The sequence below is a fragment of the Schistocerca serialis genome, chromosome 1 (genome assembly GCF_023864345.2).
Source record: "Schistocerca serialis cubense isolate TAMUIC-IGC-003099 chromosome 1, iqSchSeri2.2, whole genome shotgun sequence".
In the NCBI taxonomy this organism is placed as follows: domain Eukaryota; kingdom Metazoa; phylum Arthropoda; class Insecta; order Orthoptera; family Acrididae; genus Schistocerca; species Schistocerca serialis.
Genome location: NC_064638.1, coordinates 1155036562 through 1155180740, shown reverse-complemented (window position 1 = coordinate 1155180740; position 144179 = coordinate 1155036562).

The window sequence follows — 144179 nt, the reverse complement described above, 5'->3', positions numbered from 1 at the left end:
CGCAAGACAGGCAACATCAAGGATAATGCGAGCTCAGGAGCGCCGTGGTCCCGTGGTTAGCGTGAGCAGTTGCGGAACGAGAGGGCATTGGTTCAAGTCTTCCCTCGAGTGTAAAGTTTAATTTTTCATTTTCAGTTTATGTGACAAACTCGTATGTTTTCATCACTTTTTTGGGAGTGATTATCACATCCACAAGAAAACTTAAATCGGGCAAGGTAGAAGAATACTTTTACCCATTCGCCAAGTGTACAAGTTAGATGGGTCGACAACATATTCCTGTCATGTGACGCACATGCCGTCACCAGTGTCGTATAGAATATATCAGACGGGTTTTCCCGTGGAGTAATCGGTTGACCTATGACCTTGCGATCAAATGTTTTCGGTTCCCATCGGAGAGGCACGTCCCTTCGTCTACTAATCGCACGGTTTTGCGGTGCGGTCACAAAACACAGACACTAAACTTATTACAGTGAACAGAGACGTCAATGAACGAATGGACAGATCATAACTATGCGAAAATAAAAAATTAAACTTTTCACTCGAGGGGTGACTAGAACCAAGGACCTCTCGTTCCGCAGCTGCTCACGCTAACCACGTGACCACGGCGCTCCTGAGCTCACATTATCCTTGATGTAGCCTGTCTTGCGCATGGACTACTCAGTTTGTATATTTTGCTTATTTTTTTCCATAGTTCCACACAACTTCTTCTTGTTTTCTCAATTGATCTGTGTTCATTTTTTCAAGGCGTATCCACTGTGCCAACTTATAACTAAATGTGTGTGTGTGGGGGGGGGGGGGGGGGTGCGATGGGGAGGTTCGCTTGTGAGAAGTAACGGCTTCCGCCACATAAAACTGACATCGGCCGGGAGAGCGGTGTGCTGACCACATGCTCCTTCATATCCGCATCCATTGATGCCTGTCGGCTGAGGGTGACACGGCGGCCGTTCGGTACCACTGGGCCTTCCGAGGCCCGTTCGGAGTTCACAGCTATATATAGGCAACTGGTGTTAAGGATACTGCTCTGTAGTTCCCAGGCTCCGCATTGTCATTTTTTGTGTGAACAGTGTGAATTAGTGCCATCGTCCACCTTCTGGAAGTCGGTATTTTCCAAAATATTGCTTACAATTCAAACTGTAAGTAGGCTGTTTAGATTTTTATGTTAGTAACGTCACCTAGCGCTGTGTATGAAAATCACTGGCTGTGCTGTGTGCAGTCTGTGGCTGGTTAGCATTGTTGTAATATTCGCTATTGTAGTGTTGGGCAGTTGGCTGTTAACAGCCCGTAGCGTTGCGTAGAGATGGGTCGAACTCGTTCATTCCCGTGAACTACTTCATTCATTTCACTCTTTGCCGTGAAGCATTCAAATGAAGTAGTTCATTCATGAAGTACGGAAGCCTGGCGAAGTTGCCCAGTTCGTTGCTCAGGCGCGGCTACGCTCGCTTCGCCTCGCTCGTACAATAAAGCTTCGTAATACTTCATAATTTTACCAACAGATGGCCGAACTATGCAGTAACGTACACGCAACGTTTTGCGTCTTACAGCGTCTGACGTCACTTAAATAGAGCATGGTCGAAGGGGACAAAGGAAAGATAAACAGAGAAGCATGTCACATATAAAGAAGGTATTACTTTTAATCTTGCTCGACATTTTCTCATGAAGCGCCAAAATAAGTCTTCATCTGCCAAGTGTAACCTTATTTGTTTTATTCATGGACTGAAAACTAGGGCTACCAACGAAATGCAGTCCAATTTTATGTTCCTTTTAAAATTTAATCCAAAATGGAATGAGTATGTTTACCACTGTCACAAAGTCTATATACCTACGTTACGTAATTATTCAGAAGTTTTCCTGTATATTTTAATTTTGTTGAGAATAATAACCCTCTAAATTCAAAACGTAAACTGTCACCTGTAGTCATTGGTACGATTTCAGGTAAAATCCCTCATTATTTTATTCGTAAAGCAGTTTTTCTTTCTGTTGAAATAATCTAAGAGGTTTGTCAGCACAGTAATTCAATAATTTTTCTAAGGGGACGTTTCAAAACGTCCCCTTTGAAAAATTATGAACGACTCTGCTAGTAAACTCTTACGTTATTTGATTTTCAAACAGCTGAGGAAAACTCAACGTACTCAAACAGTATTCTCTCTACTTATTGTGATCATCACTAAACTGACACACAATGTTTTTAGCGCAACGCAATCTGACTTTTAATAATCCCTACAAAAGAATGGCCCTGACTAACAATAACCTACACCTTTCATGAATCACTTACCTCACAAAAATCTTTGTTACTCAAACTACTGCAATACAGCGAGCACCAATACTGCCAGCTAAATAGAAGATTCTCTAACTACTGAAGGCACTAACTACTGATAGGCACATTTAGCAAATGAAAGATTTTGATAGAGAACAAACAATGTATTTACCTTAATAGTGTTCAAAAGTCATTATAAGAGATCCATCTTTACAAATTTCCTGTTTCTGGCGGACACTCGTCCAGATCATCCGCTCTCAAAACTCCCCCATCTCTCTCCCCACATCCACCACTGCTGGCGGCTCACCTCCAACTGTCCAACGCTACGCGCTGTTCACATCAAACTGCCCAACACTACAATAGCGAATCTTCCAACGGTTTAGTAACTGTTCAGAATACTTCGCCAAGGTCTGACTGTTCTCCGTGACACCATGTACTGCCTCTCCTTCCTTGTTCTTAAAGCTCAGCTTCAGTCTTGAATATTATATAAAAGTCTCTTGTAGGCTACTTGTGTCGAAGGTTTTCTTCTGCTTAGGGGTTGCTACAGATATTTGTCTTAAGTGTTCAGCCCTTAGAAGAGACTTAAGATAGAGGGAAAACTGGAATTTTGACTTTCAAAAAATCTATTGTGAGGGAAATATTACAAAGTAGCATGTAAGCACTGAAGAACATAATTTTTTCAGACTGATTTAATTAACATAATGTTTTTCTTTGTTTTACAGGTGAGTCGGAACTGCCTTATACTTCATCGCTTTGTAAGTATAAAAACAAAACAAAAAAGAGACTCCAAGTTAAATACTGTAACCAACTTTGTAAGGTGGCTATAATTTCGTACCTTACAAGCACTCATCCACATACTTTGCCGTGATCTACAAACACAATTTGGTATCATATGATAGGTTGTACATCGTATATATGAATATATAAAGGAGACTGACACTGTCACGTACGTCTTGTAAATAATTGTTAATGCTCATTGCATGAAACGTGACGGAGTGTCTTTATTATAAAAAACGACGTAATGAATGATTCCTTATACTAGCCAGTGGAGATGAAGCGGCAGGCAGAACTCAAGCTCTGGGTGGAAGGCCCGCACAGGTGTTGGTCCTGCTTAAACACAGGAAGTAGCTAGACGGACGTCGTGGCACCTGAACTCTGGAGCGCAATAGGGTGACGGCCGGCCGCTATTGTAGTAGCGTCTCGAAGGATAACCTGATAATACTTCCGAACGCTGAAAATCTTGGACGCAGGTGAGAGGAACGAAGAACCTGCACCTCGGAAACCACACAGGCTGGGTTATTTCCAAGGATTTTTACTCAGAAGCGTACCATTGTACAAGGATAGGTTTTCCCTCGCAAACTTTCCGCGTTGGACGACGAAAGACGAAAATATTGTTGGTCGGCGTTCGGAAGAGTCTGTAGGGAGAGAGATGGTTTCGGGAATATGATTCGATTTCGGAATTACAATGGTGGGGAGGCAAGCGTTGGTGGGAAGCCAGTGCTGGAGAGACGTAGCCTTCCGTTGTGAGCGCCCGTGTGTGACAGTCGCTCGATATCAGCTTTGATGGCACGGACGGACTTGTTGTCTTTGCTCTCAGGAGAGTTTATAGTGAGAACAGTTAGGCACTGTACTGTTGCGAACTTATACGATTCTGGACTTCACCTACGGGTTGGAAGTCGTCGTTGAATACGCAGCGTTCATTAATTGAGAGCACTTCCTCTGCCTATACTTACGTTGAGACGTTGAAAGGTGGCTACACTGAGCCACAGCGCCAGAGATTGCGCCAAAGAGTTTTATTCCGCCGCCTCCACTGGCAGTGCTTGTCGAGGACTCGTAGTAGGCAGTGCTTGCTGAGATGTCGTAGTGAAAAGTTCTTGTCGAGAGGTCGTAGTAGGGAGTGCTTGTCGAGATGTCGTAGTAGTGAGTGCTTGTTCCATGTTTTATGCAGCTGTTTGATGGGCTAGACAGCAGATGTTGTTCTAATGGAGATGTTGTAATGATCAGAGTGTTTTTCATCAATATATATGAAGGTAACAAGACTCGCTTTTTTTTCATTATTTCAATGTCTTGAATAATGCGTCATTACAGGTTCAGTCAACAAAGCATCTGGCGTGTGTTCTTGTATTAGAGTGTAATTCTGGTTTTCTTGCGCAGTTATAATATTTCTATTTTTTAATTACTTCAGTATAAATGATATTTAAAATTTCTTGTCTTATTGAAGAAGAACCGTGGCAGATGTGTACGTTGAATCACACTTCCACACACAGAACAGCTACACTTGTGCTTTGTTGGCTTCGTTGGTTTTATAGTTGCTGGGGACTTAATTAATTAATTGTATTAACGGAAATTTTCATTTTATTCCTTGTTGTTGTTCTATGCAGTCAGATTGCGTACAAATATTAATCAGGGCCAACCGTTTACGAGATTGCGTAATCGAACATACAGCGACTAAAATTAAAAAATATTTGCATTAAAATAATAATTAAGCCCCCATGCAACGTTATCTGATCGCCGTCCTTGTGGCTGGGAGTTCGCGTTTCTCGTCTGTAGAACACAGAGAGGAGAAGACAGTATTAGAGTATGGTAGTCAGAAAAACGTCTTCTGCCGTTCTAGTGTTTGAAAGAGTTTATTTGTGGCTGGAGTTCTTCCATTGACGCAGGCGAGTACGAGAACCATCACTCCGACACACCGGACGCAGTACATACGGTGATATCGCAAACTGCTTCGGCTTATTAGGGCTATAAAAGCTAAACAACTGTGATCACCTTAGTTTATTTCCACTGAGGTTCCACACCACCGTAGATCATCTTTGAAAGCAGTGACTTCTAGTGTTTGGTACGTAGATGATGTCAGTCATTTCGCGTTATTGACATTAGACTGCGTAGTCATAATAAGGGGCAAAGTTGGGCAATTGATCAGTAATCTTACTTAGGAAATGTAAACTTCGTAATATAAAAGGTTTTTTTATGTTGTTGTTGTGGTCTTCAGTCCTGAGAATGGTTTGATGCAGCTCTCCATGCTACTCTATCCTGTGCAAGCTTTTTCATCTCCCAGTACCTACTGCAACCTACATCCTTCTGAATCTGATTAGTGTATTCATCTCTTGGTCTCCCTCTACGATTTTTACCCTCCACGCTGCCCTCCAATACTAAATTGGTGATCCCTTGATGCCTCAGAACATGTCCTACCAGCCGATCCCTTCTTCTGGTCAAGTTGTGCCACAAACTTCTCTTCTCCCCAATCCTATTCAATACTTCCTCATTAGTTATGTGATCTACCCATCTAATCTTCAGCATTCTTCTGTAGCACCACATTTCGAAAGCTTCTATTCTCTTCTTGTCCAAACTATTTATCGTCCATGTTTCCCTTCCATATATGGCTACACTCCATACGAATACTTTCAGAAATGACTTCCTGACACTTAAATCAATACTGGATGTTAACAAATTTCTCTTCTTCAGAAACGCTTTCCTTGCTATTGCCAGCCTACATTTTATATCCTCTCTACTTCGACCATCATCAGTTATTTTGCTTCCCAAATAGAAAACTCCTTTACTACTTTAAGTGCCTCATTTCCTAATCTAATTCCCTCAGCATCACCCGACTTAATTAGACTACATTCCATTATCCTTGTTTTGCTTTTGTTGATGTTCATCTTATATCCTCCTTTCAAGACACTGTCCATTCCATTCAACTGCTCTTCCAAGTCCTTTGCTGTCTCTGACAGAATTACAATGTCATCGGCGAACCTCAAAGTTTTTATTTCTTCTCCATGAATTTTAATACCTACTCCTAATTTTTCTTTTGTTTCCTTTACTGCTTGCTCAATATACAGATTGAACAACATCGGGGAGAGGCTACAACCCTGTCTTACTCCCTTCCCAACCACTGCTTCCCTTTCATGTCCCTCGACTCTTATAACTGCCATCTGGTTTCTGTACAAATTGTAAATAGCCTTTCGCTCCCTGTATTTTACCCCTGTCACCTTTAGAATTTGAAAGAGAGTATTCCAGTCAACATTGTCAAAAGCTTTCTCTAAGTCTACAAATGCTAGAAACGTAGGTTTGCCTTTCCTTAATCTTTCTTCTAAGATAAGTCGTAAGGTCAGTATTGCCTCACGTGTTCCAGTGTTTCTACGGAATCCAAACTGATCTTCCCCGAGGTTGGCTTCTTTTAGTTTTTCCATTCGTCTGTAAAGAATTCGTGTTAGTATTTTGCAGCTGTGACGTATTATTTTTTAGTCTACAGTAAATATATAAGCAGGAACAACGTTTATCATTTAGTAGGATTAGTTGCTTTCATCATTCATTTATGTTTAGATTGTAATTTATAGAATTAAGAGATCCTAAGATCTGCTTCAGTGGGTAGTCAGACAGGGCCAAACCTTCATTTTAGCGTTTATTATTCTCCGTTGCGCACATTCATTTTACACCCGCCTGGAGTAGCGTCTTGGAACTTTCAGTACTAAAATATACGATGGGCCAAATAAATGCGACCCAGAGTACAGAGTTCCAGGATACAAAGAAACGCAGCAGAAGAAAGGAAATGCAGTACTATCCTTTCTGTAGCAGACGCTGAAAGTAATCGCTATTCATCTGTTGCCACTTTTGGACCCTGGTCTTGCAAGTTGCTGAAGACGGATCGAAGCTGGACTGCTGGAATTTCTGCAGTCCCGTCCGAAATGTTCTGCTGCAGTTCTTGAAGAGTCTGCGATACACCTCAGTCCTGAGGGCTCCCTACTCAAAGTAGTCGCACACCTACAGATCAAATGACCTGGTTGGCCAGCTACGGCCGCGACCAGATTGACCTCTGCTAACAACGTGTAAATGTGCTCCAAGGTTCGGCCTGCTGTATGGGCAGTTCCTGCATCCTGTTGGAAGTAACTGTAGGTCTTTTCCTCAGGTAATGGTGCCACAAATGGTCCGGGCCACTTCTATTTGCCCCAACCTGTACCTGCCAGTAACTTACCTGGCGGGTATACGACATAAGATAATGTGCAAGGCCATGAAGATAAATAACTGTGCTTCAATGTGTTACATGTTTCTTATTGTGAATCTTTCGTTCCTTTTTAACAGATCCACCGTTGTTACTAGTTTCATTGTAGTGTGACCACATTTATTTGCAAAATAAGTCTAGCTCAACCGCAGTAGCTGCATCGTAACTCGTATCTATTTTTACTAAAATTTAGCCCTGTTATGGAATTTTTACTGCTTGTCACTTTTTACTAACAGTTATCAGCACGATGCGTTTCGGCAACATGCTGACACCATCAGGTGCGGTGCAGTCATCTGTACATTAGTCCGAATTGAATTGAGGGAGGTTATGCTGAAAAATAGGGTTTTGTAGCCAAAAGAGCGGGGAACAACATGGTGTATTGGAATATTGAATAAAAGCAGCCTTCTTGCAGAAAAAGAAGTGTTGCATTACTTACTGAATGCCCTGGTACGAAAACTGAATTATTTTTATCCATTTTTAAACTGTGCTTTCTGGTTTGTACCGAGCAACTTATTGCACCGTCTTCAGTTTTCTCGCACTAGGCGTGAAATTTAGTGATTTGTCGTAAGTGTTGTCACTTTCGGTTAATTTATGATAACCGTTACGTCGTAATATTGTTGTCGATATGGAGTAAAAGTGTCTTGTTGGGCGCGAGTACGCAGAACACTATATTTGGCAGACGATGCGACGTTATTACCATAATGGCTATCGGACTTGGCGCCCCTGCGCCCCAGGCGGCGCTTTTGGGAGAAATTACAGCAAGAGGTGGTAGGGGGGGGGGGAGGGGGATGAGGGTAGGGGAGGGCACTGTTGACGGTTAGCCTGCGGGCCGCGCTGCTTATTTTACGTTTGTACACTGTGTGTAATTTGCCCACGCCTTGATTGCCTGCGGAATAATTTGGGAGGGAAAGTGGATGTTTTTTAAAAGCGCTATCAAATGCGTATCATCGGAGAGTGGGGGGGGGGGGGGGGGGGGGAGTGCTGTAATCTCGTTGCGACCATTCAGATCACCGTTTTCGGCTCATAAATAGCAGGCTGGCGGTTTTGCTGCTTCTTTTTAATTAAAATTCCGCATTTAGTCTCCCACGTGCTCTAAATGGGATTTTTAATAGCCAACTGGAAAGTTGCTGGTGAAACAGACAGCAGGACGGCTACAGCAGAAATTAAATAAATACACCGTTTGGACAAAATTTCGTAAAATAAAGTTTTATCTGCACGAGGAAGTAGCGCAACATTGATCCTTGGCAGATTGCTGCATGCTCAGTTTTTTGTTCAGTGCCTCCCCCCCCCCCCCCCCCTCACCACAGCGCTGTCAAAGCGACGCGCTGAGTTAGGTAAAGCAAAAGTCCGCGATCTGGCCCTGACGGGCCAATCGTGACCGACCGACCGACCGCCGTGTCGTCCTATGCCTAGGGCGTCATTTTATGGGGTGTGGAGGGGTCTGGGATCGGCACACTGCCCTCCCGGCCGCTGTCTACTTGTTTGACGTAGGAGCCGCTAGTGCGTGGTTGGCACCACGAGGCTGAATGCACTCCAGTCCAGTCCTCCCAACAAGGAAAAATCCCTGGCAATAGCAGGAATAAAAGCCGGGCCTCCCATATGGGAGCAAGATACGCTGTCCACTTATTTTTTAACAAATAACTTTAAGGATGGCAATGTTCAAGATTTTCATTTCTTGTTGCACATACACATAAATTGAGGAGACGTAAGTTACAGGCTAGCGATAACCGCAGATGCCAGTAGTACCGCCTACACAAGATATGAAAGGGCAGTGCATTGGCGGTGCTGTCATTTATATTTAGTTGATTCATGTGAATAGGTTTCCGACGTGATTATGGCCGTCCGACCAGAATTAACAGACTTTGAACGCGGAATGGTTATTGGAGCTAGACGCATGGGACATACCATTTTAGAAACCGTTAGGTAATTCAATATTCCGAGATCCACAGTGTCAAGAGCGTGGCGAGGAAACCAAATGTCGAGCATTATCTCCCACCACGGGCAACGCAATGGCCGACGACCTTCGCTTAGCGACCGAAAGCAGCGGCGTTAGTGTAGAGTTGTTGGTACTAACAGACAAGCAACTCCACGTGAAACAACCGCAGAGATCAATGTGGGGCTTAAGACGAACGTATCCGTTAGGACAGTGCGGCGAAATTTGGCGTTAATGGTCTATGGCAGCAGACGACCGACGCAAGTGTCGTTACTAACAGCACAACATCATCTGCAGCATTTCTCTTGTGCTCCTGACCATACTGGTTTGACCCTTGGCGGCTGGAAAAGCTTAGTCTGGTCAGATGTTTCTCGATTTCAGTTGGTAAGAGCTCATGGTACGATATGAATGTGGCTCAGACACGATGAAGCCATGTTCAAACTGCTGGTGGCTCCATAATGGTGTGGGCTATGTTTACACGGAACTGGCCGCGTCCTGTGGCCCAAGTGAACTGATCGTTGACTGGAAATTCTTATGGTGGGCTACTTGGAGACTATTTGTAGCCATTTACGGACTTCATATTCCCAAACAACGATGGAATGACAGTGCTGCATGTCACTGGGTCGCAACTGGTTTGAGGTACATTTTGGACTGTTTGAGAGAATGATTTGGCCACCCAGATCGTCTGACATGAATCCTGTCGAACATTTGTGGGACTTATTAGAGAGGTCAGTTCGTTCACAAAAACTTCCGTTGTTAACAGTTTCGTAGTTAAGGACGGCTGTAGAGCAGCATGGCTTAATATTCCTGCAGGGGAGTTCCAACGACTTGTTGAGGCCAAGCCACGTCGAGCTGCTGCACTGCCCCCGTCACAGAGAGGTCCGACACGATGTTAGGAGGTACCCCATGACTTTTGTCACCTCATGAACACTACAGAGCTTGTCAGTAAATGTCACAACATTGGTGCGTCACATTCGTCATATGACAAGTAGTCAACCAAAATTATTTTCATTCTAAACAGCTCAGTGCAAAGTCCTGTTGCCATTCCAGTGATTTTTTCTATTATTATTATTACGAGGGTTGTCCTGAAAGTAAGTTCCGATCGGTTGCTAAATGGAAACCACAGAGAAAATCAGAAACATTATATTCGCAAGAGTTAGCTACACTTTCCAGATACTTTTCTACATCGTCGCCTCTCCGACTTAGACATTTGTCGGAGCGTTATATCAAATTTCCAACACCATCGTCATAGAAGGCAGCCGCCTGTGCTTTCCGATAATTCTCTACGCTGGTCTGTAGCGCGTGGCCTGCGCCGAAGCGCTGTCTTCGTAGCCAGCGTTTCATGTGAGCAGACATGATACTCAGGACGAGCCAATTAGGGCCGTGTTGTGGGTGATCGAAGACTTCCCATCGAAAAGGCTGCAGGAGCGTCTTCACTGCCCCTGCAGCGTGCAGCTGAGAATTGCCATGAAGAAGGAAGTGCGTGGCAGTTGTGTTAGGTGGGCTGCATTCATTCAGGCGAAGCCTCTCGGTGGGCCAACCTACTTGGCAGGAGACGTAGTTGTTCGAGGCACCTTTACTCGCTCACAGTGCGCCCACAACTGAAAAGAGCAGCGTCGTTATGCCATCAAAGGTCGTGCTAGAGACACTACCCAACACATCTGTGCAAAGCTTCATCGGGTTTTCACTGTGGTCTCCATTTCGTGACAGATCGGAACTTACTTTCTGGACTACCCACATATTTGCACAAAGGATTTTTGTCTTTCAGACTGTTTTTAGCTACAGATTTTCCTTGGAACAATGAGTAAAAAATTGCCAAATGCTTCTTTATAGTTTCTCGTCCATTGAAGTTTTCGTAAGGTACGTCTCGTTCACTCTTCTCTTCGTTTGTCAGAACTGATGAGCCAGAACATTACGACTACTGCCCACTGCGATGTTGGATGCCACCCGACGGCGTTGCGGGCACGTGACGCGGTAATAAAAGTAAGTGGAGCAGCCATCGAGGGCGGATCACCCTAGCGAAGATATGGTGTGCAAGCAACTTCGACGAAGGGCAGATTAATATTATTACACAGGGCCAATGAACGAGAATGTCGAAGACTGCGAAGATGGTCGAATGTTCACGACGCTACTGTCGTGAGCATAACCGGAAACAAGTACGAGGCCAGTGAAACTACCATTAGGCGCTAAATGGTTGGATCTCCACGACTCTATACAGAACGTGGGCTTCGGTAGGATAGATAGTTATACGTGGCATCTGTGCTGAAAGAGCGCAGTGCTGGTGCATCCACATGTTTTGCTGAACACCGTTCACCGTACACTGTTGAACCATGGAGCTTCACAGCAGACCACCCCTATGTGTTCACATGTTGACGCAACGACATCGCAAATCACGATTGCAGTGGGCACGGGACCATCGGGATTCGACCGTCTATTACCGGAAACCTGTCAACTCTTCGGGTGAATCATATTTTTGCTATAGTAGGATGATGGTCATCCCCACAAACGCCGTCGTCTAGATGAACGGCGTTTCGAAACGTGTAACGCGCCTTGGGTGGAGGCTGATGGGAGTCGTGTTATGCTATGGGAGACATCCTCTTGCGCTTGCATAGGACTTGTGTTAGTGAACGAAGGCACGCTGACGGCTACGAACCACCTGCATCCGTTCATGCCTGATGTCTTTCCCGGCGGCATGTCATCTTCCAGCAGTATAATTGTCTCTCAGCCAGAACCGTGCTAGAAGGGGTTTGAGGGAGTATTATGGTGACATTGATGCCTCCCGACCAAATTCGCCTGAGGTAAATCCTATGGTACCCACCTGGGTCGCTATCGGGGCGCCATCACCGCGTACGCAAATTAGCGGCCCGGTATTTACGCGAATCACATGACCTGTGGCGTAGACATCTAATGCCACGTACCTGCACAAAACTATCAACATAATGTCGGATCCCTGACACGCAGAATCAATGATGTGTTTCGTTCCAAATGCGGACAAACTAACTGGTTCAAATGCCTCTGAGCACTATGGGACATAACATCTGAGGTCATCAGTCCCCTAGAACTTAGAACTACTTAAACCTGACTAACCTAAGGCCGTCACACACATCCATGCCCGAGGCAGGATTCGAACCTGGGACTGTAGCGGTCGCGCGGTTCCAGACTGAAGCTCCTAGAACCGCTCGTCCACATCGGCAGGCCAAATTAACTGCTAAGGAGGTTGTCGTAACGTTTTGACGTCTCTCGCGCGAGCGCTCTCTCTCTCTCTCTCTCTCTCTCTCGCTCTCGCTCGCTCTCTCTCTCTCTCTCTCTCTCTCTCTCTCACTCTCTCTCTCTCTCTCTCTCTCTCTCTCTCTCTCACCCCTCTCTCCCCTCCTCCTCTCCCCCCTCTCTCCCCCCCTCTCTCTCCCCCCTCTCTCTCCCTCTCTCTCCCCCTCTCTCTCCTCTCTCTCGCTCTCTCCCTCTCTCTCTCTCTCTCTCTCTCTCTCTCTCCTCGGTGTGTGTGTGTGTGTGTGTGTGTGTGTGTGTGTTCGTAGCGTTTTGAGTCAGAGAGAGAGGGGGGAGAGAGAGAGAGAGAGAGAGAGAGAGAGAGAGAGAGAGAGAGGGGGGGGGAGGGAGGAGTACATAGATAAAGCAGGGGAGTGGGAGATGGATACACACAGGAGAGAGGAGATTAGAACGTACATGCAATCCCCACACATATTAGAAACGTGTGCTTTTTCTCTTTTCTTTGTTTCCCATTTAAGCAGATTTAAGCAGACTGAGACACAGCAAAGTGTGGCTGGGTAAAGATAGTACCCTCATAAATATGAATTTCGATAGAGAAATGCAAACAACGGATCAACGCAATAAAGAAACCAAGCACTCTTGCAAAAACTGCGTACTGCACAAGAACGACAGGACGGTATCGGACGGTTCATAACTATCGAGATCGGAATCGATAGCTTTAATCTGGAGAACGAATATCAGCCTAGGGTTGTTGCACCGTACCGTTCTGAAAGCCAAACTGATCATCATGTGGCAGGTTCTGACAGGTCGTGAGCTTTCTTTAACATTCCTAGTTCGCGGTATTCTGTCGCATTGGAAGCTTGAGAACAGGGCAGCGATGTGCAGTGGAGAAGGCCCTTGGCTGGCAAGTGGTAGGAGGTGTGGCTGGAGATGGGAGGAGGGGAGAGGAGAGGAGAGGAGAGCAGTGCGCAGCGGTGATGTTTGGGGAGGGCCCGAGTCGATAGTGCGCAGCGTCTATAAATTGCTGGCTGGCTGGGTGGCGTCGCGACGCGTCGCGTGGCGTGGCGTGCTGTGGCGCCGGCCGCCGCGGGACGCTTGCCAAATGCCCGCCGCCGACGCCGACGCCGACGCCACCAGGGAGTTATCGACCACATCAGTCAGGCGCGTCTGTTCGCTGCGTCATGGGGGGGGAGGTACTTCTCGCCGTCCCACTGGCAGCAGGGGGCTTAGCACAGAGTAGTGCTTAGAAGGTAGTCGTCAGTCTGCAGGTGGGCTAATTACCACGGCGATCTACAGCGTGTCCAAAACTACTACTACTTCTTCTTCTTCCGCTCATCAAGTGTTAGGCTTCTGCGTGTTACAGTGCATTTCTTCCTTGGCCTTCCCAGACTTCTTCAACCTACCGTATTATGATTTCAGTGTTAGTAAGGTTCAATCTGTCCAGACGTTCGCTCCGTTTCCTTCTACTGACTCCAGTGTTGTTTTTTACGTTGCTGTTGGGTTCTTCAGTGCGAACAGTGGTTTGGTGGAGTTTTCCATGCTGGTTTATCCTGTGCAAGCATCACCACTCCCGAATAAGTACTGCAACCCACATCTGTGTGAAGCTCCTTAGACTGTATTTCTCCCTTGGTCTCTCTCTCCACAATTTTAGCCAACAGTCCCACATTTCCCACCAAAAGTAACTGATAATTCCTTGACACCAGCCGCGTGGGGTAGCCGCGTGGTCTTAGGCGCCTTGCCACGGTTCGCGCGGCTCCCCCCCCCCCCCCCTCCGTCGGAGGTTCGAGTCCTCCCTCGGGTATGTGTGTGTGTGTGTGTGTGTGTGTGTTTGTGTGTGTGTGTCTGTTGTGCTTGGCGTAAGTTAGTTTTAGATTAAGTAGTGTGCAAGCCTAGGGACCGATGATCTCAGCACTTTGGTCCCATAGGAACTTACCAGTAGAGTAGAGAAATTTGTGGCACAACTTCACTAGAAGAAGGGACCTGTTGGTAGGAGATGTCCTGAGGCATCAAGGGATCACCAGTTTACTACTGGAGGCCAGCGCGAAGGGTTAAAATAGCAGAGGGAGACAGAGATGAATACACCAAGCAGATTCAGAAGGATGTAGCTTGTAGCTGTTACTTGGCGACGAAGGGGCGTGCACAGGATAGAGTAGCAAGGGGAGCTGCATCAAAGCAGGATCTGGACTGAAAACCGTAACAAAATGGTTCAAATGCCTCTGAGCACTATAGGACTTAACATCTGAGGTCATCAGTCCCCTAGAACTTACAACTATCTAAACCTAAGTAACCTAAGGACATCACACGCATCCATGCCCGAGGCAGGATTCGAACCTGCGACCGTAGCGGTCGCGCGGTTCCAGACTGTAACGCCTAGAACCGCTCTGTCACACCGGCCGGCGAAAACCGTAACAACAACAAAAACAACAACAAAGGTCTTTTTATATGAGTTACTAGTCTTTCTGCTGTGGGGTTAAGAAGGCAACCATCGGAACAATGGTCCTACTGGGACATAAAAAGGCCGAATATGCTCGTGTTTAAAAGACTGGCTGACAGGTTGGGTACCAGCTGCCTTATTCTACCTTCTTCAGTACTTTTAAAATTTTTCCCCAAATATTGGCATGCGATCATATTGGAGCATTTTTATGCCGACAGAGGAGAAGAGGGTGGCAGTGGGAAAGAGACGGAAAAGTAATATATGCTGGAAGATAGTAGACATCGAAGGAGGTAATGGCAGAGGGAGAAAAAGAAAGGGACAAGAAGAGAGAGATAGTCACAGCGACAGTAGACAGCAGCAGTGGGAGGGAATAAATGAGTAAGTAGCAGTAAGAGAGAGCGAAAGGGAGACAGTAAATGTGAGAGGAGACAGTAGTAGTAGGACAGAACGAAGGAGACTGTGGCTGTGACACAGGAGACGGTGACAGTTAGAGAGACACAAAGACACAATGACAGTGAGTTGGGTTGAATGAGTTAAAGAAAGTGGGATAATTTTTGCAAGCCAAAATTTTTGGAATTTTTTAAAAATATGATGAGGAAGGTAGAATGAGGCACCTGGTAGCCGATCTTACAGTCAGTCTTTTAAACAGGAGCAGATTAGCCTCTTTGTACTCCGATAGGAGCAATTTTCCCCCGATGATGTTTTTTTATCTTTATTAATTTATTTATTGTTCCGTAGGACCAAATTAAGGAGAAGTCTCCATGGTCATGGAACGAGTCAGTACACGAAATTATAACACGACAGTAGAAACAGATAAAATGAAATACAAGAAACGTATTCAGGCGACAATTCGTAAGTTTAAATAAAGAAAATCAACAATGTAACACTGGAGTTTGCTTAATTTTTCAGCTCTTCGAGGAGCTCCTCGACAGAATAGAAGGAGTGAGCCAAGAGGAAACTCTTCAGTTTAGACTTAAAAGCGCTTGGGCTACTGCTAAGATTTTTGAATTCTTGTGGTAGCTTATTGAAAATGGATGCAGCAGAATAGTGCACTCCTTTCCGCACAAGAGTCAAGGAAGTGCATTCCATATGCAGATTTGATTTCTGCCTAGTATTAATTGAGTTAAAGCTGCTAACTCTTGGGAATAAGCTAATATTGCTAACAACAAACGACATTTAAGAAAATATATACTGTGAGGGCAATGTCAGAATTCCCAGACGATTGAATAGGGGTCGACAAGATGTTCTCGCACTTCGACCACATATAGCTCGAACAGCCCGTTTTTGAGCCAAAAATACCCTTTTTGAATCAGAAGAATTACCCCAAAAAATAATACCATATGACATAAGCTTATGAAAATATGCGAAGTAGACTACTTTTCGTGTTGAACTGTCACATATTTCAGATACTGTTCTAATGGTAAATAAAGCAGCATTTAGTTTCTGAACAAGATCCTGAACGTGGGCTTTCCACAACAGCTTACTATCTATCCGAACGCCAAGGAACTTGAACTGTTCAGTCTCGCTTATAATATGCCCATTCTGTCTGTATATTGCGCCGTAATATTGTGCCTTTATAACAGCTCTCTGTAGAGTCTGACATACCGCGTCCGGTCCAGACGAGAGATAGCGCGCCCATTAGCCGGGGCAATGCGAGTGTTTCGAGAAGCGGAGTCGAGACGCAGCGCCGACAGTACCCGGCCAGTGAGTCGCGGATGTCCAGCGCTCTGGCAGGCTCGCCTCGGTAGTCGGTTGTCGGTTCAGCGAGCCGAGAGGCCGAGTCTGGGCCGCTTGCGTCATAGCGCGTGACGTCACGGACCCCCTATCCGCCTGGCCAGGTGCTCGCATGAAGGGAAAGGCGCCGAGCCGCGTGCGACCCACGCGCTCCCAGCAACGCACGCGGTCGCTGCCCGATCACGACGCCGCGCCGCGTACACGTCAGTTAAGTACATCTCTCTTTGTCTCTAGGGCTCTTCCATGTACTCTGACAGGCCAGAACGTTATGACTGCCTCTTGCCGCCGCATTCGGTGCCGCCTGCTGGCTTCCTACGCACTATACTCTGTTCATCATGATGTAAACATTGCGTCATGTATTCTTCCACGTTTTCTTGAATCTCATTGCATTTCGTTTCACGGGCAGCGGAATCCAAGTTGTGACCAGTACAGTGAAGAGCGATCATAAGGATACGTTTTATGCCGTGTTACAAGCACATGTTGTTGTTGTGGTCCTCAGCCCAGAGACTACTGGGTTTGATGCAGCTCTCCATGCTACTCTATCCTGTGCAAGTCTCTTCATCTCCCAGTACCTACTGCAACCTACATCCTTCTGAATCTGCTTAGTGTATTTTCATCTCTTGGTTTCCCTCTACGATTTTTATCCTCCACGCTGCCCTCCAGTACTATACTGGTGATTACTTGATGCCTCAGAGTATGTCCTACCAACCGATCCCTTCTTCTAGTCAAGTTGTGCACACAAATTTCTCTTCTTCCCAATTCTGTTCAATACCTCCTCATTAGTTATGTGATCTACCCATCTAATCTTCAGCATTCTTCTGTAGCACCACATTTCGAAAGCTTCTCTTCTTGTCTAAACTATTTATCGTCCACGTTTCACTTCCATATATGGCTACACTCCATACAAATACTTTCAGAAAAGGCTTCCTAACACTTAAATCTGTACTCGATGTTAACAAATTCCTCTTCTTCAGAAACCCTTTCCTTGCCATTGCCAGTCTACATTTTATATCCTCTCTACTTCGACCATCATCAGTTATTTTGCTCCCCAAATAGCAAAACTCACGTACTGCTTTAAGCGTCTCATTTCCTAATCTAATTCCCTCAGCATCACCCGACTTAATTCGACTACATTCCATTATCCTCGTTTTGCTTTTGTTGATGATCATCTTATATCCTCCTTTCAAGCCACTGTTCATTCCGTTCAGTTGCTCTTCCAGATCCTTTGCTGTCTCTGACAGAATTACAAACACACACATAAATTGAGCGATAATGTGACACAACAGCTTTACCGACGCATTAAACTTGGACAGCACTGGCCAGGCATCTGGTCGAACTAACGTACGATGATGTAAGCAGGTGCAGTCTATAACACTACTGTCCGCTACTGCTATACCATAACCTCGAAGCTGGAGGCAGTTTGCAAAACAGAATTATTTTGTTAGAGTAATTATGGTATAAAGCAACAGCGCAGTGTTACCCTCTGAGAGGAATTTTGTTATGTTGACCGTTTTGTACCTAACGGGGGTGGCTTATCGGAAATGAAAGTCAGAATTACGTATAAAATTTGAACAGCAGAAACAATATTTAACCTATCCACACTGTTTAAAGGATAAAGAAAAAGGTCGCCAGCCTAATTAGGCAAGACAATGATTAACATTCTTGTTCAAGAAAATAGTTATTAGTAACTTTAACGGATAAACACAACCTATACTTTGTCACACGCGAGTGCAATGAACTCTGACACAAACATATGTTTACGGTAAGATTGAAGCTAACAGCTAGAGCAGCACAAACTATTTGCAAAAATATAACAGATACCGAAACACACTATTACTTTCAGGGCTTGTTTAAACTGAATGGTCTTTATAACATTACTATTAACATTCACTGCAGGATCATAAATTGGACATAGGTTAAGTCTCTCTCAGTTAAATACTTTACTATTTAAAATGAAAGTTAATTGGAATCCACTAACAGGTTGCTTCTCAATATCTTTTGAATAAAGAAATTATGGTTTTCATAAATAGTGGTCTCCCCGTTACTTGTTACCTAGCATTAGCACAGTAGACAAACTGTGAATCCTGTTATACTATTAATATACACTTCCAATACACAAGAGAGACGAACACTTAGCAATCATGAACATATAATTTTCTACTATTGCAGTTTTCCACTTTTACTACAGTGAAACACAATGTTGACAAATTTAGAAGAAACTGACTCACCTTTTAAAATTTACTACCGGTAGCACTATGATCATTAACTAAACAAGACTTTATAAGTCTCAGTTTTAAGAACTTTAATTTATAAAAGAAACAGCAAATTGTCTTTATTACCACAGTCTTCTACTTTCAAGTAAATGATTAAATAGGTGACTTTGAAACTTCACAAAACTACATTTACTGCCTCCCACAATTTCACTAAATCCACAGTAAATCTGAATATTCCCTTCTCATCAAAGATCAAATAACATTATGTAATTAACTGTCTAACTTTGAGGCTTTCATTTTTTCCACAAAATAGGACACTCCGTAGTCATAGTTCAAATGGAGAGGAAGCGGAGAGGTGTTGTGATAGGAAAAAAATCAAGGTAGGTACATAAATTCAGTTATAAGTTACCTTATATTTGTGCACACTAAAACATCCAATAAGTTGATCTTTCACTGTACATTATTATAGTATTCCGTTACAGTGATTGCGCAATGTGGCTGCAACTGCATGTTGGTAGGTGGATTTGTAGGCAGGATTGCTGGACTCTGTCCCTTCTTGGTGGCGATGATAAATACCAATTCCAGAATCGTTCCAGCTGTTTATCCATCCATCCGAAGCCTTGGAAAGTGGCAGAAAAAGCCTCTCTCGGAACCAGCACAATATACAATTTTTACATGGCAGTGCACAGTTTGGTAGCTCGTCCCCGACTGACTCTTGGTTCCACCTTTTCTACCTAGACCAACCACATTTTGTGCGCACTACACAGTTCCGTTCCCGAGGGGAACCACAAGACGTTTTACATACAAAATAACTAAGAACCCTAAGTGAGGATCAGCAATTTACATAACAGTAACCAAACATCTTAATTAAAACAGAAAATTTGCACATATTGACATTTCTACAAAAAATTATTCACACAGAAATTACAGTTATATACAGTAAGTTTTGTTCCCTCCAAATGGGACAAAGAATTTAAATGACAGATATACTACATTGCATAGAATCGAACCATGACATCAAAGTTTTTACAAAGAAAGGAGTATACAATTTTGTGTTATCGATTCAAACACATTTACAGATACTCAATGTTATAACATTAAACCAAAGCAAAAAAGCAAAATAAATCCGTACAGCAGTAGAGCTACGGTGTTTCAAGTCCAGGCGTAAAAAAAAAGGACGATCAAAGACACAATATGCCTTCGAATGTCATTTAATTTCTAAAGAAAATGAAACAATGTTCGGCAAGACTCCAGCCTTACCGCACGATTCTCAGGTGACCAGACAGAAAGCATAAAACCCTCTCCTCCTCACCTAACACATTATTCTACTTACAAAAGCATACTACAGGAATTTCACCGCTCTGTTGAATACTGAAGCCACTAGTCAATCGTCTGGTACTTTCTTAACTCCTTTCTTATCCGACTCCGAAAAATATACACTCCTGGAAATGGAAAAAAGAACACATTGACACCGGTGTGTCAGACCCACCATACTTGCTCCGGACACTGCGAGAGGGCTGTACAAGCAATGATCACACGCACGGCACAGCGGACACACCAGGAACCGCGGTGTTGGCCGTCGAATGGCGCTAGCTGCGCAGCATTTGTGCACCGCCGCCGTCAGTGTCAGCCAGTTTGCCGTGGCATACGGAGCTCCATCGCAGTCTTTAACACTGGTAGCATGCCGCGACAGCGTGGACGTGAACCGTATGTGCAGTTGACGGACTTTGAGCGAGGGCGTATAGTGGGCATGCGGGAGGCCGGGTGGACGTACCGCCGAATTGCTCAACACGTGGGGCGTGAGGTCTCCACAGTACATCGATGTTGTCGCCAGTGGTCGGCGGAAGGTGCACGTGCCCGTCGACCTGGGACCGGACCGCAGCGACGCACGGATGCACGCCAAGACCGTAGGATCCTACGCAGTGCCGTAGGGGACCGCACCGCCACTTCCCAGCAAATTAGGGACACTGTTGCTCCTGGGGTATCGGCGAGGACCATTCGCAACCGTCTCCATGAAGCTGGGCTACGGTCCCGCACACCGTTAGGCCGTCTTCCGCTCACGCCCCAACATCGTGCAGCCCGCCTCCAGTGGTGTCGCGACAGGCGTGAATGGAGGGACGAATGGAGACGTGTCGTCTTCAGCGATGAGAGTCGCTTCTGCCTTGGTGCCAATGATGGTCGTATGCGTGTTTGGCGCCGTGCAGGTGAGCGCCACAATCAGGACTGCATACGACCGAGGAACACAGGGCCAACACCCGGCATCATGGTGTGGGGAGCGATCTCCTACACTAGCCGTACACCACTGGTGATCGTCGAGGGGACACTGAATAGTGCACGGTACATCCAAACCGTCATCGAACCCATCGTTCTACCATTCCTAGACCGGCAAGGGAACTTGCTGTTCCAACAGGACAATGCACATCCGCATGTATCCCGTGCCACCCAACGTGCTCTAGAAGGTGTAAGTCAACTACCCTGGCCAGCAAGATCTCCGGATCTGTCCCCCATTGAGCATGTTTGGGACTGGATGAAGCGTCGTCTCACGCGGTCTGCACGTCCAGCACGAACGCTGGTCCAACTGAGGCGCCAGGTGGAAATGGCATGGCAAGCCGTTCCACAGGACTACATCCAGCATCTCTGCGATCGTCTCCATGGGAGAATAGCAGCCTGCATTGCTGCGAAAGGTGGATATACACTGTACTAGTGCCGACATTGTGCATGCTCTGTTGCCTGTGTCTATGTGCCTGTGGTTCTGTCAGTGTGATCATGTGATGTATCTGACCCCAGGAATGTGTCAATAAAGTTTCCCCTTCCTGGGACAATGAATTCACGGTGTTCTTATTTCAATTTCCAGGAGTGTATTTCAGTTGTACAACTATCATCTGCTAAGTTGATAAGGAGTCGACCAACAACAGAATTCACGAAGCCACCCAGGCGCCGCATTTTCTCCTCTTTCTTTTATATCCCTCCAGCGTTCGGCAGTGACGTGTGAAAAAGCTGCGTGCGATAGTTCCAGTACGTCTGGCAGCCTAGCAGCCTTGTTACTTCTCGGGCCAAATCCCGTAACTTGCCTCCATATCAGTTCTGTTGGGTTCATATTGTAATGGTACAGTGACAAATGTAAAAATGCAGCATGTGTTACAGCGTGCTCGATGCTGTGAAAATGATTTGTCACGTTTCTACGACAATTATCACTCTGGTTCGTGTGAGACTACATTTGTGATAGAAAACAATGGACATAGGCCAAATAAAGAGTATTTGGCTTTTCATTATGGACCTAAAAATTAAATACTTATGTTTTCTTAATTTAAGCGATCTTTATTAACAATTTTTCAAAAAATATCGATGATTGATTTTATTTCTCCAATGAAAACAGCAATTTCGCATGCTATATGTAATTAGAAACAAGAATACGTGCATTATTGGTAAAAAATGACGATTAACTTTACAATTACGAGATGTATGTATTTAAAATTAAACGAAAACAAAGATTGTATCTCCTATGTATCAGGTACAGTCCTTTGGGAAATTCAAAGCCGCTTTTTTCCGTAAATTTATGAAAAATATAAGAACAACCTACTTCTCGGCACTTTTTAACTGTGTTCCACACGCGTGTTTCACAACGAAAAAAGAAAAGCCTCAGTCATTTTCATAGTGCGTATAAACAGCGCGACAATCAGAGAAAGACACTACAGTGACTGTGCACAACTTTTGAAATAAAAACAACATAGCGAAGGCGTGATTAAGCAAAACGTTGACGCCTGTTAATACATTAGAATATCTTAAAGTTTCATGAAATGTAACTTATTAATAATATAGCTAATTCATAAGTAGGACCTTCTTCCAAGAGCGTAAAACACCAGTGTACGTATGCGACAGCTTCTGACAAATCATTGCGTTTCTGTTTGTTTGGATCAGGTTTATTCTTGTGATGAACAGAGTATAGAGATCAGAAAAGTAACGAGTACGAATCTAATGTTGAGGGTTGCGTATACGAGGAACAAAGACGCCTCTGTTACGTCGAGTAAGATTACAATTCACAAGACTTCGTGCACGCGTGACGTCATTTTGACGTCACATGCTGCTATCGAATACCGCTAGAACTACCGATTGTCATTACCGTTCAATGTGGGATGTTTGCGAGACACTGCATAGTTGATAATTTTCGTGCAGTAGCTTGCGTGTTACGAACGTGTGCCGTTTCAAGGCAACGGTACATCGAAAATTTATAAAAACACGCTGTTGTTGGTTCAATTTGCTATGATTAAACGTCACATAAGGGCATACTAGCGGTTAAAACATTCATGAACGGTAAGCCACAGCACGAAGTCTACGATTCCCTCAGTTCATTGTGGAGTCGTGACAATGAGTGCGGGGTTACGAAATGTAAAGTAGCTGGTTCCAGTCTTGCCGTCCCCAGTTTTTTTTCTTTTCGACTTCGCTTTTCTAAAGGATATTGTGACTTTTTTATTAATGTAATAGAACTATGTTCTATAAAATTAATTACGAGGTATGTACTATACAGGGTGTCACAAAAAGGTACGGCCAAACTTTCAGGAAACACTCCTCACACACAAAGAAAGAAAATTTGTGTGTGAGGAATGTTTCCTGAAAGTTTGGCCGTACCTTTTTGTAACACACTGTATAGAATTGAACGATAAACAGTTAAGACAAGAAGAGAATTGAAGCTTTTGAAATGTGGTGCAACAGAAGATCGCTGAAGATAAGATGAATATATCACGTAACTAATGCGGAGGCACTGAACTGGAGAGAAAAGAAATTTATGGTACAACCTGTCTAGAAGAAGGCGTAGGTTGGTAGGGCACATTCTGAGACATAAAGTGATCACTAATTTAGCATTTGAAGGAGGAGTGGGGTAGGCAGGTTGGAGGGGGGGGGGATATTAGCGGGAGACCAATATATGAATATAGTAAGCAGAATCATATGGATGTAGGTTGCAGTAGTTAGTCGGACATGTAGGGGCTTGCACAGTATAGACTAGCAAGAAGAGCTGCATCAAACCAGTCTTGGGGCTGAAGACCGTAACAGTAACGTGTTCTGTAGTATTCGATGTTAATACAGGGTGGTCAGAAACAGCCAGGAAAGCTTGTAAACGTGTTGCAGAGTAGGTTGTACTAAGAAATAATTGTTAAAAAAAACCATTCGATACGTTGCGCCGTTTACGAGTTAATTAGCATTCAGCTTAGCCAATCAGGCCGTTGCTCGCGCAGATTCAAGTGGTCCACCAGAGACGGTGTCGCCAAACGTGTTATTCATTTGATTTCCTAAACTCGAACAGGAGACTGGTAAAAAAACTGGACAGGAGCTACTTACATCTGCACGCTCAACGGCCTGATGGGCTAAGTTCAATGCTAAATAAGTCGGAAACGGTGCAACGTATTGAATTTTTTCTTAACAATTACTTGTCATTGTAAAACGTAAACTTTCACGGCCGGAAAGGTCACTCTACATAAAATGTTCCGCGCTATTATGACCTTGTCGAATGGATTTCACCTTTAAAGCCAACGTATCGTCCCCAACTGCGGAGGACTTTTCAAGGGGGAGCGTAGCTTCCTTGAATGTCCGATTCATACCATGGCCAGCTACTGTAGCGTGAATCCAAAGCATAATACCCCGGAACATTTTATTAACTGTGAATTATTTCCAAACGCAACCTATCCTGTACCACCTTACAAGCTTTTCAGAGGGAAGACCATTGTGTTCGGTGTATTGTTCTGCCGCATCGTACTGCATATGCAGCATTAATTGGAGCAGCAGCTGGCAGCACCGTTACACAACGAACTGTTCGAAAACGGTTGCTTCATGGACAGCTCCGAGCCAGATGCCCCGTACCGTGGATTCCACTGACCCCAAACCACCGCCATTTGCAACTTTAGTGGTGTCAAGCGAGAGCTAGCTGTGGCGGTGGAGGTGTAGGGGGGGGGGGGGGGGGGGGGGTGGGGGGGGAATGGAAGGCTGTTGCGTATTCAACTTGTTGTTGTGCTGCCATTCAAATGGCTCTAAGCACTATGGGACTTAACATCTGAGGTCATCAGTCCCCTAGACTTAGAACTACTTAAATCTAACTAACCTAAGGACACCACACACATCCATGCCCGAGGCAGGATTCGAACCTGCGACCGTAGCAGCAGCGCGGCTCCGGACTGAAGCGCTCGGCCACAGCGGCCGGCCTTTACTACCATTCATGAACAGTATTACAGGGGGTTGTTTCCAATAGGATAACGCTCGCCCATATGCCGCTGTTGTAATCGAACATGCTCTACGTTGTGTCGACACATTGCCTCGACCTGGTTGGTTCAAATGGCTCTGAGCACTATGGGACTTAACATGTATGGTCATCAGTCCCCTAGAACTACTTAAACCTAACTAACCTAAGGACATCACATAACACCCAGTCATCACCAGGCAGAGTGATCATCAGATCTGTTTCGTATATTGCTTGTACGGAACATCATCCGAAGACAAAAGCAACAGGCTTAGAGTTCAATCCCACTAACTGACATTCGGCACTTGCACAGCACAATACAGGCACTGTGGCGAAATAAGTAAAAAAAATTAAATTTACTGATTTTTTTGAAAAGAGGAAAAATCATGGATCGAATGCGGACAATTACAGTACTGCGTGAAATTTGCCTGTAATATAATTTACAATTCCGATTAATTACATTTTTGAATTCTACGTCATTGTTGGTTTAATCAGAGTTCTCACCTTAGACGTAGAATTAGTCCTTCGGTCACAATATTAATTCATTAGTCTCCATCCATGTTCTTCTCTTTGTTGACCGTGTGTATCTTCTTGAGTCGGCATCGGTTCACTTCACGAAGACGGTGGAAACCAAGGAATGCAATGCTACGTCGCTTTAAATAATTCTCGTAAAACTTAGATACTTCTCACTATTTTTTATTCGCACACAGTAAGACTTGCTCTACTCGACGCACAAACCATAAATACTAACAATATGGCTTCCTTTCCGCACACACCAAAAATTACGTCCATCCCCTACAAGGTAACAATCGAAAGTGTCTCCTAACTCCTTCTTGGAGTATGAAACAAAAGAGAATCCAGTATGAACATTACAGAGATTATATTCTACATCCCTCTCAATTTAATATTTGGTGCAGCATTTCATATTGGCAATGCTTACATTAATCTGTGATCGAGCAATGATAATCAGTGAAATATGTTACTTAGACAGATGTATTCTAGTAACTTCATTACTCTGAATTATTTTTTGGTGTTCCCATTTTTCCGTCAGTGTAGATGGCTGATACTAAGTAACGTTTTAATTCTTGTTCAAGTATTTCAGTCTTTTCTATGCTTTTTATGGTTTTACGAGGTGATCGACATGTTTTTACTCCCGTTTGCGTGCTTCATGCTTTATTTGTGATATATTAGACAATGTCAACCCAATCTTGAGAGATATACTCTGGGTGGTCAGAAAGGGTGCCTTGCGGATCCCGGTTTTCTTGCTGTCGTACATTCTCGAGACCACCGCTGCCAACAGTCATGTACAGTAGCTTCATTCCTGTCAAATCTTTCTGCAGCATCCAGCTTCTGATAGCCCTTTTACACGACCCCGTTCAATCTCAGTGAAGTGCTGACAACGGCGTCTTTGTCGCCTTAAAGGCTTCTTGACTAACGTGAGCCAGCCGCTGTGGCCGAGCGGTTCTAGGTGCTTCAGTCAGGAACCACGCGACCGCTACGGTCGCAGGTTCGAATCCTGCCTCCGGCATGGATGTGTATGATGTCCTTAGGTTAGTTAGGTTTAAGTAGTTCTAAGTTCTAGTGGACTGATGACCTCAGATGTTAAGTCCCGTAGTGCTCAGAGCCATTTGAATCATTTGACTAACGTGAACTCACCACGTCTAATCTCAAAGATAATTAACGCTTACAAACGTTACGGTATGTATTTAAAACAAACGTGATTTCCATCCTCACAGTGACGCTATTAGCGCGCTTTTATGCGACTGACGCGAAATTTCAGTGGAGATAATCTTTCAGATGTCCAAAAACACCAACCATCCTTCGTTTTCGTCGCACACCATCTTGGTGTTGCGGTTTTTTACGTCATTCTTAAATTCATAAAACAAAATTTAGTAATCCTTTTAGGAAACTCCTTTTTATTAATAAGAACGTCTTCCTTTAGGACATACTAAACCATTAATAGGACTGTCACCTTATTACAACAAATAGTAACAATACCGACTCACAATCTTAGTTTTGCGGTTTTTTTACGGCATTGTTAAATTCATAAAACAAAATTTAGTACTCCTTTTAGGAAACTCCTTTTTATTGACAAGAACGTCTTCCTTTAGGACATGTAAATGTAAATGTAAATGTCGTGTGACTAGGGCCTCCCGTCGGGTAGACCATTCGCCGGGTGCAAGTCTTCCGATTTGACGCCACTTCGGCGACTTGCGCGTCGATGGGGATGAGATGATGATTTTTTTTTTTTCATCAGTCTACTGACTGGTTTGATGCGGCCCGCCACGAATTCCTTTCCTGTGCTAACCTCTTCATCTCAGAGTAGCACTTGCAACCTACGTCCTCAATTATTTGCTTGACGTATTCCAATCTCTGTCTTCCTCTACAGTTTTTGCCCTCTACAGCTCCCTCTAGTACCATGGAAGTCATTCCCTCATGTCTTAGCAGATGTCCTATCCTCCTGTCCCTTCTCCTTATCAGTGTTTTCCACATATTCCTTTCCTCTCCGATTCTGCATAAAACCTCCTCATTCCTTACCTTATCAGTCCACCTAATTTTCAACATTCGTCTATAGCACCACATCTCAAATGCTTCGATTCTCTTCTGTACCGGTTTTCCCACAGTCCATGTTTCACTAGCATACAATGCTGTACTCCAGACGTACATCCTCAGAAATTTCTTCCTCAAATTAAGGCCGGTATTTGATATTAGTAGACTTCTCTTGGTCAGAAATGCCTTTTTTGCCATAGCGAGTCTGCTTTTGATGTCCTCCTTGCTCCGTCCGTCATTGGTTGTGTACTCATTAGACTGTTCATTCCGTTCAGCAGATCATTTAATTCTTCTTCACTTTCACTCAGGATAGCAATGTCATCAGCGAATCGTATCATTGATATCCTTTCACCTTGTATTTTAATTCCACTCCTGAACCTTTCTTTTATTTCCATCATTGCTTCCTCGATGTTCAGATTGAAGAGTAGGGGCGAAAGGCTACAGCCTTGTCTTACACCCCTCTTAATACGAGCACTTCTTCTTGATCGTCCACTCTTATTATTCCCTCTTGGTTGTTGTACATATTGTATATGCCCGTCTCTTCCTATAGCTTACCCCTACTTTTTTCAGAATCTCGAACAGCTTGCACCATTATATATTGTCGAACGTTTTTTCCAGGTCGACAAATCCTATGAAAGTGTCTTGATTTTTCTTTAGCCTTGCTTCCATTATTAGCCGTAACGTCAGAATTGCCTCTCTCGTCCCTTTACTTTTCCTAAAGCCAAACTGATCTTCACCTAGCGCATCCTCAATTTTCTTTTCCATTCTTCTGTATATTATTCTTGTAAGCAGCTTCGATGCATGAGCTGTTAAGCTGATTGTGCGATAATTCTCGCACTTGTCAGTTCTTGCCGGCTTCAGAATTGTGTGGATGATGCTTTTCCGAAAGTCAGATGGTATGTCGCCAGACTCATACACTCCTGGAAATTGAAATAAGAACACCGTGAATTCATTGTCCCAGGAAGGGGAAACTTTATTGACACATTCCTGGGGTCAGATACATCAAATGATCACACTGACAGAACCACAGGCACATAGACACAGGCAACAGAGCATGCACAATGTCGGCACTAGTACAGTGTATATCCACCTTTCGCAGCAATGCAGGCTGCTATTCTCCCATGGAGACGATCGTAGAGATGCTGGATGTAGTCCTGTGGAACGGCATGCCATGCCATTTCCACCTGGCGCCTCAGTTGGACCAGCGTTCGTGCTGGACGTGCAGACCGCGTGAGACGACGCTTCATCCAGTCCCAAACATGCTCAATGGGGGACAGATCCGGAGATCTTGCTGGCCAGGGTAGTTGACTTACACCTTCTAGAGCACGTTGGGTGGCACGGGATACATGCGGACGTGCATTGTCCTGTTGGAACAGCAAGTTCCCTTGCCGGTCTAGGAATGGTAGAACGATGGGTTCGATGACGGTTTGGATGTACCGTGCACTATTCAGTGTCCCCTCGACGATCACCAGTGGTGTACGGCCAGTGTAGGAGATCGCTCCCCACACCATGATGCCGGGTGTTGGCCCTGTGTGCCTCGGTCGTATGCAGTCCTGATTGTGGCGCTCACCTGCACGGCGCCAAACACGCATACGACCATCATTGGCACCAAGGCAGAAGCGACTCTCATTGCTGAAGACGACACGTCTCCATTCGTCCCTCCATTCACGCCTGTCGCGACACCACTGGAGGCGGGCTGCACGATGTTGGGGCGTGAGCGGAAGATGGCCTAACGGTGTGCGGGACCGTAGCCCAGCTCCATGGAGACGGTTGCGAATGGTCCTCGCCGATACCCCAGGAGCAACAGTGTCCCTAATTTGCTGGGAAGTGGCGGTGCGGTCCCCTACGGCACTGCGTAGGATCCTACGGTCTTGGCGTGCATCCGTGCGTCGCTGCGGTCCGGTCCCAGGTCGACGGGCACATGCACCTTCCGCCGACCACTGGCGACAACATCGATGTACTGTGGAGACCTCACGCCCCACGTGTTGAGCAATTCGGCGGTATGTCCACCCGGCCTCCCGCATGCCCACTATACGCCCTCGCTCAAAGTCCGTCAACTGCACATACGGTTCACGTCCACGCTGTCGCGGCATGCTACCAGTGTTAAAGACTGCGATGGAGCTCCGTATGCCACGGCAAACTGGCTGACACTGACGGCGTCGGTGCACAAATGCTGCGCAGCTAGTGCCATTTGACGGCCAACACCGCGGTTCCTGGTGTGTCCGCTGTGCCGTGCGGGTGATTATTGCTTGTACAGCCCTCTCGCAGTGTCCGGAGCAAGTATGGTGGGTCTGACACACCGGTGTCAATGTGTTCTTTTTTCCATTTCCAGGAGTGTATATTCTACACACCAACGTGAATAGTCGTTTTGTTGCCACTTCCCCCAATGATTTTAGAAATTCTGATGGAATGTTATCTATCCCTTCTGCCTTATTTGACCGTAAGTCCTCCAAAGCTCTTTTAAATTCCGCTTCTAATACTGGATCCCCTATCTCTTCTAAATCGACTCCTGTTTCTTCTTCTATCACATCAGACAAATCTTCACCCTCATAGAGGCTTTCAATGTATTCTTTCCACCTATCTGCTCTCTCCTCTCCATTTAACAGTGGAATTCCCGTTGCACTCTTAATGTTACCACCGTTGCTTTTAATGTCACCAAAGGTTGTTTTGACTTTCCTGTATGCTGAGTCTGTCCTTCCGACAATCATATCTTTTTCGATGTCTTCACATTTTTCCTGCAGCCATTTCGTCTTAGCTTCCCTGCACTTCCTATTTATTTCATTCCTCAGCGACTTGTATTTCTGTATTCCTGATTTTCCCGGAACATGTTTGTACTTCCTCCTTTCATCAGTCAACTGAAGTATTTCTTCTGTTACCTATGGTTTCTTCGCAGCTACCTTCTTTGTACCTATGTTTTCCTTCCCAACTTCTGTGATGGCCCTTTTTAGAGATGTCCATTCCTCTTCAACTGTACTGCCTACTGCGCTATTCCTTATTGCTGTATCTATAGCGTTAGAGAACTTCAAATGTATCTCGTCATTCCTTAGTACTTCCGTATCCCACTTCTTTGCGTATTGCTTCTTCCTGACTAATGTCTTGAACTTCAGCCTACTCTTCATCACTACTATATTGTGATCTGAGTCTATATCTGCTCCTGGGTACGCCTTACAGTCCAGTATCTGATTTCGGAATCTTTGTCTGACCATGATGTAATCTAATTGAAATCTTCCTGTATCTCCCGGTCTTTTCCAAGTGTACCTCCTCCTCTTGTGATTCTTGAACAGGGTATTCGCTATTACTAGCTGAAACTTGATGCAGAACTCAGTCTTTCTCCTCTTTCATTCCTTGATGATTAGGACAACACAACACCCAGTCCCTGAACGGAGAAAGCCTCCGACCCAGCCGGGAATCGAACCCGGGCCCTTGGGATTGGCATTCTGCCCCTCTGACCCCTCAGCTACCGGAGGCGGACCCTTTAGGACATACTAAATCATTAATAGGACTGTCACCTTATTACAACAAACAGTTGCAATACTAATTCGTTTCAGAGAAAACCTGAATGTCATTGAATTCAACGCTGGCTGGTTTCAACCGTTTTTTTCTATGATGAAGAACCATACAGACATTTGCATGAAGTGACGTGGAAAAAACACAGTAAACCTTAATCAGGATGGCCAGACAGAGCAACTCCATCGTCCCGTTACGTTTCAGCCTGGTTTAAAGAGCCTCGATTTCTTCCTCGGCTGAAGAAACTCACGAAATTAGCCTTTATATCCAACGCTGATCTCCATAATACCATACTGACACAGTTTCAGAGACTTACACAGATGTGATTTTTATGTATGTAGACTGAAGGGGCGAGTGGAAATTTGTACCCAGGCCGGCAATCGAACCCAAGCCTTCTGCTTACTAAGCAGGTGCGTTATCCACTAAACCATCTTAGAACAGTGATTCACACAACTAGACGGATTGCCCTGGCACGCATGCCTCCTCGATCCAAATTCTCACTATTACTCCAGTCTACTTTAAATTCCTCCTTACACACGGACAGAATTGCTGAGGCTTTTAAAGTAGACTGGAGTTGTTGTTGTTGTTGTGGTCTTCAGTCCTGAGACTGGTTTGATGCAGCTCTCCACGCTACTCTATCCTGTGCAAGGTTCTTCATCGCCCAGTACCTACTGCAACCTACATCCTTCTGAATCTGCTTGGTGTATTCATCTCTTGGTCTCCCTCTATAATTTTTACCCGACACGCTACCCTCCAATACTAAATTGGTGATCCCTTGATGCCTCAGAACATGTCCTACCAACCGATCCCTTCTTCTAGTCAAGTTGTGCCACAAACTTCTCTTCTCCACAATCCTATTCAACACCTCCTCATTAGTTACGTGATCTACCCATCTAATCTTCAGCATTCTTCTGTAGCACCACATTTCGAAAGCTTCTATTCTCCTCTTGTCTAAACTATTTATCGTCCATGTTTCACTTCCATACATGGCTACACTCCATACAAATACTTTCAGAAACGACTTCCTCACACTTAAATCTATACTCAATGTTAACAAATTTCTCTTCTTCAGAAACGCTTTCCTTCCCATCGCCAGTCTGTATTTTATATCCTCTCTACTTCGACCATCATCAGTTATTTTGCTCCCCAAATAGCAAAACTCCTTTACAACTTTAAGTGTCTCATTTCCTAATCTAATACCCTCAGCATCACCCGACTTAATTCGACTACATTCCATTATCCTAGTTTTGCTTTTGTTGATGTTCATCTTATACCCTCCTTTCAAGACACTATCCATTCCGTTCAACTGCTCTTCCTAGTCCTTTGCTGTCTCTGACAGAATTACAATGTCATCGGTGAACCTCAAAGTTTTTATTACTTCTCCATGCATTTTAATACCTACTCCGAATTTTTCTTTTGTTTCCTTTACTGCTTGCTCAATATACAAATTGAATAACATTGGGGAGAGGCTACAACCCTGTCTCACTCCCTTCCCAACCACTGCTTCCCTTTCATGCCCCTTAACTCTTATAACTGCCATTTGGTTTCTATACAAATTGTAAATAGGCTTTCGCTCCCTATATTTTAGCCCTGCCACCTTCAGAATTTGAAAGAGCGTATTCCAGTCAACATTGTCAAAAGCTTTCTCTAAGTCTACATATGCTAGAAACGTAGGTTTGCCTTTCCTTAATCTAGCTTCTAAGATAAGTCGTAGGGTCAGTATTGCCTCACGTGTTCCAATAGTAACAGTGAGAATTTGGATCGCGGAGGGAGGCGCACCAGGGTAATCCGTGCTGTTGTATGAATCACTGTGCTAAGATGGTTTAGTGGCTAACGCACCTGCCTAGCAAGCAGAAGACTCGGGTTCGATCTCGGTCTTAGTACAAGTTTTCACTCGCCACTTCCACCTGTACTAGTAAAACAATCTTTCATTACGTTCTCCAATTACGTCGTGAGAAAATGAGGACAAAGCGAAGGGAAATGAAATGAAACGAGTGTTACAAAAGCTCAGCACGAAGTGAAGTCCTCGTGCAAGAGGGGCTCGCGTGGAACGATGGTGAAAGTCGATAGCAGTTCCTGTGGCCTTCGACACGGCTTGTGACGTCAAAATAACGTCATCTCTGCACGAAACCAAGTGAAGTTCAGGTTACCCTGTTAGGTCAGTGCTATTCTGGCTTCCCTCCTTTTCCTCAAGCATGCCGAGCCTCAGAAAGGTGTCCCTGCACTCGCTTCCTTGTCGCCGACTGGTTTTCTCTCACTGAAGCCTGCAAGGGTGTAAGGTTAGTCGTAACTCAGTCCTGAAGCTGAGTACGCGACTACGCTGTTGTAACTTAGCACTGAGAGCGTGAATTGACTGGTCGTTGGGTTCAGGTGGGGCGTTTCGTGAGACTGTAGAGAATGCAAGACGAAAATTAAGTAATTTTGCATTTGCACGGTCTCACAAGATCCAAAAATTTCGCAAAAGAAAAAAAGCTGTAATTTTTGTATTAATTGTGTGATCGGCTATTTCGGCGTTTGTCATTTTCAAGCACAGGTCGCAGTCGCCGGATCGCCCAGTTAATAAAGAAAGTTACACCCTACTACGGACCATGTTTTTCTTTACGAAAATTAACCAATGCAGTGTACACAGCTGCAAAATCTGCTGCATTAGTGAAAGAGCGATACCTGGAAAAAGTTCGAACCTACAGTCAACGCTTCAGAGGAGGAACATTAGAAGTTCGTCCAATGCAGACAAAATGCTTGTACTCTTTGTTTATTCCAGTGCTACCGTGAGAAAACGTTAAGTGCTGCGTCAAACGAAAATTGGGTACCGAGCAACGTCACTCTTACGTAACTGCGATCAAAAAGGGCACTGTTTGATTATTTTTTCGGTCATGACAACCTGCATTTATGGTTTAATAGCGAGTTGAGTAGCAATCATTCATTACTATAACTTTTTAGAAGATGACTGTAAGTTTTAACGTGTCAAAAGTGTGTGTGTGTGTGTGTGTGTGTGTGTGTGTGTGTGTGTGTGTGTGTGTGTGTTACACTTGCCGGATGTGCCGTTTAGCATCTGAGCGGTGAAGCTGAGGGTAGGAGCTGACCATATTTTTTACGAAAAAGCCGGCCGGAATGGCCGAGCGGTTCTAGGCGCTTCAGTCTGGAACCGCGCGACCGCTACGGTCGCGGGTTCGAATCCTGCCTCGGGCATGGATGTGTGTGACGTCCTTAGATTAGTTAGGTTTAAGTAGTTCTAAGTTCTAGGGGACTGATGACCTCAGATGTTAAGTCCCATAGTGCTCAGAGCCATTTGAACCATTTTTTTTACAAAAAAAAACTGTAGTATACTGAGAATATGTAGAAAAGTTAAGAGTTCCTGAGGCTATTTTCGTTTTGTCGCTGCAACTACAAGAAAATGCGTGGTTTTTTCTTTCCCCAGACGCGTTTCGCTTTATTGAAGTAAAGCAGTATCAGCGGCCTGTAATTAAGGATACATATAACTTGATTTGTTTTGAAAGTCGAAAAAACAGTTCGTTATCAATATGTTGCTTTTTACTTCCAGTGATTTCCGCTTGGTTTCTCACATACATCGGGAAACACACATCTTTGGAGTTTTTCTTCGGTGGATACTGATAATTGTAGTCTAATTTTTAGTTGCTCTGCAGAAGTCACGTTGTACTTAGCACACTTTTTCGCACACAACTGTTTTCTGTGTTTTTTTATACTTGTCGTCTGTGTTTTGAAGTGTTGCCAACATAACAGTGCCAATAGCTGGTCTTTGACCTACACTATTTTTTCTGTATCCAGTTAATTATACGTGTGTAATTCTATTTAATTATGTTGCTGTGTATTTGTATACTGTGTAAGAGAGGACTAGGGGTTTTTTGTGTTGGTGGGGGGGGGGGGGGGGAGAAGCCATGATGAGTGGACATAAGTGTATAGTTGGGGGGATTGTGAGTGACAGGCGAAGGTAAGGAGCAAGAAGTGACATGAAATTGGGAGGGAGGGGGGGGGGGGGGGGGTGTTGGGTGGGGGAGGGTGAAGGTGAAGGATTGAAAAGACTCTTCCCTTTCTCACGTAATTTCTTGAACTACTTTATATAGTTCCTGGTTTCCAATATGGCCACAAAATGAAAATAATTAATAGTCTATTTTTTACCAGAACAAAATCTGTTGTGGATGTTCATGACAAAGCTCGTATAGTAAATTTTCCACAGTTCTGAAAATAAAGAATAGGAAACGCATCGTTCAAACATTGAAAAATATCTAGATTTATCTACTCTAGAAAATATATACTTATAAACGTCAAAGAAAGCAGTAAACAGCGTCCTCTTACTTTATCTTTCTATCTCGTTTACTTGTCAAGTGCCAAATAACATCCAAAATTATTTTCTCGTTAAATAGTTAAGAATTTTTCGCTGTTGCAACTATTTTCATTGAATAATTTTTATCTGTTTACTTTCTTCTTTGCGCATAATTTAGGCTTTTTTCTTCGTTCCAGTACGGACATCGTAAAACGTAAATACCGGCACCTTTAAAGCTCAGAGATATTTCGTCTCTCTAGTGGGAGAACTCTAGTAGGAAAAATATCAGGTCCTCCTACAACCTTTTCAATGGGTCGTGCCTACATGTGACTTAGAAATTTTGTAGACATTGTTACCCATGCGCATATTTCGCTCTCCTGTTCGGTTTTAGGAAATCAAACAAAAAAACACGTTTGGCGACACAGTCTGTGGCTGGCCGCTTGAATTTACAGGCGGAACGGCCTGATTGGCTTACTTCAGTGTTGATTTATTCAGAAACGGCGCAATTTGTCTGATTGTTTTCCTTCAATTATTTCTCAGCACAACCGATCCTGCGACACCCTTACGGGGTTTTCAGACTGTTTCTGACGTCTCTGCGCACACACGGGTTGTAAAAGATAGCATTGTTTACAACTTACTGGGGAGGTGTAAAGCATCACGAGAAGAACAAGGGCGCTTATGATCTGCCAAGTCGTGAAACTACCACAAATTAGCCAAAAAACGCCACCGAAGCTACACCCTTTGCGCGTAGTTCAATTTTGTGCTCACATACATTTTCGCTAGGAACCGCACTTTTCGAGTTATTCAAGAAGAACCTTCGAAAGTGTTTTTAAACGCACCCCACTCCCCACCTACCAGGATTTTTATCATGTTTTTCATGGGACTCCTTCCTACCACTTCACAAAAATTTACGACTCTACGAATTGTTTCCCATATTCGACCTTTCTTGATCTTGAGTGGATAATAAGGCCATAGGCTTAGCGAGCTATTTCGTTAAAATTATTAAATTAAATTTTCCAGTGAGGGTATGGAAAGAAAAGACTTTTGTATACGTTATGCAAAATTAAATTGCGTTTACAATTGGATCTAAACTCAACGCTTAAAAGGGCGTAGTAAGAAGGCAAGACAACAAAAACGGATACTCGTTCATGTCGTGCTCTTAAAATTAACATGATTCGGAGGTACAATTTTAACCAACATCAATTTTAAAATCTAAAAGTGGACGACTAAGTTGTCGGCGTAATAACAGGCCAGTCAATGAAGACCAAATATTTTTGCGTAGCAGCAAATTTTTGTTTAGCGGTGGGACCGAGTGCCCTGAATAACCTACCAAAATTCTTGAATGGTGGGGCATTCGCGTGGGTGTGGGACTACAGTTGAAGGTCATTTTTGTATGATTTTGTTGAATAACTAGAGAACTGCGGCTTCTAGCGAAAATATTTCTCAGCACAAAGTCAAACTGATAAATACATAAATTGTTAACCTTAATTACTCTGTCGTTACCCTTCTACATCCGTCTTCCCAAACTGATCTTCCTTATTACCCAGTATTCTCAGCCGATGCAATCTCCTTAACTGTTCGTTTCCCTGGAAGTCACTATGTCAGAAGAAAATCTGTTTTGTACACCTATAAATTCTTCTCATGTCGGCACTATTATTATTGTTATTATTGTCATTATCCTTGTCATTATTTTTGTTACTGCTATTACCACCATTAGTAGCCGTAGCACAGTAGTAAATGTACAGCCACAATTACCCTCATTAGTTCACAGTCAGTATAATATACCGACGACGCCCCGTCACACACTCCAATAATTTTAATACTACGGGGTGACGCATGAAATACCATTCCCGAGTACAAACTGTTCGCCAGTTACGCACGAATTGCTGTCGGTCACGAGCAGGTACGACAACGAATAGATAAACATGTAATAATCAGCTAGCAAAGAAATGCTGACAATAGAAAACGTAGCCGCAAAATCTTCGAAACAATAGATGACAATTGGCGGACGGCAACAGGGCAGGTTTCTCGTGTGCCATCTTATAGTTGCCATATTAAAATTGTTATATCTTAGCTTAACATGAACGAAAAAAGTATATATGAAACACTGGCCCAGGGTAAGTTTGTCTCAGGGCCTAATCAGATAATTTTAAATAAAAAGTAAATAAAATAAATTTCCTACAAAAATATGCTACTCATTTTTTTCTCCGCAACAAGTAGTTTGCGCGAGGAAAGCGAGAGGACACTGAAAACCTCGCGCGACGCGAGAACAGTGTAGCTTAATGTGGTGAGGTTTTTTAGCTAGTATGTGGTAGTTTTCCAACTTTATAGATCACAAGCGTTCTTTTATCGAAGTCTTCGTTTCGACTTCATCTGCGTCTCTGAGGTACTTCTGCCGCTACTTAAATTATGTCGTTCTCATCGCCTACATCTACAAGTATCCACTCTTCCGGGTCACTTTCCTTTACCCCACCGAGTACTAAAATATCGTATATTGTGTCTAGAGAAGTGTAAATCTAATTTTGCAAATTTTGTCTTGTAGGAACTACATTGAAATTCATCAAGGATGATGCAATTTTCAAGACTGTACTTCAGTTTTTACATGTTAGTGTTCAACGTCCATTTATGACAGGACAATTCAAATTTCTAGATTTGTCAGGAGCGAACAATGCACGTGGCTCTCGGAAAATCGCGATAATGTTGCTCGAGAATGTATTCGTAAATTTCGAAAATAAACAGACAGCTCATCTGCTTATCTTCATTATCGGTTCACTTGAATTTGTTAACTTGTGCCAGGTATGGGTGTTGCAATAAAAAATAGACATTTTGTGTCGATATTGTACCTAATGTAATATCCATTTGTGAACTATCGGTATTTATCTGTCCATTTTTTGGCTTCATTTTTGAAACTAAAGGAAAATATCAAAATGTACGCTCCAGTTGTTTCGTGAAATGTTGGAAAGTTTTCCTACAACAACTAATCCATTACTTTCGAGAATTCTTTCATGCCACCTGCCGTACGTTGCAACAGCTCTAGAGTGATTCTATAACAATTTTCGCACATCTTACAATAATGAGATTCCTTCAAGAAAAACGTACCAATTTTAAATTATTACTCTGTATTTTCAGTTTTAACATTCTACAAAGTTTTTCATTACCCTACATCATTTTATAAAGCACTACACACATTTCATATTGTTTTTGCGTCATTTCATCGATATTTTCATGTTATTGTAACGATAATTTTCGACGTGTTGTAGGTCATAAAAATCCGGGCCCTGCGGTTACAGGTCCTTCTTCATATTCATAATTTATACTAAATGAATTCCCCCAAGGGGCAACTGGCCCTCCCTTATGGGCGTCCACGGCAAATTTTATTGACGTCGCTGCCTCGCCCGCGACGTAATTAGTTACTGATATACACGCGAACGCGTGACACGTACCTACAACTAGATGTCGATTTTGAATAGAAAGAAGTTCGTGTAATGTGGGTTTACAAGCGGGACAGATACAATTGTATCGAAAACAGGTGCCACATATGGGGGTAATCCATTAACATAAGCGTCTTTGACAAATGGCGGATTATTAGGGCGCGGTACCTATTATCACTCTTACAAGACGGTATCCTTTTCTTGAATTCTCCAACCCTGCAGACAGTAGTTATGGCGAAATTTTTAGATACCAAACACGTATTGTCACATCTTAGTAGAGGTTTCGACTTGCTTCGGACAAAGAGGTGCACGAATTGGTCCGATTACGGTTCTGTAGCATCAGCAATAGTTTTATCACAAAACATGTGTCACTTACGGAGTTTAACTTCGAAAGAACAAGGTGATCTACCAGTATGTTTCGTTTCTATGTAACTGCCTCTTCGTAGTCCGATACCAAACACGTATTGTCACATCTTAGTAGAGGTTTCGACTTGCTTCGGACAAAGAGGTGCACGAATTGGTCCGATTACGGTTCTGTAGCATCAGCAATAGTTTTATCACAAAACATGTGTCACTTACGGAGTTTAACTTCGAAAGAACAAGGTGATCTACCAATATGTTTCGTTTCTATGTAACTGCCTCTTCGTAGTCCGTAATTCGTCAAAAAGACTGAATTAAAATCTGCGTGTTCGAACCACACTCGAAAAATAGTAATACTGTACGCATGATTAATGACGATGGACTGTAGTCAATTTTTATGCCACAAAGCTACAAACCACCTGCGAGAGAAATCTTCACTGCTGCACCATAACGAAAACTGCAAGTCAGTATTCCCAACGGCGGAAGCTTAGCTCAAACGATGAATTGCTATGGGGTATGCGGCTCTGCCGGTCGTTTCAAAGACTTGTTGTTCGTATAACGTATAACATAAAACGGATTCCACATTTTACTTTTCTCTATTTATAATATAGTCTGTCAGTCTGGTTTCAATCGATTCCTTAGAATACAGCCCCGGTAGTCAGACGCGGAAATATTGTTCAACATCCGGCTGGAGACCCTACGAGTGGAGGTAACTGACCAACAGAATACTGGCTCGGTCATTTGCTTAGAGCTGTTTCCCTACACGCTTCATGAGATCACTAGGTAGGTTGCTTCAGAGAAGGTGTAATCACTTCTTTTCCTTGCCCCTCTCAGAGCGAACGGATTTCTGTCCCTGGTGAGGTAGTTCGTGCGTTCGGAATAGGTACTAATTTATTTATGACTGTCTATTAACGTACATTCTTCTCCTAATCTTAAAAGTCATTGGAAATTATAGCGCAGTGTTTGGTGTTCACTAGTATAGGTCTTCAGTGTGTACAAACGTAGCTGAGGAACTGTATTTTTCTACCGGCCTACCAGTTGAATATGTTACATGCGAGGGTAAGTCAATTATTATCCGCAATTTAGTTATATTTTTGTTTATTTTGGTAGTACTGTCGTTTTACGTTGATGACGCATGCTTTGTTTATATCTTTGCAATTTTATAGCTGCTAGGTGAGTTTCGTTATCGCTGCCGTGCTGTTAATCGTGGCTGCTCCGCTGTCTATTTGCACCAAAGAACAGCAACGTTCAGTGATCCGTTTTTTGTGATCGGAAGACGTGTCAGGGGCCGAAATTCATCGAAGCGTTTCGGTACAGTACGGGAACAGTGTTTTGCCACAACGGAGTGCTTACGAATGGACTGAAAATTGGTCGCAAAAGTGTTAAGCACGATGAAGGAGCTGGACGACCGTTTACCGCCACAAATGTAGAAACTATTGAGCGTTCACGTGAAATGATTCTCTTAGACAGACGATCAACTATTGACGAAGTGGCACATCGTCTGCAAATTAGTCACGGTTCTGCCTACGAAATCATCCACAACAGACTTGGGTTTCATAAAATTTGTGCAAGTTGGGTCCCAAAACAACTCACACAGTTGCATAAACAAACGCGCTTGGACATTTGATAAAAAAAAACATTTGGATGGATATAGTAACGAGGGGGAAAACGTCTTACACAGGATCATTACCAGTGACGAAACACGGATCCGTCATTACGAGCCGGAGAGTAAACAACAGAGTATGGAATGGAAACATTCAAATTCGCCGTGCAAGAAAAAGTTAAAGACCCGACCGTCCGCAGGAAAACTGATGCTTACGGTTTTTTGTGACGCACAAGGTCCAGTGCTGGAGCATTATAGGGAAAGGGGCACAACAAACACCAGTGTACATTACAGTGAGATGCTTACTGCCAGGCTAAAGCCTGCAATTCGAAGCAAACGCCGAAGATTGCTGTCAAAAGGTGCTGTGTTGCACGACAATGCCCGTCCGCATACTGATGAAACGCTCCAGGAAGTCAAATTTGAAGTACTGGATCATCCTCCATATAGTCCCAATCTTGCCCCTTCTATAACTTGTTTGATCCACTCACAGGCATCAAGGGGCCGTCAATTTGTCTCTGACGAAGCAGTGAAAGAAGCGGTGCATTCCTGGCTCGCAGCTCAAACGAGAACATCTTTTTGTGAGGGCATCAGGAAGCTTGTACAACGATGGACCAAGTGCGTTGAAACGCAAGGAGACTATGTCGAAACATGATGTTCTTGTAAATTTCCTATTTGATTACGATAAAATTTTATAACTACCAATCGGACTACTTCTTTGTGCCTTCACACAAACAAAGAGATTGATTATTATAAAAACTATTAGAGCGATGAGTTTTAAAAATTTAATCAGCAGTCTCATCAGTTATTCAGACACACATAATGTGGAACGTACTCTTGGCTGCTACCCTACTGCTATAAAGAATATTGCTATGAAAACTACAGTTAAAGTAAGACGATTCTGCAACATCCAACAAAGATGCAATTGTGATGTAGACGACTCGGTATAATCGATATATACCACAACTCCAAAGACTTTCACATCTTTCATGTAACTGACACTGTAATAGTATTAAGGTTGCCCATAGAGGGCACAACTATTACACATCGTAGTTTACTGTTTTTATCTAAAATATAAATAAGCTGTACACATACTAACTATCTGTTAATCAGACATTTTAAATGAATCAATTTTATGTTATTAGTGTATTTCCTACTTTTATACTTTGACGATGGCGTCATATTATGAACGCTGATTGGCAGTTGTGAAGTAATGTGATAGGAAGTAGGCGGAGCCTCTGCATATTTAAGCTCGTGCTCAGCACTCATAACCATCAGTTGACTTCGTAGCAGCGAGGAGAGCTCCGCCTACCATCCTAAGGGAGCCATGGGTATAATTAATTTTATTTTATCTTGTTAAAATTTTGACGTCATTAAACACTTTCATTTTATTTAAAGATTGGTTTCTAGCATTTCTTAAAATTAATCCACAGGTCTGATGATGGTTATGCAAAAATAACCGAAACTGGTTGTGATCAAGACTGAACTTTAGTTAAAATACAAAGAGAAAGACTGGACGTGATGGGAGCTCAAAAAATAGTAACACTCCTTCACACAGTGAAAGGAAAATTATGTTCCCCACAATTGCAAAATTACCGAAAATTGCGAAAAAATATAATCGAAAATAAAAATATCGGCACTCGGTATTGCCATTTAGATATATCGTGGGAAAATTATCGCAGATATATATATGTCGATGTTCTTGGAAAAATATCAATATCATCAACAACCCTATACAGTATTCAGTCTCGGTACGATAACCCTATGTTCACTAATATCTGAATCCGTTTTGATGCTCGTTATTAGTTCAGGATTATTTGTTGCTAAGACGTCAAGCGTGTTTTCACGACCATTTACTATTCGAGTGGGCTAACACCCTGCACGATTTTATATTGTCTAATGTTTTTTGTACGCCGACGAATCCTAAGAACGTTTTTTTGATTTTGCTCAAGTCTTACTTTCCATATCTACTGCAACGCCAGAACTTTCTCTCCAGTGCCCTTGGCGCCTCTAAAGCCGTAATGATCAAATAACGCCCTCTGACAATGCCTCTATATAGCTTTATAAATGTCGTGTCCCCTCCGAGCCTTCCATACAGTAGCTGTGTTTTACCTCCGAAGATGTCTACCGCAGTCGGAGACGAAACGCCATGAAACAGTTTTTCTTAACGACCACGGCCTATCGCACCCGGCAAGTTGCGACTGAAGATGCAGGACCACAGTGAAACAAATATCAGCTACTACAAAGGATACGTTAATATTGAGCTACCGGCTATTGTGCAGAGTTACTGTTTCAATTTTAGGCACAAAGTTTCGACGACCGTTCCAGCCTCCTGGTTGAGGTACTGAAAGTTTTGCTATTTTGTGTACTCGCTGCCTGGACACGAGCGAGTTCGTGAATTAACTTTTGCTCTCGCGGCGCTATTTATAGTCGACTTTAATTCACGACACCCACTACGCCATTCGATGCTGTTTTGTTTTTCAGAGTCCGCTCCGGTATTCCGCGAAGCGCAAATGCTCTCAGATGGCCGACGAGATTTTAATAAACTGAGTGTCGGACACTAAGCGTTATTAAAATTGAAATCTCCGTCCCTGTCTATTAGGTTTCCTGACATTTTTTATAGACTCTTCTATTACGCTGTTCCAGAAACTTGGAGTTTGCTCCACGATACTGATCTTGTGATTATACTCGAGGCGGTGCTCGGCGACACCTGATTTGCTGCGTTGTTTTATTCGGGTGTGTCGCTGATGTTCCTCGACTCTTCTGGTCGCTGGCCCCACGGAAGACATGCCACATTCGTATGGAATGCGGTGCACACCCGGGGCTTTCGGAAACCTAGATCGTTTTTAACGCTACAAAAAAGACTATTTATCTTCATTGAATGGAGTCAAATAAACTGGATGCTATGTTGCCGTACGAGTCTAGCGAACTTTCAGGATGTTGGGCAGGCACGCCGTAGGTAAGTGATTGTTGACTTCTCTTTCTCTTACTGCCAAACTTTTTCTCAGGCGTTCTTCGTTTTGACTACAGCGCCCGTTCAGTTTGACTGAGTACCCTTTCCTTCGGGTAACTGTTCGTAGGTGTAATTCTTCGGCGTTCCCCTCCTTGTCTGAAAGTGTTACGGCTCTATAGAGTAGTTTCTGTAGCGCCGATTTTCTTTGTGAATGCCGGCCGGTGTGGCCGAGCGGTTCTAGGCGCTTCAGTCTGGAACCGCGCGATCGCTACGGTCGCAGGTTCGAATTCTGCCTCGGGCATGGATGTGTGTGATGTCCTTAGGTTAGTTAGGTTTAAGTAGTTCTAAGTTCTAGGGGACTGATGACCTCAGATATTAAGTCCCATAGTGCTCAGAGCCATTTCTTTTTTCTTTGTGAATGATGATGATGTCTCAGGCATGGAGATAGAGGTCAGTGTGCTTAGGTTTTTCTATATACACTGTGATCGATACAGCCACCCACTCTTACCTTAACCAACATGCGGAGGAAAGCTAGTTGCCCCGTTTTTTCAGGTTCCAACGTGTATTTTGTGCCACAATGGATGGGGTTTAAATGTTTCAGGAATTCTTTAAAATTTTTACTCTCCATGTGTCCATTCCACAAGAGTAATGCAAGTACCGATGAAAATACGTTGGTTTCAACTTCGCAGATTCTAGGGCATATGCTGCAATGTGTTCCATGTGTAGTTCGACATGACAAGCGATAGCGGACTAGCAAGCGGCTCCCCGTCGGTTTGTTAATAACGTGATTCGTCGAGCAGCGAATGCGTTGACGTCATAATGTGCCTAAACAGTTACGTGAAGCAATCGCCTAAGTTTACCGCGATTATCTCCAGGGATTCAGAAAGTGGTACTCCCGTAAAGAGGAAGACTACATACACCAAACTAAACATAATATCCGTACTGTGCAGCGGTAGTCGGCTGAGGCGGTGTACATTCAGCGGAGTTGAGAATGTGCTGTTCAGTATTCGCCGAGAATGCGTTTCAGGTATTTTGCCAGCAGGTATGTAGGTGCGCTAATATGGTTCTCACCAGAAGACCATACGCCAATCTAAAATGCAATTTTTTTATACATTTATGGTAGGTGAAGTTCAGAAATCAAACATCAATCAATCCTTAGCAGTTGGATGACGCTCTCGAATATTCTCGACAAAATCGACTCGATTTCGGCCTATTTTTTCGAGTAGCAGCGTGCCACTGGTAATGCGCTTGCCTGCGTAGTCAGGGTCCTGGGTTCGATTCCCAGCGGATTCACACTTTTAAATATAGGCGTACGTTCTACGAGCATTTGCGTGAAGCGTAAACTCTATAAACATAGAAAAAAAAGTCGGTAGAACTTGAGACTGGTAATCGCTGAATGGAGCCTCATTTCGGTCATTATTTTTTTACTTTTTATTTTCGTTCAGTTGGCACATCTACATAATTAAAATCGAAAAAATTATCAAATAGATGCAATTTAACACCTATGTAACTGTCTATCGCTATCGCCTTTGTCCCGCATTTAGCGCGGGGTTGGCGTGGTTAAATCGGATTTGACATGTTAATTTGAAAGGGTTGCCGGATGCCCTTCCTGCCGCCACCCCATACCCCCTGGGACGGAATCAGAGTACCCCATCTGTGTGCATCTAGTGTAAGTCATGGAAAAGTGCGGTTGTTTTTCAAATGTCTGTGAGTCGTGTAACTCAGGCGGGACATGGGGACCATCTCGGTATTCACCTAAAGGGATGTGGAAAACCTCCTAAAAATCACATCCAGGCTGGCCAGCGCATCGGCCCTCGTCGTTAATCCGGCGGGCGGATTCGACCCGGGGCCGGCGCGCCTACCCGAGTCCAGGAAGCAGCGCATTAGCACTCTCGGCTCACCTGGCGGGTCACCTACGTAACTGTCATTTCTATATGTAATATGCACATCTTCCCGTTTCTAATAATCTATCGCTATCAAAAATCCAATTTTCATGCAAATACAATTTCCAAATTACCGATCTCTTTTTTATATAAAACATTGTTAATAAAGATTGTTTGGATTAAAAAACATTGCAAATTAAATTTTTTCCCTCTTCGCGTAGTTGACGTTTCACGGACCTGCTCGTAGGAGATGCATGTTTGTTGAAAAATTCGTCGGACTCGAACCTTTTTCTTTTATGTAATCAATGTCCCAGCCCCCACCTCCGTCCACCATATGGCAAGTACGTGCACTGCCATAGAGGCGACGCTGCTTGCCGAAAAATCGATCTTACTTCAGCGTTTTAAACACAGTTGGAAAACTTCGAGGTCCACTTTCTCGAGAATTTTTTAGTTTCAATGAACTGCTTTCGGCGACTGATATTTGAATTCTGAAGGTCATGTGCCATAAATGTAAAAAAAAAAAATTCATAATTCCCTGTCAGAGGAATGCCTTCTTTGTGTCCCTTAGGAAGATCATACAATGGTCACACCACTGCTGGTGTTGTAACACCCTTAGAACGGTGCGTGGCAGGTCTGACTCACTGAGAACAGTCATCATCTTCCTCCCGCGTTTATTGGTAGGATCGACATCTGTCTGTCTGTAGGCAAGGTCATTCAAAAACAACACGGCGGAACAGCCAGAAGCGGGCCAGTAAGTAATCACGCCGAGAATGCGTGGGAGATCCAGAGATTCTGTTGGGCATCGGCCAGACGAGGCAGCGGAGCACGGAGCGGCCAGGTGAGCCCATTGCTATGCGCATGCGCGCGGCGGCGCCGACTTCCGCCGGGGCGCGTGCCACCGGGCTCTGGACGGCCGCCCAAGGACGAAGAGAGGCGAAGAGGGCCGAAGAGAGGCGAAGACAAGCGAAGCGGCGGGCGGGGACGCCCGGGGGCTCCCCGCGCCCACCAGCTGCTCCAGGCCAACACTCGCCACGCAAGGCACACATACTGGAATTTCTTAATTTTTATGTTTCCTACAGACAGAAGTCTTGCGACTGGGTTGCTGGTGCCCTCAGTCTTTACACGTCTTTTCCTCTGTTGTTGCTGTCCAGTCAAAAAACTTCGGAGAGTGCCCTGTACCTCACTATTAGTCATTGTCTTTCCGCTTTCATTCGTAAAAGAGGGGAGAAAAAAGGACCTCCGTATGCTTCCCAACGAGCCGTGATATGTCTTGTCTTCGCGGTCCTTGGGCGAGATGTGTATTGATGGCTGTAGGATCGTTTATCAGTCTGCCGGAAATGCCTGTTCTCTGAACTTCTTCGCCGGTGTTTCACGAAAAGAACGTTCTTTCCCCTCGAAGGATCCTCATTGAAGTTCATGGAGCGTCCCCGTGATACAGCGCAGGCAGAATACCGTGGGCGGTAGATGCGCATTCGGCAGGGCATAAGTGGGCAGTGAGGTAGTGGTGGTGGCTGTGGGCAGGCCCTGGAGGGGAAGCGCCGTTCTAAACTGAAGCCTGCACTCACATTTTTTTTCTAAATATTAAGGCGGGCCCCTCCACGTCCACAGTTGAATGGTGACCTTTCAAAAAGATCTGTCACCTCTTCTTTGGTTGGTATCTAAAAAGAAATCCATTGAAAATGCAGCGATTAATAATGATAATTTGTTGGAACACTCAGCTGCCGACAGGTGTTGTTGATATACCTCGATGGGGACAGCTGAAAATGTGTGCCCTGACCGGGACTCGAACCCGGGATCTCCTGCTTACATGGCAGACACACTATCCATCTGAGCCACCAAGGATACAGTTGAATAACGCGACTGCAGAGACTTACCCCTTGCATGCTTCCCGTGAGACCCACATCCCAACTCTTCACAATCTACGTACATAATGTACCTAATAGATATTTGCCCATCCACTCATTACTCGCGCACTCTAAGGTGACGATTCCCGTAAGAGTTCTGGCAGCGTGTGCGCATTCGCACAGACGAAGGTCAATGGCAGGGTAGCCAGCCTTTAACTATATATATGAAGATAGTAACTGCTCTCGAAAGAACAGATACCATTGAGGTCGCTTTGCAAGTTCACGCCTAGATGTTTAACCGAAGTGAGTATGTCAAGCAGGGCTCCACTGATAGTGTGTTCTAACATTCCAGGACTGTTTTTCCTACTTATCTGCATTAAGTTACAGCTTTACTTATTTACACAAGCTGCCTTTCACCATACCAAATAGAAATTATTTTCACGGCATCCTCTATACTTCTATCGCCACTCAACTATGACATTTGTCTGCCCAGCAGAATTAGCAGACGATGATTAATGTTTACCCTGTCTGCCAAGTCACTGATGTAAATAGACAATAAGAGTGGTCCTACCACACTACTCTTGACGATACCGTTATCTCTGAACACTCGCCGTCCAGGATAACGTATTGCTTAAGAAGTATTCGAGCCATCACATATCTGGGAACTTACTCCATATGCTCGGACCTTCGTTAAGTCTACAATGTGGCACTCTGTTGTTTGTGGCGTAACAAGCTAGCTACGCCACACTGAGAAGGGAGCCGAAAGAAAGGCACGCGTACACACACGCCGACTGGCGTCAAGTCTGGAACAAGATACGTTATGACTGCTATCAAGAAAATACGTAGCTTTGGAATATACTTAACTTTATTCACTCCTTGTGATACATCTCTCTTGACTATACAAATGAGACTCGTAAGATACATGCACTGTTACAATTGGCGCCTTGCTAGGTCGTAGCCATGGACTTAGCAGAAGGCTATTCTGTCTCTCGGCAAATGAGAGGAAGGCTTCGTCCGTATTGTCGCTAGCAATGTCGTCCGTACAACTGGGGCGAGTGCTCGTCCGTATCTCGAGACCTGCCTTGTGGTGGCGCTAGGTCTGCGATCACACAGTGGCGACACGCGGGTCCGGCATGTACTAAATGGACCGCGGCCGATTTAAGCTACCACCTGGCGGTGACACCACATCTGTCAAACGCTTACCAGAAATAAAGGAATGTGGAGTCTGTTCTGTGGAAGCCACTTCACCTCAGTATAACTACTGCATCATGTTTCCATTTCAAATAGCTGTAACAGTACGCATCTAATCTTCAGCATTTTTCTGCAGCACCATATTTCAATCTGTTCTTGTCTAAACCATAGTCAGAAAAGACTTCCTTAACACTTAAATTTGCACGATCTGTCAATGAATAACTCTTTCTTTAAAAAATGCTTTCCGTGTTGTGCCCAGTCTGCATTTCGTATGCTCTCTACCATGGCCATCGATAGTTATTTTTCTGCCCAAATAGCTGAACTCCACTACCACATTTAAGGTCTCATTTCCTAATTTAATTCCTCCAGCATAGGCTGATTTAATTCGAGAAATGCATACGGTACCACAACAGCTGTACAATTTAATGGCAACAAACGAAAATTTATGCCTAATCGGGACTCTAACCCGGATGTCCCGGCTATCCGAGCACGCCTCCATGCGCGCATGCATGTCCCAAGGATCAATGCATCGAACTTCACCGACACTGTCAAACGGTGACACAGCACTAATAATGTAATTCGACTACCTTCCATTACTCTTCTTTCTCTTTCATTGATGTTTACCTTATCTCTCTTCAAGACACTATTAATTCCATTCAACTGCGCTTCCAAGTCCCCTGATACTTAATATCCTTTCTAAATTTCTCTTTGATTTTCTTTACTTGTTGTTCAGTGTGTAAGCGTATTGTCATATCGCTGGCTTAGTCGTGGAGTATCTTTGCGAGCAGCCACGTCGAGAGTCGAGCGCGGGACACGAAACTGTTATGTTGTGTAGTGTGTAGTACGACATGTAAGAAGCATTGTTAGTAGTCAGGTTGAAGTGTTGCTACAAGTGCTATTACAGTAAAGTGATTAAATATGGAAGTAATTCAGAGGAAAGTGCGTCAAGATGTAATTAAAAATGAGCAGCACCGCCGATAACGTATTTGTGTATCCTCTCGTTGCGTGTCGTACCGTACAGCATCGATCATCCGCGCCGTGTTCGGCCTCTCAGAATGAACTGATGTGAATCAGTAGAAATTAGTTACCATAAACGAGTGCAGTCAGGTACCAGTGTCTTGTAGCGAGCGCGAGGACGTGCGTTCGATCATCGCGTTTCCGCATTATCAACAATCAGCCGCGTCGCGACCGTTACGCGTGGAGAACTGAAAACTGAAAAATTAACTTTACGAACAGTGTTGTATCATTACTATGCGCACGCTCGTACAAGTGAGAACTGAAAACTGAAAAATTAACTTTACGAACAGTGTTACATCATTATTACTGTCAAGGAGGACGATTACCAGGTATCTGTATGTGTGACGAGCGGAAGAACTTTCGTTCGATCATTCGGCTTCCACATCATCAACAATAACCCGCGTCGTGTCGGTTACGCGTACGCTCGTACGAATGATATTTTGGACTGTTAATGATCAAGATTGTTAATAGGGATAAATATTTACGATTTAGAGTGCGAACAGTGCAACCTGTGGTTTCCATATCGTCTCAGAATATAGATGTTCATACCAGACATAGGACAGTGTTGTGTTTTAACGTTGAGTGGCTCCCTTAAACCCGCTTGCATATTTCGATAGATAATTTCAGGCAAGCCAGCAGCAGAGTGGAGCAGAACAGTACAACAGCCGCGGGAGTATCAGGTACGTGGTGTGGACAGGGCGCACGGTCAAGAAACGACAAACAGTTTAAGGGTCCCCCACCCCCATTCGTAGGTTACTCCCGGGCGTGTTACAAGTGTACAGATTAAATAATATTGGGGAAAGGTTACAATTCTGCGTACTCGCGCCTCACATCAGTTTTGCTTCCCTTTCACTTCCTTTGGACTCTTACAACTACAGTCTGGTTTTTTGTACAAGTTTTAGATAACCCTTGTCACTAGAGATGGGCAAACTGAAACACGAAACTGTTTCGAAACAAATGAAACAGTACAATGTAATGTTTCGATACGCTGTTTCGAAACAGTGAAACAGTTTGTGTTTTGTAATCTTATAAACCTACACATTTTATCATCCTGAGTGTCTACTGTGTAAGTATGTCTATATAAACACAAATGAGGTGCGAGAGCGCTAATCATGTCGCAGGAAGTATGAAACTATCACTTAGGCGTCTTGGCAGTTTCGTATTTCCTGCAGCAAAAGCGCTGCTTTCGTGTCGTGCGACATTCATACTTTTTAATTGGCTGAGGACGGCCATAGCTGAAGACAGAAGAGCCACCACGAACGGAACTGGAATTGGGAGCAAACTGCAGAAACAACGGATATGCTATTGGGATCCCCACATTCCGTTAGTATGGGTAATATACCCATCCTGCTAATTTACATGCACACAAAGGGAATCATTGTGGATAATAGGCACAGTGACTATAGACTCACAAATAACGCCAAATAATTCGAATAAATAACAAAAGCCGGCCGCGGTGGTCTAGCGGTTCTAGGCGCTCAGTCCGGAACCGCGCGACTGCTACGGTCGCAGGTTCGAATCCTGCCTCGGGCATGGATGTATGTGATGTCCTTAGGTTAGTTAGGTTTAACTAGTTCTAAGTTCTAGTGGACTAATGACCTCAGAAGTTGAGTCCCATAGTGCTCAGAGCCATTTGAACCATTTTTTGAAATAACAAAATATAACAGAAAAAAATTTTGTCTTCCTAGATGTTTCGAACCTTTACTAAAAATTCACCATGCTTCCAAGCCCTTCCCGTTCACCATTACTCTATCAGTGATATGTCAAATAAATTGCTTGCAATTATACCTACATCAAATTTATGTATATGTCTAATAACTGTCACTCTCCGCCTTTTTTTTATTCAAAATGTTGTAGGCTTACTTGCGTTCCTTAATATGATTACTCTACATGAACAGAGAACCGTATGTTGTAAAAAACGTGTAATTTAACTGAACGATTTTCACATATTTATTACTTTGAATGTGAATAGTATGCGTTGTTTTATTGTTTGGTTAGTGTTTATAAAGCAGATGTTACGACATTTCGGAATAGGACAGTCAGCTAGAAACGAAGCTATATTTTCGGGTATTTTAAGCTTCATGCTATTGCTTGTCAAAAAGATTTCGACATTCTTGAGAGTGTTTCATGAAGTGGTATGGTGTGTTTAAGTACCTGTGCCGAGCCCGAATCTCGTCCGACACAGAGCGGAATGCAACATCACTGTTTCGATACAATTAGTCCGTTCCAAGCACAGGCGGACTGAAACAGCATTATTTCGAAACAACGATACAGTTTCTGTCTGGCTCGAGATCGAATCTGGTCCGGTTATCCGAGACAGGGGCAGAATGAAACACCACTGCTTAGAAACAGTGAACCACAGCCGCTGCGAAACACTGAAACAGTTCCACGTATCGATACACTGTATCGAAACATAGAAACAGTGGCCAAGTCTACTTGTCACTGCCACGACTTCACGGCTTGGTGACACCAGTAAGCGTAAGAGGCATAAGCTGCGCTGTTGCGAATGGAAAAAAGAGATCTGTCTTTAAGAAACTGAGGAGATAGTAAATCCACGAAAATTGAGAGAGAACAGTAGACCGTCTGAGACCGGGATTGAGGATTCGCGCGATGTATTGGAGGAGACAGCAGAGCTATTAAGTTATTGACGTTCACTCAGTATACCGTGCAATGTACTGTATCTTGTATGAGTGATAGTGTGCAATACACTGCAGTTCCTGCGAGACTTAGCGATTTGCGGACGTGTAAATAACTGATACAGCGACGCCATGTCGGTGGTTGGCAATGAAAACCTGGTAACTCTGTTTGTCTGTCAAGTCCTCGTAATTCCACTAACCAGTAACTCCATAATCAGAGAGAGAATCTGAAAGTGCGTGGGTATGTCTAATCTGTGAAGAAGTAGGCTTCTGAGATACAGTTACACATGGAGCAACTTTTTGTATCGCGTTATATTATTTTTAAGAAATTCTTTTTGCTTTTCCTGCAAAATTTAACAAAATGGAGTTACGTGAATGTCATTGGCTACTATCGCTATGAACATGAACCCATCAGGAAATCCAGATAAAGAGGTTTCATATGTTGAAGTGCATTCAGGGGAATACTTTCATTACATGTTTAATACTTATTCACTAGTTAGCTGTAGAAACATTCCACGAAAGTGTTTAATTGCAGGGAAGTAATACTGTATCCTATTTGTTCGTTTCTCAAGCTTGAATTAGATATTACAGAAACACAGGGTATTTCGAAAACAATGACCTGATTTCAAAACACCATATGTACGGTTGAAAACATATTACAAACATGCTATCAAATGCAAGATACTCAGCCGGCCGGAGTGGCCGAGCGGTTCTAGGCGCTACAGTCTGGAACCGCGCGACCGCTACGGTCTCAGGTTCGAATCCTGCCTCGGGCATGGATGTGTGTGTGTTGTCCTTAGGTTAGTTAGGTTTAAGTAGTTTTAGGGAACTGATGACCACAGCAGTTAAGTCCCATAGTGCTCACAGCCATCTGAACCATTTGCAAGATACTCAAGAAAGCTTAAAGTCTTAGCTAAGATATCACAAATGCTCTAGGTGCCCACCAGCAGCAATATAAACAACATCTAGACGGCAGCTAAATGCTCAATAAAGTTTACACGACGTACCTGCTTTTACGGAAGTTACGGCAGCTGTTATTCTGTTCTTGACTTCCTGTATGGCACGAAGTGAAGGGGAGATGAGCACACTTTCCTTAACATATCCCCTCCAAGAAAATACTGCATGGGGTCGTGTCTGGCGATCTTGGAAGCGAAGCATTCAGGGCAATGTCTGAGTCCCACCGCACCCTATCCAGCATTTAGTCTGTGTGTCGTTGAGGAACTGACTTCGCACAAGAATGCTGCCTCTTCAGACTGGCGATACCAACACCGATTTTTTTTTGAGTGCAGGCGGATCAGTGTCAAATCGCCGAAGAAAAGCACGCTGGACCGAAATCACTAACTCATTCACTTGCTGTAGAGCGGACGGCATCTTACTTCTGAGTGACTAGAAACTGAGAATGCGCATTGATAGACATCTAACGCCAATTTTCTGAAACTCATACCACGCCCATTCAAACAACACACATACGAGGGTGAGTGAAATGAAAACCTTAAATATTTTTTAAAATATTATTAACTGTGCAGAATTTGTACAAAGCTGTATCACTTTTCAACATGATCTCCCCCAAGCTCAATGCAAGTCCTCCAGCGCTTACAAAGTGCATAAATTCTTTTAGGAAAAAAATTCTTTTGATAGTCCGCGCAACCACTCTCGCACCGCGTGGCGTACCTCTTCATCAGAAAGGAACTTCTTTCCTGCGATTGCGTCTTTGAGTGGTCCAAACATATGGAAATCAATTGGGGCAAGGTCTGGTGAGTGTGGTGGATGAGGAAGACACTCAAAATGCAGGTCTGTGATTGTTGCAACTGTTGTACGGGCAGTGTGGGGCCTTGCATTGTCATGTTGCAAAAGGACACCAGCTGACAGCAATCCGCGTCGCTTTGATTTGATTGCAGGCCGCAGATGATTTTTGAGGAGTTCTGTGTATGATGCACTTGTGACAGTGGTCCCTCTAGGCACGTAATGCTCCAAAAATGACACCTTTTTCGTCCCAAAAGAGTGACAGCATAACCTACCCTGCTGATGGTTCTGTTCTAAACTCCTTTGGTTTTGGTGATGAGGAATGGCGCCATTTCTTGCTAGCTCTCTTCGTTTCCTGTTCGTGGAAGTGAACCCAGGTTTCGTCCCCAGTAACGATTCTTGCAAGGAAGCCATCACCTTCTCGTTCAAAGCGCCGAAGAAATTCTTCAAACACATCAATCAACACGGCGTTCTCTCATTTCAGGAGTCCGCTGCCGTGGCACCCATCTTGCAAACACTTTGTGAAACTGGAGCACATCATGCACAATGTGGTGTGCTAACCCATGACTAATCAGTAAATATGCTGCAATGTCATTCAGTGTCACTCGGCGGTTTTCCTTCACTATGGCTTCAACTGCTGCAATGTTCTGTGGAGTCACAACTCATTGTGCCTGACCTGGACGAGGAGCATCTTCCACTGAAGTCACACCATTTTCGAACTTCCTACTCCATTCGTAGACTTGCTGCTGTGACAACACACATCACCGTACTGAACCTTCATTCGTCGATGAATTTCAGTAGGTTTCACACCTCCACTGCGCAAAAACCGAATACCCTGTTCTTCCGTGGTGCAAGTCGCAAGTGGGGCGGCCATCTTTATACTGATACTGCGACGGTATGTTTGCATCTGCACTTTGCTGCCACCTACAGGCCATTCTGCACGCTATTTGTAGCACGCTTACCAACTTACAGGATAACGGCGCCAAATTTCGATTTGTTATTACAAATTTAAGGTTTTCATTTGACTCATCCTCGTACCATTGCCGGTACATACCATGCTTCATAATTATTGCCGCACAAAATCAGGTCATTATTTTTGAAACAACCTGTATGTTGAGCAATATTATAATGCAATAAGTATTGAGCGTGTAAGGGGCCCCTTAATATTCTCGCGTCCGCCCTGTTGTTCCCTCGTTATGTGCTAGCCGTTGCGCAATAGCACGGGTGTGAGCCCTCACACGCTCAGTAGTTATTGTGAAATAATGTGTTAATATATTGCTTGAAAGTACGAGGCCACAAGCGCCACAATATTAGTGACCAATATTTATGCCTGCGGCCCCTTAGTTTGAACCCTGACTACTCAGGGAACATATCTGCGATGTAGAACTCGCGTGTACACGGGCTCCCGTTGCGACGAGCTGTAAAAGGAACAGCAAGAGGAAGCGGCAGTGAGGAAAAACTGAGTTGGAATGAGTCCTACACACGACTAAACTCACATTCTAAGGGAACTTCCAGGTGAATCAGTTGACTAATGGAATGTTTCTAGGATGAACGAAGAATCTTTCAATGAATTGATGAACTTCTTTACACTTTATATACACAGAAAAGATACGCATCGAAATGCAGTGTTCACAATGCTGGAAGCGAAAGCGATCTACAAACACGGAATGGGGAAAACACGGAATTGTCGAGGATCGGTACATAGCGCTATTACATATTTCTGGCATAATCAATTCAGGCTTCTGAAACGGACAAATAAGCTGTGCCAGAGTTATTTCCCTCCACATCAGCACTTTTGCCGAATGTCTCTAGAGCTAATTACTGAATGAGTAATCAGACTACTGCCCTAAATGTACTTCAACCGATGATACGTTTAAAGTGTGTATCCCGGAGCAGTCACATTCATAAGGTGTCGGTATATCAGCTGATGGCATGTCTGCGAATCACGAAATCGCGGCAACAACTGCCGTCTACCGCACAATATCACCCTTAACAACGTACAATATATTGCGCAATTCAGCGAGTGTCGACATTGTTAAACCTTCGCAATCCCCTTCAATATATTGTGCTAACCGTCTTAAACTGTCAGTATTTATTGGGCAGTACTCTATACTGTCCAATAAATATTGAGCTTCTCTGCTAAGACATTTGTAACCGTTTGACAGTTAGGCCACACAAGCGCTCGTGTCACATACGTCGTAAGGATAATGCGCATTTTTCATTATTTTTCTACTTAACTGAATAGTTGACATACTTTCGGGGTCTATGATTTCGGAAGTTGCCAAGATACATTAATTAACGTGAAATAAATGTAAAAATAACCTGATCTCAGTGATTCAATGATATAAGCTACAACTAATTTATAAAGAAATGCTTTCGAATATAACGGCATCTTACTCCGCTGAATGCAGGAGAACAAGTACACATTTCATGCGTCAGAAGCGTATGTCTCTGTTGTCTCTGACAGCAACTTTCCCTGAGGCACAAAAAAATTTGATGGAGTCTAATGATTCGCCAAACCAGATGCCAGTTATAAGAGTCGAGGGGCATGAAAGGCAAGCAGTGGTTGCGAAGGGAGTGAGACAGGGTTGTAGCCTCTCCCCGATGTTAGTCAATCTGTATATTGACCAAGCAGTAAAGGAAACAAAAGAAAAATTCGGAGTAGATATTAAAATTCATGGAGAAGAAATAAAAACTTTGAGGTTCGCCGATGACATTGTAATTCTGTGAGAGACAGGAAAGGACTTGGAAGAGCAGTTGAACGGAATTGACAGTGTCTTGAAAGGAGGATATAAGATGAACATCAACAAAAGCAAAACGAGGATAATGGAATGTAGTCGAATTAAGTCGGGTGATGCGGAGGGAATTAGATTAAGAAATGAGACACTTAAAGTAATAAAGGAGTTTTGCTATTTGGGGAGCAAGATAACTGATGATGGTCGAAGTAGAGAAGATATAAAACGTAGACTGGCAATGACAAGGAAAGCGTTTCTGAAGAAGAGAAATTAGTTAACATCGATTATAGATTTAAGTGTCAGGAAGTCGTTTCTGAAAGTATTTGTATGGAGTGTAGCCACGTATCGAAGTGAAACATGGACGATAAATAGTTTGGACAAGAAGAGAATAGAAGCTTTCGAAATGTGGTGCTACAGAAGAATGCTGAAGATTAGATTGGTAGATCACATAACTAATGAGGAGGTATGGAATAGAATTGGGGAGAAGAGGAGTTTGTGGCACGACTTGACTAGAAGAAGGGATCGGTTGGTAGGACATGTTCTGAGACATCGAGGGATCACCAATTTAGTATTGAAGGGCAGCGTGGAGGGTAAAAATCGAAGAGGGAGACCAAGAGATGAATACACTAAGCAGATTCAGAAGGATGTAGGTTGCAGTAGGTACTGGGAGATGAAGAAGCTTGCACAGGATAGAGTAGCATGGAGAGCTGCATCAAACCAGTCTCAGGACTGAAGACCACAAAACAACAACAACAATGATTCGCCCATTCTTACACTTAATTCGACTTTGTAACATTCGAATATTTTTGTGAATGTAATTACTTTTGCTTCACAAGCGAATTTGTATATCTTTGCCGTATATGACTCAGATGTAGCAACAACTGTGGAACTGATTTCTTCTGTAATGGGGAAACAGTTTTATTGCTTTTGACGATTTATCATCACGCCTCTGTGGTGTTCTCTTCAGCCACAGATGTGGTGGCTTATTTGGTACATCAAGTAATGTAGGTTTAACATCCCGTACAGGTTTAGCAAGCTACACACTCACTGAATTGGCTGGAGGTGAGGCGAGCAAAATATCGCGTTGTTGGGTAGACATACGTCGTCTTGTTACAGAAGGTTAGGTCTTCTGGTGTTTACAAACTTTTTTTGTTATTAAAGAAAAACGACATTCTTCAGTAAATATCTGTACGTTACAAGAGTACTGCAAATAAACTGTCGTTTAATATATCGTTTTTATACACTCCAGAGGCTTTGGGACTCTAAAGAATGCCAAATATGGTGTCAGTTTTTAGTTATTGTCGTTTTTTATAGCACTACATACGCTCCCTATTGTAAAAACTATGTTCCAAATAGATATAAACGGTGGTACTCGATCTCATCAGATATCGTGTTCGGAGGTGTCGCTTGCTGGCCGCTTGGCGCGCTGTTGTCGCAGTGGGTAACAAAAGCGGAGGCGGCGTGTTGCGACTGTTACGTTAAAATGCGATAACGGTCAGTTGTGTTGGGCTGCTACCAGCTGGCTATTGTGAGGAGCCATGTGAAGCATTTGGCTGACGCCTCATAGCTTCAGTGCTCTCCACCTTTGGCTCCCATGATGCAGAAGCTGTGGCCGTCACGTCAGTATTTCCCACTCATCTCTTCTGTAACACTCTGAGAGAGAGAGAGAGAGAGAGAGAGAGAGAGAGAGAGAGAGAGAGGGGGGGGAGGGGGGGGAGGAAGAGGGTGGGAGAGAGAGAGAGAGAGAGAGAGAGAGAGAGAGAGAGAGAGAGAGAGAGAGAGAGAGAGAGAGAGAGAGAGGAGGAGGAAGAGGGAGAGAGAGAGGGGGGGGGGGGGTTGTATTCTCCAGTCTCTGCGTTCGTCGCCTTCTCATGTGGGTCCGCGGATCCATCACGTGTTCGCTCGCTAGGATTCTGCAAGTCTTATCTGCGTCTTTCTCGTCCGCTGGAGACGGAACAGATTTCCCCAGCGTGAAACGCAGATAGGCGCGAGCACACGTGCTGCATCCCAGTCTGCAGCTCACACACGGCGGGCTCCCACCTGGTTCTCGCAAATCAGAGACGACGTCGTCTACAGTATCCTTTGTACGTTCCGGGCACGAACGAAATAAAAATCAGAACGGAGACAAGAGGCGTTGGTCATCGTTGCGTAGGGCCAGTGCACTGCAGCAAGGCGAGTAAGAGTGCACACGCCAGGGTCATAAAATTGCTCTGAGGACTATGGGTCGCGCGGTTCCAGACTGTAGCGCCTAAAACCGCTCGGCCACCCTGGCCGGCCAGGATGATAAAACGCCATTAAGTGGCACAGAGGGAGTGCAACCAATGCGCTACCTGCAGAGGTTCGGCGTAGCCTTACACGCGAGCGTATAAACGAGGGCTAATCAGAAAGTAGGGAACGTTTTGCCATAAAAAAAAGCTAAGTACAAGAAATGCATTTTATTATATACATCTGAAAGAGCGACTGACATACTACTTTTCGACATAGTCACCAAACACTTTAGGGCACTTATCACAGCGGTGGACAAGCTTTCCAAGACCTTCCTCGTAAAATTTTGCCGCCTGAGACTTGAGCCAGTGAGTCACGTCCGCCTGTTGTCTCGCGTGGTCATCAAAGCGCTGCGTTGCAAGCCAGTTGGCTCTGAGCACTATGGGACTCAACTGCTGAGGTCATTAGTCCCCTAGAACTTAGAACTAGTTAAACCTAACTAACCTAAGGACATCACAAACAGCCATGCCCGAGGCAGGATTCGAACCTGCGACCGTAGCGGTCTTGCGGTTCCAGACTGCAGCGCCTTTAACCGCACCGCCACTTCGGCCGGCTGCAAGCCAGTTCTTCGTCTTGGGAAACAACTGGAAGTCGCTTGGTGCAAGATCGGGGCTGTAGCGCGGATGAGGGAAAATTTCCCACTTGAACGAATTAAGGAGTTCTTTAGTGCGGTTTGACGTGAGAGGTCGGGCATTATCGTGTAAAAACAAAATGTTGGACGTCAGCCTTCCCCGGCGTTTGTTTGAACTGCTCTTCTAAGGCTGTGCAAAGTTTGACAGTACCGGGCAGAATTTATGGCTGCTCCATGTTCGAGAAAAATCAATAACTAAGCACACCTTGTCTATCCGAAAACACTGTCGCCATCAACTTCCTTGCTGACGAGGTTTGCAAACATTTTCTTGGTTTTTGGGGGAACCTTGTGTGCCCCCACTCCATGGACTGTCATTTTGTCTCGCAATTGACGTGTTTCACGCAAGTCTCGTCACCGGTTACGATTCGATCCAGTAATGAATCACCGTGTTTGTGGTAGGCCTCCAGAAATGTCAACGCTGCCCCCCACTCGCTGTTCTTTATGATTCTCTGTAAGCATTTTGGGCACCCATAGTGCACAAAATTTGTGACAGCCTAGCTTTTGAGTGACAATTTCAAAGTTCGTGAAACTTGTGGAAAAGAAAGCGAAAGCTCTGTCATTGTGAAGCGACGATTGTCACGAATCGTTTCATCAACTTTAGCGACTAGATCGTCAGTCACAATGCTCGGGCGTCCATTCTTCTTTTCATGATGAACGTTGGTTCGGCTGTTTTTAAACCGAATACCCCATTTCCGGACGGAAAATTCACTCATTACGTTGTTTCCGTACACTTCGCACAGTTCACGATAAATTTCTCTGGGTTTTAGGTTCTTTGCAATCAAAAACCGTATCACAGACCGCACCTCACAACTGACGGGATTTTCGATTGTAGCGAACGTTTCAAATTCGAATATCGAAAAAAAAAAAAAAAAAACAGACGCGCAAAGACATTCCCTCTGTCACGGATGGATGCCGACTGAGCTGCCGAGCACACCCATGGGAAAATATACGCGATCGGCGCGCGCCTAGCGGCGTCAGACGGTAACATTCCCTACTTTCTGAATAGCTCTCGCACTTCCTCAGCACTACTTTAAGTGCAGAGTGCTTATTTCTTTTTTTTTTTTTTTTTGCTTTTTAATTGACGAGAAATAGCATGATAGCTGGATTAGGAACTTCAAAGCGAAGGCCAGAGATAACTACGTCAGTTTACGATATGTCACTGCAGGTTGCCTCCATGTTCTTGGTGTGCGATGGTTTCTCTTCGATATAATTCAAAGCTCTGAACAAAAAAATTCACTTTGCGACATTACAATACCTACCATGCAAAGGATTATGAACGCTTGGACGGCGAACAGCGAGAAGCGGAGGTGCAAAAATTAAAGAAACCACTTTTTATTTTTTAAGTGAACTGTATTGTTGTTTTTTTAATTACGACCCAGATTTCGGCCTTTATTGTATGAGTGTTGCTCAACAACATCAAAAACTCTGAAGCGATGGGATTGAAGAGTGTTGTTCGTATGGGAACTTCTGAGTAGTTTTCCTCAACATTTTCTCTTCAGGAAGAACACGCAACAAATGACTCTGCAGTTCGACCAAGTCACCATAGTGCTTTTCAGATTGCCAAAGGGTTGCAAAGTTTCACTGATTTTCGGTTGGTGTTGACAATGTAGAAAGTAAGCTACAGTTATAACTTAAACAGACCTGCAGTATCGAAGCTGCTTGACGAGTTTCTTAAGACAATTAGTCTCGTAGTGTTTGATAAGAATTTCCCTCAACATAAATTTCCAGGACTGTACATGTCTGCAGTCACGATTATATTGATATTGTGATCTACATACTTGCGTGAGCAACTTATTTTTTCCGCAATGAAGAGAACTGAGTCTGCCGACAAAAGACCACTAACAAGAGTTCATCTAAATGATTTGTCTTCGAATTTGCAGTGTTCAAAAAGTGATACCATACAGGCTTTACTGAAATGCAAAATAACAATAATCATCCGGTGTTTCAAATTTAAATAAAATGGGAAAGCACTAATAAATTGACAATTTAATTTTCGTTATAAAATGACATTCATCATAAAGTGTGTAAGTCTAAGAAAGGCCATGTTCCGTAGGCCTACTTACCTGCCCCATGTTCTTCGCTTCATTAAAATATTGATAGACGTTTCATCTGGTTGTCATATGAGTAATTAATACAACACTCTTCGAAAATAAAATTGAACACTAAAAAAAGAAGAGCTTACACTCGTGAAAATGCTTGCGAAAGGTCGACGAACGTGTCCGTCCTGGAACGTTTGTTTTAATTGCTGCGAACCTTCACAGTATTTTTATTTAAGGAACAAAAAAAAACATACAAGGAGAGATCACGATCTCTCCCAAAAAATTCCCAATTGACGTGTTCAAGTATCTGGAAAATTTCAATCGAATGCGGGGGCGGCAGCAGTAGCAGCAACAGAACCCTATGCTAGCTCATTCCACTAGTACTTGGCTGGCAACCATATCAATTCTAAAAACAGCAACTGTCACACTGAGTACGTAAATACAGTTGTAATCAATGACAAAGAAAATGCCGTCTGCCAATTACGGATGCTCAAGTGCGTGTTATCAGATGTGGATTGTCTTAATTATGTGAAAGTTGTAAAACAACATGGCAGAACAGGTGGTAAAAAATGATAAAGCGAGTGTCGGAAACTGCAGTTTGCATTGAAGTATGGAAACGAAGAAACAACAAAAAATTGACAAACTAGAATAAGTATCAACTGCACTGCAAATGACAGCCACACAAACATCTATATGTCATATTAAGAAAATGAAACTTCACAGGAACTTGTACGCGTGGCAAAGAAAAAATTTCCTTCGATGTAGAACTACATTTCCACAATAATGTATTGAAGAATAATGTTTGTGTGTGACTACTGACCTATTGATCTTGAACTATTATTCTCTTTTGCCTGGCGAAAATTATCCACACAACGTTCACGATATTAGTTTGAGACGGCGTACTGACCGACGGCGGTATACGCTATCCGGTCGGTGTGTCACGTCTCGGAACGTTTGTGAATGTAGTTAGCCAGCTATACATCTATTATTAATAAGATATGCGATGACATTGCTATACTGAAGAAGGAATACATAATCTGCAGCGTGGAATCAGCAGTCTAATGAGTACAGAGTAGGGATTAAGACTAAAGCGAAGAAAGCCAAAAATAATGCGAACTAGCAGAAATGAGAATAGCGAAAAACCAACATCAAAACCGGTGACCACGACGCAAACGAACTTGAGAAATCAACTTGGGAGCAAAGTAACTCTTAAAGGAGGAAGCAAGGACATAAAGGGGACTAGCACAGACAAAGAGGGCATACTTGGGCAAAAGAAGTCAGTCACTTTCAAATTTGCGCTTTAATTTGAGGAAGAAATTTCTGAGAATGTACGTTTGGAGCACAGTGAAACATGGACTGTGGAAAATAGAGCAGAAGAGAATCGAAGCACTTGAGATGTGGTGCTACACAAGTTCACACCACCCAATAACACACAGACATGCAGCCTTCCACTCCACGGTACATCGCCTCACATCCATACCAATGTCAAAACAGAATTTCGATACAGAAGTCGACTCCGTTAAATATATTGCATATAACAATGGCTATAACCCCCAATTAGTTGACAAAATCCTGCACAAGAAACAAAGAAGGAAAATCTTGCCCTACATTTATGCCCCCTCTGCAATAACAACCACATCAAAAATCAACTTGTGTACTGTTCCATATCTATCACACACACAAGCCAAAACATTGAAATCCCAAAACTATAAAACGTCATTTTATGTAAGAGGCACTACAGCTAATCTCCTATTCAACAGCAAGGACAAAACTGATAAACTAAGGGACAGTGGGGCTATAAAATAACCTGCACTGACTGCAATAAACTGCACATTGGTCAAATGGGCCGGGCCATATCAACAAGGCTGACTGAATATGAACGCAGCTGGAGATTAAATAAATCAGACTCTACCTTGGTGAACACGTGCTACATATAGCCAACAAAGGCAGAAAACTCAGCCTACTAGAAGCACATGACATGAACAAACACTTAGCCCTAAATCCCTAGCTGGTTCTAAACGACCAATTGCAACTGAGCACATCTCCACTCTTATACTTTACACAGACAGTAAACCTGCTACTAACCACAAAGTGTCCCAATGTCGCAATAGTAAACAAATTCACACCCCAATATAATGTAAAGTCCATTATTTGTTAACATTCCTAACTGTAACGATGTCATATATTTAGGTATTCATTAATACACTAATGTCAAAAGAAATTTCTAATAACGAAATGTAACCCCCAAATAAAACATCACTGTTGTACAACCAACAATTAATGTCCAGTGCAACTGTTCACAACAAATACAAAAAATGTAATTTTGTAATAATGTGTATTCTAAGTAATTGTAATTGTTGTCATGCATGGTACTGACAGATCATAAAACGTGATTTATTATGTTATATTATGTTAAAGAACAGTTTTACAGAACAAAAAAAACAAACGACTCGTTTGATAATTCCAAAGTCAATACCACAACTAAAGATCGTATGTAAGTGCGTTGTATCTTAGTCCAGACCGAGCGAAGTGGCGCAGTGGTTAGACACTGGTCTCGCATTCGGGAGGACGACGGTTCAATCCCGCGTCCGGCCATCCTGATTTAGGTTTTCCGTGATTTCCCTAAATCGCTCCAGGCAAATGCCGGGATGGTTCCTTTCAAAGGGCACGGCCGACTTCCTTCCCCATCTTTCCCTGATCCGATTAGACCGATGACCTCGCTGTCTGGTCTCCTTCCCCAAACAACCCAACCCTCTTAGTCCAGAGCCGGCCGGGGTGGCCGACCGGTTCTAGGCGCTACAGTCTGGAGCCGCGCGACTGTTACGGTCGCAGGTTCAAATCCTGCCTCGGGCATGGATGTGTGTGATGTCCTTAGGTTAGTTAGGTTTAAGTAGTTCTAAGCTCTAGGGGACTGATGACCTCAGCAGTTAAGTCCCATAGTGCTCAGAGCCATTTGAACCATTTTTTTAGTCCTGAATGTTTGGTTCGTAAGAACTGAAGCTCCTTGTAAACAACAGCCAGTAGTTATCTGAAGATGGCTTAATAAGCCGAAAACTAGTTTATACAAGCAAAAAATCAGCAGAACAAATAACTGCCTAAGTGTTATTCAACCCTTAATATGCAATTGTTTTACCAAGAAGCAACGGAAGAATCCATAAATAACATTGAAAATTAGGTGGACTGATAGAATAAGGAATGAGGTTCTGCGCGGAATCGGCTAGGAAAGGAATACATGAAAAACACAGAGCACCTGTTAACACATCAGGCAATAACTTCCATGGTATTACAGGGACTGTAGAGGGTAAAAACTACAGAGGAAGACAGATTTAAATATATACGACAAGCAATTGACAACATAGGCTGGAAGTGCTGAACTGAGGTGAAGAGTTTAGCACAGGAGAATAATTCGTGGCGGAGCTCATGAAACCAGGCAACAAAGAAAGCCATTTATAATTGGTAGTGGCGTAGTTACTGTTTGCAACCGGTTTCGCAAGTCACAATGGGTCTGACGACTCTCATTAAGACTGTTTTGTAAGCGTAATAATGCAGTAAATTGACTTGAGTTCACCAGTAAGGATTTACTTCGGAACAGAACGTCACGCCGGCCGCGGTGGTCTCGCGGTTCTAGGCGCGCAGTCCGGAACCGTGCGACTGCTACGGTCGCAGGTTCGAATCCTGCCTCGGGCATGGATGTGTGTGATGTCCTTAGGTTAGTTAGGTTTAAGTAGTTCTAAGTTCTAGGGGACTTGTGACCACAGCAGTTGAGTCCCATAGTGCTCAGAGCCATTTGAACCATTTTGAACCAGAACGTCACGAGAGTTGATACGGCGTCATGGGGCCTCAGCTGACGAGACGCAGGAACGTTCCATCCTCAATGTCAACATTTTATTGTTCCTCCTCATTACTTCCAACACAAACAGAAAGGTCTTAGTAGCAGTAACTAAGGAAAACGAAGAGCGTAGACTGCCTTGGAACTTCCACTTTCTTAAAGGTTTCATCACTTTGTTTTGCTACTGCTAGAATACAAAGCCTTGGACGTGTACGAATATGGAGTTGCTTTTCCTGTTTGCTGTCACCCGTAAACAGTACAGCTTACTTCATCGGCAGCTGACCGTTGTGAATCATCGCTTCTCATCAGCGAGTAACAGAAACGTTTCCTCCTGTGTGGCGTTTTAGATGAAGATTCAACTGGGAACAAAGACTTACAGTGGGAGATATATCCAGAAGCTGTCAGGTTTTGTATCGTATGGAAAACGAAATCAACTCACGGTTTTAACTATCGCGCCGACACCGATATTTATCATGCATTTGGTTCGTGGTGAACCATTTTCACTGCACACATGGCCCGTGAGCCTTCGTCGCATTGTGGAGGGTAAAGTTACAGGGAATTTTCACGGAACACCATAGGAAAAAGTAAAGGTGCCAAATTTGTGGACTTTAGTGAAACAACACGTGGTCAGCGTGGACCTGCGGCCAGTCCCTTACGTGTTGCATGACGCGAACATGAAAATGTTGTGGCCACATGTCTGCACGAGTGTTCTGCGGCGTCCTTACCCGGAACTCCTACAGATTTTGTTGCAGGAGAATCAGTTACCTCTGAAAAGACTCACCGTCCATCAATAGTTTTGTTAGAAGGTTGCTACGAAGCCAAAGAAAAGCCTTGCAAAATACAGGGTGTTTCAAAAATGACCGGTATATTTGAAACGGCAATAAAAACTAAACGAGCAGCGATAGAAATACGCCGTTTGTTGCAATATGCTTGGGGCAACAGTACATTTTCAGGCAGACAAACTTTCGAAATTACAGTAGTTACAATTTTCAACAACAGATGGCGCTGCGGTCTGGGAAACTCTATAGTACGATATTTTCCACATATCCACCATGCGTAGCAATAATATGGCGTAGTCTCTGAATGAAATTACCCGAAACCTTTGACAACGTGTCTGGCGGAATGGCTTCACATGCAGATGAGATGTACTGCTTCAGCTGTTCAATTGTTTCTGGATTCTGGCGGTACACCTGGTCTTTCAAGTGTCTCCACAGAAAGAAGTCACAGGGGTTCATGTCTGGCGAATAGGGAGGCCAATTCACGCCGCCTCCTGTATGTTTCGGATAGCCCAAAGCAATCACACGATCATCGAAATATTCATTCAGGAAATTAAAGACGTCGGCCGTTCGATGTGGCCGGGCACCATCTTGCATAAACCACGAGGTGTTCGCAGTGTCGTCTAAGGCAGTTTGTACCGCCACAAATTCACGAAGAATGTCCAGATAGCGTGATGCAGTAATCGTTTCGGATCTGAAAAATGGGCCAATGATTCCTCTGGAAGAAATGGCGGCCCAGACCAGTACTTTTTGAGGATGCAGGGACGATGGGACTGCAACATGGGGCTTTTTGGTTCCCCATATGCGCCAGTTCTGTTTATTGACGAAGCCGTCCAGGTAAAAATAAGCTTCGTCAGTAAACCAAATGCTGCCCACATGCATATCGCCGTCATCAATCCTGTGCACTATATCGTTAGCGAATGTCTCTCGTGCAGCAATGGTAGCGGCGCTGTGGGGTTGTCGCGTTTGAATTTTGTATGCATAGAGGTGTAAACTCTGGCGCATGAGACGATACGTGGACGTTGGCGTCATTTGGACCGCAGCTGCAACACGGCGAACGGAAACCCGAGGCCGCTGTTGGATCACCTGCTGCACTAGCTGCGCGTTGCCCTCTGTGGTTGCCGTACGTGGTCGCCCTACCTTTCCAGCACGTTCATCCGTCACGTTCCCAGTCCGTTGAAATTTTTCGAACAGATCCTTTATTGTATCGCTTTTCGGTCCTTTGGTTACATTAAACCTCCGTTGAAAACTTCGTCTTGTTGCAACAACACTGTGTTCTGTTGTTGTTGTTGTGGTCTTCAGTCCTGAGACTGGTTTGATGCAGCTCTCCATGCTACTCTATCCTGTGCAAGCTTTTTCATCTCCCAGTACCTACTGCAACCTACATCCTTCTGAATCTGCTTAGTGTATTCATCTCTTGGTCTCCCTCTACGATTTTTACCCTCCACGCTGCCCTCCAATACTAAATTGGTGATCCCTTGATGCCTCAGAACATGTCCTACCAACCGATCCCTTCTTCTGGTCAAGATGTGCCACAAACTTCTCTTCTCCCCAATCCTATTCAATACCTCCTCATTAGTTACGTGATCTACCCACCTTATCTTCAGCATTCTTCTGTAGCACCACATTTCGAAAGCTTCTATTCTCTTCTTGTCCAAACTGGTTATCGTCCATGTTTCACTTCCATACATGGCTACACTCCACACAAATACTTTCAGAAATGACTTCCTGACACTTAAATCTATACTCGATGTTAACAAATTTCTCTTCTTCAGAAACGCTTTCCTTGCCATTGCCAGCCCACATTTTATATCCTCTCTACTTCGACCATCATGAGTTATTTTGCTCCCCAAATAGCAAAACTCCTTTACTACTTTAAGTGCCTCATTTCCTAATCTAATTCCCTCAGCATCACCCGACTTGATTAGACTACATTCCATTATCCTTGTTTTGCTTTTGTTGATGTTCATCTTATATCCTCTTTTCAAGTCACTGTCCATTCCATTCAACTGCTCTTCCAAGTCCTTTGCTGTCTCTGACAGAATTACAATGTCATCGGCGAACCTCAAAGTTTTTATTTCTTCTCCATGAATTTTAATACCTACTCCGAATTTTTCTTTTGTTTCCTTTACTGCTTGCTCAATATACAGATTGAACAACATCGGGGACAGGCTACAACCCTGTCTTACTCCCTTCCCAACCACTGCTTCCCTTTCATGTCCCTCGACTCTTATAACTGCCATCTGGTTTCTGTACAAATTGTAAATAGCCTTTCGCTCCCTGTATTTTACCGCTGCCACCTTTAGAATTTGAAAGAGTATTCCAGTCAACATTGTCAAAAGCTTTCTCTAAGTCTACAAATGCTAGAAACGTAGGTTTGCCTTTCCTTAATCTTTCTTCTAAGATAAGTCGTAAGGTCAGTATTGCCTCACGTGTTCCAGTGTTTCTACGGAATCCAAACTGATCTTCCCCGAGGTTGGCTTCTACTAGTTTTTCCATTCGTCTGTAAAGAATTCGTGTTAGTATTTTGCAGCTGTGACTTATTAAGCTGATAGTTCGGTAATTTTCACATATGTCAACACCTGCTTTCTTTGGGATTGGAATTATTATATTCTTCTTGAAGTCTGTGGGTATTTCGCCTGTTTCATACATCTTGCTCACCAGATGGTAGAGTTTTGTCAGGACTGGCTCTCCCACGGCCGTCAGTAGTTCCAATGGAATATTGTCTACTCCGGGGGCCTTGTTTCGACTCAGGTCTTTCAGTGCTCTGTCAAACTCTTCACGCAATATCATATCTCCCATTTCATCTTCATCTACATCCTCTTCCATTTCCATAATATTGTCCTCAAGTACATCGCCCTTGTATAAACCCTCTATATACTCCTTCCACCTTTCTGCTTTCCCTTCTTTGCTTAGAACTGGGTTTCCATCTGAGCTCTTGATATTCATACAAGTCGGTCTCTTATCTCCAAAGGTCTCTTTAATTTTCCTGTTGGCGGTATCTATCTTACCCCTAGTGAGATAGGCCTCTACATCCTTACATTTGTCCTCTAGCCATCCCTGCTTAGCCATTTTGCACTTCCTGTCGATCTCATTTTTGAGACTTTTGTATTCCTTTTTGCCTGTTTCACTTACTGCATTTTTATATTTTCTCCTTTCATCAATTAAATTCAATATTTCTTCTGTTACCCAAGGATTTCTACTAGCCCTAGTCTTTTTACCTACTTGATCCTCTGCTGCCTTCACTACTTCATCCCTCAAAGCTACCCATTCTTCTTCTACTGTATTTATTTCCCCCATTACAACTGTGTTCTAGGCGGTGGAATTCCAACACCAGAAAAATCCTCTGTTCTAAGGAATAAACCATGTTGTCTACAGCACACTTGCACGTTGTGAACAGCACACGCTTACAGCAGAAAGACGACGTACAGAATGGCGCACCCACAGACTGCGTTGTCTTCTATATCTTTCACATCACTTGCAGCGCCATCTGTTGTTGAAAATTGTAACTACTGTAATTTCGAAAGTTTGTCCGCCTGAAAATGTACTGTTGTCCCAAGCATATTGCAACAAACGGTGTGTTTCTATCGCTGCTCGTTTAGTTTTTATTGCCGTTTCAAATATACCGGTCATTTTTGAAACACCCTGTATATATATATATATATATATATATATATATATATATATATATATATATATATATATATATATATATATATATATATATATATATATATATATATATGTGTGTGTGTGTGTGTGTGTGTGTGTCAAGTAAGCAGTAAATGTGGTTAATTTTCTGCACATTTAGGTGCGCATCAAGATAAATATTTGTTACATGAAGTCTTCCAAGTTTTTGCTGCTTTTTTGTTGATACGTCATAATTCGTTCTGTGTTTATTACAACGAGCTCGTTTCGACATTTTTGCCATTTTCAAGTGAACCTGCAACGAGGGTACAATTTTCTGTACAAATCTACGATAAAATTGTATTGTTTACGTCTATAGAATTATATGGCTTACGTATGTGTTGGTAGTTAGTTGTTTTACGTCTCAGATGTTATCCCGTGTATTACTTATTGCATCGTGGAGTGCCTGTTTGATTAGCTCTCACTGCTGTTGGTCACATGCGTAATAGCCTTTTCTAAACATACATACATAAGTGCTAGTATAAACGTGACCAATAGCACTGAGAGATACAAAGACTTTCCAGGATGCAGTATGTAATATCTGAGACGTAAAAAAAAGGAACTGCTTACACACGTAAGTAACGTAATATTATCTTACAGTTTTACGAAAATTTGTACCAATATTGCAGGATCACTTGAATATGGCAAAAACGTCGAAACGAGCTCGTCGTGGTAAACATAGAACGAATTCATAAAGTGCCGATAAAAAACAGCAAAAGCTTGGAAGAACTTACGTAATATGTCATTATTAGACGTAATACGCGCTGCAAGTCCCGCGGAGAAGAATCTTTTGGAGTAAAATATTTGAAAGAGAACGGGTTTTATGCATAGGCTGGGTACTTAATTCGTAAGTACACATGCACTTCCTGTTCATTTTCAACCAACTATAATAATCAGAAGTTTTGTTTATCAGGTACAGACTGTTTTTTCATATTCGATTAAGACTAAGTGACCGTAAAATCGGCTCCATCGAAAGTTGATGCAGTATGTAAGGGTCAAACGACACCAAACAGCAGTTTCACATACGGTACAAACTACTGTCGTAAACGATAGCGCGTTTTCCGATGCGGCATCGTACGTACGTGATGGTACCGAGCACATAATACTCAACGAAAGCCCATAACCATTAGAGCAGACTTCCTTCACTGTTTGCAGAAATTACGGTACTTGGCAAAAGGAAAGAGTAGTTATAAAAGGGCATTGTCTTTAATAGAGCCCCATGCTGCTTCAGAGATGTATCATCATCACAGCGCATATGAGAACAGTTGCATTACCAGTGAGTTCTCACAAGCACAAGTGTTTGATGTTCCCTTCACTTCACGATTAAAGGACATAGCATAAAAAATAAAAAAATATTGAGAAATGAAAAGAACGTTTCTCTCGATGAAAGGTGTTAATTGAAGCCTTAGAGGTGTAGCAGTGAGATGTTTAAGCCCCTCTGTGGTTGTTGCTGGACCAAAAACAAACGGCGTCCGTGAGGCACTGACAACGTCACAACTTTACTGCCATTGTTATCTCTCTCTCTCTCTCTCTCTCTCTCTCTCTCTCTCTCTCTCTCTCTCTATATATATATATATATATATATATATATATATATATATATATATATATATATATGTATATATGTATATATATAGTTGATACTGCAACCTGGAGTTTCCATTGCTTCAATCTGCCAAAGAAGTTCGGTACACCTGTCAAAAATTCTGGACAAAAGGAGAAAGTCGACTGAAATTTCCCGAGCGGTATTTTTTCGACAGATTGCGTGGCTTTGGGTGGAATGATCGCCTGCCATGTAGAGTTTCTGCGTTCGATTCCAGACCAGTGCAAAATTTTTAAACAAATGTGCACGTTCTGCGAGCATTGCGGTGAAGCATAAAACACGTAAAAGATGAAGGAAAAAATCAATAACACTCGAAACTGTTAATCGCTGGTTGGCACAACATAAAAAGTTTCATTTTAAAATATCGAATGTCTCAATGTAATGCGACACTTCAATTGTTAAACCTATAAATAAAACTTTTTGTACGTTAAAAAAAGAAAAGATCGCTGCTTTTCGTCTCGTTTACGATCATTAATTTTTCGTTCTTTTCCATTCTGTTCGAATACCTACGTCATTTAAATATAAAAGTCATCAGCTATGTACTAATTAACACATATCTAATTGTCCATGATAAATGCTTGTCTTATTTCTAATTATATATCTCACAAAAATCCATCTTTCGTTGCAAAGATAAATTCTTAATTATCGATCTCTTATAAAAGATTGTTACCAAAATTGTTCAAATTTAAAAACCATTAAAAATGAAACCTTTTTCATTGTTGTACGTTTTACGAAATTCCCGTGTCGTTTTGTTGTTTGTTGCTACTCTCCACGAATTCCTCTCCTTTGTCAAAATCTTCATTGTTGTGATTGATTTGATGTGGTCCACCACGAATTCCTCTGCTACGCTAACCTCTTCAGAGTAGCACTTGCAGCCTATGTCCTCCATTATCTGTTAGATGTATTCCAATCTCGGTCATCCCTCAACATTCTTTATGTTAATAGCTCACCTAAATTTCAACATTCTTCTGTAGCGCCACATCTCACACACTTCGACCCTCTTCTTTTTTTGGTTGCCCACAGCCCTTGATTCATTACCATAAAAGGTATATTCCCAGAAATTTCTTCCTCAAATTAAGACCTACATTTGATGCTAGTAGACTTCACTTTTAGACAGACCTTAGGTGTAAATAGTAGTTCAACAATTCTTTGTCAAAATAGACTAGGCAAAATGGTGCAATCATACTCTTGCGAGCCCTATTCCTATGTTGCGTTTACTTTCGTGACTTTCTTTATACGTTCATAGTTTTAGATAAAACAATATCTAGTTTGACTATTTTAGTTGCAAATTACATCAAACCAAGATGATATTCATTTAAAATGCTACTGCAGCCGCAAGTGTACAAAAGCAAATATGTCTACATAGTCTATAAGCACTACCGCAAACTAGTATTAGCCACATTTGTAATTTTTCCTTTAGGAATCGTCAGTTTCCTAAACGATTAAAGTAATTAATAGTAAAGCTGCTTTATAAATAGGGAGAAAGGGGTAATGTAGACAATTTATACCTATTTTTATGCCATCAGTGTTTGCTAAGTATTGAAAAGGCTGTGTATGTAAGGGTAATTGATCATTTTACATCACACAATTTGCTATCAAATGTATAGTTCAACTGAAATTGCTATATTCTCTTTTCTCTGTGAGGTACTGGATGGGTTAAACAAAAGGTTTCGAACGCTAGGCATATTTTTTTTATTTGAATAAGGCGTTTGATTGTGTTGGTCACAAAATATTGCTCCAGAAGTTGGACCATTACGGTGTAAGGGGAGTAGCTCACAATTAGTTGACCTCTTACTTTGGCAACAGGCAGCAAAAGTTCATTATTCACAGTGTTGAAAATGTCTGTGATATGGGGTCTGAGAGGGATACTGTCAAATGGAGGGTGCCCCAGGGATCAGTGTTGGGGCCATTCCTGTTCCTTATTTATATAAATGATATGCCCTGTAGTATTACAGGTAACTCTAAAATACTTCTGTTTACTGACGACACTAGCTTGGTAGTAAAAGATGTTGTGTGCAACATTGGCTCGGTTTGAAATAGTGCAGTTCATGACTTAAGTTTATGGCTTGTAGAAAATAAACTAACGCTAAATCACAGTAAGACTCAGATTTTACAGTTTCTAACACACAATTCAACAAAACCCGACGTTTTAATTTCACATCATGAGCATATGATTAGTGAAACTGAACAGTTCAATCTTCTGGGTGTTCAGATATAGTAAACTGCCGAGGTAAGCCCACGTTCATGATCTTGTTCAGAGAAAGCCCACGTTCAGAATCTTGTTCAAAGACTTTTTGCTGCCATTCGTACTATTCGAACGGTGTCTGAAGTAAGTAATCGTTGGACGCGAAAATTAGTCTACTTTGCTTATTTTCATTCGCTTATGTCGTATGGTATTGTATTCTGGAGTAACTCTTTCCATTCTAAAAGGATATTGTTGGCTCAGAAATGGGCGATTCGGGCGGGAAGTGGTGTAAGTTCCCGAACCTCTTGTCGACCCCTGTTCACCAGTCTGGGTATTTTGACATTGGCCTCTCAATATATATATTATTTACTGTCATTTCTTGTTAACAGTGTCAGCTTATTCCCAAGAAAAAGCAGCTTTCTCTCAGTTAATACTCGGCAGAAATCAAATCTGCATGTGGATCGGACTTCCGTAACTCTCGTGCAGAAAGGTGTCCAGTATACTGCTGCATCCATTTTCAACAAGCTACCACAAGCATTCAAAAAATCTTAGCAATAAGCCACGCGCTTTCAAATCGAAACTGAAGGGTTTCCTCATGGGTCACTCCTTCTATTCCTTCGAGGAGTCCCCCGAAAAATTAACCTGATTCTTCTTGTATTGTTGACTGCGTTTACTTAAACTAATGCCTTGACTTTTTTGGGGTCATAAACATTTTATTTTTATCTGTCATTACTTTTACGTTGTAATTTCATGTACTGACAAGTTCCAAGACCTTGGAGATTTGCTTCTCAATTTGGTCTTACGGAACTTGACGTGTAAATAAATAAATAAAAGTTTAAAAAATCCATTTTAAATATCATCAGCCTATTTAACAGAGTAAATATAGTGTTTTCTTCTTATCAAGACGGCACATACCCATACTGTATCTGTGTCACACTTAAGAACGGTCCACGTGGTGTTCGTAAATCGTTCTCGGTAACTCGAAAACATTTATTTAAGAACTAAAAGCCAGTTATACGTGTTGGGTGCTGCTAAAGCGCAACCAGGCCGTAAAACATTTTAGTACAGTTGCAGTACATCTCGCAACCACACTTTTAATGGTCCACACCCAATGTTTTAAGAGTTATGTTCTTCCCAAGGTAAAACGCGCGCCGAACATAAAGCGCAACTGGGAATGAGAATCGCCTTGGGGGCTCATGCAGTGACTGACAAACGGCGTGCGGTTTCAAGCGGACAACTTTTACGTGTCAGCCGTGAAGTGAAGTGGTCCTTCACCGCGTACATTGTACAGAGGACAAGGATAGGGGCATTAATGTCTTTCAAGGTGCGATTTCGTTCTCCTGAAGATTTTACGTGAGGTGTGGCTACTGATGATAGGTAGTTCGAAACGTCGCTCGCTGCTTGACCTCGCTATTTACGCCCTGAACTGCGCGCTCCCCGCCCCCCCCCCCCCCCCCCCACATCAAACCAACCAGCTACAATTCAGGCGCTATGTTGGTTAAGCATACGTAGGGAGAAACGATCACCATGATGAAATAAGGGAAATCAGAGCTCGTACGGAGAGATATAGGTGTTCGTTCTTTCCGCGCGCTACACGAGATTGGAATAGTAGACAATTGTGAAGGTGGTTCGATGAAACCTCTGCCAGGCACTTAAATGTGATGCAGATGCAGATGTAGATCTACATTTACTGAGTGCTGTAGACTCAGAATAATAGCGGAAGTACATTATTCGATATGAACAGTTTTGTTTTCTTAAAACTTAATTTTTTTTATGTATGTGTTAGTATGTGTTAGCAGCATTGTATGAAATCCGGCATTCTACAGAATGCCTAGATAATGTATAGAATTTCTAAAATCAAACGTCAAAATATGAAAAGATCGATATTTTATACGTTTCTTAGGCATTGTGTAGTTTGCCGGATTGTCTGCTGGCAAAATATGTAATACGCTTCAGCCCGCTATTTTTTTCCCGCCACCACTATTTGCGGTTTCGTTCAGGTCTTTGTTGTTGCGAAGACATCGTATTGTTTGTTGCACAATGTTTAGCAATCACGCAACGGATATCGCCCTAATAGCTCTCCAGTGTGTAACATCCGACTGGAGTTCCACATGCCATGCAGACATACAACGAAGGTTCTTGACATACAACGAAAGTTCTACGGTGAATTATCTCAAGTAACAGCCAATGATGTTAAAAACTTTTTTTTCCTCACCGAAACCAGTTACCAGATGTTAGTCAACGATGTAAAAAGACTAAGATGATCGTGAAGATGCAACTACGGACTACTGGCTGCTGAAATACTATGACATAATAATGGTCGAGAATAAGATTTCCGACAACGTTTTACAAGACGTAGATACTGCGGAAGAACTGGAAAAAATAATAGCGTACAAACAATACACAGCAGAAAGAAAGAAATACGAGATGAATCAATGTAAGAGGCATAGCTCCCTACAGAAAACATAGGTGATAGTGCAATCCATGATGGAGGGAACCGAAACTGTGATGAAGCCATGGTTATCGAAGAGCCTTCCATTTCTGTGGTTACAGTAAATCTTTCTTTTCTGAAATCAGTTAGGTCTGCTTAAAAGAAACCTGCGTTGATCATATACACCGGGTGATCAAAAAGTCAGTATAAATTTGAAAACTTAATAAACCACGGAATAATGTAGATAGAGAGGTAAAAATCGACACACATGCTTAGAATGACATGGAGTTTTATTAGAACAAAAAAAAAGACATATTGCTAGACGCGTGAAAGATCGCTTGCGCGCGTCGTTTGGTGATGATCGTGTGCTCAGCCGCCACTTTCGTCATGCTTGGCCTCACAGATCCCCAGGTCCGTGCGATTATTGGCTTTGGGGTTACCTGAAGTCGCAAGTGTATCGTGATCGACCGACATCTCTAGGGATGCTGAAAGATAACATCCGACGCCAATGCCTCAGCATAACTCCGGACATGCTTTACAGTGCTGTTCATAACATTATACCTCGACTACAGCTATTGTTGAGGAATGATGGTGGACATATTGAGCATTTCCTGTAGAGAACATCATTTTTGCTTTGTCTTACTTTTTTATGCTAATTATTGCTATTCTGATCGGATGAAGCGCCATCTGTCGGACATTGTTTGAACTTTTGTATTTGTTTGGTTCTAATAAAACCCCATGTTATTCCAAGCACGTGTGTCAATTTGTACCTCTCCATCTACATTATTCCGTGATTTATTCAGTTTTCAAATTTATACTGACTTTTTGATCACCTGTTATATAAGTGCGGCCGATACGTTCATACCATCTGTGGACATCCCCCTACAGACGATGACTGCGACAATGGAGAAGATTATGGAGTTAGCATTTCGTGCAGTGTTTGCTTCAATATTGAGAAAGCTATCCAAAGTAAAACGGAATCGAAATTGAACCTCGAGATTCAGACCAAAATGTGAAAGGGATTCTGACAAAAAGAAAAAAGAAAAAATCCTCTTGTGCCCTTAGGTGCGTGTTCAGATTCCCAACACGACATTGCGCGGGATGACTCATTCAATCTGTAGGCAGTTGTTCCGAACGTGACGGAAGGTGGCTTTTACCGACTTGGAACTGCAGAAGGAATATTGATGCAGCTTTTGATCAGAATTCACAGTATGTCCAAAGACCTTAATGAGAATGGGAGTCGTTCCTGAGTGCGAACTACCTCTCCGATCTGCAGCTGCTTCTGAGTCAACAGGGAGCGGCCAAGGCTTCGTCAGGTGTGTGTGCAACACAAAATTCCCAAATACGAGGTGTGTGAAAAAGAAAATTAAGTGCAATTCATGTTGTCACTCTAGTCCTCCCTGTTGGAACAAGTAGGTAATTAAAGTTCTGCTTTGTGTTTTACCGGCAACAGTATTCTGTTCGCATTCTTATTTAAGTCGTGAAATTTATGTTAAAGATCAAATCGTACAGTGTATTTTTCGTGAAGAAGAAAAGTGAGTACTTACTCCAACAAGTACTGCAATCTCAACTCTGCTTTCGTTGTTTCCCGGCAAGAATATCCTGTGCTTTATTTCGTAGTTTTGCTCTTTCAGTTTCAAATGCGTTTTAATTAATAAAGGACTCTCATCTTGTGCCGTTTTTAACACTTTGCGTAAATGCCACTGGTCATTGTATATAGCGCCTAGGAATTGAATAGAATGCCTAGAAAAGGATGTAACATTTCCACAAGAACAACTTATATTTCGTGGTTTGCCTTAAACCATCAGGCATTTTGTGCATTACGTAGGCATTCTGCAGAATACCGGGATTTCGCACAATGCCGGTACATATAAACTTAACTGCAATCTCATTAAGCTTGGTTTTTTAACTAGCTGGTTGTACCTTAGTGGTTTATTCAGTTCTTTTATTGAAAGCGTTACTCATACGGACATGCTACCAGCTATGTAGGCGATGCAAGGTTTTCCGATGCGCTGTGTGCTGACACATGTTTTACCATGAATAATCTGAAGATGATTCCTTAATCAACTGAAACTTGTCATCAAATTGTAATGTTTTATAGTGTATGCGATCTATTCAACAAAATTAAAATTTCTTTTAAATTTTAAGAGATCTGTATTTGATTGATTTCTCCTTTTTTGACTTGGAAACTGAGCACCCACATGTGATTTTTATTTATTTATTTATTTATTGTTTCGTGGGACCAAATTAAGGAGAAATCTCCATGGTCATGGAACGAGTCAATACATGGAATTATAACACGATAGTAAAAACAGATAAAATGTAGTACAAGAAACGTATTCAGGCGATAAGTCTTAAGTTTAAATAAAGAAAATCAACAATGTAACACTGGAATTTGCTTAATTTTTTAGCTCTTCCAGGAGCTCCTCGACAGAGTAGAAGGAGTGGGTCGTGAGGAAACTCTTCAGTTTAGACTTAAAAGCTTATTGAAAATGGATTGCAGCAGAGTCAAGGAAGTGCATTCCACATGCAGATTTCATTTCTGCCTAGTATTAACTGAGTGAAAGCTGCTAACTCTTGGGAATAGGCTAATATTGGTAACAGCAAACGACATTAAAGAAAATATGTGTTGTGAGGGCAATGTCAGAATTCCCAGACTATTGAATAGGGGTCGACAAGAGGTTCTCGAACTTACACCACATATAGCTCGAACAGCCCGCTTTTGAGCCAAAAATACCCTTTTTGAATCAGAAGAACTACCCCCAAAAATAATACCATATGACAAAAGTGTATGAAAATCCTCTTGGGCCCTTAGGTATTCAGATTCCCGACAAGACAATGCGCGGCATGACTCACGCAATCTGTAGGCAGTTGTTCCGAACGTGACGAAAGGTGGCTTTTGTCGACTTGGAACTACAGAAGGAATATTCAAGCAGCTTTTGATCAGAATGCACTGTATGTCCAAAGACCTTAATGAGAATTGGAGTCATTCCTGAGTACCTCTTTCAAACTGACACGGAGGACCCGCATGTGATATTCGCTTGGTACGGTAATTCGCTTTGTTCAGATCAGTACTGCTAACTTTACTGCACCAACGTATGAACCGCACTGAAGATGAGCTCTTGTCAAAACAGTTTTCTGTTTACGTCTTTCATTGTGACTGCACCATTCTCTAGTGAATTGACATACTGAATAAAGCCAGTCATGAAACTTGTTCCCTACTTCATTTGGTCGTTAATACTCGTCTTCAATTCAGTTACTTAATTTTCCTATTTGATTACATATTCGTAAATTTTGCCGTATTTCGTCAGTTGCCAGAAGACTCAGTAAAAATCTAATGATGTTACTGCCAAGATGGTAAATGTGTGATAAATGAAACGATGCGTAACCACCACTTAGACAAGTACTGGAGACAAAACTCTATTAGGCTGCACATTTACCAGACCCTCTGCTATTTCGACCGCAATTTTTAACACTAATTTTATTGATCGAAAGGAGGAGGGCAGATTTCAATTTGCATGTCAGATGCACGACTGTTGTTTCGGGTAGTCTATCATAACGGCATTCATGTCAACCAGGTATGACTGACAGTTATTAAACGCAACTCTTTTTGTAGGTGTCATTTCGCGGCGCACCTGCAGCACGTTAAACATGCATTAATTTATCATTGGGAGGGGTGCCTCTTGTCATTCTTGTTTATATTTCCATGCATAGTAAACACAGGGGAATTACTCGTATTTCAATTCACTTTTGTGGACCAACCGAGGACGTTGTGTGTGTGTGTGTGTGTGTGTGTGTGTGTGTGTGTGTGTGTGTGTGTGTGTGTGTGTGTGTGTGTGTGTGCGGTGGGGGGGGGGGGCACCTTAACTGACGTTTCAGAACATTTTATCTAACGTTTTGTTCGTTTGTCGTTTGTTTCAGGTAAGCAACGTGACTGCTGCACAGTGATACGCGGTTAAAACGGTAATGAAAAAATATTTTTATAAAAAACTCTTATTGTTAGTTCGGAAGAACCGTTATACAAACGACATTATCGGCAGCAAATCAGCTGGTGTGGCCGAGCGATTCTAGGCGCTTCGGTCTGGAACCGCGCGACCGCTACGGTCGCAGGTTCGAATCCTGCCTCGGGCATGGATGTGTGTGATGTCCTTAGGTTGGTTAGGTTTAAGTAGTTCTAAGTTCTAGAGGACTGATGACCTCAGATGTTAAGTCCCATAGCGCTCAGAGCCAAATCAGCGGAAACTGTAACGACCGTAAAATGGCTAGGGAGTATCGCTCTGGGGCGATCAAAGGGGAAACTGCCACATAATCGTAATATTGATATGTGAATATCGAAAATTGAAGTACCGATTTTTAATGTTAGTTATACAAAGAGGCCAATGCAATTTTCACTTCGCTATAAATGTGGACAAAAAGTGTTCGCCTAGCCGTTAAGAGAGGTAAAAGGAAGTAGACGTACACACACGAAAAAAGTTTTCCTCCGTCTCTCACACGCTACAAACCTCTGCCCCGTGTGCTGTGATAGAAATGGCACACTACAGTAACAGTTTTTCGTGAAATGGCATTCTAGGGACGTTCATGTTTAAATGTTGTAGTTGGTACATTTGCAGTAACAAACTCGTACTGGGCAGCCTATGCTACAACTGTTAGGTAGTTGATGACGTCAGCAGTGGAAAACAAAACAACGTAGTATCGACGCCTTTGGGAGCAACACGAACTGTACACAATGATGATCGGCATCGCTGTTTTTTTGGTTTACTTTGGTCTAAGAGTAAACGGAACTAACTTTGTGTTCTTTTGCAGCCGTTACAACGAAATTTGAAGTAAGTTCCTAATTTTCAGTTCCTAATTTTGAGTTTCTTAATTTTTAATAGCTACGACTTACCTCATAGGCTGCACTCCTAAGAACAACACCAACGGGTTGGACTGAAAGAAAAATATTTTTCCCATAGAAAAAGTAATAGGAATAATGTGGACATCAATAAAGATATTTCTATCGTTGTTTAGAAAGACATACTTAAATCTGCGCTGAACGTAATTCCAAATAAGTTTGCGAGCTATAATTAGGGTTTGCCTAATTGGCAGTGTAGATCATTTAATGCAAAATATCTCGCATCTAAGATCACTTTACGTGACACAATCGCATTGACATTGTGTTGTCAAAAGGAAAAAGTTAATCTGGCATTAACTCGAAATGTATTTCTCCATACACTTTATCAAGGACTCAATTCAAATGATTAAACAAGTAAGGAGAAAGAAATTTACTTCGATAACAGTCGTAGCTACAATGCAGCATTTGCTAGGGTCAGTTCTGAGGCTAAAATTTCAGGCACAGAATTACGTGTATTGCTTTAAGATACACGTTTTTTCGTCATAGATGAGGTCCAGTGACTTCTACGTTTGTCGTTCACCATATTATACGTATATATATTTTCGTGACATCGACAGAATTGGTCGAATTTCGACCATAGGCGATAGTAGTACTAATTGACGGATCAACAGACACGAGACTGAGATCCATTGGAAGATTACTAATGAAATGTGAGTCTCTTACAAGACAGGCAACGGTTTTGACATTCCAGTCTTTGATTTCCGTAAATCGCTTCAGGTAAATACCATGATGGTTGAAACTTCCTGACAGATTAAAACTGTGTGCCGGGCCGAGACCCGAACTCGAGACCTTTGCCTTTCGCGGCAAGTGCTCTACCAACTGAGCTACCCAAGCATGACTCACGACCCGTCCTCACAGCTTCAATTCTGCCAGTACCTCGTCTCCTACCTTCCAAACTTCACAGAAACTCTTCGCAGAAGATGGTTTCTTTGAAAGGGCACGGCCAACTTCCTTTCCCATCCTTCCTTCTTCCTTTGGGACCGATGACCTTGCTGTTTGGTCTCCTCCTCAGATCAACCAAGCAACGATTCCCATCTGTGAACAGCTTCCATGAACAACTCGACATGCCGTTGCACAAGTTATCACTGCTGGATTCAGCAGAGAAAATTTGTGCATAGTCATGTGCTCAGGAATAGTGAACCACTCACCACCTCACATCTCGGTGCCATCCGAATACTGGTTCAAAATGGCTCTGAGCACTATGAGACTTAACTTCTGAGGTCATCAGTCCCCTAGAACTCACAACTACTTAAACCTAACTAACCTAAGAACATCGCACACATCCATGCCAGAGGCAGGATTCGAAACTGCGACCGTAGCGGTCGCGCGGTTCCAGACTGTAGCGCCTAGAACCGCTCGGCCACCCTGGTCGGCGCCGAATACTGTCCGGTGATGGCGGTCTAGTGGTTATCGCTGCTGTATGTAGACTGCAAGGTCCTGTTTCGATTCTGGACTGGCGCAGAGTGTTTCTTCGCTTGGGACTGGGTGTCCGTGTATCATGATTTCATCTCCACAGACACCTAAGTCGCAGAAGAGCAGTCCTATATAAAGACTTGCAGACAAATAACGCCAGACGGGGTCTTCCGACCAAGACTGCCATACCATCATTCACTCCATTTTACTGATGGTGAATATTTCTGCCATCTCCATGATGACCATGCATGAGTCCTTCATGGCCCCAGTACCCAGTAGTATGCATTACCGTACGCAGTTCAAAATTCACACATAAACCGGCTTCAAAACGTTGCAAACTCCACGCCAACAGCCGCAGTTAATATCATACTACCAAAATATAGCACTATGTATTATTATTTTTTCAAAATAAACTTTGGTCCTTAGCTGCAGAATTACACACTGGACTGCACTTTACCCGTTTGGACAAGTCATCCGTCCGGAAGTTCTTATTGGCTTGTAACACTGATGAAAACTCCGTGCGAACCTGCCTCGAAAGGTCCAACGACACCGACCGCCATGTCATCCTCAGCCGGTAGGCGTCACTGTATACGGATATGAAGGGCGTGTGCTCAGCACACCAATCTCTCGGCAGTTGTCAGTTGACCGGAGCCGCTACTTCTCGATCAAGCAACTCCTCCACTGGCCTCACAAGGGCTGAGTGCAAACCGATTTCCAGCAACGATCGTCAGACGCGAATGGTCACCCATCCAAGTGCTATCCAAGCCCGACAGCGCTTAACCTCGGTGATACGTCGGAAATAGGTGTTACCACTGTGGCAAAGCCGTAGGCATAACATTGATAAGCAGACGTCAGATTAGGATCAGAAAGAAAGGAAAGGAAAAGGAGAGCGTCTGTGAAGTTTGGACGGTAGGAGACGAGGCACTGGCGGCCGTAAAGTTGTGAGGACGTGTCGTGAGTTGGGCTTCGGTAGATCAGTCGATAGAGCACTTGCCCCGTGATAGGCAAGGTCCCAATTTCGAATCTCGGCCGGCGCGTAGTTTCAATCTGCCGGGAAGTTACCTGTTTATACTGCTTGTATGCTTGCCAATCATTCTGATACATTTTCTCCGCAACCTTATACACTGAAGGGACAAAGAAACTGGTATAGGCACTCGTATTCAAATACAGAGATGTGTAAACAGGCAGAACACGGCGCTGCCTTTATAAGACAACAAGTGTCTGGCGCAGTAGATCGGTTACTGCTGCTACAATGGCAGGTTATCAAGATTTATGGGAGTCTGAACGTGGTGTTGTAGTCGGCACACGAGCTGTAGAACGTAATATCTCCGAGGTAGTGATGAGGTGGGGATTTTCCCGTACGACCATTTCATGAATGACCGTGAATATCAGGAATCCGCTAAAACATTAAATCTCCGACGTCGCTGCAGCCGGAAAAACTTGCTGCAAGAACGGGACCAATGACGACTGAAGAGAATCGTTCAACGTGACAGAAGTGCAACTCTTCCGCAAATTGGTGCAGATTTCAATGCTGGGCCGTCAACAGTTGTCACCGTGCGAACCATTCAACGAAACATCATCGATATGGGCTTTCGGAGCCGAAGGCCCACCCGTGTACTCTTGATGACCGCACGACACAAAGCTCTACGTCTCGCCTGGGCCCGTCATCACCGTCATTAGACTGCTGTTGACTGGAAACATGTTGCTTGGTCGGACGAGTCTCGTTTCAAATTGTATCGAGTGGATGGACGTGTACGGTTATGTAGACAATCTCATGGATCCATAGACCCTGCATGTCAGTAGCGGACTGTTCGGCTCGGTTGAGGCTCTGTAATGGTGTGGGGCGTGTGCAGTTGGAGTGATACGCGACCCCTGATACGTCTATATATGACTCTGGTCGGTGATAGGTGATATGTGACACGTAAGCATCCTGTCTGATCACCTGCATCGATTCATGGCCATTGTGCATTCCGACGGGCTTGGGATATTCCAGCAGGACAGTCCGACGCTCCATATGTCCAGAATTGCTACAGAGTGGCTCCAGAAACACACTCCTGAGTTTAAACACTTCCGCTGGCCACCAAACTGCCCAAACATGAACATTATTGAGCATATCTGGGATGCCTTGCAACGTGCTGTTCACAAGAGATCTCCACCCCCCTCTCATGGATTTATGGACAGCCCTCTAGGATTCACGGTGTCAGTTCCCTCCAGCACTGCTTCAGATGTTAGTCGAGTCCATGCCACCTCGTGTCGCGGCACTTTTGTGTGCTCGTGGGGGTCCTACACGGTATTAGGCAGGTGTACCAGTTTCTTTGGTTCTTCAGTGTACGACACGCCTATGTACAAACTTTAATAGCTTACTTCTCCTTGCGTGCCTTAACTGTGAACAGATCTCGCTTCCCCTGTCGTCCGTGATACAATTGTTACGACATACAGATAGTAATTTCACAGAATATTTCGTTGTTATATCCACTAGCCAGTAGAGTTGGCACTACAACTAGTTAGCAGTTGCTCTTTTTTTGTCCTTTAATTTGTCCTGTTGTTTTGGAAATTTTGGTTTCGCCATACGCATGAAATACGGACAGGTAACAGACTATTCTGCGTTCTGCTATCAGCGAAGAAGAATCTAGTAAGACATTACTTTTCTTTGGGTTCGAACACACACACACACACACACATTGAGTTTAAACATGAAAGGCGCAGCCAAAGCCGTGGTTTTAGAGAAGTCTGCCCGCATTCACCTCCCTCCGTTCTGCGACTGCCCCGCTCCCCAGTTTGTGTGGATTCGCGCGGCTCAGCAAACTCCCATCAGTGATTAGCGAACCGGGACGAATCCCATCTGGCGGCGACGCGGGTACGCCGGTTCAGCAACTGTTTGTTCAGCACACGGGGTGGCGGCAGTGGGGAGGGACGCTTTCAGTCGCGCCGGGATGAGACCCCGGAAATCATACGGCGCTCGGTGGGACGCATTTGCAAGTCAGCCCGCAAGGCTCTCGTCCGACTTATAATTACGGAGGATTTCCTCAGACTCCGTAATTACGTGAATTCTGAGGGCACTGCGGTGGCCCCTTTCCTACTTCAAGCGTGTTATTTAGGGCTGTACCCTCTGTTCGCCGTCTTTAAGTTTCGTCAATCGACGTCTGCATAATTTGCACAATGAAACCTCACCATGCAACGTTATACAAAGTCGTGTAAAAATTTCATTTTATGTTTCAAAACTCCCGCATCACCTATTTCTACCTGCCCTGGTGAGGTAGTTCTTTGAAAATGGGATTCACTATTTTGCAGTTGGACAAATTCCCCGCTACTACAGTTGACGTTGACGTTGACAAATGGGTGAATAAATCGTCAAAAGGTGTCTCTAAGCCCACCCGCTTCAGTAACACTCTCAGTGCCACCCAAGCCCGTTTATTTAGCACTTTAAAAATGCACCGGTTGAAAGAGAGCTATTGGCGAGTTCCTAGGCGCCTATGGGCAGGCAACCCCTTAGACACTTACATCGCTAGAGTCTGCGTGTCGCATGCTAAAAAATGAGAGGTGTCGCGGGGTTGCCTATCCTACAGGCACCTAGGAATCGGTGAATGGTTACCCCTGTATAGATACATTTTTAAAATGCTGAAAAAGAGAGGGTCTTAGAGGGACCCTTTGTCATTTTACTAACTCAAGTGTCAATGTCATATCTCCCATCCCCATGCACATTTTACACGCCACAACAGGGCGCCAAAACGGAGAGAAAAAGCATATACGCTATTTAATGTTTCGGATCACGTTGGACATTCTCTGGTTGTTTCACCTTGTATATCAGAGCAGAAATTGCAGCCGCACTACACTCAAAAGGGGACAGATCACTTTCAGTGGGGCTGTAGACCAATGATGCCGTTACAAAAGTATTGAATTGCGTGTGTGTGTGTGGGGGGGGGGGGGGGAAATCAGCATCGTCAAAATTTTACAAAAACGTAGTTCTGTTGAACATTGCAGTCAAACTGTCTTTTTTCGACCGCGAAATGTCTGTAAATGAACGCTCTAAGGGAAGGAGTCTTTTCATTGACAACTTTTATGTCACTGTTGAGACCGTTTAGTGTCGTCTCTGATCGGAGTTGTGCCTGAAATGTTTTTCTCGGTGAGCCAAAACTTATCCCTTCTTTTAGACAAGTTGAGTCTTCTTTAGTTATTCGATCTATCGATTTTGTGGTCAGCGTTCCTCTGTGACAATAAATTTCACAAACTTTCTACACTTTTCACTTTCACTACTTATCGTCCTTGTTACACTTCTATATAAAACTACTCTCCACACAGATAAATTCAGAAAAGACTTAACTTTGATTAAAATTATACTCGATGCTAAGAAACTTCTCTTTTTCAGAAACGATTTTCTTGCTATTGCTTTTCCACATTATACGAGTAGATCTTGTCTACTTCTCTCATCATCAGCTACTAATCTCCCTAAACAGCAAAAATCACCTGCTACTTTAAGTGTCTCCTTTCCCATTCTAATTCCCTCAGCATCACTTGGTTTAATTAGATTACGTTCCATTAGCCTTGTTTGGCTCTTATATCCTCCTCTCAAGACACTGTCCATTCCGTTCAGATGCTTCTTCCAAGTCCCTTGCTGTCTCTGGCAGAATCACACTGTCATCGACAAACCTCTAAGTTTTTATTTCTTCTCCCTCTAATTCCTACTCCAAATTTTTCTTTGGTTTCCTTTACTGCATTCTCATTGTACAGACTGAATGACAATCTGGGGAGGTTTCCAACCCTATCTCGCTCCCTTTTCAAACACGGCTTCTGTTTCTTGCCCTTTGATGCTTGTAACTGCATTCTGGACTCTAAAACTTTTCATTCCCCGCATTCTATGGTTGCTGTCCGTAGGATGATTTACACAGCTCCCCAAGCTACTATCTCCTGTGCAAGCCTCTTCACCTCTGCACAACTACAGCAACCAACATCCAGCCACTAGCCCGGCCGTTCACAATTTGAATTGTGTTGTTTACATTTAAAATGAAGAAAAAACGAAATATTACATAAAAAATACACAGTAAAAGTTAAAAGTGCATCATGCGTAGTAAAGGAGCATATTGAACAGGTCGGTCCAGAACTATGGTAAAACTGAGTGGACGGTGCCTTATAAAATTTTTATACAGGGTGTTACAAAAAGGTACGGCCAAACTTTCAGGAAACATTCCTCACACACAAAGAAAGAAAAGATGTTATGTGGACATGTGTCCGGAAACGCTTACTTTCCATGTTAGAGCTCATTTCATTACTTCTCTTCAAATCACATTAATCATGGAATGGAAACACACAGCAACAGAACGTACCAGCGTGTCTTCAAACACTTTGTTACAGGAAATGTTCAAAATGCCCTCCGTTAGCGAGAATACATGCATCCACCCTCCGTCGCATGGAATCCCTGATGCGCTGATGCAGCCCTGGAGAATGGCGTATTGTATCACAGCCGTCCACAATACGAGCGCGAAGAGTCTCTACATTTGGTACCGGGGTTGCGTAGACAGGAGCTTTCAAATGCCCCCATAAATGAAAGTCAAGAGGGTTGAGGTCAGGAGAGCGTGGAGGCCATGGAATTGGTCCGCCTCTACCAATCCATCGGTCACCGAATCTGTTGTTGAGAAGCGTACGAACACTTCGACTCAAATGTGCAGGAGCTCCATCGTGCATGAACCACATGTTGTGTCGTACTTGTGAAGGCACATGTTCAGGTAGAGTATCTCGTATGAAATCATGATAACGTGCTCCATTGAGCGTAGGTGGAAGAACATGGGGCCCAATCAAGACATCACCAACAATGCCTGCCCAAACGTTCACAGAAAATCTGTGTTGATGACGTGATTGCACAATTGCGTGCGGATTCTCGTCAGCCCACACATGTTGATTGTGAAAATTTACAATTTGATCACGTTGGAATGAAGCCTCATCCGTAAAGAGAACATTTGCACTGAAATTAGGATTGACACATTGTTGGATGAACCATTCGCAGAAGTGTACCCGTGGAGGCCAATCAGCTGCTGATAGTGTCTGCACACGCTGTACATGGTACGGAAATAACTGGTTCTCCCGTAGCACTCACCATACAGTGACGTGGTCAACGTTACCTTGTACATCAGCAACTTCTCTGACGCTGACATTAGGGTTATCGTCAACAGCACGAAGAATTGCCTCGTCCATTGCAGGTGTCCTCGTCGTTCTAGGTCTTCCCCAGTCGCGTGTCATAGGCTGGAATGTTCCGTGCCCCCTAAGACGCCAATCAATTGCTTGGAACGTCTTCCAGTCGGGACACCTTCGTTCTGGAAATTTGTCTCGATACAAACGTACCGCGCCACGGCTATTGCCCCGTGCTAATCCATACATCAAATGGGCATCTGCCAACTCCGCATTTGTAAACATTGCACTGACTGCAAAACCACGTTCGTGATGAACACTAACCTGTTGATGCTACGTACTGATGTGCTTGATGCTAGTACTGTAGAGCAATGAGTCGCATGTCATCACAAGCACCGAAGTCAACATTACCTTCCTTCAATTGGGCCAACTGGCGGTGAATCGAGGAAGTACAGTACATACTGACGAAACTAAAATGAGCTCTAACATGGAAATTAAGCGTTTCCGGACACATGTCCACATAACATCTTTTCTTTATTTGTGTGTGAGGAATGTTTCCAGAAAGTTTGGCCGTACCTTTTTGTAACACCCTGTATACACAGCAAAGCCCACTGAAACTTTCCTTTTACGTGAGTGACAAACAAATTTTAAATTTAGTGGGGATGTATAAAAGGCAACGTGGAACAACGCGCCCAGTTCATTTTACATAGTTTAATAAAAGTTGCATGTTTTCATTTTATCCTATGACTATGGCGCATTATAGTACTGTGGCATTGTCTGTGCCCGCAATAATAAAAAAAATGATAATAAATTTACCTGTCTTTCATGATGTAAAGTGCGCCTCAGGTCATATCTAATGTAAGCCTCGATTAGTTGTCTACTGTTGGTTAGCAGTTTTAAATTGACCCCACTTTTAATGTATCCTTTTAATGCTATTGCTGCTAGCTATTAATTGGCATATTACTTTCTCACAGTGTAGACTGTAAGGTTTCCACACTTTCCTTGTTGATCAGTAACGAGAACTTGTAAATAGGAGTGGCACATGTGCATGTTCTTTTAAATGATGACTGTGGTGCGTTTTTCCACGATGCCACTTATATATCCCCACTAAATTAAAAACTTGTTTGCCACTCTTGTAAAAGGAAAGTTTCATTGCGCTTTACGCTTTATATAATTATTTTAATTGCAGCTTCCACTCAGTTTTACCACAGTTCTGGGCCGACCGGCGGGGATTCGTGCCAAGCATTTGCTTGAGTCCCTTGGTGTGGTGCGGGTGGCACCCCAACTCCAGGGTTTTACCCGCCTGCCTCCCTGGTTGCTCCAGAGGCCCAGCGTCCTTTTAGACTTGTCAGAGTAGCGGAGGAGCTGCACTCCTGCGTTTGTTTTTACCTCCTTATTTTACGATATTTTAAACCAACATCCCGACCGTGTACCAGTATTTACGGATGGCTCTCAACAGGGGGACTCTGTTGGTTGTGCTGTTGTTTTCCCTGATCGAGCCGTCAAGTTACTTCTTCCTGCGGCGTTTACCATCTTTGATGCCGAATTGCTTGCGATATTGCGGGCATTGGAGGAGATGAGATGTGTTCCCAGTCTTAAGTTTCTCATCTGTTCTGACTCCCTGAGTGCCCTTCAGGCCATGCAACACTTGTACCCAGCGGATACGGTCGTCCAGAACATACATGATGCCCTACTCCACCTGCAACGGCAGGGGAAGGAGGTTTCTTTCTGCTGGGTGCCGGGGCACGTGGGTATTAGGGGAAACGAACTGGCGGATGTGGCTGCCAAAGATGCATGTTCCCTCCCTCACGTTGTTGAATGTGCCGTCCCCCTCCATGCTGTTACCTCCCTTTTGCATTTTCGTGTTATGCGTCAATGGGAAGAAGAGTGGCTGGCAGTCGGTGAAAATAAGCTGCGTCTGGTCAAGGCCACCACGCGGCCATGGCGTACGTCCTACCAGTCATGCAGGCGGGATGAGGTTCTCCTCACTCGCCTCCGCATCGGGCACAGTCCCTTAACGCATGGTTCTTTACTCCGGCGGGAGGACCCCCCAATCTGCAGTGCTTGTGGCGTGCAGATTACTGTCCGCCACATTTTACTTGACTATCTTTTATTCTCTGACCAGAGGGCGGTGGTTTCCTTGCCACCGGATTTGCCCTCTATTTTGCAAGACGACGCAACGACTGTGGTTAAGGTCTTACGGATTTGTGTCCTGTCCAATTTGTTGCCTCGGATTTTAGGGAGAGAATTTCAATGTGCTGCTGGGTGACTGGCTCACCCAGGCTTTAGGTAAGAGGTCCGCCAGTCACGATTACCTAATTGTTTCACTTCGATTCCTGTTGTCTTTTCCTTGTGTTTCCTTTACTTGCTTTAGTGCGTTTCTTCTCCTCTTGTTTTGCCTCTGTATGTGAGGATTTGGAACTGCGTCAGGTCTGTGTCTTTTAGCCATTCTCCTTGTTCCCTGTCCGTCTTCGTCCCTTCACCGCATGTGTTCCTGTTTCTATGCGTTTGGGCGCTGATGACCACGCTGTTTAGCGCCCGAAAACCTCAAACAACACACACACACACACACACACACACACACACACACACACACAATGAAGGAGACGGGTGGTAAACTGATAGAAATAACAACGGCAAGGAGTGGGATACTAAAAGGGTGGGGAAAGTGAAAGAAGGTGGATACAGTTGGCGAGAGACTGACAATGCAAAGAGGACCAGAATGCAGGTAGGAGGAACTGCAGACGCGTGTAACTGTAGGAGATAAAGGAAGTTGGAAGGAAAGGAGAAAATGTATTTGAACGCCGAGAGCTGTTAGTACTGTAACAGGAGGAAAATCGTCGAACGGTGTGCGGTCGGATGTCGCGGCTGTGTTTCGGTGTTTGCCGCGCGGCGCAGTTCGCGGCGCCGCTGTTAAGCCCGCTTACGTGTTTACACCCACTTTGTTTACGCGCCGGTTCGCCACAGCGCGGAAAAGGAAAAAAAAAAAAAAAACTGCAGCGCCGCGCTTCCAAGTTGTCGCCAGTGTTTGCAGAAACCTCTAGTTTGCATTCGCTCCGCTGCTTCACGCCCTGCACAATAGTGCGCCAAGTATTTTGCAACGGCTTTGCTCCTTTTTTTTCGCCGCCACTCTGCAGTTCTTGGGCGCCGTCTTCTCTCGGCAAAGAGCCTGGTAGCTGCAGTGGTTTCGCACTTCGCCCAAGTTTGGCGCCGCGCCGGCTCGCACGCCTGCTCTTCGGAAGCGCAGACTTCGCAAAAAAAAAAAAAAGGAAAAAAAAAGTGGCGAACTCTTCAGGTGCGAGCCGCCATACTAATTTTGCTTCCCTCTTTGAAATGCGAGACAGGAGACTGAAACCTCTAGCGGCAGCCGAGTTTAACTCATAACAGTTTTCTTAATTTGGGGAACATCTTGTCGTGGTTTACGGGCTGAAACATTGTTCATCAATGAAACCGCCATGAAAGATATGACACTGCACAGATCAAAACTGCAGCAATTCAGTTTTAACGAGTAATCTTTTCCCGACAAGAATTCTGATACGCGCAGCACAGGACGAAGAAGCAAGTTCGCTCACAGTGATTAAAATATACTGTGCGTATGATTTCGTGTTAATTTTTGCAACTTCACTAATTTAATTCGCTAAAATGCTCACATTGTTCCACTTGGACTAAGAGCTTCGAGGCGCAACAAAAATTTTATTTTCAGTATTTCGTATAATCATGGGCCAAAATTAAAAATTTAAAATGCTCTCGCCGGCCGCGGTGGCCGAGCGCTTCTAGTCGCTACAGTCTGGAACCGCGCCACCGCTACGGGCATGGATGTGTGTGATGTTAGTTAGGTTTAAGTAGTTCTAAGTTCTAGGGAACTGATGACCACAGAAGTTGAGTCCCATAGTCCTTTGAACCATTTAAAATGCTCTCATTAAGACTTACAATCTGGCGTGGAAGGTTTAACACAATAAGTCAGGTCTGAAAGTTAGACAGAATTACAGAGTGACCGAGCGGAGACACCTCTGCGTGAACTTACGACAGCTGTTGGGAACCTGTGAAGCCTCTTCGACGCCAGTAAAACATTAGCAGAGTTCAGTCATTTGTTCACAGTGTTTGCAAGGTCGTCGTTCTTCAGCACCAGCGTCAGATAATGCTTCATTCAGCTGTGTGTTGCATTCTAGCTGACATCTGCTGAGTCAGCTCAGCATCTACAGGCACAGGTGAGGTACTGGTGAACTCGGCGCCAGCGAGCAGGCGTGGCCTTTGCCCAGCCGCGAAGTGGCGCCGTTCTGGCTTCCAGAGTGTCCTCGGTCCCACTCCAAATTCTACGATGACCCTTGATGACCCATAAGCAGCGTGGATGGTGTCGGTAGTCGTGTGGCCGCGTGATCTCCTCCCTTTCTTCTCCCCACCAGCCTGGCAGGTTTCAGCACTTGGAGACAGCTGGATGCTGAACGGGAATGTGGACCCTAAGAGGCCATGTTGCTGGCTTTCGTTTTGAAGTTCCTTGCTGACAGCACTGTGCATTGTTGTGTTGTCAGAAGACAGCCAGCGTCTCCACCACTATATGGCAGGCAGCGAGCAGCATGGAGTTAATCGGCTTCCAAATTGCTACTCCAGGCAGGTGTAAAATGAATGGGCGCAACGGAAAATAATAAACGCTAAAATGATGATTTGCCCCTGTCTGACAACCCCCCGAAGCAGATATTAGGATCTCTTCATTATCTTTTTATACACTACTGGCCATTAAAATTGTCACACCACGATGATGACGTGCTACAGACGCGAAATTTAACCGACAGGAAGAAGATGATGTGATATGCAAATGATTAGCTTTTCAGAGCATTCACACAAGGTTGTCGCCGGTGGCGACACCTATAGCGTGCTGACATGAGGAAAGTTTCCAACCGATTTCTCATACACAAACAGCAGTTGACCGGCGTTGCCTGGTGAAACGTTGTTGTGATGCCTCACGTAAGGAGGAGAAATGCGTACCATCACGTTTCCGACTTTGATAAAGATCAGATTGTAGCCTATCGCGATTGCGGTTTATCGTATCGCGACATTGCTGCTCGCGTTGGTCAATATCCAATGACAGTTAGCAGAATATGGAATCGGTGGGTTCAGGAGCGTAATACGGAACGCCGTGCTGGATCCCAACGGCACCGTATCACTAGCAGTCGAGATGACAGGCATCCTATCCGCATAGCTGTAACGGATCGTGCAGCCACGTCTTGATCCCTGAGTCAACAGATGGGGACGTTTGCAAGACACCAGCCATCTGAGCGAAAACTTCGACAACGTTTGCAGCAGCAGGTACTATCAGCTCGGAGACCACGGCTGCGGTTACTCTTGACGCTGCATCACAGACAGGAGTGCCTGCGATGGCGTACTCAACGACGAACCTGGGTGCACGAATGGCAAAACGTCATTTTTTCTGATGAAGCCAGGTTCTGTTTACACCATCAAGTTGGTCGCATCCGTGTTTGGCAACATCGCGGTGAACGCACATTGGAAGCGTGTATTCGTCATCGCCATACTGGCGTATCACCCGGCGTGATGGTATGGGGTGCCATTGGTTACACGTCTCGGTCGCCTCTTATTCGCACTGACGGCACCTTGAACAGTGGACGTTACATTTCAGATGTGTTACGACCCATGGCTCTACCCTTCATTCGATCCCTGCGAAACCCTACATTTCAGCAGGATAATACACGACCGCATGTTGCAGATTCTGTACGGGCCTTTCTGGATACAGAAAATGTTCTTATGCTGCCCTGGCCAGCACATTCTCCAAATCTCTCACCAATTGAAAACATCTGATCAGTGGTGGCCGAACAACTGGCTCGTCACAATACGCCAGTCACTACTCTTGATGAACTGTGGTATCGTGTTGAAGCTGCATGGGCAGCTGTACCTGTACACGCCATCCAAGCTCTGTCTGACTCAATGCCCAGGCGTATCAAGGCCGTTATTACGGCCAGAGGTGGTTGTTCTGGGTACTGATTTCTCAGGATCTATGCACCCAAATTGCGTGAAAATGTAATCACGTGTCAGTTCTAGTATAATATATTTGTCCAATGAATACTCGTTTATCATCTGCATTTCTTCTTGGTGTAGCAATTTTAATGGGCAGTAGTGTATATAAATTACAATCTAAGCATAAAAGTTTGATGAAGGCAAGTAATACTACTAAATAATAAGCGTTGTTGTTCAATATATATTTACTATAGATTAAAATCAACCCTTTAAGTAAACTTGTCTCTATTTCCTAACTAAAATTATTAATCAGTTACCCAACTCTGCCCATTAGTATGACTGCGCGATCTAATATCAATAACGCGAAATGACTGACATCATCTACGTGCCAAACACTAGAAGACACTACTTTCAAAGATGACCTACGGTGGTGTGGCAACTCAGTGGAAATAAACTAACGTGATCACAGCTGTTAAGCTTTTATAGCCCTAATAAGCCGTTCAAAATGTAAAAAAAAGTTGTCATGGGGGAGTTTTGAAGACGGATGTCCCAGTTTGGAGTCCAACACCGTGACCACACAACCACGATACCATCGGCCATTTCATTCCTTCTATGTTGCACGTCTTGTGCTTGGACTGATCACTGTTTCGATTTTGCTTCTTTTTTCGTAGTTCAGTACCCCATTTTCCCATTTCCTGTGCTAGATCTGTGTCCAGTTCCTGATGGGGGTTGCGATGGGGAGTTTACCGTGTCGGAAGAAATAGAGTAAGCTACAGGGAAAGGTATGTAATATACAATACTTTACATACAAGAACCAACGGGGAGCAGTAAGGAAGTTACATCAAGAACGAAGTGCTCTGTTTAAAATTGCCCAAGACTGGGCTAATAGTAGTCACAATTCTTTAAAGAATCTAACTGCCATGTATGAAACGGCATCAAACGTCTGATTTCTGTACAAATGAGTTGTTGTTGTTGTTGTTGTTGTTCTTGTTGTTGTGGTCTTCAGTCCTGGGACTGGTTTGATGCAGCTCTCCATGATAATCTATCCAGTGCAAGCTCCTTCATCTCCCAGTACCTACTGCAACCTACATCCTTCTGATTCTGCTTAGTGTATTCATCTCTTGGTCTTCCTCTACGATTTTTACCCTTCACGCTGCCCTCCAATGCTAAATTTGTGATCCCTTGATGCCTCAAGACATGTCCTATCAACCGATCCCCTCTTCTAGTCAAGTTGTGCCGCAAACTTCTCTTCTCCCAATCCTATTCAATACCTCCTCATTAGTTACGTGATCTACCCACTTAATCTTCAACATTTTTCTGTAGCACCACATTTCGAAAGCTTCTATTCTCTTCTTGTCCAAACTATTTATTGTCCATGTTTCACTTCCATACATGGCTGCACTCCATACAAATACTTTCAGAAATAACTTCCTGACACTTAAATCTATACTCGATGTTAGCAAATTTCTCGTCTTCAGAAACGCTTTCCTTGCCATTGCCAGTCTACATTTTATATCCTCTCTACTTCGACCATCATCAGTTATTTTGCTCCCCAAACAGCAAAACTCATTTAATACTTTAAGTGACTCATTTCCTAATCTAATTCCCTCAAGATCAACAGACTCCATTATCCTCGTTCTACTTTTGTTGATGTTCATCTTATATCCTCCTTTCAAGACACTGTCCATTCCATTCAACTGCTCTTCCAAGTCCTTTGCTGTCTCTGACAGAATTACAATGTCATCGGTGAACCTCAAAATTTTTATTTCTTCTCCATAGTTTTTAATACCTACTCCAAATTTTTCTTTTGTTTCCTTTACTGCTTGCTCAATATACAGATTGAATAACATTGCGGAGAGGCTACAACCTTGTCTCACTCCCGTCCCAACCACTGCTTCCCTTTCATGTCCCTCGACTCTTTGCCATCTGGTTTCTGCACAAATTGTAAATAGCCTTTCGCTCCCTGTATTTTACCCCTGCCACCTTTAGAATTTGAAAGAGAGTATTCCAGTCAACATTGTCAAAAGCTTTCTCTAAGTCTACAAATGCTAGAAACGTAGGTTTGCCTTTCCTTAATCTTTCTTCTAAGATAAGTCGCAAGGTCAGTATTGCCTCACGTGTTCCAACATTTCTACGGAATCCAAATTGATCTTCCTCGAGGTCGGCTTCTACCAGTTTTTCCATTCGTCTGTAAATAATTCGCGTTAGTATTTTGCAGCTGTGGCTTATTAAACTGATAGTTCGGTAATTTTCACATCTGTCAACACCTGCTTTCTTTGGGAATGGCATTATTATATTCTTCTTGAAGTCTGAGGGTATTTCGCCTGTCTCGTACATCTTGCTCACCAGATGGTAGAGTTTTGTCATGACTGGCTCTCCCAAGGCCGTCAGTAGTTCTAATGGAATGTTGTCTACTCCCGGGGCCTTGTTTCGACTCAGGTCTTTCAGTGCTCTGTCAAACTCTTCACGCAGTATCATATCTCCCATTTCATCTTCACCTACATCCACTTCCATTTCCATAATATTGTCCTCAAGTACATCGCCCTTGTATAGACCCTCTATATACTCCTTCCACCTTTCTGCTATCTCCTCTTTGCTTAGAACTGGGCTTCCATCTGAGCTCTTGATGTTCATACAAGTGGCTCTCTTTTTTTTCCAAAGGTCTCTTTAATTTTCCTGTAGGCTGTATCTATCTTACCCCTAGTGAGATAAGCCTCTACATACTTACATTTGTCCTCTAGCCATGCCTGCTTAGCCATTTTGCACTTCCTGTCGATCTCATTTTTGTGACGTTTGTATTCATTTTTGCGTGATTCATTTACTGCATTTTTATATTTTCTCCTTTCATCAATTAAATTCAATATTTCTTCTGTTACCCAAGGGTTTCTACTAGACCTCGTCTTTTTACCTACTTGATCCTCTGCTGCCTTCACTACTTCATCCCTCAGAGCTACCCATTCGCCTTCTACTGTATTTCTTTCCCCCATTCCTGTCAATTGTTCCCTTATGCTGTCCCTGAAACTCTGTACAACCTCTGGTTTAGTCAGTTTATCCATCTCCTTAAATTCCCACCTTTTTGCAGTTTCTTCAGTTTTAATCTACAGGTCATAACCAATAGATTGTGGTCAGAGTCCACATCTGCCCCTGGAAATGTCTTACAATTTAAAACCTGGTTCCTAAATCTCTGTCTTACCATTATATAATCTATCTGATACCTTTTAGTATCTCCAGGGTTCTTCCATGTATACAACCTTCTTTCATGATTCTTAAACCAAGTGTTAGTTATGATTATGTTGTGCTCTGTGCAAAATTTTACCAGGCGGCTTCCTCTTTCATTTCTTAGCCCCAATCCATATTCACCTACTATGTTTCCTTCTCTCCCTTTTCGTACTGTCGAATTCCAGTCACCCATGACTATTAAATTTTCGTCTCCCTTCACTACCTGAATAACTTCTTTTATCTCATCATACATTTCTTCAATTTCTTCGTCATCTGCAGAGCTAGTTGGCATATAAACTTGTACTAATGTAGTAGGCATCGGCTTCGTGTCTATCTTGGCCACAATAATGCGTTCACTATGCTGTTTGTAGTAGCTTACCCGCACTCCTATTTTTTTATTCATTATTAAACCTACTTCTGCATTACCCCTATTTGATTTTGTATTTATAACCCTGTATTCACCTGACCAGAAGTCTTCTCCCTCCTGCCACCGAACTTCACTAATTCCCACTATATCTAACTTTAACCTATCCATTTCCCTTTTTAAATTTTCTAACCTACCTGCCCGATTAAGGGATCTGACATTCCACGCTCCGATCCGTAGAATGCCAGTTTTCTTTCTCCTGATAACGACGTCCTCTTGAGTAGTCCCCACCCGGAGATCCGAATGGGGGACTATTTTACCTCCGGAATATTTTACCCAAGAGGACGCCATCATCATTTAACCATACAGTAAAGCTGCATGCCCTCGGGAAAAATTACGGCTGTAGTTTTCCCTTGCTTTAGCCGTTCGCAGTACCAGCGCAGCAAGGCCGTTTTGGTTATTGTTACAAGGCCAGATCAGTCAATTATCCAGACTGTTGCCCCTGCAACTACTGAAAAGGCTGCTGCCCCTCTTCAGGAACCACACGTTTGTCTGGCCTCTCAACAGATACCACTCCGTTGTGGTTGCACCTACGGTACGGCTATCTGTATCGCTGAGGCACGCAAGCCACCCCACCAACGGCAAGGTCCATGGTTCATGGGGGGAGGAAAAATGAGTTAATGTGTTGGATATTCGGCGTTGTCCCTAGAACGCTACAGGGGAAAAAGTTACATCGCTACTAAACAGTTGAGTACACCGTCTCCGTGCTTTCGTGCTTGATCTGGCGTTCAGTTTTTTCGGGCTATCCAGTGGGCTATTTTACCACCAAATCTGAGGGGTGTGCGATGGGGAGTTTCCCTTTCGGGGATTCCCCCTACAGTGGGAGACAAGACGACAGCCACGGTAGCAGCCGTGTGTGCACACAGTGTTGGGCGAGGCCCTTCGCCCGCAGCTCTGTAACGCGCTGCCGTAGGATCGATGTGCGAGTCGTGACCCCGGATGACCCGCGGCAAGTGCGACAGACCTACACCCAGTTCCTCGTCCTCTGCCCTACGGATCACTTGTTATGAGAAGAACACCACTGTGCGTGAGCCGCGGGGTGGCGAACACGCCTCGCAGTCAGGTAGGTGAAAGCGCCACCCAACAAACGGGCGTAACACTACGGTACGGCGAGGCCGCAGTGACACGGAACCAAGTAGGTGATTCCCCGCGCAGCCTTAGACTTAAAGACGGCGGCGCTAGCGAAGCAGACTTTTCGGCCGTTGAAACTATGTTACTCTGCTAGATTAGCCAGCAGTTATACAGGATGATTTCTTTCCAAAGTGTGCAAACTCTAGGGACTGATCGATGAGATGATACGGAATAAAAAAGGTTTAATGAACTTAGGTCTGGAAATGCATGATTTCCATGCTAGAGAGCATTTATTCTATTGTACTTTGTTACAGAGACTGCGGTCTGTACCATGCAGCTTCAGTTAGAGTATGCATGGTTTCCTCCTAGAGGGTGATGCTGTTCCTCATACCTCATGCCCTGTAGACCTCTCCTGCCGTAGTAATTGGTAATGTGTCTGAGTCACTTCTCTTGCTGACTAACCTTGTAGTGGATGCGAAACAGCGTTGTACACATTGGTTCCGTATTAGAATCTAGAGCTTGCCGACATGGTGTTTACTTACGGAAAGACAAATGGCAACGGGCGGCGGGCAGCAAGGTTGTAACAATCCGCGCCGACAACAATCACAGCATTCAATGTTTGCAACAGTGTTTCGCCGTTTGTCACAGGCGGGGTCGTTTCAGGAAGCAGGAAATCATGAAGGACGTACCTGAAATGTTCGGACATCAGACTGGTAGGAAAATGTGATTAGCACTGTGGAAGGCGAGCACCATACCAGGCAGCTGGCCCGCCAGTACAGCGTAAGCCAGACGGCCGTGTGGAACATTCAGCATGACAGTTGTTACTACCATTATGACTTGCAGCATGTGCAGGGCTTACTAGAGACAGATTTTCCACATCGTGAGCAGTTTTGTCACTTGTTTCTTCACCAGGCAACCACGTTTTCTGGATTTGTGTCATCCAGCCTATTTACAAATGAGGCCAGCTTTACGTGGAGTGGTATCTTCGTAACAGTCATGTGTGGGACAGCATGCAGAACCTCCATGGTATGGTGGCAGTGTCCATCAGCATCGATGCATCCGGAACGTGTGTTCCCGGATAATTGGCGATCGTATTTTGGGACCAGCTTTCCTTCCATGTCGCCTAACATGCCAGACTATCGGTGTTTCTTGCGGGTGACTTTGCCTCCCCTGCTGGCAGAAGTGCCATTGATGATTCGAAAGATTATGTGGCTGCTACATCATCGTGTTCCAGCCCACTTCGCCGTACTCTTCAACATACAAATACAAATCAACACGCAGTATAGCAGACATACTAAAGAAACAATTACTACACACTGCTTACAGAACGAGAAGCGCACTGCAGTCACATGTACAAACAACAATAGGCAAATCTGATAAATACCAAGGAGCAGGTGTATACCAGTTAGATTGTCAAGAACGTGGATCAGTATATCTAGAAATGGCAGACAGGAGTTCCAGAAGTAGCCACAAAGAACATATAAGAGCTGGAAGTATGAAAACAGTCATTTTACCTAATGAAATATGGTCACAAACCACCCAACATGAAACAGGACACGAAAATTGTTAGAACGAACAGTTACAACAAAAAAAATTCTGACGTTAGAAGAAAACTTCCATATACAAAGAGCCGTTGCAATAGAAAGACAGTAATTAATGACTAGGTCAACATAATCAAAAATTCACTGAGCATGCTCTCTCTCTCACTCACTCACTCACTCACTCACACACACACACACACACACACACACACACACACACACACACACACACACACACACACACAACTAGTGAACAAACATGTAACCACACCCAACGCAAACGAAAGACGGAAGGTGAGCACAAAGTGACGGTAGGCAACACAACACATTATAAACATAGACACATGTCGAAGTGGAAGTGAAGTTTTCTAATAAATGTGGATGAAAATCCCAGAAATCGGACATCTGGAGTACGTGGACTGAGTAAACACATCTGCATTATCACAAACATAGACTGGCAACATTGTAAATCGTAACACAAAACGATAATTTAATCTCACGAAACTTGCTGTGCAAATGTTGTTTCTAGCGTTAAAAACAAGAGAATAACATGAGAAATCATAATTTAGTAACATAACTCGGTAACTCCTACATAATGCATTTTTATATATAAAAAACAAAGATGTATTACAAATCCTGGAGGATACTACATAAATAAAAGTAGCGAAACTCGTGTGGCAGAAAACAAACTGCCTTGCATTTAGTTGTAAAGAAGAATCATAGCTCCATGAATTTTGAAGCAATTAAGACGCCGGCCGCTGTGGCCGAGCGGTTCTAGGCGCTTCAGTGTGGAACCGCGCGACCGTTACGGTCGCAGGTTCGAATCCTGTCTCGGGCATTGATGTGTGTGATGTCCGTAGGTTAGTTAGGTTTAAGTATTTCTTAGTTGTAGGGGACTGATGACCTCAGCAGTTAAGTCCGTTAGTGCTCAGAGCCATTTTAACCATTAAGAAATGACCGAAAATAAAAGTGACGGTAATTCTTGTATTTCATACATCTGACGATCGCAGCAGTGCCTGTTCCTTCAGAAATGCATGCATGTCTGAAGAATATTGTAGAGTACATCGAACCAACACAGGCCCTGCATGTACCATAAATTTGGACGAAATCGGTGGTGACGAGTAGGCACCGTCTCATTCTTAGGGACTCCTTAGGGAGCCAGGAAGTTGATAAGGACTGAAAGGACGAAATAATAGAATCGGGCCGTAACAGTGGTCACGTCAGCTTTTGATGAATGCTCCGGGAGAAAGACTTTGCGCGTAACGCGTCGCAGCGGGGGACCTGGCAAACGTCCCCGGTGGTGCAGAGGACCGCAGTTCGACGACCCGGCCTGGCTGGCCCTTCTCCCTGGGCGTCGGCCGCCGTCGCCCTGCGACGTAACCCACGGCCCTTGCTGGAACTGTTTCAGCGCTAAACAGCATTGATGCGGCACCGTACCGCAACGCACCACGCCGCGGCACTGCTCGCGTGGGGTCGACGAACCCCGCCATACACTGCAGACAAAAGTTCCGACCCCCAGACGGGGATGAGTCCAGCTTCACTGCTCTGGCGGTCTGCCTGTTTGCGGAGAGGCACCGCCAAGCTACTGGCGAGAGAACAGGCCATTGAGCAGCAGAGACATCTTCCGGCACTGTGCTAGCTGTACGCGAGAGATAAGAAAACTGTTAAAACTAACACTGTCAGTGAATCGTTCGTACCTGCCAAGCAAATTATATACGTTCCACGCTGGTCCGCATTGGATTCTTAATAGAATTCATGGATGAATGATTCAAATATAAAACAGTCAGAACAACCTTCGGTGAAATTAAAACAAACGGATCGGCTTTAACAATGCAGTGGGAATTCCAATGTAAAGCGCAGAGGAGAGAGCTGATAGGCGAAAAATGTACATGGAAGGCCTTTACATGGGACAATAGTTGCCTGCTGTTTCGGTAATAATTTATTGCGACACGATCGCATAGATACATTAAAAAAATCCACATTACCAATTTCGGCAAGTAGATGACATCTTCAGATGCGCTTAACCCCGTAAAAAGCTATGTACAGACCGAGCGAGGTGGCGCAGTGGTTAGACACTGGACTCGCATTCGGGAGGACGACGGTTCAATCCCGCATCCGGCCATCCTGATTTAGGTTTTCCGTGATTTCCCTAAATCGCTCCAGGCAAATGCCGGGATGGTTCCTTTCAAAGGGCACGGCCGACTTCCTTCCCCGTCCTTCCCTAATCCGATGAGACCGATGACCTCGCTGTCTGGTCTCCTTCCCCGAAACAACCAACCAACCAAGCTATATACAGATGTATATAGAAATATAGTTACACACCTTGAACATCATGAAATCATTTGACATTTCAACGAATGTACACTAAATTGTCATGTGACGGTTTAATGTGCAAAGCCATGCAAATGTCGCAAGCTCCCAACTGATAACGTGTGAGCTTTTAAAAGAACTTGGGTGATGTGACTGAGGAAGAAATGCAAGTCAGTATAAGTGGTTCAAATGGCTTTGAGCACTAAGGGACTTAACATCTCAGGTCATCAGTCCCCTAGAACTTAGAACTACTTAAACCTAACTAACCTAAGGACTCAGGCACATCCATGCCCAAGGCAGGATTCGCACCTGCGTCCGTAGCGGTCGCGCGGTTCCAGACTGAAGCTCCTAGAACCGCTCGGTCACACCGGCCGGCGCTGCAAGTCAGTATAGAAGACATAAAAGGTGCACTGTTAGAGTATGAGTTTAATAGAGCTCTGATAGACTTACGATCAAATAAGGCAGAAAGGATGGATGATGTTCCTTCGGACTTTCTAAAATCATTCAGGGAAACGGCCACCAAGCGACTATTCAAGTTGGTGTATAGGATCTATGAGTCTAGACATACCATCAAACCGAGAGGTGGTGCAGTCGTTAGCACACTCCACTCACATTCTACATCTACATCTACATTGATACTCCGCAAGCCACCCAACGGTGTGTGGCGGAGGGCACTTTACGTGCCACTGTCATTACCTCCCTTTCCTGTTCCAGTCGCGTATGGTTCGCGGGAAGAACGACTGTCTGAAAGCCTCCGTGCGCGCTCTAATCTCTCTAATTTTACATTCGTGATCTCCTCGGGAAGTATAAGTAGGGGGAAGCAATATATTCGATACCTCATCCAGAAACGCACCCTCTCGAAACCTGGCGAGCAAGCTACACCGCGATGCAGAGCGCCTCTCTTGCAGAGTCTGCCACTTGAGTTTATTAAACATCTCCGTAACGCTATCACGGTTACCAAATAACCCAGTGACGAAACGCGCCGCTCTTCTTTGGATCTTCTCTATCTCCTCCGTCAACCCGACCTGGTACGGATCCCACACTGATGAGCAATACTCAAGTATAGGTCGAACGAGTGTTTTGTAAGCCACCTCCTTTGTTGATGGACTACATTTTCTAAGCACTCTCCCAATGAATCTCAACCTGGTACCCGCCTTACCAACAATTAGTTTTATATGATCATTCCACTTCAAATCGTTCCGTACGCATACTCCCAGATATTTTACAGAAGTAACTGCTACCAGTGTTTGTTCCGCTATCATATAATCATACAATAAAGGATCCTTCTTTCTATGTATTCGCAATACATTACATTTGTCTATGTTAAGGGTCAGTTGCCACTCCCTGCACCAAGTGCCTATCCGCTGCAGATCTTCCTGTATTTCGCTACAATTTTCTAATGCAGCAACTTCTCTGTATACTACAGCATCATCCGCGAAAAGCCGCATGGAACTTCCGACACTATCTACTAAGTCATTTATATATATTGTGAAAAGCAATGGTCCCATAACACTCCCCTGTGGCACGCCAGAGGTTACTTTAACGTCTGTAGACGTCTCTCCATTCGGGAGGACAACGGTTCAAACCCGCGACCGGCTATCCAAATTAAGGTTTTCCATGATTTTCCTGAATCGCTCCAGGCAAATGCCGGGATGGTTCCTTTGAAAGGGCACGGTCAATTTCCTTCCCCATATTGATACTATCAGTGTTTGTACTCCGCCTCCAATGAACTCCATGGCGACGGGACATTAAACCTAATCTTCCTTCCTTCCTTCCTTCTTATACTTTCGGAAAAGCATCTCCACACAATCCCCAACACAGCAAGGGCAGACAAACGCAATAACTGGCGCACAACCAGCTTAAAGGCTCATTCGTTGAAGCTGCTGGCAAGAGTAATGTACAAAATAATCGGAAAGAAAGTTAAGGATCTGTTAGATGACGATAATCTTGACCTTAGGAAGGATAGAGGCACCAGACAGGAAAATCCGACGGTGCGCTTGATAATGGCAGCGAGACTAAAGAAAATTCAAAATACGGTCATACCACTTCTGGACCTGGAAAAAGCCTACGACAAGGTGAAATGGTGTTCGAAATTCTAGGAAAAATAGCAGCAAGCTGTTTGGGAAGATGGGTAACAGTGCAGATGATACACCTTGCCACGTTGCGCGGTTGTATACGACCATGAGCGGCATCTGTGATATGTGCACAATCCTTTTAAAATATTTCAAGTGTCAGACGTCATGAGAACAGTGTTCTGTGTAGTTGAGAGTGCATTATGCCGAGAGGCCAAGTGATTCCAACGTGCGCAAACAATTGGTGTTCGAATGGTGGGTGTTGCTGTAACAAATGCCGCCGAATTGTTCGCGCCGAAATGTTCGGTGTTTCAAGATATTCCGTAACGAAGATTTATACTGCACACGGGGAAGGCGCAGAAACATCATCCGCTAAGTTACAACGCGGACGATAGTGACGGACGGTCACTGAAGACTTTTGACGAAACATAAGACAGCCGCAAAAGTCACTGGAGAGCTGAATTTCGCACTCGCGAATACTGTCACCACCAAAACAACACGAAGGAAGCTCCATAAGCAGGAAAATACAAGGCGAGCTGGAATTCTACACACATCAAAAAAAGGTTTGCATCACCCCAGTTCCCAGAACGCCTCAAGATAGACGTTGACTGTCGATATTGTATCACACACACATTCCCTTTGACTGTTCAGAGATGTCACTAAACCCGCCCAAAGAAATCTACAACCATGCATGAGCAGCGCCTATTAGACGGAGGGGGTCCGACAGCCGATCATTTCCAGTCATTCCACTAGGAAGGAGGTATACGGCTCGTGTTGTCTGTAGTTCAACATACCTAGACGGTCAATACCACGGTTCGATCGCGTCTGCATTGTTACTTTGTGCCAGGAAGGGTTCTCGACAAGGTAAGACTCCAGATGTCTCCGAGTGAACCAAAGCGATGTTATTCTGACATAGACATGGAGCAGATATAGAGAGACAGGAACTGTCCATGACATGCCTCGCTCAGGCCGCCCAAGTGTTACTACTGCAGTGGATGACTGCTGCGTACGGATTGTGGCTCGAGGGAAGCCTGACAGCAACATCACTATGTTGAATAATGCTTTTCGTGCAGCCGCAGGACGTCGTATTACGACTCAAACTGTGCGCAATAGGCTGCATGATGCGCAACTTCGCTCCCGACGTCCATGGCGAAGTCTGTCTTTGCAACCACGACACCATGCAGCGGGGTACACACAGACCCAACAACATGCCTAATGGACCACTCAGTATTGGGATAGATGAGCGTAGCATATGCCTTCAAACAGACAATCGTCAGAGACGTGTTTGGAGGCAACCCGATCAGGCTGAACGCCCTAGACAAACTGTCCAGCGAGTACACCGAGTTCGCTGATGTTTTGGGGTGGCATTATGTGGGGTCGAAGTATGCTGCTGATGGTCATGGAAGGCGCCGTAACGGCTGTACGATACATGACTGCCATCCTCCGGCCGATAGTGCAACCATATCGGCAGCATATTGGCGAGGCATTCGTCTTCATGAACGACAATTCGCGCCCCCATCGTGCACATGTTGTGAATGACTTCCTTTAGGATAACGGCATCGCTCGACTAGAGTGGCCAGCATGTTCTCCGGACATGAACCCTCTCGAACATGACTTGGATAGATTGCAAAGGGCGGTTTATGGACTCTGAGGGACTACGCCAAATCGCCGTTGAAGAGTGGGACAATATGGACCAACAGTGCCTTGATGAACTTGTGGATAGTATGGTACGACGAATACAGGCACGTATCAGTGAAAGAGGACGTGCTACTGGGTATTAGAGGTACCGGTGTGTACAGCAATATGGACCACCACCTCTGAATGTCTCGCTGTATGGTGGTACAAAGTGCAATGCGCGGTTTTTATGAGAAACAAAAAGGGTGGAAATGAAGTTGATGTTCATCTCTATTCCGATTTTCTGTAGAGGCTCCGGAACTCTCGGAACCGAGGTGATGCAAAACTTTTTTTGATGTGTGTAAAACTAGTGATCAGTGATGCGAATGCCCGTAACAATGTGGTGCCAAAGCCATAAAACCTGCACTGTGGAGCAATGGTGTTGGATAAGTCGTGTTTCACACTGTTTCCAACTTGTGGCCGAGTCTGCGTCCAAAGAGTGAGACTCGGCAGGAATTCGGCGATGATTTGGGCGGCCATGCCGTGCTATTCTATGGGGCCCCGTGGTTACTCTGTGGGGTCGAATTACTGCCAAGGGTTATGTCACGATTGTGACTGGAAAGCTGCACAGGCACAGCAATATTGAAGAAAGGTAGCAGGAGCAATACATTAAATTGCAGGCGCATATCATTAACGCAGATATGCAGGTTGATTTTGGAACATACATCGTGTTCCAGCATTATGAATTACCTCGAAGAGAACTGTGTTGACGCACAGTGAACACGGATTTAAAAAACATCGTACTTGTGAAACACGACTAGCTCTTTACTCACACGAAGTGTTCAGTGGTATTGACAAGGGGATTTCAAATTGAATCCGTATTTCTAGATTTCCAGAAGGCTTTTCACACTGTACCATAAGGGCTTGTAGTGAAATTACCTGCTTGTGGAATATCGACTCAGTTATGTGACTGGATTCTTGATTTCCTGTCAGAGAGGTCACAGTTCTTAGTAACTGACGGAAAGTCATCGAGTAAAACAGAAGTAGTCATCGAGTAAAACAGAAGTGATTTCTTGCGTACCCCAAGGTGGTGTTAAGGCCCTCTGCTGTTCCTTATCTATATAAACGATTTAGGAGACAATGTGAGCAGCCGTCTTAGGTTATTTGCAGATGACGCTGTCGTTTATCGACTAGTAAAGTCATCAGAAGATCAAAACAAATTTGAAAACGATTTAGATAAGATATCTGTATGGTCCGAGAATTGGCAATTGACGCTAACTAATGAAAAGTGTGAGGTCATGCACATGTGTGCTTAAAGGAATCTGTTAAACTTCGATTACACGATAAATCAGTCAAATCAAAAGGCCATAAATTCAACTAAATACCTATGAATTACAGTTACGAACAATTTAAATGGAAAGAACAGATAAATGTTGTGGAAAAAGGTAAACCAAAGACTGCGTTTTACTGGCAGAACACTTGGAAAATGCGACAGATCTATTAAAGAGACTGCCTACACTACACTTGTCCGTCCTCTTTTGGAGTACTGCTGCGTGGTCTGGTATCCTTACCTGATATAAGTAACAGGGTACATCGAAAAAGTTCGAAGAACACTTAGTGTGATTTTCAGAGTATCCAGGTAGATGTAGATGTCGATGTAGAGCGGGCCGTTCCCATAGCACAAAGGTCGTTCCCCAATGTTCGTGCTGTGTTCCTAAGGGAGAGGGGCCCCTGTTCACACAGCTCGCATCGTTCTGACCACAGTCACAGATCTGGATATTTTTGTGCCTTTGTGCTGTACTCTACAGAGAGGGGTGCATGAGCCACCATCGTTATGTTTGTATGAAACAGAGAATGACAAAGGAAAGGGAAGGGATGGGAGGAAATTCGTTACCTCGAGCCGCACAGGGTATTGTTCTGGTGCAGTGGCGAAGGTTGAAAATTTTTGCCCGACCGGGACTCGAACCCGCGTCTCTTGAGCGTTTGTGGTAACCGCTTCGGCCATCCGGACACGGCTCTGACTGACTCAAATTTCCAACTCCTGTACACTGCAATGCAGCATGCTTCCTCCATTAACCCCCTACTCGCATATTATGGATTCTCGTGAGAGTTCGGACGATATTAGAACATACAGACTGAAACAAACGTCAAGGAGTCTTCGCGCATTTATGGAAGTGTCTATACTCGAGTGGTGGTGTCTGGCGTGTCGGACATATTCAAGTATATTCATCACCTTCGTTACGTCAACTTGTCGCTGTTTTGCTGGAGTAATGGTATAAGTTTGCCTTGAAAACCATACAGTGGCCGATATTTATCCTTTCAGAGACCGCTGGAAGCTGTTTTGAATGCCAACGGTTTTTCTATAGCGTACCAGGCATGGTGAAGAGTTGTTATTCCGAATTTTTGTCCATAGCCAGTATTTATCGTATTTGGTAACTCACTTAAGGGGCCAGACATTAAAATCTCAATTCCGTTTTCGTCTTAAGAAGAGCGGCCGAATAAGAACTGAAACGAATTCTTGCAATCCCGAGTAATCTATGTGACGTGGATGGAAGAGGGGAAAAGGAGTTACTTCAGTGTCGTTTGTCAGACTGAATTGGTGTCGCGGACGGAGTAAGTTAATTGATCTCATAAACCATGGTAGGCAATAGCGCTGAAATGGTCCGCCGTCGCCGGCAGAAATTAATCCTCTGCCACGTTGCGACCCAACTACGTCCGAGGCAGTTGTGCCAACTTTGGTGCTGTGCTTCTATTTCGCCGGTTTCGGGAGTGTCGTATATATCTTCCTGGCTACATTAGCTGGTGGCCTTTTGACAATCTTTCCCCTCCGCAGCTCGCAGTATAAAGATGATCGAGCTTCCGTTGTTATGAAATGTCGGAACGTAATAAATATTGCTTATTAATGTAACCTTCTAACTTTTAAATCTAATACAGAAATAATTCCCCTGGACAACTCCTTTTCCACAAACAAATTTCTGCTTAAAATTGGTATGATGTAAAAAATGAAATCTCATGACTAAGAGTAAAAACAATGTGTTCATTAACGTTAACAAATGGCTCGGAGCACTATGCGACTTAACTTCTGAGGTCATCAGTCGCCTAGAACTTAGAACTAATTAAACCTAACTAACCTAAGGACATCACACACATCCATGCCCGAGGCAGGATTCGAACCTGCGACCGTAGCGGTCGCTCGGCTCCAGACTGCAGCGCCCAGAACCGCACGGCCACTCCGGCCGGCTAACGTTAACACTAGGCATGTGTACATATTCAGGAAACTGACTCGTTCTACATTGTTTCGATGAAAGAATAGTTCAAATGATCAGTGGAACATGTAAATAACTAACTAATGTGTACTTACGTGTGTAGCACAGTAAGACATGATTTGCTCGGCCTGTCTTTCCTGTGTGTCTGTCTCTCTCTCTATCGTAGAGCTCAGTTTTTTTTCAGTTGTCTAGGCGTCGCAGGCTGTTCTGGTAATGCCCCATTGCAGATTGTCGGAGTCCGAGCGAGGTGGCAGTGGGGCAATAGTAGTCTCAAATGGGAATATCTGGAAGTGTGTTTCCTTATAGAGTGTAAGCTTCCACGGCTGGTACTGACATCAGTTAAAACTTACGGGCTATTAGGCCGTTGTCAATGTGTAAAACCTTCTCCTAACGTTTCCTCCTCGACTGCGGGACACAGCTTCAGAGGTAAAATGGCCAATTGCAACCAGAACTCGAGGGAGCGCCGAATACATAAACTGTGTTGAGGGCGCCTCAGTCTACCACGTGGCGTCGGCTACGATGTTATCGCTGCTAGTGCCAACATTCTCGATTGAAAGTAAATGATTTTCATTCGTACTTTTCAATGATGACATCCTAATTTTGTTCAACACCTTCATCTTTTCGATTAAAATTTTTGTTTGTAAATACCAATAGCCTCTCTGTACATACACACGTGATAATGATAAAGCACTTCGCCCTGGGGATCCGGGTTCCCGGGTTCGATTCCCGGCGGGGTCAGGGATTTTCTCTGCCTCGCGATGATTGGGTGTTGTGTGATGTCCTTAGGTTAGTTAGGTTAAGTTCTAGGGGACTGATGACCATAGATGTTAAGTCCCATAGTGCTCAGAGCCATTTGAACCATTTTGAGTCGCCCTGGGGAGAGAATCAGGACCGCTGAGGAACGACGCCCGCCCAAAGGGAAAGTTTTCCTTCCGTTCATCAGTACGATTATAGACTGCATTGGGAAAGTGTTGAGCAAGTACTGGGTGGAAACTACCTTCAGATCCACCTCGAAGTTAAGATCGGCGAAAGATACACGAATCCCTAGGTTACAGAGGGTGTATATAAATTCTTCGTAGTTGTGGTCTGGTTTATATTGGTATCACAAAAAAAATTTATCTGTCTCGTTGAACACAAAAGGAATTGCCGCCTGGGTCATACGGATAAATCTGCCGTAGCGGAACGTCTTTACCAAGAGGGTGATCACGAAATAAAATTTACTGAGACGAATATCATATCGAAAACATCTCATTATCATGCTCGTATGTATAGAGAGGCTATTGCGATTTGTGAACACCAACATAAGAAAGACTGAAGGTGTTAAATTAGATAAAATCTGGATGTCAACATTGCAACGTAAGAGTGGCGATAGATCAATTTAAGTCGAGAATGTTGGCATTACCAGCGATAATCAAGTAGCCGACGTCACGTGGCAGCCTGTAGTGCCCTCTACACTGCCCATATTTTCGGCGCTCCCTCGAATTCTGGTTGCAGTTCCCCATTTTACCTCTGAAGATATCTCCCGCAGTCGAGGAAGAAACGTTAGGTTTTATACATTGACCATGGCATAATAGGCCGGAAGTTTTAAGTGAGTGTTTTCTACTTGTGGCCTTCCGTTACACTTACGGGCAATGTCCTGAAAACCTTGGTCAGAACCAGGAGATCAGAACGAATTTTATTTTATAAGGAATTCTGATTTATTTCTGGAATAATAGGTCCCTAATAAAAAGAGATCCCCATTGTTTCCTTACAGTGAATGTGTTCTAAATGTAGAAAAATGTAAGTTAATGTAAGTGAGTAGGAAAAAGCAGCATATAATGTTAGAGTACAGTATTAGTGTTGTGCTGCTTCACAGAGTCACGCCGATTAAAGTTCTAGGTGCAATATTGTAAGGCGAAATGAACTGGAACGAACACGTAAGGATGGTAGTTGGGAAGGCGAATGGCCGAATTCGGTTTATTGGGAGAATTCTAAGAAAGTGCAGCTCATCTACAAAGGAAACACCGTTATAGAACACCAGTGCCTCCCATTCTTGATTACTGCTCGAGCGTTTGGGATCTCCTTCAGGTCGGACTAAAGTAGGACTTCGAAGCAGTTCAGAGGCGGACTGCTAGAGTTTTTACCGGTAGGTTCGATCGGCACGCGAGTATTACGGAGAGGCATCGTGACCTCGAAAGTGAATCCCTGGAGGGAAAACGGCGCTCTCTTCGTGAAATACTGTTGACAAAATTTAGAAAATAGGCGTTTACGATAGACTGCAAAACGATTCTACTGCCACCAACGTACATTTCGTGTAAGGAGAAGGAAGACAAGATACAAACATGGTTCAAATGGCTCTGAGGGCTATGGGACTTAACTTCTGAGGTCATCAGTCCCCTAGAACTTAGAACTAGTTAAACCTAACTAACGTAAGGACATCACACACATCCATGTGCGAGACAGGATTCGAACCTGCGACCGCAGCGGTCGCGCGGTTCCAGACTGTAGCGCCTAGAACCCCTCGGCTACTCCGGCCGGGAAAGATAAGATACATCAGGGCTTATAGTGAAGAATATGAACAGTTGTTTTTCCCTCGCTTGTACATATGTAGATATAGAAAGTTTGTTTGCGAATGTGTCCACAGTGTACATTCGATGACTTGTAGTGTACACATTTTGCTGCTGAATGCAGGATGTTTCAGGGTCAAGTGCAAATCGAAGAAAAAAAACTTCATTTTGATTTAATTGCGAGAACTGTAATATCCTGACCATGCTAGTGTGCAATGTTCACGAAGACTGCAGAGCTAAAACTAACGCTAACGTTGTACTGCCCGTTACTGAAGTGGAAAATTAAAGAAGTGCCTCTGTCGATGGGAACGAGACGCGGCTGAACTTCGAACAACCATTGAAGCGGAACCCAGCCGATTCGCGTGTTTCACGCGCATTACGTGGCGAGTGGGTGCGGAAGGGCCTTGGACGACGCAAAGTTCAGAGGTGAGCACACCAGCTAGCTGCCTGCGCCTGCGACTCCCCCCCCCCCTCCCCCTCTGTCACTCGTAAAACAGCTCTCTTCTGCCATTCACACGTACATGCTCAGTGTTCACAAAGGTAGTCACTTCTGCAGATAAGGGTAAAAAGCTTACTGAAGCACCTTTTTTATGTTCGAATATAATGATAATTTGTAATTTTTTACGTTACCTTACTTCTTCCGTTTAAAACGAATAAAATTATATGTAATGGATAGTAGTTTCTAAACGCAGGTATCACGTATAATACCGAACTTTTAGCACGAAAAAGCTTCAGAAATAAAAAGGTACACTGAACCGATATATTTAGAATAAATGTAAGAATTACAAACGTCTATAACTATGTAATGCATAGTGATGCATCAGTGGAACTTAGTGTGTGTGTGTGTGTGTGTCTGTGTGTGTGTGTGTGTGTGTGTGTGTGTAAAAAATAGGTAAAAAGCGCAATTAATCAAAAGCCGGAGCATCCGCATGTTTTTAAATCGACATCTTCCAAACAGTTGGATCTCCAGGACTGATACCCGCGGGTTTCAAGGAGTAAAGGGTGTAACAACAAGCCGCAAATAATGTTTATTGTATATCCAGATTTCGGTCACTGTGTGGCCATCTTCAGGACACTATATGTAACTTAGAACATAAAAACCACTTGCACATGCACATTGTTCCAACTTCACCATTCATGTCACATATTTAACGAAGAAACCAGCCAAACAGCCGTGCAAATTGAGAAGTAATTTTGTTTTCTCAACCAGTTTCGGCAGTTCAGTATGTCATCTGCAGGCGACTTGCTTGCAGACAAGTCTTCGAAGGAAGCACCTGAGAATTCACGACAGCCAGAAACAGATGGCCCCAGTGTGCCAATATCGATAATTTTTTGGAGGTGCCTGAAGATGGCATATTGAATTGCCGTAACTGGTAGCGAAACCAAAATAAAATAAGTTCTCAGTCTGCACGGCTATTTGGCGAATTTCTTTCTTATATATTTGACCAGTCGCTGTCCCATGGCCACAATAGATCAACAGAGACATTCATGTCAAAGGTTGAAATGGATTGTCTGTTATTGTCCGTGTCATTAAAAAGAGTTATACAAAAATTTGTGAAGTATGTTAAAATTTTGTGAACTTTCTTTTACATTCTCTGTAGTATACAAAGATATGTCGCTACGTATTAAACAGTTATAGCCGTTTGTAGTGGTTCAGATGTCTCTAAGCACTATGGGACTTAAACATCTGAGGTCATTAGTCCCCTAGACTTAGAACTACTTAAACCTAACTAACCTAGGGCATCAGACACATCCATGCCCGAGGCAGGATTCAAACCTGCGATCGTAGGAGCAGCGCGGTTCCAGACTGAAGCTCCTAGAAACGCTCGGCCACAGCGGCCGGCCCGCTTGTAATCGCCACATTCGTTTCGAATTGTCATACAGTGGGTTGAAGAAAAGTATTCCATATTTTGAAAAATATAGAATGCCCAGTAAACATTGGTCCTAAAATGTGTACTTTAAAAACTATGAGCACTTGTTCATCTTCGCTGCTGTGAAACACAAATCATCTAATGCAAGTCTTTGCTGTTAGGAACTTCATACAGAATGTAGTAAACAAATATAATCACATTCCTGGGTAAGTGCAGCGCATAGATAAGTTCTGATGCAAGGAGTTTGTGTTTCGATAAGTCTGAAGGTTTCACTCCGCACCACTATAACGCCCACTTGAATACTGCTCAGGAAACGCACAGAAAATTCCTCTTCCCACCCTCCCCGTTACGATATTTTTTGCTCATTAGTTTTTACGCTGCATCAAGTTTAAACGCAACAGCTCGAACAAATAGACCGTTCATGAGGGTATCAAACAACCAAGGTCAAGAACAGTTCACCACTGGAATTAGACAATCCAGAGCGACGAGATTTAGCCTTAAATAGAAGAAAACACTGCACCGAAAACCGGTGAAAGTTTTATTGTAGTAAAACCTTTATTTTTTCATCACAGCTCCTATCTCTTTAGTTACTGAACGTCGCTCCCGCATTAATTTAGTTAATGTAAATTTTTAAGCTAATGGATGCTTCAGGTTGATGCTCATGGAATCCATCTGCATTATTACTGGAAAGCATTAATTACGTAAATGTTCCGTAATGAAATTGCTGCTCGTAGCTGTTCCTTTGATTGAGCGCGATTCGGCCATAACAAAAATATTTCAGTATTTTAAACAGATATTCGTCTAGTGTCCCCAGCATACGCGGCAGTTTTTCTTTGGTAATACAGGTAGGCCTATGTAATTTGAGCGCAATCTGAACAGCGGTAGCTATACCTTCTCAGGTCCAGTATTAGTATGCAAATATCACCAAAGCATTCTTCGGGAAGCTAACGATCCAGGAAGAATTTTAAAAAAGTCACATTCCGAAAATATCCTCAAATCACATGCCATTTCAAGTTACCGAGAACATTCTCAATCTGTCTAAATTCTTCCTGTGTGTTTATTTTGCCGTTTGTAGAATCACTCAGCACAGTTCTCCCTCAGTTGATCTAAGATTAGGACTACCGGTTCGATCAGATCGTTGTAGCAGATTTTCAAAGGCTATCGTGGGTCGTTAGTATTGATATAGCGTCTCGTCTTTCCATAGAATTAATGCCTCACACCTTCTTGTCAGTTATAGGTAATTGCGCTGTTTATTGTAGTGAAGTGTTTTACTGTTACAATAATAATCATCAAAGTCAATCCTCTATCCTTTACAGATGACATGGCCTTGTTAGCCAAGACCTGGGAAGAAGCCAAAGAATGGACCTTCGAACTAGAAAAAGGGGAAAAATCTCCTCTGAAAAGAATAATGACAAACATAAAAAAACCACCGAAACGTATTAGTGTGGGAGAATAAAAAAATAGAGACCGTCAGAGAATTCAGATACCTTATAGAATGGCTCAACTGGAATGCCCTCACGAAAAAAAGCAATGAAATGTAGAAGTAGTAAAGTTGAACTGGCTTTCCAACTCACCAAGAACACATATAATATAAAGTCCGTCTCACGGAATGCAAAGTAAGACAGTAGAACATCGTAATCAAGACGGAAGCCCAATATGCAGTCGAAACCTTCTCAATCACCAACCATCGCTCAGTTGAAAGGCTGGAGATCACAGAAAGGAATATATTAAGAAAAATCTTTGGTCCCAGATTGCATAACAACAAACTAATTCACATAAAAAATGAAACACGTTACCAAACTACTGAAAAACTCTGACACGATGAGGAAAAGAAGAATTGATTGTTATGGACACATCATCAGAATGAACTCGAATAGATGAACAAAAAAAATTTGACTCCTTCAGCAGAAAAAAAAATTGGTGTAAGGAGACGGAGAAGGACTTCAGAGAACCCCAAATCTCAGAGAATACGCCCATAGACAAAAACTGCAAAAAAGAGAAAACAAGACAAGAAAGAGAGGTTCCAGGTCAAAATGAAAACCAAACTAACAATCCAAATGTCTGAAGAAGAAAGGAAGATTAGTAAGAATGAAATAATAATAGGCTAGCAGAAAGGCACAGAACATTAAAAATTTATTGATTTGACGTATCCCTAAGTAGGGTAAAACGAAAGAACAATAATAATTCTTTCTTCGATTTCGGCAGTCTCTGGATCACTTCCTCATGATTTTTCGGGCTGTCCAGTATTTCTTCATTATCTCACTATATTGTAGTCTTCTTTCATCTGTCCTTAACGTTATGCGCTGACCACTGAACTTCGTAATTCTGTTTCGAAAAGTTAGCCTGTCTATAATTTCCCCTTTTGTAAAGTTCTGCTAGGTCGTTTTTTCACTGCCCTGAACCAACTGATTCGCGTTTTGGGACTTCTGTTAAAACGGTCAGATATTTTTTAGTCCCTACTTCTGGATTCATTCGAACCAAATGACCATAAAGGAAAATCCTCCTTTTCCTGAGAGCATCGGATAGTTTATCAATTTGGGTGAAGCTACCTTCATTACTTCTTCTCGTCTACATTTTTTCAACTTTTCTTGGACCGAGAAAGTGTAAAGTGCAGGCCCACAGGGGATGTAGGACGGCTGAGAAAGAGACGGCGTTCATTATGTGAAGTCCCAACAGGCCCTGAAGTGCAGAAGAAGAAAAACGACCTCTTGAATTCTGTGTATATGAGAGTCTAGAATCAAGTGAAAAATTGGGTCCGATAATCGGTGAGCTCGTATTTTTCTCATTAAATGGCACTGCGGAAATGCAATGTAGGGATCGGCTCGTGACCCGTGACGGTCAGAATCAAGAAGTGATTAATAATAAATATATACGCAAAACATTATGGCACGCCAAAATCACGTTTTTTTTTTTTAAATCAAGGCATATGTTAACTCGCTAATGAAATTCACATTTACATGGTTTGGTTTCCGCAGATGACAAGTGTAATGTAATAAAATATAAATTTTTTTACTTGTTTTGTGACTATTAGCGTATTGTAATGAAATAAAATATGAGCCTTGACTTTTACAAAAAAGAAACACACATTAATGCAATGGCTCAGCATAATAGAGAAATAACTTATGTAGGAATATTATTAACAGTGCAATACGCTGTTTAATTAAGCCCGACGTGTATAAACACTCAGTAAACTAGCTCAGTTCTGAGGGTAGTTACGTAATCATCGATACATCGTGGTTTCGTCTCGATTCCCCAATATAAGATAACAAGAGTAGCATCTACGAATGAAATCCTGTAATGGAACTGGAATCCTGTGACCAGACCTTTTCTGCCTGGGATGTTATCTCGTGATACAAAGAAAATCTGTAAGTAAAATTGTTAAATTATTAGTACCTGCCTCCGGTCTCGTGCGATCTGAAATAAAGTTAGTTGTCCTAACCGACGGCACGTCTCGTAGATGAGCTAAAAGAAAAATGTTAAAGATTGTTCTAAGATGGCGCCTAACAATGAAAATTCTTTGTTAAGGCCCATATCTACTTAAGACAATAAAGGTGTCAAATCTACAATAGATTGACCATATACACAAATTCTTTTGACAAAATAACCATTATATTTTTCGGGTTTTAAGTACAACTTACATTATGAGCTGGTACAGCAAGATGAGCTTTTACACAAGAACGTCGTCTCAGGTCCGAATCCAAGCAGCTAAGATAAGCGAATGACAAACGAGAGATATGTCATGCATAGAAGCTCAAGAGTCCACGGAATAACATGTCTATTGTAGTTCTATCTCTTCCTCTTTGGCGTACTTGTCGATTATTTATAAAATTTGTCGTAATATTTAGTTTACATTTTTTAAACCCAAGTCCATCCAGGAGAAACAGTACAGAATCTGTCACTGCAGGACACCGTTCACTTTGCCCTAAAAAAATAAATAAATAAATAAATAAATAAATTGTAAAATCACAGTAAAAAGGAAAAAGGAACAAAAACTTCCTTTGGGCCTCACTTTGTGCGATCAGTTACAGCCTAAAAACGTTCACTTTTTACTTGGGTTGGATTGTTTTGGCGAAGGAGACCAGACAGCGAGGTCATCGGTCTCATCGGATTAGGGAAGGACGGGGAAGGAAGTCGGCCGTGCCCTTTGAAAGGAACCATCCCGGCATTTGCCTGGAGCGATTTAGGGAAATCACGGAAAACCTAAATCAGGATGGCCGGACGCGGGATTGAACCATCGTCCTCCCGAATGCGAGTCCAGTGTTTAACCACTGCGCCACCTCGCTCGGTCACTTTTCACTGTTTTCAATAAACAAAACCCACTGATGATGGCATAGAGGTGCTGAAACATCTTTGGATAATAAAAGAAAACAGATTTTGCATAAAATGCGGAACCTGTACCCAATAATTTAACTGTAAACGTGGAAAGAAACACAAGAGCTGCAGACCCAAAAGATGAACCGAACACTACGGCTAACTTGGCAACGAGACCATCCACCATACAGCACCAAAAATATGCCTGCGTTAGAGTTCACTTAGCTCCGACATAATGCACACACAACTAGACAGAATACCATTCTGAGCACGACCGACACACGAAACGTTATGAGGACATTGCTCAGTTGTAGCCGCGCGGGATTAGCCGAGCGGTCTAACGCGTTGCAGTCATGGACTGTGCGGCTAGTCCCGACGGAGGTTCGAGTCCTCCCTCGGGCATGGGTGTGTGTGTCTGTCCTTAGGATAATTTAGGTTAAGTAGTGTGTAAGCTTAGGGACTGATGGCCTTAGCAGTTAAGTCCCATAGGATTTCACACACATTTGAACATTTTCAGTTGTAGCTCGTGGTCAGCTGCAACAGCGCCACCTGCAGGCTTGGCTGGCACCTTCATTTACGTTCAAGCTTACATTTCTCGCGGTGTTTGCATATCTTTGTCGAGCCGCTGTATCAGTAGGGTTAGGTGCCGCAAAAACGTCTGGCGCCGTGCGAGAGGGTTCGTGCAATCTAGCTAGCAAGCATGGTCCAGATCGTAGGAGCGAGCGCGGACGCCGTCGCTGGCTTCCGGAAAACTGCAGCAATAGGCCTAACCGTGTTAGGAGGGCCCGTTGTTTATCATGGCCGCTAACTTAATTAGCGCGGCACTCGCGACCCTCGGAGCAGCGCGGCGGTAACGCAATTTGCGGAGGCGGCTGCGGCAGCACCGCCTCTCACGACCCACTCTGCGGACGGGCTGTCTCCGGCCCCCGGGGGCGGGGTTGTCTCGTCCCCGGCGGCGTCTTGCTCTTTAGCGGCCCTGCGCGGGTCAACCGGCGCGCTCGTAACTGTACGGAGATCGTAAGAAAAGCTGTCTATTCAGAAGATCACGAACTTTTTCGCTGAAAATAAAATAGATGGTAGGAAGTCAGAGTAATTTTAGGTAAGAAACTAGTCTGCATCTACAGGGTGGGGCAAATAATGATCCGGAGAACAGAGTTCCAGGGTACAAGGAAACGCAGTAGAGGAAAAGAACATACAGTACTAACTTGAGTACAGAAGACGTTCGAAGTGGTTCTTGGCACTTTTGGGCCCTGGTCAGCAAGTTCCTGAAGGCGGATCGAAGCTGGACTGCTGGAATTTCGCCGGCCGGGGTGGCCGAGCGGTTCTAGGCGCTACAGTCTGGAACCGCGCATCCGCTAGTGTCGCAGGTTCGAATCATGCCTCGGGCATGGATGTGTGTGATGTCCTTAGGTTAGTTAGGTTTAAGTAGTTCAAAGTTCTAGGGGACTGATGACCTCAGAAGTCCCATAGTGCTCAGAGCATGCTCTTTTTTTTGGCTGGCTGGAATTTCTGCAGTCTCTTCCGAAATGTTGTGCTGCCGTTCTTGAAGACTACGAGAGTTTCTGTGATACACGTGAGACTAGAGGCTCCCCACACAGAATAAACGCACAGTTACGGATCAGGTGACCTGGGTGACCAGCAAGGACCGCTACCAGACTGACATCTGCTAATAACTCTGACAGGCGTGAAGGTTGCGTAGGTGTGCTCCAGCCAGCTGTCTGGACAGTTGCTCCGTCCTGTTGGAAGTAACTGTAGGTCTTCTCCTCCTCCGTTAGTGCTACATCTGCATCTACATTTATACTCCGCAAGCCACCCAACGGTGTGTGGCGGAGGGCACTTTACGTGCCACTGTCATTACCTTCCTTTCCTGTTCCTCTCACGTATTGTTCGCGGGAAGAACGACTGCCGGAAAGCCTCCTTGCGCGCTCGAATCTCTTTGATTTTACATTCGTGATCTCCTCGGGAGGTATAAGTAGGGGGAAGCAATATGTTCGATACCTCATCCAGAAACGCATCCTCTCGAAACCTGGACAGCAAGCTACACCGCGATGCAGAGCGCCTCTCTTGAAGAGTCTGCCACTTGAGTTTGCTATACATCTCCGTAACGCTATCACGCTTATCAAAATAACCCTGTGACGAAACGCACCCCTCTTCTTTGGATCTTCTCTATCTCCTCTGTCAACTCGGCCTGGTACGGATCCCACACTGATGAGCAATACCCGAGTATAGGCCGAACGAGTGTTTTGTAAGCTACCTCCTTTGTTGATGTCCTACATTTTCTAAGGACTCTCCCAATGAATCTCAACCTGGCACCCGCCTTACCAACAATTAATTTTATATGATCATTCCACTTCAAATTGTTCCGTACGCATACTCCCAGATATTTTACAGAAGTAACTGCTACCAGTGTTTGTTCCGCTATCATATAATCATACAATAAAGGATCCTTCTTTCGATGTATTCGCAATACATTACATTTGTCTATGTTAAGGGTCAGTTGCCACTCCCTGCGCCAAGTGCCTATCCGCTGCAGATCTTCCTGCACTTCGATGCAATTTTCTTATGCTGCAACTTCTCTGAATACTACAGCATCATCCGCGAAAAGTCGCATGGAACTTACGGCATCATCTACTAGGTCATTTATATATATTTTGAAAAGCAATGGTCCCATAACACTCCCCTGTGGTACGCCAGAGGTTACTTTAACGTCTGTAGACGTCTCTCCATTGAGAACAACATGCTGTGTTCTGTTTTCTAAAAACTCTTCAATCCAGCCACACAGCTGGTCTGATATTCCGTAGGCTCTTACTTTCTTTATCAGGTGACAGTGCGGAACTGTATCGAACGCCTTCCGGAAGTCAAGGAAAATGGCATCTACCTTGGAGCCTGTATCTAATATTTTCTGGGTCTCATGAACAAATAAAGCGAGTTGGGTCTCACACGATCGCTGTTTCCGGAATCCATGTTGATTCCTACAGAGTAGATTCTGGGTTTCAGAATCAGGTTACCTCCGATTAGGAATGTGGATGCACTCAGCGACTGTGATATGACTTTCAAAATGACGGAGCAGAGCAATCAGTCATAGTTTCCTTTCAGGCTCTATTAAGCAAATTCATATTTTGGCTAGTGCCTAGCCATTATCAGTGCACTATTTCACATTTTCAATACTAGTACGCCAGGCCCCTGTTGTTCGGGATTCTGTCACAGTTCATCCAAGGTTTCAAAATGTTGGCAATGTAACATCCTCAGGAGGTCCGCACATGGTAGCTGAGTGGTCAGTGCGACGGACTGTCATACATAACGGCTCGGGTTCGATTCCCGACTGGGTCGGAGATTTTCTTCGCTCAGAGACTGGGTGTTGTGTTGTCCTTATCATCATCATTTCATCCCCATCGACACGCAAGTCGCCGAAGTGGCGTAAACTCGGAAAGACTTGCACAAGGCGAATGGTCTTGCCAAACGGCATTTTATTGCCTTCAAGAGATCAGATCCATGTCCTAGCCATTCATTGTTATCTCAGTGATCAGCCACTCACAAAACTGGAGGCGCAGAGGAGCATCTGCTGGCTCTAATGCATGAACAAGAGACACTCGGCAGGGATGCATGTGCAGGTCCAAGTGGAGTATTCGTCCGCATGATATGCCGGTTCATGCGACGGGCGTCGGGTTGATTTGGTAGGACTCTGAAGCGTTCCTGGTGAACTGCAAACACATTTTCTGGTGTGCGGGCGAGTTTCGAAATGTTTTTAGACTTATTCAAAACAGATCCTATCTGACGCCATTTTAGGACTAAGCGTTGCACGGCACTCTTCGCTGGCGCCTTGATACCACTAAACTTCCCAGCAAAAAACTGACCACGCCGTTTCCACGACTTTGCTGTCACGTAAATTTCCACAACAAACACCCGCTGCTCCACTGAAAGTACCGTCGTTCCCTTTGCATTGCTCCATTCAAGATGCTACTCCAGGCGGGTGTAGAATGAATGTGCGCAACGGAAATACTGAACGCAAAAATGAAAATATGGCCCTGTTTGACTACCCCCTGAAGGAGATCTTAGGATCTCTTAATGGTGATTATCTCCTTCTTGCTCTTTAACATATAAATTACAACATAAACATAAATGAATGATTAAGGGAACTAGTAACTACCAAATGATAAATGCTGTTTCCGCTTATACATTTATTGTAGATTAAAACACCTTTATTACAAATGTTTATATATCAGTGTCCAGTGGACATAAAGAGATACAAATGAATTTCCTAACTAATACGACTGAATAGTTGCCCAAATCTGCCCCTTTTTATGGCTACTAGAAGACACTAATTTCAAAGGTGATCTGTAGTGGTGTGGAACCTCAGAGGAAATAAAATTTACGTGATCACGTCTGTTTGGCTTTATAGCCTTAACAAGCCGAGGCAATTAGCAATATCACCGTATGTACTGCGTCCGGTGTGTCGGAGTGATGGTTCTCGTACACGTCTGTGACTATGGAAGAACTACAGCGACAACATAAACTGTTTCAAACACTAGGACGGCAAAAGGCGGTCCTCTGACTAATACACTCTAATACTGTCTTCTCCTCTTTGTGTTCTACAGAACAGAAACGCGAACTCCCAGCCACAATGACGGAGTTCAGATAACGTCTCAACATGAGTATAGGCAGAAGAAGTGCTCTCAATCACTGAACGGTGCGTGCTCAACGACGACACCCTACCCAGAAGCGAAGTCCAGAACAGTATAAGTTCGCAACAGTACAGTGCCTAACCGCTCTAACAATAAAATCTCCTGAGAGCAAAGACATCAAGTCCGTCTGTACCAACAAAAACTGATACTGAGCGACTGCCAAACCTGGGCTCTCCAAACGGAAGACCCCTTCTCTCCACCGCTGGCTTCCCAGCAAAGCTCGGCTCCCCTCCCGCGTAACTCAGAAGGCGAATCATATTCTCGAAACCACAGAATATTCTCCCTCTCTACAGGTTCTTCCGAACGCCAACCAACCATATTTTAGTCTTTCGTCGTCCAGCGCGAATAGTTTGCGAGGAAATACCTATACTCATACAATGGTACGCTTCTCAGAGAAAAAAGTCCTCGGAAATAATGCATCCTGCGATTTACGAGGTAACACTACCTCTTTCCTCTCTGCTGCGGCCAAGATTTTCAGTTTCCGAAGTACTGTCCGGTTAACCTTTCTGGCCCCGCTACACTACCGGCCGGCCGCCGTGGTATTGTGCTTCCGCGCTCAGGTGCCCAGACCGTCTGGCTTGGCGCTTCCTGTGTGAAGCAGGACCAACACACCTGTGTGGGCTTTTCCACCCAGGACTTGAGTTACGCCTGCCGTTTAATTTCCACTGGCGTTCCACACTCTACTAGTATAGGCAAGCATTCATTACGCCGCTTTGATAATAAAGACAGTCCGTCACCTTACTTGCAATAAGCAGTAACAATTATTTACAAGGTGTTCGTGACAATGTCAGTCTTCTTTCAATATTCATATATACGATGTACAACCTACCAAGTGATACCTAATACCGGTTGTAAATCAAGGCAAAGTATGTAGATGAGTGCTTGTAAGGTGCGAAATTGTAGCCACGTTGCAACTGACGCAGCCCGCACTACTCTCTGAACCGGTGTGGAACACGTGGCGAGCGTACACGTGGTGTGTGCTTCACTGGATATGGTTATATGCATAAATGCACGTCCGGATTTTCTCCCCTCATCCGGGCCATTTATCTGCCCCATTCTATACATACACAATCCGTAAGCCACCATAATCTGCCTGGTGGAGGGTACAGTGTACCAATGCTACCCTTTCTGTTTACTGTTCCACTCGCAAATAGAGCGAGCGATAAACTACTGAACCCTAGTTTCTCTCATCTTTCGGGTCCTTCGGCCAAATGTACATTGGCGGCAGTAGAATCGTTCTGCAGTCGGCCTCAAATGGCGGTTCTCTAAATTTCCGCAGTAGTGGCTCGCAGAAGGAGCGTAGTCTTCCCTCCAGGAATTCCCATTTGAGTTCACGTCGCTTCTTCATGATGCTGGCGTGTTGGTCAAACCTAGCTGTTAGAGATCTAGCAGCACGCCTTTGAACTGCTTCGATGTCTTCCTTTAATCCGACCTGGTGGTGATCCCAACACTCGAGCTCTACTTCCATCCACGGGCTACAGTTTCCTGGGATTTCCCTGACAAACTGAAATCGACCATCAGCTTTCCCTGGAAATGACATAACATTCACGTACCTTTTCATATCGCCTTGTTAGTCAGTCAGTTACATGTTCCATAGATCATTTGACGAGTGTTTTATCGAAATGAATGAATGAGTCTGTTTACAGGACATGTGTATGTGATTAGCGTTAAAACTGAAACTTCCTGGCAGGTCGAAATTGTGTACCGGACCGAGGCAAGGTCGCGAGTTCGAGTCTCGCTCCGGCACACGGTTTCGACCTGCCAGGAAGTTTCATATCAGCGCAAACTCAACTGGAGAGTGAAAATTTCTTTCTGGAGTCTTATAATTAATGAAAACTCATGCAACTACACTTAATTATTTATTTTATCTACCAGTTTTTAAGCAAAAATTCGTCAACGGAGTAGGAGGAGTTGTCCAGGAGAAATGTTTCAAAGTTAGATTTAGAACATGTCATACAGTTTATGTAATTCTTCAAATGATAAAAAATGATCAAAAATTCTAAAACAGCAAACCGATGTTAAGGATGTTTGGCTTGTAATTTTCTGTTGAACACACTACCACCTTCACCGTGTAATAGCAGTGGTAATCATTCCAACGACAGGAGCGCTAAAGCGGTGTTATTGAACACGGTATTCCGGAATTCCTTCGTCAGACAGTATTGAGTAAATATAGAGAATTTGAATCAAGAAAATCTGCCACCATGAGTAAGCGTAAAAGGTTCTATATTTCCAGAAGGCTTTTGACACCGTACCTTACAAGCAGTATGTAATCAAATTGTGTGTTCAAGGAATATCGCCTCAGTTAACACCGGTGAATAAAAGTTCGTGAGGTTGCTGAGACTTTTCGGCATATCAACTGAGCGAGTCCAATAATATCCTGCACGGAAAATTGGCAATGAAGAAGCTGTGTGCGAGATGGGAGGCGCGATTGCTCACGAGCAACCAAGAGCGCATCTGGCACATTTCAACACACTGTCTGGCGGTGTTTAATCGCGGTTGGCTACTCTGTCCGTCCGTAACATTCTTAACATTCTGAAGGACCACTACAACTCAAAAGCTTCAATTTTTCTTGTCTGATGTTTCAGTTTTCACTTTCATATACACTCCTGGAAATGGAAAAAAGAACACATTGACACCGGTGTGTCAGACCCACCATACTTGCTCCGGGCACTGCGAGAGGGCTGTACAAGCAATGATCACACGCACGGCACAGCGGACACACCAGGAACCGCGGTGTTGGCCGTCGAATGGCGCTAGCTGCGCAGCATTTGTGCACCGCCGCCGTCAGTGTCAGCCAGTTTGCCGTGGCATACGGAGCTCCATCGCAGTCTTTAACACTGGTAGCATGCCGCGACAGCGTGGACGTGAACCGTATGTGCAGTTGACGGACTTTGAGCGAGGGCGTATAGTGGGCATGCGGGAGGCCGGGTGGACGTACCGCCGAATTGCTCAACACGTGGGGCGTGAGGTCTCCACAGTACATCGATGTTGTCGCCAGTGGTCGGCGGAAGGTGCACGTGCCCGTCGACCTGGGACCGGACCGCAGCGACGCACGGATGCACGCCAAGACCGTAGGATCTTACGCAGTGCCGTAGGGGACCGCACCGCCACTTCCCAGCAAATTAGGGACACTGTTGTTCCTGGGGTATCGGCGAGGACCATTCGCAACTGTCTCCATGAAGCTGGGCTACGGTCCCGCACACCGTTAGGCCGTCTTCCGCTCACGCCCCAACAATGTGCAGCCCGCCTCCAGTGGTGTCGCGACAGGCGTGAATGGAGGGACGAATGGAGACGTGTCGTCTTCAGCGATGAGAGTCGCTTCTGCCTTGGTGCCAATGATGGTCGTATGCGTGTTTGGCGCCGTGCAGGTGAGCGCCACAATCAGGACTGCATACGACCGAGGCACACAGGGCCAACACCCGGCATCATGGTGTGGGGAGCGATCTCCTACACTGGCCGTACACCACTGGTGATCGTCGAGGGGACACTGAATAGTGCACGGTACATCCAAACCGTCATCGAACCCATCGTTCTACCATTCCTAGACTGGCAAGAGAACTTGCTGTTCCAACAGGACAATGCACGTCCGCATGTATCCCGTGCCACCCAACGTGCTGTAGAAGGTGTAAGTCAACTACCCTGGCCAGCAAGATCTCCGGATCTGTCCCCCATTGAGCATGTTTGGGACTGGATGAAGCGTCGTCTCACGCGGTCTGCACGTCCAGCACGAACGCTGGTCCAACTGAGGCGCCAGGTGGAAATGGCATGGCAAGCCGTTCCACAGGACTACATCCAGCATCTCTACGATCGTCTCCATGGGAGAATAGCAGCCTGCATTGCTGCGAAAGGTGGATATACACTGTACTAGTGCCGACATTGTGCATGCTCTGTTGCCTGTGTCTATGTGCCTGTGGTTCTGTCAGTGTGATCATGTGATGTATCTGACCCCAGGAATGTGTCAATAAAGTTTCCCCTTCCTGGGACAATGAATTCACGGTGTTCTTATTTCAATTTCCAGGAGTGTAGCATCATGCTCCGGACAAAAGTCTTGATACTTTTTTTGTTTCTTTTTAACAAGCAGCTTTCTCCTATTTTGAAAACTGTTTTTTGCCTATTGTATTCTTCTATTAATTTCCATTTTGGTGCTGCTTTCACAGGCTATCGTAATTCCCAAAGCGGTAAACTTCCTACACAGGTGAGCAATATAGTAAATTCTGCGTAACTCATCCATGCCAGGGAAACGCTAAGACACTCTTTTCCGCCGCTAAATGAAAACCCCGAGGGGGTGGGGAGGGTGAGGGGGGGGGGAGGGGGGAGGAGAATGGGAGAATGAAAAAGTAGTAAATTAAACTATGTTCTCATCGCCACTGGGTGTTAAGGTACGCTCATTCGTCAGTGTGATAAATCTGCGGTTTTAAGAGCGCTGCCTTCTGACACTTATTGCCCACGTAAAGTAACTATTAAATCTTATAAATTACTGAATTAAATGCGCGCAATTATTCTGTCAAACCCGTTAATTACGTCAGTCGTAATACGGGTGCCTGGAAATATTTAGAGAGGAAAAAATGGCGGTGTCAGTTGTCAAAGTGCTTTTTGTTGTTGTTGTTGTTTTTTCTTTCATGATGGCTGGTCGGTTATTCAGTTTGAAAAAATGCAAAAAAAAGCTGCACTGTGACAGGACGTTTGGAACCCAATAGTTCCAAAAATTTTAGTCGAACGTACATTTATTTAAACTATGTTTTATTATGTTTCTGCAGTATCGTTTCTTTAACCCTCTAATAGATTATCATCCGTAAGCTCAGTCTATGTAGGGTTGAAGTAAGACTTGGCGTGCAATATAAGCAAAACCATACTTAAAATAGTTAAAAATAATCTTGATGTCTCGTTTGCCACCCTATGGACTAAATACACTGTCAGAAAAAAAGTACGAGGGTTGAATGAAAAGTAATGCCTCCACCTTTGTTAATTGGGTTTGGATGGGAATATTTTAATAAATCAAACGCAGAAATAAACTTTACAATGTGATGTTTAATTATCAGTATTCACTTTTTCACTTCATCACCAGCCAATTGCATACATTTCTGCCAACGATGAACAAGTTTTCTGAAACCGTCACGGAAGAAGTCGGCACAGTTTCCGCAACCACAGTCTCACAGTTCGCTCAATGTCTTCATCAGAAGCATAATGATGTCCACACATATTATCTTTCATTATCGGAAGCAGATGGAAGTCAGACGGTGCTACATCTGATCTGTATGGAGGATGCCGTACGGTGTTGAGATTCAGTCTCTGAAGTTCTGCTGTGGTGGCACGTGAAGTGTGTGGTTTGCCAAGCAAAGCAATAATGTGACCCACACGTTCTTGTGAAATGCCGATTGTGCTTGCAGTTTCTTCCTGAGTGATACGACGATCGTCCTGAATCAATCTGTCAACATTTTGCTTGTGAAACTCGGTGGTTGCTGTCACAGGACGTCCAACTCTTTGTTTGTCAAGCAGGTCCGATGTTCCTGCCTCAACATCTTTAAACTTACTCGCCCAATTACGCACAGTACTCACATCAACACAATCACCATAAACTGCTTTCATTGCCTGATGAATCTCCTTTGGGGTGACACCTTCTGCTGTCAAGAATTCAATGACTGCACGTTGCTTAAATCGCATTGACCGACCGTCTGCGCAGGGTTCCATACTTTACACTGTCACAATACAACCGTTCAATGCTAAGGCTTCCCGCCAGCTGGAGCTATAGAGAAGAGCCTACGGAACAACCCAGTACCTGCGACATATCTACATATATACTCCGCTAGGCACCAAACAGTGTGTGGCGGAGGGCACAATTCGCGCCAAAGTCATATTTCACCCCGTCTGTTCCAATCGCGGATCGCGCGAGGCAAAAACGACTGTCTGAACGCCTCAGTACGAGCTCTTATTTCCCTTATCTTTGAATGGTGATCATTGCATGATTTGAAAGTTGGTGGTAATAATATATGCTCTACATACTTGGCGAAGATCGGATTTCGGAATTTAGTGAGCAGCCCCTTCCGCTTAGCGCGCCGTCGATCTGCAAGTGTGTTCCACTTGAAACATTCTATGAGATTAGTAACGCTCTCGCGATGGCTAAATGTAGCAGTCACGAATTTTGCCGCTCTTCTTTGGACCTTTTCAGTTCAAAATGGTTCAAATGGCACTGAGCACTATGGGACTTAACATCTATGGTCATCAGTCCCCTAGAACTTAGAACTACTTAAACGTAACTAACCTAAGGACATCACACAACACCCAGTCATCACGAGGCAGATAAAATCCCTGACCCCCGCCGGGAATCGAACCCGGGAACCCGGGCGTGGGAAGCGAGAACGCTACCGCACGACCACGAGCTGCGGACACCTTTTCAGTCTTTTGAATCAAACCCAACTGGTAAGGGTCCCATACAGACGAACAATACTCTAAGACTGGACGAACTAACGTATTGTAAGCTATTTCCTTTGTTGAAGGATTGCATAGCTTCAGGATTCTACCAATAAACCGCAATCTAGGGTTCGCCTTGCCCGTTACTTGTGTAATCTGAGCATTCCATTTGAGATCATTTCGAACAAGCGGTAGGTGGATCAAAACAAAATGTCCATACACTCTGTGACCAAAATGGTACTGAAACAGAGGATGACAGACTAAAGGCCGAAGTACTAAATGTCTTTTTCCAAAGCTGTTTCACAGAGGAAGACTGCACTGTAATTCCTTCTCTAGATAATCGCACAGATGGCAAAATGGTAGATATCGAAATAGACGACAGAGGGATAGAGAAACAATTAAAATGGCTCAAAAGAGGAAAGGCCGCTGAACCTGATGGGATACCAGTTCGATTTTACACAGAGTACGCGAAGGAACTTCCCCCCCCCCCCCCCCCCCCCCTTCTTGCAGCGATGTACCGTAGGTCTCTAGAAGAGCGTAGCGTTCCAAAGAGAGAAGTCCTTCGTAGCATGTTGTGGGTATCATTGGCGCAATAAGCGTCAGTTTAGCCCGTCTGGTCGGCTGAATGTTTGCATAACGGCTGCGTGTCGCTCTTCATCATCTTAATCCGTGAAAATGTACTGGCACAAGGTCTGTAGCGGACATAACAGTAATAGAGAACTTCACGGTACACAGAGCACTGTATAGACTGAGAGAGCGTCTGTTATCTCCCCATATGAGCACACTAACAAAAGGAGAGACGTTGTGTGAACGTTTTGAGATGTACGCGTGTATTGGACTTTTATAATCATACACCAAACAACAATGCGCGCGCGCGCGCGTCTGTGTGTGTGTGTGTGTGTGTGTGTGAGAGAGAGAGAGAGAGAGAGAGAGAGAGAGAGAGAGAGAGAGAGAGAGAGAGAGAGAGAGGGGGGGGGGGGGGGGATATGACAGGTACCGTCAGTGGAAGTAAAAGTGTGCAGTAAACATGGCTTCGAAAGTGCAAACTTTCAGAGCTATGAGCACTTCTTCAGTATTAGAAGTGTCTTCCACAGTTTCAAAAATTAACAAGATCTCATAGCTCTTAAGGGATGCATTTTGGAACGAGTGTTTACTAAACCTGTTTGCTTCGAGTGATCGTTCGCGTCATATCCCTCAATATTCAGCGTTCCTACTGGAACACACTGCAGAGTAAGTGGAAATCAGCATAAAATCCTGCTCAAGGATGCTGCCCAGTCTTTATCCTATCCTTGCCCGTCTCTGAAGTTGACACACTCACGAGGCATGAATAACTTCTGCAAGCAGAAACGCGGTTTTCACGATAATTAAGATGAACGAAATTTTACATCATTTTGTCCCCCTATACACACACACACACACACACACACACACACACACACACACACACACACACACACACACACATTCTTCGTTCTTAGATCGCAGTTTCAGTCGTGGGTTCCCTGGAAAACGAGGCATGAACACAAGCACCTCTTACTAATAACGGAATAAATTCCCGTAATGAGTCGTGGATCGTAAATACCTGTTGCAAATAAAACTGTCTAGATAGTTCGACGTGTTTTAAATTACTACGATGTTTCGCCTACTTCCATTATCAGATCAAAATTTAGCACTTTCATCGTAATATATAAAAATATATTAAGGAATCTACACGGCTTTATTCGGAAAAAAGACTAGCATTTTCGTGCCTTTTTATGCTTTTGTCCCGAATCTTTTGCGAGAACACTCCTCGAGATTCCCATTGGATAACAGTGGGAAAGTCCCGCAAAATAATTCATCGAAGCAACTGTTTGACATGACCAGATCGCGCCGGTAGTTGCTGCAAGACGGTAAGATCAGGAATCACGCATGCCTGAAAAGCTGTTACATTAACCCAGTAACGTTGAACGCCGCCGCGCGAATGTCACCACTCGCGTCTTGCAGCGTTAACTGCCGTACGCACTCGGAGATGTAGAACAGTTGCTTCGAGGAAATACTGCGAGGCTTACACAGTATTATCAAGAGGAAGAGGAGGGGGAGGGGGAGGAGGAGGAAGATGAGGATGATGGTTGGCTGTGTACACTTCCGTCATTCTCCCCCCCTCCTCCCCCATTGTACCAGCAGTCTTTCTCCCCCTTCCCCTCTCTTCTCTTTCAACCCCCCCCTCACTGCTTCTCTCTCTCTCTCTCTCTCTCTCTCTCTCTCTCTCCTCCCTCCCTCCCTCCCTCCCTCCCTCCCTCCCTCCCTCCTATTTCTTTTTTCCTCGTCCCAATTGGTAATTCGACGGCTCTCCTATGGATATATTACACCAAGACTATTCGATACAAGGGCGATTTTCTTCTTCTGGACGCCGATGCAAAGAATATTGCTTACTCTTCCGCATGCATCTGCATCTACGAAACTACTCTGCAATTTACATTTAAGTGTTTGATAGGGGGTTCATAGAACCGTATTCAGACTACTTTTTGACCGTTCCACTCTGGAATAGCACGTGGGAAGAACGAACGTCGTACTTAAATCTTTCCGTGCGCACTCTGATTTCTCTTATTATATGCAGATAATGGTGTCTACGCAGGTAGGTCGGAATCGAATGAAATGTTTTGTCATTCGGAAGAGTCTGAAACTGATATTTCCAGAGAAGATCTCGCCGCGCCAAAAAAATCGCCTTTATTTTAATGATTCCAACACAAAATCCTTATCGTATGAGTAACTCTCTCTCCTCTATTTTACTATAGTAAAAATGAACTCTTTCAATTTCTTCCACCAATGGTATCTCACGGGATGCTATACCGCGTAGCAGTACTCTAGCAGCGTACTGTATACACCGTCCTTAGGCCTGTTGCATCTTCTAAATGCTCTGCCAATAAAACGCAGTCTTTGATTCGCCTCCCCCCCCCCCCCCCCCCGCGCAACTTTTTGTGTGTGGCAGGTCCAATTTAAGTTGTTCGTGATTGTAATCCCTCGGTGTTAATTGAGCCGATAGCTTTTAAATTTGTGTTATTCGTCGTGTAGCCGAAATTTAGTGGATTTCTTTCGGTACTCACGTGGATGGCCTCACGCTTTTCGTCAGTTAGAATCAATTGCCTGTTTCCGCACAATAAAGATTTGTCTGTGTTGGTCCATTGTGGACACTGGACAGCGACTGGTCAGGTATTTAACAATGAAATTCGCCAAACAGCCGTGCAGTTAACAAGTTATTTTATTTTCGCTACCAGTTTCGAAAATTCACTACGCCATCTTCAGGTCCCGTATGTACCTCTAAAAAATGATGGGTGTTGGCATACTGGGACCATATGCTTGTGGATGTCGTAAATTCGTGCTCAAAGTGGTTCCTTCGTAGACCTGACTTTGAGTTGCAGTCAAGACTTCGAAGGCAGCATTTTAAGTACGAATTTACGACATCCAGAAACGTGTGGCCCCAGTATGCCAACATCCATTATTTTTTAGAGGTACATGTGGGACCTGAAGCTGGCGTAATGAATTGCAGAAACTGGTAGTAGAAATAAATTAAAGTAACTTCTCAATTACACGGCTGTTTGGCGAATTTTGTTGTCAAACAGGGATTCGTTGTCCAAATCAGTTTTTCAGTTGATGTTGATGCGATGACTTTACTAGACGCTGAACGATAGTGCCATCTGCGAACAATCTAAGTGGCCTCCTAAATCTTTTATGTAGATTAGGAACGGAAGAGGGTCTATAACAGTTCCCTGGGCTACCCTAGAGATCACTTAGTTTCACTAGATAACTTCCCCCTCTGTTACTACAAGCTGTGTCCTGTCCGACGTCAAATCACGAATGCAGTCGCATTTTTTATTTTTTTTTAATAAAATATAAATTATTTATTTTATTTTTATTACTATTTTGTATTCATTTATTTATTATTAAATAATAATAATAATAATAATAATAATAATAATAATAATTATTATTATTATTATTATTATTATTATTAGTAGTAGTAGTAGTAGTAGTAGTAGTATTTTTAAGAATAAATAAATGAATAAGTAAAATAAATAATTTTTATTTTACTAAAAAAAATAAAAATAAGAAATCTCTCTCCCTCTCTAATACACACACACACACACACACACACACACACACACACACACACATTCGCAAAACAATTGGATACATACAATTGAGAATGTTGGTAACACTTAAGAAGACAAAGTAATCTCTGTATTAAAAAGATGGCAGTTACACTGATGTGTAACGTAAGCAGTGAACTGAAAGTGAACTGTAAGATGTCCACCTGGTTGCTAGATGAGAAAAAGCAGTTTGTTTAGATGCAGTGAATTAGAAGTTAACCTGTAAGTACCTTTCCATTTCATAAAAAAAACATTACGGAATTGTTTTTAAATCTATAACCTAGATGTGAAACCATAACCTATGTGTAAAAAGGACAAATCATGTAATATTTCAGGACACCCACTGAAGATGCTTTGTAAAAAGGGCGAAACGCGTCTGGGGGCATAAATAAAAATAAAATTTCGATGTGCAGCATGCAAAAAGGCATTTTCTTTGAAACAATTGCAGTTTATATACAGCAGCTGCGAAAATGGCCACAACAAGAAACGTGTCTCCTGCGAATGTTTTAAGGGTGGGAGACGAGGTACTGGCAGAATTACAGCTGTGAGGACGCGTCGTGAGTCGTGCTTCGGTAGGTCGGTGGAGCAGTTGCCCACGAAAGGTTTAAGTTCTCGAGTTCGAGTATCAGTCCGGACGCAATTTTATTGTGCCAGGAGGTTTCATGACAGCGCACACTCTGCTGCAGAGTGAAAATTTCATTCTGGCCTGCTGCTGTATTTGCCCTAGTACGAAATGCGTGCTGTAGACAGTGACGTTGGGCGTCTGTGACACGGCTGAGGGAAGGCTGCGGAAGAACCCGTCGGCAGGGGCAGCGAGTGAGGTTCGGCTGTGTCTCTCGTGTATTCTAGACGTCGACAGTTTTCGCGCCGCGTACCGGAAGCCCGGCAAATGGCTGCAGCCAAGGCCTGCTGCGCACCCACCGCCAGCGCCGACAAAGCGACAGCGGCGAGTGTCGCCCGACACCTGCTGTGCCGCCTTGGATGGCAACACGCCGCCGGAATACTGAGTAGCTGTGTGGCAGGCGTAGGCCTACCTGTCTCACAACAGCCGCCTCCAGCTGCGGCCAGATCCCGCTGCTGTCCAAGAGCGGCGAACCGTTTAGGCAACAGGTCAACCTCGAGTGGATTTATTATTAACAACATGTTGTGTACATAGTTCCGCGTAGTCAGCGCGTACACAACTCTCCCACTAGAGCGCGCCCCGCTAAGCACAACAGCGCAGGCGCAGCGCTCGTCTGTCTCCACACTACGAGATGGCGCTGTCTTAGAGACGGACCAAATTCTGCTTCCGCCGATCCGCGTATTAATATGTAATGCAGCCAATGAGATTGCAGCTAACGTAGAACCTTTTCTCCTCGCGGATCACACTCGCGCAGTGATACCTGAAGGCTCGAGGTATTATATCGAGTGTACAGACCTCCGATTAGTCAGTCTGCATTAGTCTGCATTTGTCTGTACCAGTCTATAGTCAAGTTTCAGTCTGCGCCTAATAAGATTATCATATTCCTGTACATAGCCATGAACATAAATGTATAGACACTTCGTCAAGTATCAGAGATATTTGAGAATAAGATTAACTCACCAAGACCAAGGGAACTTCAGATTGTCAATTGTAAATAGCATTCAGAATCAAGTTAAGTAATATCTATGCTTTTTATTATTTCAATAAATGTGTGTGAAAATTTATCAAGTTCTGTTTAAAGTTGGTCGCCGTCAATCTGCTACTCTAAGCGTGCAAGTGGCATTTCTATCGTCTGACCTAACGGCACAAGATAAACACGCCACGATAAGACCACGAGACATATTGCTGACACTCGCCTACTTCGCTAGAGCGACAAGTCAAATAATCTGATCGTGTATGTACCGAAGGTCTTACAGTACGCACACCACACAACACTTGGCACTTTGCGTAGTCATATCAACAATACCAGGGTCAAGAATCAAATTTTCACTCTCCAGCGGAGTGTGCGCCGATATGAAACTATCTGGCAGATTAAAACTGTGTGTCGGGCCGAGACTCGAACTAGGGACCTTTGCCTTTCGCGGGCAAGTGGTCTACCAACTTAGCTACCCGTGCACGACTCACGCTCCGGTCCTCACAGATTCGCTTCTGCCAGTACCTCGTCTCTTACCTTCCAAACGTTACAGAAGCTCTCCTGCGAACCTGGTAGCTTCACTTCTGCCAGTACCTCTTCTTCTACCTTCCAAACGTTACTAAAGCTCTCCTGCAAGGTTCGCAGGAGAGCTTCTGTAACGTTTGGAAGGTAGGAGACGAGGTACTGGCAGAAGCGAAGCTGTGAGGACCGGGGCGTGAGTCGTGTTTGGGTAGCTCAGTTGGTAGAGCACTTCCCCGCGAAAGGCAAAGTTCCCTAATTCGAGTCTCGGTCCGGCACACAGTTTTAATCTGCCAGGAAGTTTAATAGCAGAGTCGTTCAGTAAACAATGTTGAACCCAGCCGCTCGGAAGTGCCCTTGACCTAGGGGCGAGGTCGGTGGGTGAGCTGCAGAAGTCCCCCCCCCCCCCCATGCCAGAGGAGCCGGTCCGGGGTAAGAGACGGGCTCCCACCCCATTTTTTTTCACTCGTCAATCAATATGGCTACAACTGAGACGAGTGAATCGAGTGCGCTCAAGCGAGCATCTGCGATGCTTGATCCCTCTCCACAGGACGAGACAGGACTGGCAGAAGACGAAACCGTCACACAGAGACATGCACGTGTCACGCTGAAACATTAAGAATGGGAAGATAAGTCAGGCGGCATTGTCTATTATTAAGAACGAGCTGGCTGCATGGGCCATCGCCCACGCCAAGCTTGAAGGCCGCGCAGAGGAGCTAGAAAAGGAGAATGAAAGATTACGAAGGCAACCAACGAAGACTTGGGCTGGAGTGGTCGCGCAAGCACCGCCAAGGCCCCAAACCACGAAAGAAACGATCGCCAAGGTGACCAAGCGGTCAGATACGGCGGTCTTCCTCAGAACCCTACCAGGCCAAGACACGAGCGTTAAAAAGATACAAGAACTGCTAACCAAAAGTATTGATCCGGCAAAAGATAAAATTAGAATAAATATGGTTAAACCTAGCAGAAAGTCAGTGATTGTGGAGGTGGCTACAGAAGAAGACAAAAAAAAAGTTGTTAAAGAATCCCAAGCTGAACTCGGTGGTCAAGTGTGAACCGCCGAGAAAAAGGAACCCGCTGGTCATCCTATACGATGTACCAGCAACAATGACAAACGAGGAACTGTACCTGAGCATAAAGGACCAAAACTTTGACCAAATGAATGAAAATGAATTTAAGGATTCTTTCAAATTGAGATTTAAAACGGGACCTCGGGACCGTGATGTTGTACATCACGTCGCCGAGGTCACAGCACCTATGTGGAAGCAGATTATAACAATGGGTAGACTGTATGTTGGCTTCCATGCCATTAATATTAGGGATTACCTTGTGGTACCTCGTTGCCATAATTGTGGAGACGTGGACCACATTCTAAGGCACTGCACCAGGGGGTCGGCTTGCTCCAGGTGCGGCGAAGATGGTCACTCACGAAAAGAATGTAAAGCCGCAAGTGTATGCATTCCTTGCAAAAGACGTGGGAAGAAAAGCTGCGGAGCCTCAGGACGAAACTGCCCTACGTACCGCATGCTCGAGCAGAGACTAATATCTAGAACGGACTATGGCTGAGTACATCAAACAGAACAGGATGCCAAAGCGAAAATCTCCTAGCAAAAGGAGGAGGGATGCCATTAGGGCAAATAGGTTTAAAGAATTCATAAAGTCTCTTTCGAGAGATCCGATACCTGAGACAGTTGACAAAAGTATCCGAACAGATCCACCGAAAATCGATAAATGTATCCAGACGGAAACTACCCCTATGGCTACTCCCTCCTCTCTCAGCAGGGAAGTGAAGCCGACAAAACACCAGCAACGGCAAATGCATCCTGTGCCTGAGGTCCCAGCAAATGAAAGTAACCATAAAGAACAAAAGCCTGTGCAAGAGAGCACAATAACAAGCTCTATAGACACACCAGTGGTAAGACTACCACCAGTAGATCCGGTACGGATATACCCAAATTTAGAATTTACAATGCAACTGGCGAGATTGGAGCAACCGGCTACCTTGACCACTGCCTTAAGACATGTGGTCCGCGTAGGACACGAATATGGAAGAAGAGTCACCTTCTCGGTAATGGAGGCTGTAGACAGAATACAGCTTAAGTCAGTGAATCTCCCCACCGACTTCGGAGCCCTGCGAGACTTACTAAAGAAAGTGTTCGAGAGAAGAGGAGAAAAATTTGACCTAAATGACATTTACGAACAGTCAGTTCTGGCTAATGGACGTATTACGTATGACTGGAACAAGACATTGCCACATACATACATACTTTCCGTAGATGACAAAAATTACCATTGGCCAACTCAATACGCATAACAGTCGACTTGTAATGCAGGAGCTGCGAAAGGAAGTGGAGGAGAGGAGGCTGGATGTGCTCTGTCTACAAGAGCCATACTCCCTGGCTGGAAAAATTGCATTTGCAGCCGCGACGTGGCAGGTCATCAGCCAAGGAGATAATCCGAAAGCGGCAATAACAATCACGAACAAAGCCCTGAAAGTAACTACACTATCACAGTTCACTAGTAGTCACTGCAATGTCGTGGAGCTGCTATCTCCCAGTGAAACAATAATATTAATTAATATGTACTTTCAGTACGGAGATAACATTGAAACACATCTTGACCATCTAGCTACAGTAACTACGGCATTGCAAGGACGAAGGATGATAATCACTGCTGATATCAATGCAAAATCCCCCCTGTGGCACAGCGGCACAAGGGATACCAACGGAGAGAAAGTAGAGGATTTTATCATGGCATCACAACTAGTGATAGCTAACAAGCCTGGTAATCCTCTAACCTATGTAGGGGGAGGAGGACCAGGCACGAACATTGATATAACTATGGCCACCCCCAATACAAGAGTGGAAAGTAGAAGAAGAAGCCACTACAAGTGACCACAACCTAATCACGTTCATTGTGGGTAGAGGAGGGTTCCGCTGGGCCATGGGGTGGGAGATGCAGTTTAATTACAGAAGGGCCGATTGGGAACGACTAGCAAGAGAGTGCGTCATTCCTGCCTTGCCAGAAGGTGGCGTAGACTTTGACATAGACGTAAACGACCGAGCAGAAGAACTGACCAATGCAATAACTAGCGCGGTGAAAGCTGCCGTACCGACCAGGCGGAAGGCCATGGCAGCCTCTCCATCATCATGGTCGCCCGAACTTCAGGATATGCGCCGGTTTGTTAGAAGGTTGAGAAGATATTACCAGCGCAGTGTCGTCTGGCCGGAACGGCAAAGATGGCTGATGCAGTATCGGGAGGCTAAAATTCGTTTTCAGAAAGAACTCCAGGCTGTTAGAATACAAAGTTGGGAAAATTTCGTCCAGAGCCAATTGGCATTGGACCCCTGGAGTACACCGTATAAATTAGTACGAGAAAAGATCCGCTCTCCACTGGAATTATCAACAGTCACGCACGGGGACAGGATGACGGAATCCTGGCAGGAAACTGCTGAGGTCCTCCTCCGGTCCCTGCTGCCTGATGATAGCGCGGATGGGGAATCCGATCGGCAACAACAAATAAGACAAGAAAACCTCAATGAATACACCAACAACACGCCAGTCTACCCTATCTCGGAGGAGGAGGTGGCTGCCCACATGAAATCACTTAAAAGGGGCAAAGCTCCCGGGCCAGACGGCATTGTAGCTGAGGTGGTGCAATTCCTAGCTCCCCAGCTAAATGCACACTCACTCACCTATACAACGAATGTCTGATGCAACAGAAAATTCCAAGGGTGTGGAAGTCTGCGAATGTAGTCATCATTCGGAAAGGGTTAGACAAAGATCCAACAAATGTAAAATCCTACAGACCAATCTGTTTGATTAACACACTAGGAAAAATATTAGAAAAGCTACTAGCCGACAGACTGGCTGCACACAGAGTGCTGCGTGGGGTGAGCGACAGGCAGTTCGGCTTCAGGCCTGGGCGATCGACATCTGATGCAATCGCCCTGGCTGCTGAGGTCTGTGGCTCTACCCCACATAAGTACGTGGTGGGCTTCATGGTTGACATCAGTGGCGCCTTCGATAACCTGTGGTGGCCTTCGCTCTTCTCCTGCTTGCGGGAGAAGGAGTGCCCAGGGCCGCTATATGGTTGTCTGAGGAGCTATTGCGAGGAACGGGAGGTCTGGCTATCATCTTCTAGCAAGAGAATTGGAAAATCTATAACAAAGGGTTGTCCTCAGGGTTCCGTGCTAGGGCCCCTGTTTTGGGACATCCACATGGAGCCTTTACTAGACACCCTACAACAAAGTGAAGAAGACCTCCTCCTGTTGGTCGGCGGCCGTAGCCGCGAAGACATTGAACCTAAAATAGAGAGTGCCCTAAACAAGTTACAACTATGGTGCCAAAATACAAAATGACGGTGTCACCAAGTAAGTCCACCTACTTACTATTGAAGGGACAACTAATCCGTAACCCGACTGTACGAATCGAACGCTCGCCGGTTCTACGGAGACATGACGCGCGATACTTGGGCATCATCATTGATGAGAAGTGGACTTTTGGGAAACACATAGAAACCGTAACCCAGAAAGCCCTCCAAACACTGAACAACCTCATATCCATAGGACATCAAAGATTTCATCTTCCACCTCATCTTATAAAACTTTATCACAGCAGCATATTAACGTCGATAGTGGGTTACGGCTCGGGAGTCTGGGCACACAGGCTCACGAGGGTGGTGCCCGCCATGACAGTAAGAAGGGTTCAGAGGAATATGATTCTTAGATCGGTAGGGGCTTACAGAACAACACCAGGGGGAGCACTACTAGTCATAATGGGGCTTTGCCCCTTGGACATCAAAATCAGGGAGCAGGCTGCATGGTTCTGGATTAAGAAGGGAAATATAACAGAGGAGGATCTTAGGCATTGGGGCAGGGGACAAGGGTGAGATTCGGCAAAGGGGAGTACAATTATGGCAAGAGTTGTGGGACGCAGATGACACAGGGCGCAGGACACATGAGTTGATACCAAGCATCAGGGAACGGCTGAGAATGAAGTGCTTTGAACCCACCAGAGGACTAATCCATTTTCTTACTGGACATGGACCTTACCCGGCATACTTATGTCGGTTCGGGAAAATGGCCACACCCGCGTGTGAATGTGGTGAACCGGAGGGCACTCCCGATCATGTGATTTACGAGTGCCCCCTCTTCAATGATGTTGCTTCTACATTACGTGACCAACTACCCGACCATGACACTTACCACCTGATAAGACAAGAAGACACCTTCCAAACACTGAACAGACTTGCCAACGAGATAGCACAGAAAGTGTTGAGAGAATATTTGAGGGAACAAAACTAAGAAGCACAGATTACGACAAACACGTGCCCTATTCCCATGCCGCCTGTGCGTGGATAGGCCGACCCTTCAGTCTGGAATCCGCCACGTGCGGGATTAGGGGGAGTGGGGACTAAAAATAACCTGGATTTGACAATACACTGGAGATGACGTAGGTTAGAACTAGTTAGTAGGAATTAGACTAGAAATCTAGATTTAGGAATCTGCAGCGATTAACATCCTGGCCTGCCCAGTGTCAGGGGCACGCCCATCGGGATTAGCTCGATGGGCAAGGCAATAAAGTGGGTTTGTACATTGCTGACACATCTGTGACGCTGCAGGAAGTAGAATGTAGGATTAGCTTAAAAAATCTTAGGAGTTAAAATAAATAAATATAGCTGCCCATTGAAAGTAGATTGTAGCTGTAGCTCACAAGTCATTATATTGTAATTAGCTGCTAATTGTAACTAACAGTAGCAAGTAAGACCCACTAATCAGATAAGGAGGTGGGTTGAGATGTATAAATATTATTGTTGATGGTAAATAAAGATTTTTTAAACAAAAAAACAATGTTAAAAATGCTGCTAATATCAATAAAATATCTAAGACCCACTAATGTATTAGGTGGTGGGTTAGAATGTAAGAAATAATTTGAATAAAAAATTAAAAACAATGTCCCACAATTTTTCTTCCTCAGAAAAAATTATCCTTAAGGGACAGAAGTTAGTGACCATATCAGTAAACGTCTCTTTAGCGTGTACTAATTTTCTGCATGATCTCGATAACATTCGCTGTGGCTGTAAGTTCTTGCCCGGTGCATTTAACCGTGTTTTCAGGTCAGGACCATGCCCCGGATGAGGCAGTGCTGTCCATCACAATTCGGCGTGTGGCGACGTGTTTCTGGGTTCTAACAAGGGAAACTCCTCATCGCCCCTCCCCTCCCCTCCCACTCAGATTTAGTGGTAAGATGGCGCAGTGGATAGCCTGTCAAAAACTGAACACAGATCAAATATGAGAACAGGAAGAAGACGTACTGACGTTATGTTCGAGAAATTACAATTCTATGGTATAAATGGAACAGCATATGAGTGGTTTAAGTCATATCTACAGAACAAGAAGCAGAAAGTCCCTTTATAAGCTTCAAGTGATTCGAAGGAGTTTGCCACTTCATCTAACTGAGGTGAAATTACATTAGGTGTTCCACAAGGTTCGATCATGGGCCCCCTCCTGTTCTTGATATACAGGGTCTTACAAAAAGGTACGGCCAAACTTTCAGGAAACATTCCTCACACACAAAGAAAGAAAATATGTTATACGGACATGTGTCCGGAAACGCTTACTTTCCATGTTAGAGCTCATTTTATTACTTCTCTTCAAATCACATTAATCATGGAATGGAAACACACAGCAACAGAACGTACCAGCGTGACTTCAAACATTTTGTTACAGGAAATGTTGACAATGTCCTCCGTTAGCGAGGATACATGCATCCACCCTCCGTCGCATGGAATCCCTTATGCGCTGATGCAGCCCTGGAGAATAGCGTATTGTATCACAGCCGCTCACAATACGAGCACGAAGAGTCTCTACATTTGGTACCGGGGTTGCGTCGACAAGAGGTTTCAAATGCCCCCATAAATGAAAGTCAAGAGGGTTGAGGTCAGTAGAGCGTGGAGGCCATGGAATTGGTCCGCCTCTACCAATCCATCGGTCACCGAATCTGTTGTTGAGAAGCGTACGAACACTTCGACTGAAATGTGTAGGAGCTCCATCGTGCATGAACCACATGTTGTGTCATACTTGTAAAGGCACACGTTCTAGCAGCATAGGTAGAGTATCCCGTATGGAATCACGGCGCTGAATCGAAGAACTACAGTACATACTGACGAAACTAAAATGAGCTCTAACATGGAAATTAAGCGTTTCCGGACACATGTCCACATAACATCTTTTCTTTATTTGTGTGTGAGGAATGTTTCCTGAAAGTTTGGCCGTACCTTTTTGTAACACCCTGTATGTGAATGTCCTCGCTTCTTATGTGAAAAAAGATGCTGAACTGACACTGTTCGCTGATGATACAAGCATAATTATCAGTAAAAGAAAGTCCTATAGAAAATGATACAAATAAGGTCTTTGGAAAAGTTATTAATTGGTTTTCCACGAATGGGCTGGCTCTGAACTTTGAAAAAGCACAGTACATCCAATTTTCTGTTGCAAAAAGTATAATTCCTTCAATAAATATAACACACCAAAAGAAGTCAGTAGCCAGGGTAGAGCATACTAAGTTTTTGGGTGTGCATATAGATGAGAATCTTAATTAGGAAAAATTCATATTTTGGATCTCCTAAAGCGTCTAGGCTCAGCAACTTTTGCAATCAGAATAATTGCCAATTTTGAGGATGTAGAAATTAGTACGCTAACATACTCTGCATACTTCCACTCTCTGATGTCATACGAAATAATATCCTGGGGCAACTCAACACTTAGGCAAAAGGTATTCACTGCTCAAAAGAAAGTAGTTAGAATAACGTGTGGGGTTCATATAGTCGCACATCTAGTAGGCATACGTTTAAAAGGTTAGGAATTCTTACAACTGCTTCGCAGTACATTTACTCTGTAATGAAATTTTTTCTCAACAACATGGACCAGTTTAAAATCAACAGCGACATTCATGATTACAATACCAGAAAAGAAGACCTACACTATCCATTACTTAACCTATCTTTGGCACAGAAAG